General features: G+C 38.1%; 3 protein-coding genes and 1 pseudogene across 8 annotated transcripts; 2 read left to right on the top strand and 2 right to left on the bottom strand.

Annotated features, from left to right (window-relative positions):
• Nucleotides 1-10,067: 10,067 nt before the first annotated feature.
• LOC121327324 lies at nt 10,068-28,095 on the bottom strand (annotated as a pseudogene).
• A 6,227-nt stretch (nt 28,096-34,322) lies between these two features.
• LOC121305331 (ceramide transfer protein) lies at nt 34,323-88,087 on the top strand. Of its 2 annotated transcripts, XM_041236942.1 has the most exons (18): nt 34,323-34,815; nt 37,051-37,185; nt 52,037-52,153; nt 70,694-70,801; nt 71,085-71,223; nt 73,431-73,514; nt 73,954-74,111; nt 77,836-77,928; nt 78,072-78,158; nt 78,965-79,057; nt 79,595-79,672; nt 83,147-83,242; nt 84,076-84,208; nt 84,367-84,437; nt 84,853-84,981; nt 85,104-85,233; nt 85,324-85,460; nt 85,669-88,087. In XM_041236942.1, the coding sequence occupies exons 1-17, from the start codon at nt 34,720-34,722 to the stop codon at nt 85,449-85,451; spliced, it is 1,875 nt and encodes a 624-aa protein (XP_041092876.1). In that variant the 5' UTR covers nt 34,323-34,719; the 3' UTR covers nt 85,452-85,460; nt 85,669-88,087. The 2 variants fall into 2 exon arrangements, with proteins under 2 accessions (XP_041092876.1, XP_041092882.1); XM_041236948.1 differs by lacking the exon at nt 79,595-79,672 and having other exon boundaries at nt 34,324-34,815.
• A 2,387-nt stretch (nt 88,088-90,474) lies between these two features.
• On the bottom strand, nt 90,475-102,223 carry LOC121305348 (3-hydroxy-3-methylglutaryl-coenzyme A reductase-like). 3 transcript variants are annotated; one of them, XM_041236967.1, is made up of 20 exons: nt 102,146-102,223; nt 100,207-100,395; nt 99,535-99,646; nt 99,063-99,150; nt 98,532-98,616; nt 98,133-98,238; nt 97,909-98,015; nt 97,109-97,228; nt 96,841-97,001; nt 96,389-96,621; nt 96,126-96,298; nt 95,632-95,826; nt 95,233-95,391; nt 94,890-95,047; nt 94,696-94,801; nt 94,089-94,259; nt 93,605-93,745; nt 93,301-93,459; nt 92,965-93,119; nt 90,475-92,689 (listed from the first exon to the last, which is right to left on the bottom strand). In XM_041236967.1, exons 2-20 carry the CDS (start codon nt 100,369-100,371, stop codon nt 92,635-92,637), a joined length of 2,649 nt encoding a protein of 882 aa, XP_041092901.1. In that variant the 5' UTR covers nt 100,372-100,395; nt 102,146-102,223; the 3' UTR covers nt 90,475-92,634. The 3 variants fall into 3 exon arrangements, with proteins under 3 accessions (XP_041092901.1, XP_041092895.1, XP_041092891.1); XM_041236961.1 differs by having other exon boundaries at nt 102,114-102,197; XM_041236957.1 differs by having other exon boundaries at nt 101,923-102,189.
• A 34,790-nt stretch (nt 102,224-137,013) lies between these two features.
• On the top strand, nt 137,014-142,635 carry LOC121305374 (beta-1,3-galactosyl-O-glycosyl-glycoprotein beta-1,6-N-acetylglucosaminyltransferase 4-like). 3 transcript variants are annotated; one of them, XM_041236981.1, is made up of 3 exons: nt 137,014-137,149; nt 138,551-138,700; nt 139,017-142,635. In XM_041236981.1, exon 3 carries the CDS (start codon nt 139,018-139,020, stop codon nt 140,293-140,295), a length of 1,278 nt encoding a protein of 425 aa, XP_041092915.1. In that variant the 5' UTR covers nt 137,014-137,149; nt 138,551-138,700; nt 139,017; the 3' UTR covers nt 140,296-142,635. The 3 variants fall into 3 exon arrangements, with proteins under 3 accessions (XP_041092915.1, XP_041092922.1, XP_041092930.1); XM_041236988.1 differs by lacking the exon at nt 138,551-138,700; XM_041236996.1 differs by lacking the exon at nt 137,014-137,149 and having other exon boundaries at nt 137,617-138,700.
• Nucleotides 142,636-144,179: the final 1,544 nt, after the last annotated feature.

Consider the following 144,179-nt stretch of genomic DNA (forward strand, 5'->3'; position numbering starts at 1 on the left):
AACTGTACAAAATTTTTATATCTGCCTTCAAGCATTTACCATAAAGGGAACTTTGTTACGTGTTTTAAATCACCATTCATTATTGTTTCAGCACTCGCAGATATTTGGCATGCTTAATAAAGTCACCAGCATGTTTGACCTTATTACTAGGCTCAGGCTTGATCTGAGACCTGATGAGTATTAAACATGCCAAATATCCACGAGAGCAAAAACAGTAAGAAATGAAGATGATATAATAATATGTCTTGGTGTAATGCACACTGTGACTGATCATCAAATGTATATACTCAAGTCGAAGCACTACTAATACTATGATTGATATTTTATATATTAATATAGATATTTATTATTGGATTATAATATCCGATCCGAGTTTTTGAGTGGTGTTGGTGATGTGTGCTTAGCGTATAGTGGACTATAATTACGATTTTTTTTTTTTTTTAAGTGACAAACTGTTTTGATATTCTAGGCTGTTCCAGACAAACTATCCATGAGACCTTCAGATCAGTGACCATTTTAATCTGCATGCCATCAGCACTATTTTGATTAAATCACGACCTGTTACACAGAGCACTCAGTTAGAGATGACCACCTTGTGATTATTATGCGATGGTTTTCTTTTCGGCATCCCCTCTAACAGACTACGTTGTCGTTGGTGTTTCCCCCTACTGGCCCATTCCGAGACGGCATAAGTCCTCAATAATGCTGGTCCCCCGCTGGGGACGTGGACAGCTTGCATACCCAGGCCACGATATAACCATAGTGCGGGGATCATCCTCTCCCACAAGGCGCACCCGTCTGCAGGAGCCACCTTAATCCATCCTAATTACCAAATGCTTCTGCCTGGTTACTCATTACCCAGGGCTGAGTCACCAACCTCTGTGTATAAAGTTCGTGATACGAACGCATCCTAGTACATGATACTTGTCTAAATTTTGAGTTTAGTCCTCTTTGGCTATGGTTACGTAGGGAGGGCTGTTGCCCACGTTCGTTGTAATGTTCCTCAGGTGACCATTAATCTCTCCAGAAATATTAAAAAAAAAAAAAAAAGGAATCCTAAAATAGAGTAAGTAGCTTCAAATTTCCTAGTGTGTTAAGTGTATTTTTGTCTACAAACTGCATAATATCACAACACTCAATTAAACAGAATCTGGTGTCTCTTGCTTATTTCCTCTCTTGTCTATTTTGAACCATGCAAGTGGTCCCAGAAACAGGTAAGGCTTTTAAAAGCTGGTTTTGACAGCATGCTGTGTGTGCTGTGTTAAGATTGGAAAGTAAAATGTTGAACACTCTCAGCTGTTCATCCATTATAAACTCTTAATACATGCAGGGGTATAAATGGTAAAAATGAGAAATGCTCGATAAACACTATAAATATTGTGGAAGGCCACCCCGGGCAGTCAGAATGACCACTGTCTGTCTGTATTCAATAGTTCTGGAGTTTAGGTGGAGATCTGTAGCACAGTCTGGGGAGAATAGGGGAGTCAAATATCAGGAATCTGTGCATTCTAAAAATTAGGATTTTTTAAAAAACATTTTAAACACTATATGGTTTTATGTTTAACTCTGTGTACAGGTAGCATTTTAAACCTGGCTGCCATGTAACAACATCCTCAAATTCCTTTAATGTTGAGCGTCTTGTGAATCTCATTTTCTGTTTGCTGTAATGAGCTGTTATATTAGACTGCATTAACAGATTTCCTGGATGCAGTGTTTCTTTCCAGCATTACCATCGCGGTTACCTGGTTGTGCTGAAGCAAGACTCCTTCATTGCTTTGAAATATTTCTTTCAGGGTCCAGCGGTAGAAGATTTTAGCCACCTGCCTCCTGAGCAGCGACGCAAGAAGCTTCAGCAGAGGATTGATGAGCTCAGCAGAGAACTGCAGAAAGAAGTGGACCAGAGGTGATCTTTAACACTTTTATTCATAAAGGGATGTTTTATGATCCAGCCCTGATAAGAATATATGTGTGAACTGTCACTGTGTCTAATCTATCCTCTGTAAAAGTGACAATTTATAGAATATATGTGTGAATCATGCCTATATCGAATCTGTTCAAGTGATAACCTTTTAAAACTATAATACTGAAAGTTATGTTTGTTTTCTATGGTGTCTCTCGTTAAATATCTTAATCTTGCCTGTATTGCTGCATATTTAACTCCACAATTATTAAAGTGTCTAGTAGACAACACATAAACATGCAGCATTATTATTGCTTGGAGAAAGAACAATGAGGGTAAAAAATGTAATGAAATAATGTTTAAATGTCTTTGTACAGTAGAAGCAGCTAATCAGAATTTGAAATATACTCTTAAAGTTTTTGTTTTAAAAGCGTAGCACACACACTTGCTATTTAACCCTATACTATATAAACAACCGTTTGTATCCCCTGCACCTAATTAAACATCCAGCTCGCTGGGTAAAATGCAACAAACACAGTGATTTTGAAATAATTGAAAGTTTGCACCATTTAGTAACATAGTGGGTGCAGATGGGAACCAGTTGTTTTTGTACAACATACATATTGTTATAACTCTTTCAGATAAAATCGGGGGAGATCTTTGCACTTCATTCAAACCCAGGTTTATTGCTGAAAAACTGTTACTTTACCCGGTATTGCGGTTATAAAAGATCAAATGATCAGGGCACACTTTTTAGAGATGGTCAGGAATTGAACCACACCCCAAGATTTTTTTTGTGGAAACGTCGAAATTTCTGGTTGACTCAGTGCTTAAACTATTACCACAAATTGTTGATTCCCCTGGTAGTGCTTATATTTCCGAAATTGCTTTGCGCAAGAAATATAGAAAATTGGCTATTGTTCCCACAAACTTTGCTTTGGACAAGACAGTGATATTTCAAGAATATCCTATTTCCAATGGGAACAACGCAATGTTGTGTCTTTTCGTTCACAATAGTCACAAAAACACATAATCCAAATTAACTGGTTTGAACTAGAACGTATCAAAAATGACTCAAAGTCTTGATTGAATTTTTGTGACTGTAAATCAGTAAGTCATAATCCCAAACTACCTTCAACTCTAACTCTGTTGTGGTCATTTTGTATTACTTTAGATATACATGTTATTTGGATTCAGATTTGTATATTTTTCGGTGCTATTGGAACGCAGACCACATTGCCCGTTTTCCCATTGAATAGGGATTGTTTGAATTCACTGTCGCTGGTCACAAAGCACGGTCTTGTGGAATAATGGCCATTTGCTATCGCTTTTGAGTCATAAGCAGTAGAATCCCATCTACCTCGGAACCAACGAAAGAAAAAAAGTTGTACCGTGTTATTGCGCCGTGGTTTGCTTGTTTGACGTTTACTGTTTATATTATATTTTTATTATAAGATGCCCACTGAAAAAAATGAACGGACCGTCTATGAAAGATCGCAGTGGGTTACCCGGATTTGCAACCCAATCGCAGGGACAGACAACATGGACGTCTCCGCAGAATCCAGAAGGACAACAACATGCAAAGAATGGGTGATAAATGGATAATTGGTGATTTGTAAGTAGTCTTGTGTAAAGGAAGGAATGAATACAGTAATTACAGATCTAACCATTTGTTTCCTACTTGTAATCAATGTGACTGAAACTGGTGAAGCGCATACACTATGCACCCCATTCTTCTCAAAGCAGTTATTTGGGTGATAAATCTGTTACAGTCTTGGGCTGGCTTCTTTATCAGCTTCTGTGTTTTATCATTCATAACGACTTGATTTAAATAACTCAGTTAAGGCTTTATATCTAGTGGATTGAGTCAGTAAAACAGAAAATCGTCTGATAGGAAATTATTTTAATTTGTGTCATGTTTGTCATGAATTTAACAGACTGAAAAGAATTGAAACACTGAAACGTTGTTAACCGATGTGATCACTGTAGTGCCAGTGCCACCTTGTGGATGTGCTGTGCAAATGTTTTAATACATTGAATTAATTTTAGATGTTAGTTATGCGTGATTGCTGAATTATATTTTAAAATGTGCATTTATTCCGAAAAGGCTACTGTTATACAACTACATCAGTGTTTTCTAGAAAGTAAAAGAATACCTGTACTGTATTTAGGTATTATTTTTATTATTCTGTAACTTTGTATTGCCCTGTAACACCTATAAGTCGTCTTGGATAAAGGTGTCTACCAAACAAACCAATAATAATAATATTAAATTAACATGTTTTACAGAAGAAACCAAATACTGTAAAAGTCATAACATTCGCTACTTACACATCTCCTTATTGTCAAAGCTTTTGTCTATGTCTGATTCAGTATCATTGTGCAGAACCTTCTCTTTCAACCCCTTCACATTATCAGCGTTCACCCAGTTCTTTGGGTTTAGATTTTCCTTTTTTAAATCATAAATTTTCTTCATTTTGTCTCTTAAAGTTGAAGCCACTTCCATGGTGGAGTGCTGGCTGTTAGCACTGCTACTATAGACGAGGTGCTGTACGCTCCCTTGTTCCTGGACCAAATGAGGTGAAACCTGTTCTGTAAACAGACACTGTGTTCACACCCATCAAAAATTTGCTAATAATCCTGCCAGCTCACCTCCAGTTTCTTTTTTTTTTCCTCTTCCTGCAGTGCTCTGGTAGTGATTATTTCATTTTCTAAGTGTGCGTCTCTGCAATGAACACAGACATCAATCACTCGCACAAGCTACTAAGCTACAGCATTTTATTAAATGCTGTCATTTGAAAATAATGTCAGTTCTGCACAGGCCGTTTATGTAAGGGAGACTCGGTGGATCGTAAGGGAGACATGTGACATCATTAGCCTTTCTTGCTGTTCTCTCAACAAGGGCCTTTGTCATGTACTGTCACTAAGAATACACCAGAGAGTTATAGCAAGGCAAGCACACAGCCTTTCAACATCACCTTTACAGTTCAGGAACTGGGAAGCCGGGATGAAAAATGTACCTAAATCAACCAAAATCAAGCTGAACAGAGACCTCCTTTTTGAATGCATGTTTGGGCTTTTTAAAAATTTATTATAAAGTATCAACTGGGGAAAAAAAATTATTTTGTTTTCTTTTGTTTTGAGGTTAACATTTTTTTTAATAAGTTGGCGGTCTGCTAGCACTGAATTGAGGTGTATTTGTAGAGCTTTGTGGAGAAGAACTAAAATCTTCTAAATTAAAAAAACAAATGTAAGAAGCAACTTAATAGTGTTATTCTTTTCTATATATACGTAACATTTGTATGTAAAAAAAAACCCAAACAAACAAAAAAAAAAAAAAAAAACACACAGCACTGGTGGATCCTGACATTTATAAAGCTCTGCATTATTTAAAAGATGATTTGATTTTCATTGTTCTCCACATAGTTTAAAGTAATTAGGCTTTAAGGCAGCTGTTTTCTTCAAATGAAGATTGCTTTGAGATGTAAATTGGCCTCGTCCTGCTTTCAGTGGCTGATGATCGCTGACAAAGAGTTAATCTGAAAACAGCAGCAAAACACTGCAACTCTGTTCATTCTGTCGAGAAATGTCTGCTTTGAATTTAGTTCAAATCTTCCATTCAGCTCTGTATAACATGGTTACAAGTTCAGGTACAGTAATTCAGTATTCTGATATGGTGCTAGTTTAGATGTGGACTAGCTAGGCAGCAGATACCTGGACCGACCAGCTAAGATATAGATTAGTGATCTGTGGAAATGCAAATTCCGCTCCTATGCTAGCCCAGCCTATTCAGTCTGTCTTGCACAGTGTATTTATTGAACTAAGCTCCTTAGTGTGAGATGCACTCAGCTCAATTTCTTGACTGAAGCAATGCCACCCCACCTCTGCCTCAGATCTTCTATGTGTTCTGTGCTTGGATGAGCCCTGTGTAGAAGAAACACACAAGTGCAGTCACTATGGAAAAGTTAACTGGACTACCCCTACCCCCTAATGCTGTCTGAATCCCAACACATGTCAACAATACTACTCTGAATAGGGAATCTGCAGGTCAGAATCTTCACTTCCTAAAAATCCTTGTATGAATAAGGCAAGTGTATTAGTGGGATTATGCTGAATTCTCATTTGTTATCCGTCACTTAAGGGAATGTGCATTACATTTTGTATTCTGAACAAGTCCACTAAATGCTCTGCTAATAATTATCTGAAGCTAATGGCATTGGTCTGCGAGCAGCAATATCAACACAAGCTTGATGACCTCTATGCCTCTCAATGAGTATATAAAACTACAGAGTGATTCTATATAGAGTACAACATACTAATAAACATATATAAAACATACTATTAAAACATCTTTTGTTTACAATTCACAATAAATATTTTTATGATATCATTTTTACAGAGAAAGACACCCCAGAAGACATACAGAAGGATATTTGATCATAATTTAATATGGATGTGAAAGTATAGCTACATATTCATCTTCATTTCTTTATTGAAATACTGCAAACTGCTGTCCTGAATTATGACAATAAGAAAACCAATTTAAATCAATCTATTGTCAACACTGCAGCAGATGCAAACATTTCCATTCTTCTTTATACAATTCACAGAATAAAAAAGGAGTTTATTATAATCTGTGCATAACATGTCCAATAGGATTTAAGCAAGTGCATCAACAAAACCTAAATGTAGGCAATATTCCATCAGGGTTCTGGTAGCTATGACTCCAATAAAGAACAACACGTGTGTCCATTACTGGCCAGTTAACCCTTTAAGGTACAAGGGATATATGTGTCCTGTTGTCTTATTGTTGCAACGAGGTGCACAAAACAGGGTTTTAAATTACTAACAGGTTGGATCTGGTCATCCTAATGGTCAGTTTTCTCCTCGTGATACTTGAGTCACTCTCAATTGTCTTTTAAGAAGAAACCGTTTGAACAACCGCGTAATTGCTTGTGTACCTTAAGGGGTTAATGACCGGCAAGAGCAGCTATAATGCCTGAGGCAATACCAGCTATTAGACACACTGGTAGAGCACCTGCCTGGTACCTATTTTTGCTGTTATAACCCTATTTTAAAGCTAAATGATTATTTGTGCTGGCAATAGAAATGAACCAGTCATGGGTATACAAAACCTGGGCTTCTTCACTAGGATAAGCACTCTCTGGAAAGACACTCTTTTGCAAGGCTCTAATGCTACTCCTTATTCCTGGTTGGCTGCTATTTGTACAGCTGTCTATCTGAAGAACCTGTCGATGGTGTTCTTGGTGGCAGGGGCTTTTGACTTCTTCGCTGCCGGGTGAAGTGGTGGAGATCCTGATCTGCAACAAGGAGAAAACAATACAAAATATAAACAGGTTGAAAAACAGTGGTGTACAGTGTCAGCTTCTATGGAGGTGGAGTTTCTGCAGGACAGGTTTTCAGTTTGGACCGGATGCCAACATTAACACCTGTAGTCTTAAAGTATGTTACATTCAGTAATACATTTAAAGCCCTATTAAGCATAAATAAATGGCATAAGCTTGCAAGAAACAACTTAGTTGCAGCCAGCAGTAGGTAAGTTAGTGTTCTGAGTAATTCCTTGTAGTTTTATATTGTTAAAATTGGTTTGACATATTCCTTTCAGAAAATGTGCCTGTGCCCCTGTTGCTAAACACCCTGCTGTGCGGATTGGACCTGGTATCACCCTGGCAGGGGGCGATACTAATAGTAGTATGTAACATATTTTTCCAACACCTTAGGATAATTTTAAATACAAGGATAATGTGACAAAAAAATATAAGGCATTTTTTTGTAATTTTTTATAGCCAGTATTTTTTTTTTGGTTGGTTATATGTCGGTGTCGGTGGAAGGTAGAAATTGAACTAAATGGCTTCTACGAATGGTTCTGTCCTTATCAGAGTTAAATTGGGGAACAAAATGGATCCAACAAGCTTTTGAAAGGAAACAGAGCAGGGTGTCTTGAATTGAAAGCTGAGGGATTTGAAAAGACTCCTTGTCTTTTTATCAAGTGCAGCCATAATTGATAGTATAAAAACCTGGAGTAATGTCTGTCTTCATTTGCATTTGCCACTAGCATAATTTAACTACAGAAACAATGGTATCACAATGACCCACACACATCAATAATCCACAGCTATTATATTAGTACCAAGAACATGGTTCAATATTTATTCCAATTCTGTTGTGCTGCCCTTGATGTTTAAGATGATTCTGACTCATGGGTCTGAGTGCATTATAATGGAATCCAATTGGGATGAGTCAAACCTTTTCTGGGGGTTGATACAAAGAAAAGGAAGAGTACTAACATGCTGTATGCAGCTCTAAAATTATGTTGTTATAGTACGTTTCTCAGACTGTGATTAAAGACTTTTCTCTCCTCTTTTTAAACAGTTGCTTGTTGAAACTCCATAATCAGAAGTAAATGGGGGATTCAAAGGGTGGCATTATAGTTTAGTTAGGGACATCAAACGCATTGTTCATATTTCACTCCTACTGAATTTTATCTGGGATACAGTACATTTCAAACATTTCTAAATTGAATCAGAAGACAGACACAAGCAGGCCAACAATCCTCCAGCTTTTTGGATCATGTTTTACCATCTTTACAGTTTAGAAGAATCAACATGGGCATACACTATACCCTGTATACACCTACATCCTTCACATGCGCCTGTTCTACCTAAAGACAAATAGCAAAACAGTGGCTAAATACCTGCGTGCATCAGCAACTAATAGAAATTCAACATTGAGTATCACTTGCTTTTTGTGGTGCTTTCTTTAAATCAATTTTGGAAATAGTAAACCTTCAAGAAATGAGAACAATTATTCCTAAGATTTAAAGAAATTGGATTTGTTTGGATTTGTTCAGATTTCCAATCGAAAATCTATGTGAGTTTTAAGTTAAAATTAAAAAAATAATAATAATAAATTCGGGTAAAAAAAAAAAAGACACAAACCGATATAAACATTCTGTTGAAAATGCAAACACTGACCTTTACACTTCCTGTGTGCCACAAGGTTTGAAATATGTGAGCAAGCTCTTTCTTCTCTGAGTTCCTGTATAACATCCTGATTTAAACAAACATCTACATCCCTATTGAACAGGGACAGGTCAGTCGTTTCTTGTTTAAGGTTACGGACAGGACACACCAGGGCGGTGTCTTCTTGCCCTTTTAAAGAATAGCTTTTCAGAGCACCTTCTCCAAGTGTCAGCCCAACATCCCCCTTGCTTTCAGGAACTGCTGCACTTAGTCCTGAACTGGGATTAACTCCATCCTGCTCAGGAATCCCTCCTGTTTCTACAGTGCTGTTGTTTTTTTGGAGAACTGTCACTGGGAAAACTTGTTATTTGGCAACCCTGTGAGGTGGTTGTCTCCTTAACTGAAGCTACATTATTAGAATACGACTCCCTAATAGGATGTGTCATGTTCGTTAAACTCTCTGTACCTCCTGGGACTGTCTTTGTTGATGTTTCTATATCAGCACCGTGCTTGACAGGGAGGATTAGGGAAGTACTACAATGGCCCAGTGAAATGTCTTCCAATTGCACTAAGCCCACTGTTCTGTCACATTTCAAATCTTTCCTCCTTGGCAAAGTGAAGGTACTATTATCCAGGCTCTTTTTTGTAGGTTCATCAACTATCAGGTCTGCACCCTCTTGCATGCCAGGGACTAAACTGGGCTCATCCACTGGAGATCCACTCAAGCATTCATCAGTGTGCCTGTTGAAGGTCTCCAGATTGGTTGTGTTCTGCTTTTGGAAACAGACAGGACAAGTGAAGCATTGGCCCGAAGGTCTGTTGTTTCTGCTTGATGACGGTCCTCCCTCATCCTCTCTGACTGTGTGGTTGATCGGAGCTTCCCCATGGTCATGGGCCTGCTGGGTCTCCAGGAGTCGCTGCCTCTGGGCCTGGACCTTCTCAAAGAAGGACTGCCGCTGCTGCTCGTCGGCCTGCTCCCGCCAGGCTCTCTTCTTGTTAAAGAAACTCAAACCTCCTTTTTGTTCGCTCATGTTGGCGCTGCGGTCTTCTTCGCCCGTGTTGGCACTGCTGTCTTCTTCGCCTGTGTTGGCGCTGCTGTATTCTTAGCCCGTGTTGGCGCTGCTGTCTTCTTCGCCTGTGTTGGCGCTGCTGTCTTCTTCGCCCGTGTTGGCGCTGCTGTCTTCTTAGCCCGTGTTGGCGCTGCTGTCTTCTTCGCCTGTGTTGGCGCTGCTGTCTCCTTTGCCCGTGTTGGCTCTGCTGTCATGTTCGCTCGTGTTGGTTCTGGTATCTTGTTCGCCTATGTTGGTTCTGCTGTCTTCTTCGCCCATGCTGGCTCTGGTGTCTTGTTCGCCCATGTTGACTCTGGTGTCTTGGCTGGCATTGTCCACAGTAGAAGAAGCCACCTGTTTTCATGCTTGTAGGAAACCAATGATGCTCTTCTGGAGAGGTTTCTTATCTTCTTGCACCAGAAACTACCAGACTCGTACCCCTAAATCAGACAGAAGAACAGAGGGACTGTGAGTGACCACTATACTCTACTGTACTGTCAGGGAAGTGGTTTGGTGAAACACGCATGTATCCCCAGTGAGGAAAACATCTCGTAAGAAATCTCTGCGGACACTGTTATTTTCTATTAGCAGTGGATATAATTTTTTGTAAGATATTTCAATAACTGCACACCCTTGCTCATCATTCCCTCACCACAGCCTGTACTTGACCATGAACGATTGATATCTTATTGAGCATCTTCCCTCAGCTTCACTGTCTACTGTGGTATCTGTTCTGTTGTACCAAGAACAAACAGAATCACATGGAAGCTAAGAGATCACCAGCTGTGAAATGAGGCCAGTATCCTAGCCTGGATTTAAAGGCAAAGTTTCTGATGAGAAAGGACAGGTTAAAAAATGGATTAATGAAATAATTCATCAATTCCTGTGATGCAACCATTTTGCTGTCACAAATGCTAAATGACCACAAAGCTCAATTCCTTGCAAGAAAAATAAATTGATTAGACTTTGGTATCTATGAAGTTAAAATGATAGAGGCTTAGACTGAATAACAGACAACTTAACTGTACTGCACAGCTATCACCCTATAGAACTGAGACATTTTGCCTGCTAAATAATGCTACATTAACATAGTGAATTACACACCGCTTTGTAGTTTTTCATATACTTAATGAAAAACTGACGTTTAAGTAACATTTTGAAATCTAACATGAAATACTGAACTACTATTATGGCTTTTGGCACACTTTTGCAAAATAATTTTGTAATTTCTTTGATTGCATGATCTAAACTATGATATATATATATATATATATATATATATATATATATATATATATATATATATATATATATATATATATATATATATATATATATATCCTAAAATTGTGATGCAAAACCTTTGGCCATAGTATATGATTATGCAATCAGCACACTCAAGCACCAAGTCAAACCCACTTAGGTGGTTACTGTGGAGTTATGTTCTTCAGATAGAATTAGTGTTACCCATAAGCTTTAATCACAGGGGCTGTGGACAAGCATTATCAATCTCTGTCTTCAGTCAATTTATCAATCTCTGTCCCTTGCTATAGCATATATTTCTTCTTCAGTGGAGACGACAGAAGACACAGTGGAAGCCCTGGTTTTAACGTCGAAATTCACGTGCTTCAGTTTCAAGGTTATTGTTTTTTCCTACAAAATAAATGAAAGATCAAAAGCAGGTGGTATTGGAATTGAAAAACAGGAATTGAGCCCAGCCCTGAACTGTATAGTGTGGTTTTATGTCAGATTGTTTTTGGAATCCCAGTGAAAGTGAAAGACAGAGAGATCCCACCGAAACAAGCTTTTGATTAGATACTTGTTTGAGAGAGAGTCTCAGTTTTACACTGAACCAATAACATGTATTTCCTTTTGCTGTGAAGCTGAACCTTATCTGTGTTTGGCTTACTGAAAAGAATACAGACTAAAGAATAACACTATGTAACACAATTTTTGTTCCTGGGTAGTAAGTGTTATTTCCTAATTGCTTATGCCTCAAAAGTATAGGAAATGGCTATTATTCCCCACAAACTTTGCTTTTGTGACCAGGACAGTGATATTTTGAAATTTACCTATTTCCAATGAGAAAACGGGCAAATTTGTGTCTTTTCGTTCACATAAAGTCAGAAAAAAACAACATATGAATCCAAATTAACATGTATTTATACTAAAGTAATACAAAAATGACTACAAAAGATTTAGACGTGAGTAGTTTTTCGAGACTTACGATTATACTGTAAATCACTTTCACGAATCAGCCCCCAACTGTAGTCTCCCATCATGTTCTCGTTATACTGTCCTTGGTAGCGGCGTTCAAAGTCCAGTATATCCTAGTGGAAGCGCTCGCCTTGCTCCTCCGAGTACGCTCCCATGTTCTCCTTGAATTTATCGAGATGAGCATCAAGGATATGGACTTTGAGGGACATCCTACAGCCCATTGTGCCATAGTTCTTCACCAGAGTCTCAACCAGCTCCACATAATTTTCGGCCTTGTGATTGCCCAGGAAGCCCCGAACCACTGCGACAAAGCTGTTCCAAGCCGCTTTCTCCTTACTAGTGAGCTTCTTGGGGAATTCATTTTTTCTGTGGTCCGACAAAGACACTGGCTTTGACCTTTGCCTCAGACAGCTTAGGGAAGAAGTCTTGAAGGTACTTGAAGGCTGCCGACTCCTTTTCTAGAGCTCTGACAAATTGTTTCATAAGGCCCAATTTGATGTGCAGTGGTGGCATCAGCACCTTCCGGGGGTCCACCAGTGGCTCCCACTTGACGTTGTTCCTCCTCACAGAGAATTCGGTCCGCTGTTGCCAGTCCCGCCTGTGGTAGTGCGCCTTGGTGTCCCTGCTGTCCCAAAGGCAAAGATAGCAGGGAAACTTGGTAAAACCGTCTTGGAGACCCATCAGGAATGCCACCATTTTGAAGTCTCTTATGACCTCCCAGCCGTACATACTTATCATACATCATACTTCAAGGCGTCCAGCAAGGTCCTGATGCTGTTGTAATCCTCTTTGAGGTGCACCGAGTGAGCCAGGGGAAGAGACGGGTACTTTTTACCATTATGGAGCAGCACAGCTTTGACGCTCCTGGATGAGCTGTCAATGAAGAGGCGCCACTCATTCTGGTTACAGGCGATTCCGATTGCCTCGAACAGACTGGTCACATTGTGGCAGAAGCAGAGCCCATCTTGACGGGTGAAGAAGCTGCAAAAAGGTTGGTGACGCTTCCTCTGATCTGTGACTTGCACACTTTCATCCAAAAAGTTCCACTGCTTGAGCCTAGACGTCAAAAGCTCGGCATTGGACTTGGTGAGACCAAGATCTCTAATCAAGTCATTGAGGTCTTTTTGGTTGGGGTAGTATGGGTTTCTCTCCTCAGCACCACCTCTGAAATTGTCATCTGGATCTACAACGTCTTCCTCGCTCTCTGACTTGCTGCTCTCTTCTAAAGACGGCTGCTCTCTCCCCGGAGGAGTGGGTACGGGGAGCTCATGGCAGTGTGGCACTGGGGCGATGGATGAAGGAAGGTCCGGATACATGATAGCAGGTGCATTCTTGCCAGTCCGACATTTGGAAGGGTCCACCATGCAGAAGTAGCAGTTGCTTGAGTGGTCAGTGGGTTCCCGCCAAATTCTTGGGATAGCGAACTTCATGGCTTTCTTTTCCCCTCTGTACCATCCTACACAAATACATTTATTTCACCCATGACTAATGTGTAAGAGATTCTCGCAACATTTTTCATATATGATATATTTTTTCAATAACATTGAAAACTGTAAAACATTTTAAAATTAAAAACGTTTACAATTTTAACAAATTTTATAACACAAAATTCCGAGCAACAATTGTCCATCTTACCTTCCAGAGCTTTTTTGCAGTGCTCACAGGTGACATGAGGTGCCCAGGGTTTGTTTTGATTCCCGACAGGCATGCCGAAATATGCCTTGTAGGCCTCACACATCTTAGCAGATGCTTCCACGGAGTACTTTTTCGCTCTTGTCTTGATAAATTGGCCGCAGCCATAGCAAAATGCGTCTGCCGGATGCTTGCAGCCTCTTGATGCCATCTCAGAAAAATGCAGATATGTATCCACTTAGGCAGCTGGAACTAAACTGAACTGGTGGGCTTAAGGCCCCTGTATTTATACTACTATTTATATTGCTGGAAAGTTCTAGAAAGTTCTAGAAGTTACTCCAAGTTTACTCAGCACTGAATCTATCTGGAATGTTCTGGAAAATAGGTAAATTTCAAAATCTCACTGTCCTGGTCACAAAAGCAAAGTTTGTGGGGAATAATAGCCATTTTCTATACTTTTGAGGCATAAGCAATTAGGAAATAACACTTACTACCCAGGAACCAAAAAAAAAAAAAAAATTTGTTACACAGTGTAATAAACACAAAGAAAAGCCAGTACTGTATGTTTACTTACTGGGCTTGGTACAGAAAGACTGAAGTATTGGGAGGTGTTATATTTCTGTAAAGTCCAGACCATGTGGCTAATATCACACACAGCTATTTTATAATTAATCAAATAGTGTGGGGTCTTTTTGGCGATAATTCTGTGTTGAAATACTCTGACTATGAGTTCAGGAGCTGATCTTTATTTCTAGCAGCACTAAACCAGCCTACACCTAGAATTGAAGATATTAGTAAGCTTCAGCATCATATAGTAATATAAAGCAATAGAAAAAAAAACAGAAAAAAAAAATTGAGAAAAGCACATGCAGCCCACCTGTGCTCGCTCGCTTTGATACAATAAAGATATACATTTAGGTACAAATTCATACAAAAAAAAAAAAATTAAACAGACAATTTGTAAAAAAAAAAAAAAAAATAACCCTCTGTAGCAGGGGGAGATCTGTGCTGACTCTGCTGGCGTGTTCACAGCGCTGCAGGAAGAGGGTGGCAGTCGTCCAATAACCGCCTGTGAGTCATGGCAGTGACACGGGGAGGTGGGAAAGTGGGTGTGTGGACTTTCCCCCTCTCTGAATGGCTGAGAGGCGAGTCTTGGGAGATTGTTAGCCCTATAAAATAATGCTCTGCTGTTTCCTCAGGTCTGCCCTTTAAACGCGCCGAGAGTGCAGAAGCGCTGGTCGAGGACCGAGAACCAGTCGGGAGAAACCGAAACTGAGTGTGTTAAAGCGAGACAGTGAGAGCGGGGAACCCTTGGGCAGACCCCGGAGTATTGTAACGGAGCAGGCTAGTTAACCGGCAGTGTAAGACGGTGATCCGGGTCGCACAAGTAGCGGCGACTGGGATATAGCTGTCAAGTGCAGCATCTTTTCTTTGCAGTTTTGTTACTGTTTTATTTTCCCTGTTTCTTTGTGCCTTCTGTTTTGAATTATTGTTTCGAAGCACCTGCAAGGGCACCGGTATTGTGTACCATCGCTTGGTATGCCCGTGGTTCTGTTTACCATCATTGGTAAATCAGACCACGGACCCACAGCGCCATCTGCGGGCTAAAAGAAAAATAGCACCCCGAAATAAAACTGGGCACCTGTGCGGTGTTGGCAAATCCACCTGTCTGTCTCCTGTGTCAGTGAATTACCCACCACCCTTCCACACCCTCATAAACATATTCCTTTTTTAAAATCTTTCTTCATTTGCATATTGCAGTGCATTCTGGAGCGGCTGACTGCAGAAGAATATGAAAAAGCAATCCTGAAGCAATTCAGTCTATATGGGAAATCATTGCGGTATTCCTTGCATAAATTGAACTAGTGAGTGCAGATGTGTTTCTTTTACAATGCATCTGCTGGAAGGAGTATGCCAGGTACTCCCACCACACTTTGAAAGCTTATACAGATCACGTTCCTTGGGTTTTATGCACATTCTGTAATCCCCTGAGACACACACAAGTGCAGCATCACTTTCAGCCTATCCTATCTGTCCTCTCTTCTTTCCTGGCATGGATTCCAGATAACACAGGGAGCAGCTGGCACACTCCTTGCAATCGTATTCCCCTCTACGTGATCAGAAAGTTAACAGGTGTAGCTGGAGTGTGATGGATGCTCACAGTTTTTACAATGCCAGAAAACAATTACAAGACAGGCTTCCTATTCCAGCACACTAATCTGGAGATACAAGGTTTCATAGTGGCTTTCTAGCTTAGTAAGGAGCATTGCTAAAGAGATCTCATTACTATGCCTTCTACTGTTACTGCAGCTCTGGTAGTTATATAAAGAGTTTACGAACAATCACCTATGCAAGCAAACTGAAGCAGTACAGTAACTAAAAAGACGCCCACATAGAAATACTGCAGACCACACCGTGATTGATTCATTCTAGCGCTATAGGCCACATTTTGAACATGTATTTTTGTACAGGGACAGTGCAGTGAAAAGAGTCTGCCCCTGCAGGTTTGTAGTGCTTGATGGGTAATTTGCTGCTAACAGACTGCTTCCTAAATATCTTTGTATTCCTGAATAGACCTGAATGAACGTCCCCTCTTCCAAAACTGACATGAAAAAAAGTCCCACACGTGCAGCAACACGTCACATGTTATGGAATCTATACTACTGCAGAATGACTGGTTGGGATGTTTGTTCTTCATTTTACTCCCAATAATTGGGTTTCAGCAACAGTGAGAGGGTAACTAATCTGTTTATTGTTATGGCAAATATATGTGGCTATCCCTTGTGAAATGGCTGTATGGGCTCTAGTGCTGCTCTATACTTTCAACCCTTCCTTGAGCAGATCCTGAGCGAGATCGTGGCAGAGTTTACTGCAGAAGCTGTACTGATCCTCTGCGTTACTTAGCTCACTGAAAGTCCTGCAATGGGTAAGAAATCAAATGTGAGCTTACAATGAAAGCAACAAACTGCTGCCTGCCATCAGTGAAAATCTCTGAGTGACTTTTATTTGCATAGAATAGCACTGGAACAGAATGTTTGATTTTAAACACTTTTAAATCACTAAAGTTAAATGTACTTTACTGAGTCAGGGCCAAGAACTATCAAAGTGTAAATGTTTCATGACCCCAAATTGAATTTATGATAATGTTTTTTAGAGTGATGGTGTTTTTAGTGATCTGAAATTACTGTTGCTAGGAGACCCAAGTAAATTACTGCTGCCATGTAAATGAGGCTTTGTGTCATTTTATTCCTGGTTAAACGAATGAATAAATAAAATACATAAAGATAGAATGGAGTCATTCTCAGCCAACATGGCGCCGACAGCATTCCCCGTTCTGATTGATGGGGAACGTTGATGAAAAAAACAACTGCTGTTGTGTTAAAAAGACATTTGCGACAAAATGCTATACAATGAACCGTGTGTTTACTGACACTGCAGCGTGTGTTTAAATGCACAGATATGAACATCAGTGTCCTTATCTCAGTATCTTCAGGAGTAAAACTGAAGCGCGGTACCTTTCTGAGCTCATACTCTTCCTATCGCCATCCCTGCACAATGAAAAACAACATCAGAGAAATAGTCAGCTTTTTAATCCAGCTTTTCTATATTCACATCATTCACAGTCATTGTTGAAGACCAGCTGCTGTAAACACGTTTACTTTAACCTTGACCACTCCAACACAAAAGGAAACTTTATTTACAGCAGCCCATAACACGGTCATAGCACAGATAGATGCCAACTACACACAGCCTGTGAATGACTGCACAAAGTGTTGCCACTAACAATGGGTTTAAACACTATAAAAAGACAGTATAAAAAATGAAATGGTCATTTTAAAATCTTCTGCACACTATATACAAGTGTCTCTTCTGAGTTATTTTCTTTAAGAGTTATACAGTAGAAATGTTAAAAGCAGCAGGCTGACCTCTCAATATGTGTTGAGCCCAAACCCAGAGATAGCTCCATGAAAGGATGCCATGATGTTTCAGAGAAAAGGAGGGCGAGCAGTGCCCCCTGCTGGTGCAGCTCAGCACAGGTAGTAATCCCAAGGGCTCTCATCATTTTCTGTCACTTTCCCTATGCCTAGCACCTGGAGGGGAAAACACATCCATGCATCCTTCAGCTCAGCAAACACACACCCTTTTCCATTGTATTCACCAAGGATATCCCTACCACAGTGCTGACCTGACAGTCCCAGAACGAGCCTGCTACAAATAGCTCACCAATAATTGGATAGGCCTGGGAACAAATTAAATGTGTTTCACACAACATGCCTTATTCCCAAAACTCCCAAATAATACCCAACTGATTCACTGAGTAAAGTAACTAATTAAAATAATTTAATTAATCAAAAACAAAACTTGTCTTTAGCAGACATGTAAACAACACGAATACAGCCTGCGTACATAAAAAAAAACACACACACACACACATACTGTAGCTAGTCATGAAAATAAATAGTGTCTGCTTTTGCTCCTTTGGTGGAGATGAAATAAAATAAATAAAACAAAGAAACAGTCTGGATACACCACACACAAAAAAATGACATTTAACAGTGAATGTTTACATGTGATCTCAATTAACATGTCAATTATTCATCAAAACATTTATTTGTAAATACTGAGAATTATATATATATATATATATATATATATATATATATATATATATATATATATATATATATATGCTTTTATTATTGCTTTTCAGTTTTAATAAAATCTTCAGTTAGTGTGTGAATGTGATTATTATTGTTGGTTAAAACAAAGACGCATAATTTTACAGAAATACGAAACCAGTGTGTGGCTCTCCCCGTCATTTAGACTAAAATTAAGGTGAACTAAAGAGAGATAGACATACCATCAATTTCCAATTGTTCTGTTATTTCTTACCATATGGCGTCTTTCTTTTTACTCATTTTACCACTACACTGACCACTGACACTGGCATCATAAAGACTATTATATTTTGACTTTAATAATTAAATTCTCAATGATGTCCATTTCTGTGGTAATTTCTGTGGTAATTTCTGCGTGAACGAGACAGTGACAGTCTGACAGCCTTTCCTTCGACTATGTACAAGCAATGATGTGTTGTGTACAGAAACGTTGAAAGTTCGCGCAGACAAACCATCAGTTTGAGACAACAAGCCAATTCTATCATTGGAGTAAGGGGGAAGTTTGTGTAGCAGCTACAGGAATACAGAATGGTAATGTACACCTCTTCATGGTGTATCATACCAGTCATTTCAAATAGTGTTCTTTTTTAATAAATGCAATTCATATTCAGTTTAATGGATAACAATATACGTCATTGTATTATGTCATGTGGAGCTGCAGTCAATTTCAACATCAATGCAATGAATGAGTACCACAGCTCATTCATAATATGGGTAGTTATTTACAATACAGACATTGTGCACGTAGCCACAATGAAAATATACAACTTGAAATAAAATGAGACCTGTAGATTTATTTAACCTTTTGAACAAGATGAGCCTATTTGTGCCATCGCTGTCTGTCTTGGGTTACCGGTCCAGCTTTCTAATTGCCTCTAGCACGCCTCCAGGTTGACAGGAAACAGAATCAGAGACAAAGCAAGACAAACTGAAGAATAATTGGTTTCATTTTAAATAGCAACTTGATATAGTGTTTTTTTCATATATATATTGCATAGTTTAAGGTCATTAAAATGACAATTATTAGACATGCAAGTACACTGAACAAAAATATAAACGCAACATGCAACAATTTCAAAGATTTTACTGAGTTACATTTCATATAAGGAAATCAGTCAACTGAAATAAATTCATTAGGCCCTAATCTATGGATTTCACATGACTGGGAATACAGATCCTGTGGAATGTTGTCCCACTCCTCTTCAATGGCTGTGCGAAGTTGCTGGATATTGGTGGGAACTGGAACACGCTGTCATACACGTCGATCCAGAGCATCCCAAACATGCTCAATGGGTGACATGTCTGGTGAGTGTGCAAGCCATGGAAGAACTGGGACATTTTCAGCTTAGGAATTGTTTACAGATCCTTGTGACATGGGGCCGTGCATTATCATGCTGAAACATGAGGTGATGGCGGCGGAAGAATGGCACGACAATGGTCCACAGGATCTCGTCACGGTATCTCTCTGCATTCAAATTGCCATCGATAAAATGCAAATGTGTTCGTTGTCGGTAGCTTATGCCTGCCGATACCATAACCCCACCACCACCATGGGGCACTCTGTTCACAATGTTGACATCAGCAAACCGCTCGCCCAGACGACGCCATACACGCTGTCTGCCGTCTGCCCGGTACAGTTGAAACAGGGATTCATCCGTGAAGAGCACACTTCTCCAGTGTGCCAGTGGCCATCGAAGGTGAGCATTTGCCCACTGAAGTCAGTTACGACGGCGACCTGCAGTCAGGTCAAGACCCTGGTGAGGACGAGGCGCACGCCGATGAGATTCCTGAGACGGTTTCTGACTGTTTTTGCAGAAATTCTTCGGTTGTGCAAACCCACAGTTTCATCAGCTGTCTGAGTGGCTGGTCTCAGACAATCCCGCAGGTGAAGAAGCCGGATGTGGAGGTCCTGGGCTGGCGTGGTTACACGTGGTTTGCGGTTGTGAGGCCGGTTGGACGTACTGCCCAATTCTCTAAAACGACGTTGGAGGCGGCTTATCGTAGAGTAATGAACATTCAATTCTCTGGCAACAGCTCTGGTGGACATTCCTGCAGTCAGCATGCCAATTTCACACTCCCTCAAAATTTGAGACATCTGTGGCATTGTGTTCTGTGACAAAACTCAACATTTTAGAGTGGCCTTTTATTGTCCCAGCACAAGGTGCACCTATGTAATGATCATGCTGTTTAATCAGCTTCTTGATATGCCACACCTGTCAGGTTGATGGATTATCTTGGCAAAGGAGAAATGCTCACTAACAGGGATGCAAACAAATTTGTGCACAAAATTTAAGAGAAATAATTTTTTTGTGCGTATGGAAAATTTCTGGGATCTTTTATTTCAGCTCATGAAACATGGGAAAAGCACTTTACATGTTGCGTTTATATCTTTGTTCAGTGTAGATTTTCTTTGTAGATCCTAATGCAAAATGAGCAGGCAAGACTGCAACGTAATCAGATTTGCTGTGCACACAATGCTTATGTAAATCATGTTCCAGTGTCTATCGGGTTCCTATCATTAGAAGCTTGTTTTTCAGGCTTTGTTGACACACATGAGGCTGATCTGGCCAGTGCAATGCCCCAGAGTAACACATTTATAATTGTCAGGGAAACGACACAACCAACAGCACTGGAAACACCATTGTATTTAACTGTTTCCTGTTTCCAACTATTCATTAAAAGCCATACCTTCCGAATCGGTAATTCCTGGATGAAGTCCATCACAGCTTGTCGATCGAGGGGGATCATGTTTGGTTTATTCTTATCACTACAAACTTTTGCCAACATCATATTTGGAGTTATGCCTTAAATAATAGAACATTAGACATAATCATATTTAATCCAACTGTTTAGAAACAATCTGGCGACCTAATTCAAGCATTCAAAATTCTAAAAGGTATTGACAGTGTCGACCCAAGGGACTTTTTCAGCCTGAAAAAAGAAACAAGGACCAGGGGTCACAAATGGAGTTTAGAAAAAGGGGCATTCAGAACAGAAAATTGGAGACACTTTTTTACACAGAGAATTGTGAGGGTCTGGAATCAACTCCCCAGTAATGTTGTTGAAGCTGACACCCTGGGATCCTTCAAGAAGCTGCTTGATGAGATTTTGGGATCAATAAGCTACTAACAACCAAATGAGCAAGATGGGCCGAATGGCCTCCTCTCGTTTGTAAACTTTCTTATGTTCTTATGTTCTTATGTTCTAATCTATTTCTGTAGCTAGAGACCAGGCACATTTCAGAATGACATTATCACTACTCTTCATTAAATAACTGCTTGTCCAAAAAAAGGGTTCAAAAAATAATAATGCATCTGAATTGAACTGGTCATTTCCTGGAAAACAAACAGTAACACAATTTAAATTTCTTTTGATTCATTAATACTCTTCAGAAATCATTTATAATTCGAGAACAAACTACAGCAGCTCATTTAAATCACAGGCATGGCAAATACTTTAAATAGATAATGAAAAAGCTAAAAGAGCTCAGAGGGAGTTTCACCCATTTCAGGTTTTAATACTTGATTAGCCACGGTGGAAAGGTAACAAGCCCAGATGTGTGTTATTAAAATAGTAAAACCAGGAATGGATCAAACAGCAACGGAGTGGGAGTCTTATTTCTGCCGCTGGTGTAAATGAAACACTGAACGCTGAGATTGAATCACCTGCACTGGTTGTTAAAGTAGTCCTCTGCTCGATTCTGAAGCGCATTTCCTTCAACACCTCCTCAGCTGAAATTCCAAACCCTACAGCCTTCTGTGGAGGCAGAGGGGGGCTGTCCTTGAAAAGCGTTGGAGAAGTGTCCCCATCATCTTCATTGACACCCCCCCTTAAACAAAAAAAAGAAATTTGCTTATTTTTCTATTGTTAGCTTGGTAGTTGGGTTAGCTGGTGCCCCTATAGCTGAGATGCCCCTATAGCTGAACGGGAATGTAATGTGCTGACGAACTCCCATCTGTGCTCACTTTGTAATCATTTATAAATGTAATGGGCAGCGTCCACATGAACAGTGTGAAGCGTGGAGATACTGCTGCCGTACCACCTCTCAGAAGCCAGGGTTGGGCCTGATAGCTAGGTTGGGTTATTAGGATGCTAGAGCTGGACGAATGCCAGAGCAAGGTGTAGGAGGGGCCAGGTTATAACTTACAATGAAACTGGGTGACATGCTTGGCAACCAGTGAGCCACTTCGCTCTCACATACTTTATTGTTTATTAAAAAAAAAAATATATATATCTATAACAGATTCTAATAGTGAATAGAAGTGCATCACAGGTAAGATTGATGGGACTGTTTCCTAAACTATAAACTTTAACCTATGTGTATTTGTTATGTCCCAATACAATGACAATTCGGGCCCCGCAAAATTCCCCTTTCCCTCAGTAATTGTTATGTACTGACTGGACACCTCTGTAAAAGAGATGTATCCAACATTAATAAACTGAAATAAAAAAGAATAATGTATAATAAAATAGCGATGTGTGAATATAAGATGAGATTAACCGCAGAGCACTTTTAATAATACAGACACAGTGCCCTACATTCATGTGCATAATATTTAACTACTGCCGTGGCTTCAGACCCGAACATGCACTGTGCTTCTGTAGGTGTAACGCTGTGTTTAATGCAGCGAGTCCTCTCCACACCTTCAGAAGGGCTGTCTGTGCTAATGTAGAAGGTCCTCCTGGACTCCGGCCAGCATCGCCTCTGCTCGAGGTGCTCCGTGATGTCCAGGTAGGCTTCATCCAGACTCATCAGCAGGAAATTTGGGTCGTAGTCTGCAAATATTTCTCGCACCTTGAAAAAAAAAAAAAAAGTAATAAAAATTACAAAAAAAAGAAATTAATACATCTGCTGTAAAGAAACAAAGTGTACTTATAATATGTAAGAGCAAGGGTAAACAGGAAGAGGGCTCAGCCTTTACATATCTCAGACACAGTCTATCAAGTATTTACCTTTAGTCTCAACTTTGAAGCCTGAAGTGACTTCATGTTTCTTCATGCATGAACTGATGCAGACAGAAACAGAACGTTTCAACAGAATAGAAAACTATTGACAAGCATTGAAACTATCTGAAGAAAATAAGTAATTTTGTATGCAAAAAAAAAAAAAAAAAAAAGCTGCAGAAAATAATGCAATTTGTCAAAAGGTTTGGATATATGAGTTATTGAATAATTGGTGGCAGTCGTGGGGTTAAAGAAAATGATAAGCGTATGCTTAGTAGTACAACTGGACCTTACCTCCTTTCTTTCTAAATGTTTCAATGTTATTTCCTGTGATATTTTGTTACAATGTATATTCACTGTGGAATAATGTAAGTGAGTAACAGGCACCCACTCCCTCATCTACACATTACAACTTGAAATACAGTTACCAGGTATGCTCTGACACAGGGCGTATATACACTATGTTATAACAGAAAGTAAATGAATGCTGCTCTGCCTGTTGGTTCCACACACAGAGCTGTGCATGTGGTCGACAGTTTCTCCATGTTGTTTATCTATTAGTTAATTTACCTGCTGACAATGTTAGTGATGTGATAACACGTTCTGAGAAACAGTAACATTTAACAGCATTTCACTGGATGTATTCTTATACCGTCTATGTAATGGTACAATTAAGAAAATCTTTGAAGGAAAACGATAATAACTTTACTGATGAATATCAGTACTAAAAAAGCTGGTAGTTAAAAAAAGGTTTAAACAAAAGCAATGATACCCTTGTATGTTAGAGCATCCCCACAGTATGAAAAATGAAGTAGAACATTTTTGCACTACTACAAACACAACCACAAATACATGCAGTTTCGCTGCAAGGGGGAACAAATGTGTTCCCCCTTGTTTATCACATGTGTTAAACCAGGAGCCTTGAGCTGGTGATAAATGGCTTACCTCTGCACTCACTGCTTTATACTTGTCAAAGTTCAGCTGCACTACGATCAGGTTGGGACACAGTTTCTTTGCAATAAACCCAGGCATGGCAGCACGCACTCCAAACTTCCTTGCATGATAATTAGAAGTTGACTGAAACAAGAAAGAAATTAAATTACATGATTACCATTTTAAACTTGCAGGCACCAAAAATGTTAAATGATAACATATCATTTATTATAACATTTATGATAAATGACATACCTGAGTATCACCCCCCCCCCATCCTCCTTCCTCTCTTTCTTCGCTGAGTAACTAAAGATTTTAACTTACTTGCAGTCTCGTTCAAAGGTTTAATGTTCTCGCTGTTGCAACACTCCAGGTTCAAGGGTAGCTTGGAAAAAGCAGCCCCACAGGCACTGGTTCTGAAACTATGTATCAGTGTCCAAGAAGGGCACTAAAAGCCAGACTTGGGTGAAGTTGTCAAAAGCTCTCTCTGAAGCCATTAAAGCTTTTCTTTCTCCGGGCAACCATTCACAATGGTGCACTTAAGATTCTGGTTTTCAGTTCTGTAATATTACTGGTAAGGTGTGCCTTCCTGTGATAAAAATTGTGAAAATAACATTGATGAAGAGTCCAGGGGCTCAGTTTAGCTACAATAGAATGTTTCTATTCAACAGCCTTTTCACATTTGTAATCTAAGACAGCAAATGTATTAAAGTTCCAGATGCCAAAATGTCTGCAGCGATCCCAACCCAGCAACAAGCAAGTGCAGCGCCACAGATAGTTTTTGAGTTTATTAAGCCAAAAATGCAATGCCTCAAAACACTCTCTAATATCTAGTTGTTAAAACGTGCTGGATAGTAACGAAATCCTATCACGCACAACCTCCAGCAAATAATCTCCACTGCCACAACAGAACCATTGCTCATTGTATCAAGGGAGTTCCTTTGCACTAAGCCTGACCTACAGGGGAGTAGTTAGTTTAGGAGCAGGGAGTCTATATTTGCATCACTTGCTTAATTATCTCATAATATTTATGTTGCAGCTATTTCATTCATTCAAGAATAAAAAAAGACATTTTAAAGATGTCTCCAACAGAACCAAAAATTCAATTTTTTTTAGAAGCCTGCAAAATTATGTTATGTTTCGTGTTTTGCCTGTATTCTCTACATGCCGCATGTCATTGTGTTCCTTTAAAAGTGTATTACACAGCATTTTATTGTCTCTAATAAAACACAAGTATACAGTATGGGAGTAGCTTTCTAAGAAAAGTAGAAACGTAGCACATTGCAAGGGCTTTCTTACCAACATGCTCATGGACCCCACAGCCATTGGTTTATCTCTCAGCTCTGGGCGGTCCCTCATCTCCACAGCTGCATAGAAAGCATCCATGTCAACGTGCACTATGGTACGTCCAAGCTCACGACCTCTCCAACTCCACTGCATGCTTCTCCACCTGGACACAGCAAAGCAACATTGCCATGTCTTGGGTTTCTGAATTTCACAACCAGTCAGGTGTAACCTGTTCCAGAGCAATGACTTTCATTACAGTGAGATTCTCGTGAATGTAGACAATCAATATTTCACGAAAAACAACTGTAGTGTTTTATATTATCATGTAGGCAAACAACTGTAGTGTTTTATATTATCACGCAGGATAAGCCTGAGTCTCTAGCTAGCATGTTAAAACTCAAAAGTATAAAGTGTAACATATACGTGTGATAAGCATTCCCAGCTGGGATAAAAACACTGGTCCAGAACCAGTATGTCCCCTTTATATTTATTTATTAAGAAGGTAAACAACCTGTCTTAATAATCTATGATAACGTTCTTCTCTAGGTACAGCTTAGACTAAAACACATTTTTATCTCTCTCTGACAAAAATAAAAACTTGGTTGTTCAAACAAAAATAAAGGTTTGTTGACTTTCTGGTAATTTTGTTACAGAAGAGATTTTGAAAAAATGTGTAAGAAATAATAAGAAAGGATCTGTGTGTGTGTGTGTGTGTGTGTGTGTGTGTGTGTGTGTGTGTTTCACAGCTGTCACAATTCTGTAGGACGCACCATTTATTAACACTGCTGGAACAACCATGAAACCACTCTAAGTTACGAGGATCTATAAATAATGTCTACAGAAACGTCTCTGCTCGACTCTTATCTGGAACAAGGGTAAGCAGGCCTTGTTAAAAACACAATTCACTCAACAGTTTGATAACCAGCCAGGCAGCTAACACACCTCAAACATAACAAAATGCATTTAAAAAGAAATATCGCAAATAGTTAATCCTGAAATATGGTAGGAATTCCTGAACAACAATAACCTTGTTGATTATCGGGAAGAGGAGTATTCTGTTGAGTTCATATAGGTCTTGTGACCTCAGACCAGTTGAGGGGATGACTGCATCAGAGAAAACCAGTGATTGCATATCTGATTATCAAAGAAATCTCCGGAAACCACATTTATATACAGTCAGTCGAAATAAATGTATGAGCCGACACTCAAATGGAAACAGATGCAGATTGCAATATGAATTTCACAGTTTGACTAAAACTCACAACCCTTTTTGGGACATTTTAAGGAGCACCTGGGATAAACTGGGAACAGGCCTGGAACCTCTGCAATACAGTGTTATACCTTTTGTTAGTAGGATATAAATAACAATCCATGAACCAAGCTTAATTAATTTACTTTTGCTATTTAAATGTAAAACAGATCCTATATCAATTGTGCAATGATTCCAGGTGAAGATGCTCACTGTGGATCTAAACACAGCATACAATATACCTGTGATTGTGCTTTTCTGAGATGTTGCTCAGTGATTTGCTCTTTTTGCTGCAGCATCTTCTCGATTCGTTGGTTGACTTGCTGCTCCTTCTTTAACTCATACTCATAAAACCGAGAACCCTAGAAAAATACAACAAAACGTTTTTCTATTTTTTTTACAATTGACTTCACATCAACTACCAGAAAAGAACAGACCGCAAATAAGAGTTTTATGAGTTCAAAGTTGTTGTTTTTTTGATGATTGCTATTTAGCCTGAGCAATGCAATAACACATTTCATGAAATGTGATTCACAATCAAAACGTTTTAAAATGTGTTTCAGTAATCAGACGGATATCATAATTGCCAAGATATTTACTGAGCTTGCATGGGTTTTATTAATTACCTGCATGTACTAGCATTTTAAATGTGCTCAATATGCCTAGAATGAACAGCTATATTCAGGTCTACAGTAGAGCATAGTCTGAATTAGCATTGCTTAGACCAGGATTTTCAAAAAAAAAAACTGAAAGTGCTAAGAGATTCCCAACATCTCTACTGGCAGATCTGAATGCACAGTGTATGCTCCCAGTGTTTTAGCAAGATAATTATTGGGTAGGGCAGGGCAGGACAGTTAGAATATATTTTTTTTCAGTTTCATTCAAGTCATTCTCTGAGAAAATAAACCACCTTGTGATTGTCAGTGTCTGTTATCACTTGAATAAATTGTTAAATTAGTCTAAAGGAGGGATTGCATATGTTTTGTTGTTATAACAATATAATATCCTCCCCAGTGTCTGTGCTTACCTTTGAGGCTTCCGATATGATCTTGCTGAATTTCTCTTTATCTAACCCCTCCACTCAAGCTTTGTTATCGTTGAGAGCCATCCTGGAGAGAAACCTCCCAACACTGGAAGTGGTTTTCCCCGCACTTTGCTTTGTGTCGTCCATGATCTTTTTTTGTTTTACTTCTTTGGTGACCTTATTCACATTTCAGGTCCTGCAACACAGAGTGCATTAAAATCCCACTCCGCTGGGCTGCAGTAAGGCAACAGAAGATACAAACACCTTTTTTTTATCCTATTTGTTCAAACTTCCTGCCTAAAACACATGACAAGCAAACTCCTGTGAGCAGGCTCCATAAATCAGAAATATGATATGACTCATGCATGCTGTTTAAATCAATTCACGCTGTGTATTATGCATATTTATGATTCCAAATCTAAATGCAGGGGCTGCTTTTATGTGGAACAGTGTATGATCCATCTTGAATGTATACATATCATGATTGTTCCACCTTTCTAATAATCTATCAGTTGTCCAGCTGAGCAGGGGAGCTGTCTACCTTAAAACACTAAATGATATCGCAACTGAAACTCAGTGACGCTTTTGTAACACAAGAATGTTTAATTAAGTCCAGTGAAAGGGCCCTGTGGTAAAGAGATGCTCATGTTTTTTTCATAAATCAGCAGCTTAGTTCAAACCTTATTTCTTTTTTCTGGAAAAGAGTTGGATGAATCAGATGACTTATATGAAGGAGGTCTCATGATTATTGCCCTTTGAAACAATTCACAATTCAAAATGGAAAATATCTCATTAAGTTGGTTTGAGTTTGCAATGACTTTAAAAGGGGTAATAACCAAGATATAAAAAAAGACATGAACTCTTATCTCTTATTAGCATAAAAACATTCTCAAGAGTCCTAATTATTACGTGTATAAGCCTGCAGTGTACATACTGTTTCATGTGTTTCTTGGATGGATATTTGTTCCTGTGAAAGCATGCGATTCTTAGGATGTATTTGACAATTTGGTGGAAACAAAACATGTACAATTGCAGCATGTTGTCAGCATTCTCCCCCAGCCCCACCCACATAGCTGAGTAGTCGACTCACAATGGGAATTCCTGTTTAAGGTGTAGCAAGGACATTTCTCCAGGAATAAAGAAATGAGTCAGAGCATTCTGGATGAACAGCAGTCTCTGGCGTGCCATCAGTGAGCACTCAGACTCGCCCTTCCAGTAATCTTACCATTACATTTGTATTATGTCCTTCCAGGCAGAAAAAAAGGTATTTGAATATTTGCAGAGAGAAGATGCTCTAACATCCAAGTGTTTCAATATTTTACTAATTAAAGATTGGTTGTTTATAAAGGGCCTCACCTAGACTATCTTTAGGCTGTCTACTAAGTCTCGGTTCATGTCAGTAGCACATTATTATGGCAGATGCAGTGTGGTCTGCAATTCATATTTTGTTTCTAATCAGGTGTGGGAAGTGTTCTATCAAGATAAGCACACCCCTATCTATCCATTCACTGTGCACCATGGGCTTTACAAACCTGCCCAATCACCTGATTTAATGTGACAAGCCAGACAAACCCCTCTAAGAATCCCACACACACTAAATGTAACCCTTTTTAAAACATTCTGGACCCTAAACTATGCAAAGCTTTCAGGCCTGAGGTAACAGCTTTATTAATTTGAGAGATAAGGGTGCTGTTTTGTGACAAGGATGACTCAGCAATGGTCAAACTCCCATTAAAAATATATTGTAACATTTTCAGCCAGTATGGTGCATACTTCCTTAAGAACAGGCAGCAACACATAATTAGATAGTGTTAGTAAGTATTACTACACAAATAATATCTTCAAATCAATTATCATGATTACCTTGATTAACATGGCAAACAAATCACTTTTTACAGAATTAAATGTATATATTAGGTTATTTGGTAAGCCTCTTTAAACCTGATTTTATTACTTCAGTATAAGAGATACTATTTGGATCAATAAAAATGTAATCACTGATCTCTATCCATTTTTTATTTTGGTTAAACAGCATTGATCAAAATGATCAAACCAGGTTTCTCAAAGTATCTTTTAAAACCGTAAACTTCCAACTTCAACAGCACGTCTGTATAATTGGCTCTTGTAACAAGTAAAAAAAAAACTTGTATGTTTAAACAAAATTTGACAGGTGGTTCACAAGCAATATAAAGACCTAGCCTTGAAAACATCAGTCCCTGTGACCTACATTAACAACATGCCAGTGCAAAGTACAATCACATTCAGGGGAGTGGTTTGGTTCCCATGCTGAAGTGTACATGTATTAGCTGACTGGTGTCAGTATAAGAATGTCACAATGGCCTAAACTCAAAATTCTGACATATAACTAAAAATGTTGCGGTGACATAAATACACTGCCTATAGAAAGTCTACACCCCCTTTCAAAATGTTCACCTTTTGTTGCCTTATAGCCTGGAATTAAGATGCATTAAAATAGTTTTTTTTTTTTTCATTTATCTACACATCCTACCCCACAACTTCCAAGTGAAAAAAATATTCTAGAAATTTGTAGAAAATTAATTAAAAATAAAAACTGAAATAGCTTGGTTGGATAAGTGTCCATCCCCCTTGTAATAGCAATCCTAAATTAGCTCAGGTGTAACCAATCACCTTCAAAATCACACACCAAATTAAGTGGCCTCCATCTGTGTTAAATTGTAGTGATTCTCATGATTTCAGGATAAATTCAGCAGTTCCTGTAGGTTCCCTCTGCTGGGTAGTGCATTTCAAAACAAAGACTCAACCATGAGCACCAAGGCGCTTTCAAAAGACCTCCAGGACAAAGTTGTTGAAAGGCACAGATCAGGGGATGGGTTTAAAAAAATATCAAAGGCCTTGAATATCCCTTGGAGCACGGTCAAGAGGATTATTAAGAAGTGGAAGGTGTATGGCACCACCAAGACCCTGTCTACATCAGGCCGTCCCTCCAAACTGGATGACCGAGCAGGAGACATATCAGAGAGGCTGCCCAGAGGCCAATGGCAACTTTGCAAGAGCTACAGGCTTTTATGGCCAAGACTGGTCAAAGTGTGCATGTGACAACAATATCCCAAGCATTCCACAAATCTGACCTGTATGGTAGGGTGGCAAGAAGGAAGCCATTACTCAAGAAAGCCCACCTTGAATCCCATTTGAAGTATGCGAAAGAAAAACACTCAGGAGTTTCAGTAGCCTTGTGGCAAAAAGTTTTTTGGTCTGACGAAACTAAAATGGAACTTTTTGGCCTAAATGCAAAGCGTTATGTTTGGCGCAAACCCAACACAGCGCATCACCCAAAGAACACCATCCCTACTGTGAAGCATGGCGGTGGGAGTATCATGGTATGGGGATGTTTCTCATCGGTAGGGTCTGGGGCACTTGTCAGGATAGAAGGGAAAAAGCAAAGTACAGAGAAGTCCTTGAAGAAAACCTGCTGCCCTCCGCAAGAAAGCTGAAACTGGGACAGAAGTTCACCTTTCAGCATGACAATGACCAAAAGCACACAGCCAAAGCTACACTGGACTGGCTAAGGCACAAAAAGGTAAATGTCCTTGAGTGTCCCAGGCAGAGCCCTGATCTAAATCCAATCAAAATATGAGGCATGACTTGAAGACTGCTGTCCATCAACGCTCCCAAAGAAACTTGACAGAGCTTGAACAGTTTTGTAAAGAATGGTCAAATATTTCCAAATCTAGGTGTGCAAAGTTGGTAGAGACCTACCCCAACTGATTCACAGCTGCAATTGCTGCCAAAGGTGCTTCCACCAAGTATTAACTCAGGGGGGGTGGAGACTTATCCAATTATGATCTTTCAGTTTTGTATTTTTAATATATCATTCTTTTCTCAATAAAAACTTTTATTCCTGGTTACTTTCAAAACTACAGACAGCACTACAGATATCACCGTGGTCTGTGGAACTTAAAACTGGTTAACTTTTGAGCAGCAGTATTGTTTTGATTGCATACCTATACAAAAGTACAGTAGGACAGCCAAGGTTTGAACATTAAAATTACTGAGCCACCAAAGGTGTGACTACTAAATTATATTATAATGTCGATTCATCGAACAAAATGTATGCATATGCATGGTTTCTGGATGTTCTTGTCCTATTTGTTCACTTTTTAAATTATGAAAAAACAGTGTGAACAGTTCCACTCAGCAGTCCTGCAAAAAGAAAATATCCACTAAAGAGCTTTCTAAATGTAATCCAAGCTCAACTTTATATTGATTACTTTCCAAGCTGTAAGAAGCACATTTATTCTTGAAATGTGGATGAGCCGTGAACTGCCTTGGATGAAAGGTTACTGCAGTGCACTCTGAATATTATTAAAACAAAATATAAGTACAGCAGAAAATATTTGAATCCTTACAAATCCTATAAATCCGATAAAATTGAAAGGAAACAAGTCGCAGCTTTCAAAATAGTATGACATTATGACTCGATACTCCCTAAGGAAAAAAAAAACACACAGTCACCTCACACAACACAACCGGCTTACAATTAAGTTTAAAATTAATTACTTTTATTATGTAACTTATGTATATAACCAGTAATGTATGCAAGTAATCACACTGTTACCTCTGTTAATAATGCAATAATAGATTTACGACAGTTCAGTACCACTGGTCTGTCAACTTCATGATATTCATGATGTAGGCGAGAAACACTTCCTGGTATTACGCCTACATCAACTTAAAACAGACATTTTTGTGACCATTTTAATTGACAGCAAATTGCTACATTTTTCTTCAGCCTACTGCCAGTTGTGTGTATGTTTAATGTTCGATTTAACCTCCTATTTGAACATAATTTTATCACTCATTTTTAAGTCCATATCTATCTATCTATCTAAGTACAAGGTTGTCCTGGAAGAAAACTTGCTTCCTTCTGCTCTGACAATGTTCCCCAACTCTGAGGATTGGTTTTTCCAGCAGGACAATGCTCCATGCCACACAGCCAGGTCAATCAAGGTGTGGATGGAGGACCACCAGATCAAGACCCTGTCATGGCCAGCCCAATCTCCAGACCTGAACCCCATTGAAAACCTCTGGAATGTGATCAAGAGGAAGAAGGATGGTCACAAGCCATCAAACAAAGCTGAGCTGCTTGAATTTTTGCGCCAGGAGTGGCATAAAGTCACCCAACATCAATGTAAAAGACTGGTGGAGAGCATGCCAAGACGCATGAAAGCTGTGCTTGAAAATCAGGGTTATTCCACCTAATATTGATTTCTGAACTCTTCCTAAGTTAAAACATTAGTATTGTGTTGTTTAAAAATGAATCTGAACTTATTTTCTTTGCATTATTCGAGGCCTGACAACACTGCATCTTTTTTGTTATTTTGACCAGTTGTCATTTTCTGCAAATAAATGCTCTAAATGACAATATTTTTATTTGGAATTTGGGAGAAATGTTGTCGGTAGTTTATAGAATAAAACAAAAATGTTCATTTTACCCAAACACATACCTATAAATAGTAAAACCAGAGAAACTGATTTTTTGCAGTGGTCTCTTAATTTTTTCCAGAGCTATATGTCTATATCTATATATATATATATATATATATATATATATATATATATATATAGATATATATATATATATATAGTATTCTATATCTTATATAGATATAGAGATGTGTGGAAATTAGAGATATAGATATATACACACACACACACACACCTTTGTCAAGGGAAAGTGTGGAGGTATTTATATAGGCTTCTGATGGTAATCACACATTTATTTATCTTTATGATGTTATTCGCTATGTAGCTAATGATGTAACGATCTACTGTTCCTTTCTATTTAAACCTTCAGCCATCATGGTATCTAGTCTATTTATCCGTTTGTTTTATTTTATTTTTCTATATATACTATTTTTGGTCATCCATGGTGTGTCTTCTTGTAAAGTGCTGAACTGTTGGTTCATTTACTTTTGTAATTCTTACATTTGAGATAATAATAATAATAATAATAATAATAATAATAATAATAATAATAATAATAATAATAATAATACAAAGGTAAATGAACCAACAGTTCAGCACTTTACAATTTAAATGCATTTTTATATTCCACGTTCATAGGACTTTTGCAAAATTTCATCTATCATTATATACCGCTGTGTTAACTCTCAGTCACGACTTCTTTAGGGAATAAGTAGCGGCATTTCCTAAAACACCCTATCATACAAACGACAAAAATACCGCTACTACGAGGGCCCTCGGTGAGTGAAGCAACACAACGTCAACTCCAGTACCTGAGCAACATCCCAGCAACCGTTACCACGGGGACCCTGTCGCTGGAATCCAGACACTTCCTCGTGGGCGGAGTCTCCCTTCCCTCTCGGGTAGCTGTTTGTGACGTCACCACAGAGGCAGCGCCCCTGCCCTGACTGTCTGTGTCAAGCGCAACGACGCGACACAAGGGAGAGACGTCAGGAAAGATGGCGTGTGCTTAGGCAAGTCGTTCACCTCCCTGATTCAGTGCGTTTAATCCAGGGTCTGGCGAGGAGCGGTAGAAAAACTCACAAGGATCAAGACTTCGCAGTAAAAGAGTGACTGAACTGGATTTTTTTTTTGATTGAAGAAGACAGCTCCTGTCATAATAAGCATTTTTGCTTTAACAAAACCAAACAGGGGGCGGGTTTGGTTAAATATTATTGGCCAGGTGTTTGTAGCTGTTCCAGTTGCCATCTGTCCAGGGTTGTCACATATGCTAATACGATAATATTATTATAAGTATTGTCTATTACCACACACTGACGCTGTGTTTACGTTGGTACTAGTTTTTGACGAGTCTCAATGTCGGACAATCAGAGTTGGAATTCTTCGGGTTCCGAGGAAGATGTCGAAACAGAGTCCGGGGCGCCTGTTGAGCTTTGCGGGGTCCTCAGTAAGGTATGCTGGTTTTGTATACATGGGAAGTGCAAGTGGTGGTGGAAGGGACCTGTCATCAGCAACTATTGTCTGTGTAGGGACTGGTTTTATAAAGCTATAATCGTGTCATTGTGAAAAGCGGTTCACCTAAAATATTTCTTGACAGTTTTTATTTTATGTGTGTTGATTGGTTTATTTTTTAATTTATTATATGTTTTTTCCGCAACTGAACTTCCCCCCCGAATACCACAGCCGACCGTATCAGTTAACTTAGTCACATTACTAATGCAATAACGTGTAAAACAAAACAAAATATGATTGTTTTATTGTAAGATTGACGCTGGTGAATTTCCAGATAGTCTACCGGTAGTTTATTGGGGAAGTATTGTGTGCGTGTCACTGCTAGTGGAGAGTAACACGTTGGTGCAATAGTATTATTTTGAGGTTTTAAACGAGGTTTCCACATTTTTCAAACTCGTCACTGCACCATATCAATTGTGCACTGCTGCGCTTCCTCAGTTCGATCAGAGGGCGAAACCTAGACCCTTTGATTTGTAAACATTTACCTGTTTTTAAAAATATGAATTATTTATTACGGGCTCAGAAGTAATACTGTCAAAAATACATCCTCTCACAGAGCACAGCTGGGCGAGGTTAGAGTAAGTTCTGATAATGATAGTTAACGCATGACCAGCCTGTTGCAATCATAAATTGCAACAATCATAAATTCCAACGCGACACATTAGTGAGTGGGAACTGTTTGTAGATATCAATGGTACAGCATACTTAGAATTTGCTCATTTGTACGTATGAAGGTAATTACTGTATGGAGGAAAAAAGTAGATAAATAATGACTACTTTGGGTGAATAAATGAATATTACAAGACATCTAAGCAGAGAAGAAAAGCAGTAATTCATATATTTATCATCAAGCAGTAATGGATTACAGCAAGTAAACTGATAACACAATATTGAAAAGACAGAGACAAAATAGGAAAGTCCACCTGCATTGATAGTGTACTGATATCTCATGTTAAAATCTTGTCAAAACAGTAAACTTGCTTTTAAATAGTAGTTGACTTTGACAAGGTGTCTTGCTGTTCCAAAAAACAATTGCCAAGCAAACTGCAACAGCAAATTTCTGACCTGAGACAAATGGTTTGACTTGAACAGGTTTAAAATAAATGCAATAACTATTTTTTGCATGCATATATATATATATATATATATATATATATATATATATATATATATATATATACATATATACACACTAGCATAAGTACACACAGGCATATACACACATACATATGATACTATACAATACCAGCCCCCTGCTGCTGTGTTGTATGAAGTGTAATTTATAGTGCAGTCAGACTATCAACAACCCAGCCAGCAAGACTTGAATTACTGTATTGCAGGATCACTCAACTGGCAAACTGCCAGCTATCTCTGAGTTTAGCCGCAAGCAAGATAACTTGCTGGTGCTGATTGTGCAAAGTCCAAAGCTGTATATAAACTTGCTGGAAATGCTGTAAGTGCACTCCTTTTTTTGTCAGTCTTCCAGTCTTGTATACTGATTACTGTGGCGGTTTAAGATATTAATGTGTGAATGTCATTTGTCTAGCATAACTATGTGTTATCATTTAGAAATTCATCCATATTTTCAAAATACCTGTAAAATGTTATGCTAATTTTTTTTGTCATCCTATGTTAATGCTGAAAATAATAACAGAATAGTTGCAACACCCCTAATGCTTTATATTGTTTTGCAAAACATTTTGTTGAAAAAATACTTTTTTTTTCCTCAAAATATTATTTAGATAACCCCAAAGGTGTTGGATGAAAGAAATGAACATATAGTAGAAACAGTCACTTTAATATGTGTGTGTCTGCGTGTTTTTTTTAAGTTGTATAATCAGTTAGTAATATGAGTACAATTTGTTTTTTAAAATGCAGTAGATCTTAGTGGGGTCTGTTTTAATGATCTAAAAAGTGATGGCTCTTGATACAGCCACCCTGAAATTTATAAACCTGTTTATTTCTTTTGTTTTTATTTTTGACCTAATTTCACTGTGTTTTTATTGTATGTATAAGTGGGCCACTAAAAGACCATTGGGGGAAATCACTAGCAGGATAGATACATAGTTAGTGTTGTATTGAGATCTGCCATTCATTAAAACTGACCTTGATGTGAATGGGTTTATTTTATCTTTCCAAACACAGCTGAATGTTGACACTTTTTCCTTCTTTTAGTGGACCAACTATATCCATGGATGGCAGGACCGCTGGGTGGTTTTAAAAAATAACACCTTGAGTTACTACAAATCTGAGGATGAGAGGGAGTTTGGCTGCAGGGGGTCGCTTTGTCTCAGCAAAGCCCTCATCACGGTAAGGCTTGCATAGTGTATGATGATGAATTAAAAATCATCCAGTTCATCCAGTCCAGGTTTTAATGCAAGCTTGATTAGCCACAGTGTAATAAGCTTGTGTGTCTTATTAAACGGCTAGTAAAACCAGGAATTTATCAAACCGCTATAGAATGGGAGTATTTTTTCCAACTCTGCGTGTGGTGTTTAATTAACTGTTTCTTTAAACTGTGAGCCGTCTATAGCTGTCATTGCAGACTACTAGGTAGAACTGCTAGAGGACACAGTGGTTTGGTTGATTTAATCAAGTCGTTGTTATGCCATTGTGCATCACTGCCTGGCACAGTCAGAACCCATAAGAAAAGTGGAGAGTTACTTATTTTGGGCAACTACTTTAAATCTCAATCTCTTTATTATTATAGGAGAAACTGCATTTTGATTTACCTTCCCATCATCCAGGGTAGGCTTCAGATTACATAGCAAATAGGGTTCATCCCTACCTGCTTAACGGAGCAGTATATTGGCATTGCCAGAGTTAATCTTTTGAATGTCACATCTTCTCACGCGCTTCAAGCTTTTAACCAAAATTACGTTGTACTACTCATCTAAAGAGATTTAAAGCGCTCAATTATTGTTCATTTTTAATAAATCCATGTAAATTGACTAAGTTTTTAACGTCACTTTTTGCATAATCAGTTCAGCTGTGTAAAATTGTCTTTTTTTGTTTTATGATATGTTGTTATTTCACTGTTTTTTTTAAAAGCATTGGTATAATTATGGGTGGATTTGAATTAAAGCCAGCATTATGGTGATGGTTTCTGAAATCAGAATTCCTTTTTAAAGCTTTACATGATATGGATTAAGCACGAGAAATGTGCTGTGTTGATTGCGGAGTATAAGGAGCTTGACACAATACACGTTAACGCTAGAATTTAATGTGACCCATTTGCTTTGGTTTTTAAAACCCGTTAGAGTTTTTGCTCTTAAAGGTTTTACAGTAAAATAATTCCTTCATTGAACTGGATTAGTGACAATGTAGATTTGTGTAGAGGTTCCTCGTTTTTCGTTCTCCGCTGTTTCCACCTGTGGGGTTGTGCTTTGGCTGCCAGGGTTGTTTGTGGTGGAGGGTGGGGGAGTTCAACCTGTCATAATGAAAGGCAGATTGGTATTTATTTATTTTTTTTAAATTAAAGGTCAGAAGCTGGTGACAAACTGTTTTTGAAGTATACTATCTGTTTGCATTTAACAATCCCACGTTTATCCAGGTACGTTCCTTTAATAAGGTAACGTGGTATAAAAGTAACCTTTTTTCACTCTGATAATTGCATAGGCACTGGGAGTATCGGGGAAGTTAAGTACTTAATGGACTGTGAATGCACTGTTTATTTTCAAGAATCAAGTGTAAAATGTTTCTATGATGAACAGTTTGCCCTCAGTCATGTGGGAGGCTTGTCTGAGTCAATTATTGCAGCCTACCATTGCCTTACAGCCGTGCACAGAGAAGTCAAATATTGTGAAATAAACCTTTGTCTTCACTAAATGTTGTCTCAATGTCTTGGGACATGTTTGTACTTGTTATTCAGATGAGAACTCGCTTGCAAATTAACCAAACAGTTTCAAATTTGACAGCAGACAAATTGAAGAGAATTGCAGTTCAGTGTTAAAGTGGTTTACCGTTGAACACGCTGGGATGGCTTTCAGCAGAGAGCATGTTCATAGAGCCATTATGTGAGACTGAGTCCTTCTGTAAACAGTATGGCTGTACACTGTCTAAGCAGGGGCCTGACAAGAATTATTGTTATAATAATAATAACTAGTAACAGCCTTTTCCTTAAATATAAAATCTTGAAATATCAAATGAGTGAGAAAGGAGCCCTGTGACTGGTTTGTTTCTTGCATTCTGTAAAGATTAACGACATGAATAAACAAAAAAAACTTTGCAACTCTAGATGAGTTTTTAGCACATATTGTATCCCGAACAAAGAATGGCTACATTTTAATACTAGACAGAATTTAATATAAAAGGGGTATGGTTGTTATTGTATGAAAAGCAGTTGGCCATCCTTCTTTAGCTTTTGTGTCTCCTGGTGCTAGGGTGCACTGCAGCACTTTAATTCTGTCCTACTAGTAAAATTTGAAGATGAAAACATCAGGGGAGGAAATGTATGTCCTTTACAAACAGAGAGAGCGCTTGGCAGAGTGTGTGTGAAATCTAAAGTATGGACAGGCACAACATGGCAGTACTTCCAGTCAAAGTTGCATCTTTGTTTACACAATGGGCTCCATTTTAAGCTACGTAGTATCTTCTGCAGAGAAGAAATGTATTTGCAGTAGCCTACTTTGGTTATACATATGTAGAGGATACTGAATGATCGTTCGTGGTACAGTTTATTTCCCACAGGAGGATGTCCCAGTAGACCACCTCCCCTGAAGAGAGCGATTGGTGTATGTAAGGTAATCCTCCTAAGGCAAATAAAAAAGTGTACACCATTAACAATCATGCAATATCCCGTACGTGCCCAGGGGTGTGCAATTAAAAAAAAAAAAAAAAAAAAATACCTGCTTGAAAAATATGCTTGCCTCCCTGTCACACAAAACACACACAAAAAAGTACAATATAACTTGAGCTTTTTAGTTGTTTTATTTAACAGTGAATATAATCAATCAATTGTTGATTAACAGGGGCGGATCTAGCCTTGTAGTCTGACTGGTTCACTAAATTCTTCAAGATACACAAAAGGTTCCCTGTGGCCCCACCTCAACTCAACAAATTTATAATGTACTTTAAGGAAATGTTCCTTTCGGTGCAGTTGGAACACATTTGTAGTCAATTTTTAGGTAACATAGTAAGAGTACAACTATAATAAACAATAGTTGGAGTTATTCAAATCTAAAAATAGCTGCCTGTTTTTTTTCCACTCTGAGTCCAACTCCTGATGTACAGGTGTTTTAGTTTGTTGCGTCACAGATATGAAATCATTGCCAACTATTACTGCTGCTTTGTGGAATTCAGATTTTTGTTAACGTTCTTTCTTAACTGCTGAACCCCAGATTTTTAAAGGACTTGTGTATAACCTCGGGTCGGGTTTCTCTGTTTTTGTACCAAAATGCACACACTATTTACAGTAGGCGCCAATTTTGCAAAGACAATATGTATTTACTTTTGTTCATTTCTATTTTTTAAACAGTGTACAACATTTTACAGCTATTTTTCCTCATCAAACACCTTGTCCCATGATGGCTGACTGGAACACTGCTGGTTTCATACCCTGATGGCTTTTATTTTAAATTTTTTTAAACATTCTTTCCCTGCACTACTCTCACTGAAGAAAATAAATACATAAGTGAATTAATACATAAACGCATTGCCGTGAGATTTATAGTATTTTGTTTTTAACTAATAGTAAAATATTGTACAGATAATCTCATATAAGCATTTAATTTCTGTCATTATAAACATTTGTCAAACTTCATGTTTTTAATACTTTCACAAATCAATGGATTATGCATGTCCAATAAATAATATTGCTTCTGTTCAAATCTAGTATGTAGCATTTAAATCTAAAGTAATAATGTGGTAAATAGCAAACTAGGTTAGCAAAACTAAAATTGAAATAAAAAATCATTACCTGTTTTGCCAGTTTGTCTTAATGCTTCTAAACAGTAAACTTTATGGGTTTTTTTATTTTATTTTTTTTAAACATCCCAGTACACGCAGTCCCAGTACAGTTTCTAATCCGATAATACTGTAGCGACTGGTGCGTGTGTGTTTTTTTTTTTTTAACTTAAGAAAGCATTTAACTTTTAATGTGTATTAAGAAGTATCAGTTATTTGCTAAATTACAAAACATATATATATATAATACATTACATTTAAAAGATTAGTCTGTGCCTTGCCACAGGCTCGCTTGCCAGCCATTTTTAGGTTTCTTTGAAACCAAAGTAAAGGGCTTGAAATGAACTTTTCCATGCAGTAGTCTCCGTGGCTAGTGGATGGCCAACATCGTTCCGGCGGGCGATGACGACAAAAGAAAATGCAAAAACAAGCAACCTTTATGAGCAGTCTCAACAGGGTCTGAAACAATCTGCCTCATTAGTGAAGATATAGCTTCTGAGATATGTAGGGCATCTGCCCTCTCCACAGACTACATGCGCACAAACTGCATAGTCATCAGCCCTTTCTGGCAGAATCATACATATACTAGCTCCTCTTCCATGACAGCGCTGTCGGTTGAATCATCTGACAGGAACTTGGCACATTTTATTTTCTCTTGCAGCTGCCTTCTTTCTACCACTGCAATGTAGTGCATACATACTCTTGCTTGTTTGTCATTCCTAGATTTAGCCCAGTCTGTTCATCAACCCTAAATTAGAAATAATTTAAAAAAAAAAAATGCTATTTTCTATTGTCACACTTTCTGACTGAGGATCTGCTAAGCATTAACTTACTATATTTTTTCAAGCTTTAAAACAAGTCAGTTCAAGATACAATTGATTCCAGTAAATAGTAAATTCACCAAAAATAATCTGAAATACCAAATAAGAGTTTACTTTATTTACGTGGTTGCAGCATAGTTACTAGTAATCATTTGAATCACTTTTTCAGAGTTTGTAGCATGCAAAATATTTTGATTTTATTATTATTATTACATAAAATATTGGATGTGCTATGCTATATTTAAAAAATAAATAAATAAACACTTGTAGTACAGTAATAAATAGCAAAGTATCATGGCAAAACTTGTTGTCCCTCACACAAATCTTGTTGCCTTGGGCGATATGAATTGCACACCCATTTGTAAAACTTTTTTTTTAAATTTTTATATTAAAGTAATCAATGCAGGAATTTTTACCTGGTGGATCTTTTAATTTCATTTTCATCAGACTATGCTTTGACACAGATAAACTCTAAACCCTTTTTTAGATCAAACCTTGAGCTCAGTCTGTCAGTTTGCAGCCTCTGTGTTGTTTCCCCCTGTTATAGGTTTTAATGAAGGGGCTAAAAGCTGTTTGGATAAGTCAGATGCAGATGTGTGAATATTACAGCATATTCCCATGGGTTGAAACTTTTTTTTCAAAAAGGGGCTTAATCAAGTTGACCAAATACTGAGGAGCTGTTTCCTCCATTTGCGGTTGATAGGTAAACCACATGTTATTGAGAGAATGGTGACAGGGCAACTGTGTCCATGCAAAAAAAGATACATCGGCCTAACCCATAAAAAAAACAAACAAAAAAAAAACAACACAATTTTTTCCATCAGCATGTTGTATTATAATTAGGGCTTCTAGTTTTTGGTTTGTATTTTCCCTCTATCTCCCTCCGTTTAAACCTTAATTAATAGTTGTTAAGCCTTAACTGAATACCAGATTGTTTAAATATGTTGATGCACTACTAGAAACTAACGCAGTGGAAATTAATAAGCTGAATTAGACTGATTAGAGACAGAACAGAATGCAGGTTCAAATAGAATCAGCTGAGATCAATGCACGTCGTTTGTTAACTCAATCAAGATATGAGGGTAAAAAGAAACAACTTCCTTTTGTAATTAGTGTTTAAGAAAGTGAATCGGCTCAAAATATGTTTAAAGGGACATTACATGATCAAAAATAAAACCTGAAAACTACAAGTCCTAATTATATTCCTGCAGAGTTAAGTGAAACCTTGAGTAAAGTATTAACCAGCATCTCAAGTGAAAGCTATTACTGTAGCACATTCTGTCTACCTGGCCCCCCTGCTGTGAATGTCATGCCCTAGATATCTTTCTGTTATGGTACCTGTTGCAACAGGTTGTATTTTTTTAAAGGTGAAGGCCACTAGTATGTTTTGATACCACTGGAATGGACCATGTGAAAAAGAAGTGTTGAAACTGAACCTTGGAGTGATTACCTTGAAGGACTGATTGGTGTGTACAATAGAAAAACAATAGCTTTAGGTGTGACTCGTAATCTTGCCAAGTGTTAGCCTTTTCCCCAGGAACAGGAAAACAGTTGTATATTGAAAAGCTTTTGATGCTTTCAAACATCTGTGGGTAAATTTGGAAATGCAAAATAAATGAGTACAGTTGCACAAGATAATGACGATGGAAAGTTTTCTCCCAAAGTCATACAGTACACTGTCTTAAAATAACGATTCTGTAAGGCAGTTAATGTAATTGTAAGTCCTTAACAAAAGCAATGGCAGCCTGTTTCATTTCCTGCCTATTAAAACAAAAATGTATGTATCCCGACAATTCTTCATCTCTTTGCTAAAAGTGTTAATGATGCTCTGTTTAATAAAACTGGTGCTTTTATTATGGTTATTTTGCTGATTTACTGGATACCTGTTCCCACCCAATAAGCTGTGTTGGGGGTAATGCAGCTTTCTGGAAAGCCCAGAGAATGCTTGTAGGATTGCAGATGGAGTGGGCAGGTCTCCAGACCCGACTGCAGTGCTAATGCGCCATGACTGTCAAACTGTAAAGCATGAATTGGCAGAAAGGAACAGGAACTGCAAATGTAAAAGTGATCCCAGTAGTTGTATTCATAAGATAATGCACATGGTTTTCTGTTTCAGAACTTGTGAGTGAGAAAGCTTAGTTACCAAAGCTGTGCTAGTTCTTATCATGGAAAGTTGCTTTCTGTTTATTCACTAATCATTAGAGTACATCCCCATCCTGCAGCTGGAAGTGCCACATTATCCCATTCCCTAGTGTACAATTTAAACCTACTTCCATATCACTGAAACCTAAATTCCATTACATTTGTTGAATTGTTACCAGCAATACTGCCAGATAACAACTAAAATGCTTTCCCATCTTCCAGTGGAAAGTATTGAATACAATAAAATGATCAAACTTTTTGAGTTGTTTAAACTATATAAGTTCATTGCTGGCTTTATGTTTTACTTTTGTATTTAAAATATAGTGGTATACACATTTTATTAAGTATGTTTCCACCATAAAATAACACTGATAAAAACTAGCTTTAAATAATTCTGTTGGAACTAACACCAGGTTCGTTTGTGCAATCATGTTCGATAATGAATCAGGTGAAGTACCTCAGCCGGTTACTGTAGTTTTGCCATTGTTACACTTATTATCTATTCCTCTTTTTAAATGTATTTGGTATAAGCGCATACATTCACGATTTTGTGTAAAGCCTTGCAGTAATGTGTCATTATTCCATTCCCTTTTTACCATGTGCAGTGCAGAAAAGCATAGGAAAGTGTCCCCTCGTTGTTCCAGTTTATCAAACATGGTGACTTGATAGGTTTCTTTGTTAATTATTTACACATTATGTGAGTGATCGTTGTCTGGAAAATGTATGGAAAAATGCCAAACTAAATTCCAGGTCTTGAAAATGCTTGAAAAACCATGTCTCCATTATGAAAGTCATTGCTTAACAATTATTGATTATTTGCTTTACCATCTTAAAAGCACCATTACCCCAATATTTCAGTAGGACTAAAAGTTTGTAATCTTAGCATCAGACACATTCATAGTTAGTGTTCTGCGTTTCCGGTTTATTCCGAATTCTACTGAAAAATTACAGGATTTTTTTTTTTTTTATTTTATTTTTTTTTACTGGATGTCGGTTTTTACTGATTTATACCAAATTTTTGTCTGTTGTTCAATATTTTCCCAGTACTATTTTCTAGGAAATGCACACTATTTTGATTAAAATGCAGTTTTATTTTGATTCCGACATTGTAATAAACAGCCCTACTCTTCATCCTAGGTGGATACAGCAGACGTTTAGATGTCAGAGGATCAAATAACATTCAAACGTGGTTCTCTGTCACTTCACAAACACATTAATAATATCACCTGATTATGTTGGCCAATCACAATCAGATTATTGTGGCAATTGCAGGGCGTAGTAACTACTAGCTTGATCAAAAACTAAATTGAAATGCTGACACGAAACTATTATATTTTTAGTGGATGAGGAATGGAAGGAAAATGTAAATCAGTTTATGAATATTCAAAAGAGAACAATGTTTCGAAGTATCCAAAAAGCAAAAATAGTAAAAGTGGTTCAGAAGAGGCAGAGGACGCATAACGCTGAAATTGCTGCATTGAGGTACATGTTTGCGCTGACAATAAAAGTACATACTGAGAAATAAGTGACACATTAAACTAAAACAAGAAAGTGAACTGAGAGACAAGCAATCCATTTATGCAGCTTTTACACAGTAATAAAAAGAGAGCGCAGAAAGACTGTTAATGAGTTTGTCAGAGCTCTGTGCTTTGCTGGACACCCACCGTTTATTGCAGAGAGGTATGTATTGGTGACTTTGTGCGATAGTACTGTATGTAGTAAAATACTGCCAAACGCCGACAGACTTAATCGTTAATATTTGACAAAAAATGGTGGTGCTTTAGTTGTCAATTTTCTTTTATGATTTGAAGGTGAATAAACCTGGCTTGTTTTGTGCTGATGTCATGTTCATACCATCAGTAGATACTGTTTCCGTCAACACAGCGATTGCCCAAACATTCGCAAAGCACCAGCTAACTTGGGGAAAATGTGGCATCCACTTGCACGGATTCTGCTTCATCATGCATGCTAGGGACATTAAACCCAATGAGAAACCAGAACTGCTCCTCATCATATTCCACATGTAAAGTGTTTTTTTTCTACAATTTTTTGCCCCAATTTTTACAGATGTTTCAATTAAAAACTATTTTGTACCAATTTTATCCCTATTTTAATATTTGTAAAGTAGTTTTTTTTTTTTTAGATAAAAACCGAAAACGCAGAACACTGTTTGTAAGTTATTTTCTAGAAGTACTGCAAAGTGCAATAATAAATCAGCACATTCTCTATCTACAGCTCAAGGTGAGGAGTGTGTCAAAGTAACTTGTGTTGCATTGTTGAGGAAAGTTCTTGATTCTGGTCAACTGTCTGTTGTCCAAGTTGCTCCCGCATATCTGCAACTTTCAGTGCTGGGAAAATCCTGCAGAGATATTTTAAGACACCAAGCTACTGTATTTTCCACCTAATTTAGAATGCCTGAAATGCTACAACAGTATATAAGGAAGTGGGTGTCAGTGACGAAAGCACTATTAGCTGCATTTTGAGTAGTTCTGGTTAAAATAAATAAATAAATAAAAGTAGTGTTGGATATTTTAAGTGCCGCGCGACTATTCTCTCGTACGGCATTCTCGGACGCTATCTTTAAGGATTATAGAAACAAAGTACACTGCAGTAAGTAAACAGTTTTGAAAAGAAAGACGATATTAAGTATATCTAGGTGTTAGTAAGCAGTTACGCACATATTACTCGGGGACTGTAAAAGCCAACTACCTGGTTCATGGCTTGTTTGCAAGTACAGACTCTGGGCTTTCCAAAGACATATTCAGTGGCAGTGCTTCCAAAGGTACCATGAAATATTCCTGTCAGTACAACTGAGGAAGCCAGCATCTCCGTCATTGTAGCAGCTAGACTGAAAGAGGTGGCATCGTTGGAAAGCTTAGAAGCTCAGCTCCCCCCCCATGTTCATTTCATATTGAGGTTCAATGGTGCAGTGTTTGGGTTTTTTTTTAGGCATCTATGATTACAATATCTATAGCAGTGACCAAATATGATTATTTTGAAAAAACTTATTTATTTTTTTGTCATCTCTACTACATATAGTATGCCTTGCAACTTGCATAATGTGAAAGGAAATTGTGTGACCTTTCATTTGATATGTTACATGCATGCAGTAAAAACTATCCAGTAGTTAAAATACATAAATGAAATCAGTGAAAAACAGACGGAAACAGCTGCGTGTAAAGAGTTAAAAAAAAAAAAAAAAAAAAAAAAAAGAAATGGTTAAGAAGAAAAGCATCAAAAGCTTCACATGAGGCAATGGAGAGTGCTGCCTCATAGTGTGAATGATGATTCAGTAAACACCAGTGTGAATGATGTATGTAGTTGTTATATGCAAAAATATATGCAAAAGCGGAAAAAAAAAAGCCGCCCCCCCCCCCCCCCCCCCCCCATTTGGCTGCAGTATAGGGGGGAAATCCCCCCCCCCCCAGGATGCAATGAGTGATGTGTTTTTTTTTTTTTTTTCATTAGAGGGAAGCTCGCACAGGTGTTGAAAGTGAGACTAATAGTCAAATTAGCCTCACTCACCTACCTCACAAAAAGCCATTCTTGGGAACTAACTGCTGAGGCATCTTGTAATTGTCTTTTAGTAGAGAACATAGGCCTATTGCTATGAACAATGCTGAGCTCAAACTTTAAGGATAGGATGTAGTGAAAAACATAAACAAAACAAGAACTGGAAATCAAATAACACAATTAGCACACAGACGAGAGAATAATTCTGTTTTGTTTGCTTGATTCTTCTTTTGGACCTTGATATCCAGGAAGCATCTCCTGTACTTGTGAGGAGGTTTGCTCCTCTGTCCTTGCTGCTTCCTTATCTGCAGGTCAGGATGTTAGGAGGCAGGATGTCATTTCTTGGAATGGATGAGAAAGTGTGGCAGGAAATATTAGCTCCCAGGACCCCTTGAAAAAACTGTTTCCTTCTCTCCAGGAGGAGCATTATCCTTTGTTTTTGCTAAACTATGTGCATGTTCTTTCAATTCCCTCTTTGATGAAAGTCATGTTTGTTGCGCTATTCAGATGTGCTGGCAGAGTAGCTCACATAATTCCCATTTCCCAGCTGACAAAGACAAATCCTCTTGTGCTGTATGCGGTTACCTTGAGCCACTTAACACACTGTTTAATTTTTTATGTTTTCATGTCCTTTTGAATGCTTGCATGACGAAGTGACAAGCAAAAGGGGAAAAAAAATCCATTCTGCACACAGAGCTGTGGATTTAAAGGTGCTCTGAGCACTTGTTTGCCCTTCTCGGCATTATCCAACAAAGTAGAGTGGGGGGAAGTCAACTGTCTTTTTCAGTGTTTTTTATTTTAAATTTTTTTTTTTAAGCTTTTTGCAAACTAAGTTATGCATATGATTGCGCTCATCCTGTAACTAAAAGTTTTTATACGTTCTGACCATTTTCAGTTATTGCAGTTGTACAATATCTTAGGGTTTTCCTTATTGTATAAACTGTTGTTTTAACAGTAAACTTAAAAGAAAGCCAAATGTGGAAGTGGGTGTTTTTTTTTTTTTTTTTTGTAGTGTACATCATTGTTCAGTATGATGCCCTGTATGCAAGAGACACTGTTTTATGGTTACAGTACCAAAAATAATCTCAGTTTTGTGTTCTATACTTTGCTGTATTAGGGACAGGGACTATTAAAATAAATAAATACAACTATATATTATTTTCTAGTAATGCAAGTCTGTTTTAATTCTGGTCCTAAAGACAAAAATAAAAAGAAGAAATTATTCAGGGAACTTCCTGTGGTGTACTGATAATAAGATCAAGTAAATGTCGTATTCCTTCGATTTACTGTAATACACTTTCGCATTTACCACCCTCAGTTTGAGGAAAAAATAAAACCTCAAATATGCATTTACAAAGATGCAGCCTCAATTATGCTGTTGTATCGTATAAAACTGACACAAAACAGTGTTATTGTAGATTAATCACGGTACTTGTGTACTGTATAATACTTAAGATGGCGCCTCTGTCGTACACACACTACTTACTTGCTCACTCACTCACTTGTGGCATCACGCATCCCAACAATAGCAAGCACCAGCAACCAGTAAACCAACAACCAACACAGCATTGACTGCACTGTCAGAACATAACATATGCATATGGAGATTACTCATACCTGTTCTCCCAATTTGTCAGCTGTAGTATTGCTTGGCATGTCAGAAAATACAGTGGTCTGATCAGCATTTATGACGTGTCTAAGTTGGTATTGTTTGTTAGGAACGCAGAAATTGTAAAAGCTACTCTTTGAATTCCTCATGATGCTAATGACGCTTGTTTGAAAATGGCTGCCTGGATGCCATAGTTAATTCGAGATCAGGCAGTACTGTTTTGGTTTGTCTTTTCTCGGCAGTTTGTCACGTTGCTGCTTGTGTATTCCTGCAGTGATGTCTTTTGTTGGTGATTTTAATACACGCAGCCCTACACTGCACCCGAATTTAAGACACAGGCTATTTTTGAGAGGCAAAAAATGGTTCAAAAAGTGCATCCTTAAATTTGAAGGATTACTGTATGTTTTATTGTGAATGCCTCTATTGACGTTGAAACAACAGCTAGTTAAATCTGCATTGAAGCATTAAATATCCATGCCGCTAGGCTGCCTTATTGAACTGAAGTAATACTGTGCATGTTTTTAAAAATACATTTTCTTATCTCATTTCATTTTTGTCTTTTGGGATTAATGATTAATGACTAAAAAACAGTTGGAATGCCATACTCAGCAGTCTTGAAAAGCTTCTGCACAAGATCTGTTGTCATTAACTGTTTTTGAGCGGCATATAGATACTGTACGGTCAATTAATACTTGGTTAGTCAAGCATTCTAAAAATGTGTGAATTATAACAAAACCAAATTGAACATACTTTAAATACTGTAAATTAGTGGCACTGAAATATTTTGAAAACCGATCTGGTGGACAAGTGCCACCAGCTAACTTGGAGTTATGATATCTTTGTGTGTGTGTTTGTATTTCACTTCATACTACAATAATCTAGATTTAGTTATATATATCTAGATTTAGTTTTATATATATATATATATATATATATATATATATATATATATATACACACACACACACACACACACACACACACAGTACTGTGCAAAAGTTTTAGGCAGGTGTGAAAAAATGCTGTAAAGTAAGAATGCTTTCAAAAATAGACATGTTAACAGATTATATTTATCAATTAACAAAATGCAAAGTGAGTGAACAGAAGAAAAATCTAAATCAAATCCATATTTGGTGCGACCGCCCTTTGCCTTCAAAACAGCATCAATTCTTCTAGGTACACTTGCACACAGTTTTTGAAGGAACTCGGCAGGTAGGTTGGCCCAAACATCTTGTAGAACTAACCACAGTTCTTCTGTGGATTTAGGCAGCCTCAGCTGCTTCTCTGTCTCACTGTATATATTTTTATTTGTGTTGCATGTAAGTTAGGGGCTGTTACTGTGCCCTGCTGTTAACACATGCACTGTACTGCTTGTATTTTTACCATTGGTCAATGAAACTGTCGTTGCATTGTTTTTCAGTCAAGGTTAAACAGTACTGTTCAACTTAGTTTTAACCAATTCTAGCCTTTGTGGCTAAATGTCAAATAAAACAAATCACAGAGATAGTTTGATATTTTCCAGTTTTCTGTGGGTGTGCATGCAGGCACCTCACTTTTTTGTTTAGTTCTTTTCAGAGCACAATTGGAGACTGCAGGTATTTTGTTAAATATTGACTTTTGTAATTTGGTCTTTGGTCAAGTGAAATCATTTCAGCTCGTAAAAGAATGGTGTGTGGCTCCTAAGGCAAAAAGTTTCTTTGGAAACCTGCTCTAGTGATCACTCCCACCTCACCAAATTTTTCCACTATTAAATCATCTGCAAGGACCACCTGTGCTGTCTTCAAATACCCATTTTACATGTTTTGATTAATCCAGTAAGTGTATTTAATTGAGTGAGTATTTAATCAAATATTGATCTGAGGGTGCTTTTACCCAGTGGTGCCATTTGTCTGTGTTGATGTATTATTGCTCACAAAAGCACATGGAGTAAAACAGCATTATTCCTCCTTTAGAGGGTTCTCTCTCTTTTAAAAATGATTTAAACAGCTTGACCTCTCATAGGTGGATCGTCTCTAATTTGCTTCGGGGCTAAAAATCTTTCATTGCCTGTGCTCTGAAAACATGTGTCTCTTTGTAAAGACAGTTAGTGTTCCTTTCAGGGTTTACAGAGGGCTACACAGTAGTTTTATTTTCTTCAGTCTATTCTAGAATGTTTGATGGCCTGCTTCTACAGTACCTGGATACTTGTAAATTATTGTATTTTTTCCCCAAATAAAGTGTGCTATTTTTTTACTTTTTTGATTGTTTCATATTGAAAGATTAAATATAGAATGTGAATTGCTAATAAACCAAAAAAGTTGTGTTCAGGATAGCAATAAAGCTCATGGAATGTAAAACACAGTCCAGCATTGAAATCTGTGATGGCGAGACGAAATAAAGATTGTTATTGTGCAACTACTGTAATATACTGTACAGTTTGTGTAATAATAAGAAGGAGGTAAAATGTTCTATTTCTAAAGGCTGTGGTTGAAATAGAAATGAAAGCTTAGAGGAGGCTAATACTATTTTAAAGAACTGTTCCATCTAAAAAATAATTGATCCTCCCTGGCCACTTAGCCCATTTGCAATCCCTGGGTGTGGGTCCATCCCTTAGTGTTATAGAAGTGTAATGCATTCAAGACAGGGGCCTCACCTTACTAAAGAACATATATCTACTACTTGTTAACATGAAAAAACCTTTCCACAAATAATTTCTGGAGTTTTGTAGGAAGTAGGGATCCCGAGAGTCTGCTAGTGATTTTGAATCTGCGTGGAGGAGATGGGTTACAATTGTAGTTTGTTCTTGAAATCGAAATGGAATGTGTTGAGTTCAGTGTTTTTATGTTGTGGAGATGATGTGGACCTTAATGTAGCCTATGTATTTTAGGGTAATTAAATATAGTGCCAAGGCTAATTATTAGTAAAGCTCTGTAGTAATAATGATTGCTTGAAAGAGGGTAAAGCTGTCATGAGTAGAGGGTAGGCGCTTTATCTGTAAGTTATCAACTTGGATAAACGCACACTGATTTACAACACACTTGATGTAAGTTCATTTATTTATGTAAACTAGAGGATATGATGTATACTGCCACGAATGCAGTCATGAATTTACAAAAACAAATATGTATTTACAAAAACAAATATGTACTTTAATTATTATTATTAATCATACTGTTTTTTTGTTTTCTTACAGCCCCATGAGTTTGATGAGTGTCGGATTGATATCGCTGTCAATGACAGTGTTTGGTACCTACGTGCTCAAGATCCAGAGCACAGGCACCAATGGATAGACTCTATAGAACAACACAAGGTATGTTTTTATGTATTTATGTACAGTGATAGCCTATTTACAATTGGGTAAACAGAATAGGTAATCTGAAATATATTAGTGATTGATTTCATCTGTTCAAGATCTTGGGATGTTATTTACTTTACTCTATTGTGAAACACTCCTTTCCCTTTTTAAATATTTTCAGATGAATCAAAAGTCATCTGGGGTGTTTGTTTGACTTGTGATTCGTCATATGATCTAAACATTAATGGCTTAGTCTCTGGAGCTTTCCCAGTCTAATCGAGCTTACAAAGGAACTGTCCAACCATCTGATAAAAATAAATTAAACATATCAGTTGAACTAAACACATGTACTTTGTAATAATCCAAAATAATGAGTTTAGCTTCTGGTGACCATACCAGGGTAGCCATTTGTTCCACAGATTGCTTAATTTAATGTACTCAACCTCTTTCTAAAATACTTAATAACTGAGGAGCAGATATGACTGTCCTCTGTTTAGCAGAGGAATTGTTGCCCACCATTCTTTGCTATTCTCAGTGTAGTGACTGGTCAGATGGCTAAACAAAGGTTTATTTCATAAATCAGAAGCCTGCGCCCCTTACACTACAGTAGCGCAGTCAGCACATGAAAATACAAGATACATAGAGATAAGAATATTAACTTGTATTGGGATAAGACAAACATCAAAAGGTGTAAGGGCATCTGAACCTATTTATTTATTTTTTATTTTTTTAATTGATGCACTTTGTTTTAGGGTGTGCAACTGTGCGCCATAAAATGTCACTGTTAATTGTGTAATTACTTCTTTTATGTAGAAAGTGAAATGAACACATTGATAAATATGATGGAGGCATACAGCATTAGCTGTCATCTGCTGTGAACATGTCGTTAAGAGCTTATTGAGCAAATACTCTCTCAATTTACTTAAGGGGTTTAATTTCCCTTTGTCACATTATTTTTTTTTTTGTAATGCAGGTTGATTACTGTAACCAAGAAATAATAGCTTGCTTTAAACAGAACATTACAGTATCTTCAAAATAATAATCTGATTGCAGTAAAACAAGCAAGTTTCAACCAGCGCTGCTTGAACTATTTTTCCCCATTTGTCTATTAATGTGTGACAGACTTGCCAGCTAATAATAACCGTTTCATGTTCACATTATACTCTAGTAATTCCAACGATACAGATTACACGCTTTGAGATTGATGCAGCTGTTATCTGTGAATTTTGCAATCAAGCTCAGTGACCAGCGTTTTCCAATAAAAATGCATAATTTCTCTGCTGCATTGCTTTGACCTCTGGACTACAGTATATAAAAGATTCAGAACACACTTGGACCACCTTGGTTATTGGATATCCAAATGTCTTGAGAATGTACTACTGTATCTGTTGGTACAAAGCTAGTTTTATAATTATAAAAAATGTTTTTTAAAAATAATAATAACAAGAACAGATCCAGGCTCTTTATCTCTTAACTACCATGGCTGGTTAGTGTGTTTTGTACATTATTTGAAATGTACGTTATTCTTCCATGCCACCACTGTAAATTAGTTGCACTGAAATATTTTGAAAACCGATCCGGTAGGACAAGTGTCACCAGCTAACTTGGAGCCACGATATCTTTGTGTGTGTGTGTTTGTATTTCACTTCATACTACAATAATCTAGATTTAGTTATATACACATATACAGTACCAGTCAAAAGTTTGAGTACACCTGCTTGAAACAAGGTTTTTCATGATTATCTATGCTTTTAACTGTATAAACACTTAATATTTCATTATATGATACATGTACTTATATAAGTTGATAATAAGTGAATTGCATTCAAAAATGTAATTTTTAAATGAAAATGTAAATCTTGTCAATTTCAATGAAATGGTCACCCAAAGCAAGGGGATTTCAGTCTGAAGCCCAAGTCATTTAAAAGTCTGAAATGTGTATAACATGGTGTTAGAACACTGGCCTAAGTATAAAAGTGTCTTTGTTAGATGTTCTCCGAGTTAACTAGCACGTTACCTAATTAACCTAATGTCACCAATTATTGTTAACAGGTGAGGGTCCATGATTACTATAAATATAGGTAGCATAGGCACAAGTTTGTCATTCCTTAATGTACGGGAGCAGAAAATGGCAAAATACGCTCAGTTAAGAAAAGAAAAAAGACAGTCTGTAACTACTTTAAGAAATGAAGGTCAATCTTTAAGACAAATCGCAAGAACTTTGCAAGTGTCTGTAATTGCTGTGCCCAAGACCATCAAACAATGTGAAGAAACTGGCACTCATGAGGACCGAACAAGGTCAGGCAGGCCAAGGGTGACCTCAGAATCAGAGAACAAGTTCATTCGAGTCACAAGTCTGTGAAACTGGCGATTAATTGCTCCTGAAATACAAGCTCAGCTAAATGTTACTAGAAGTACAGATGTTTCAACATCAACTGTTCAGAGGAGATTGCGTGAAGCTGGCCTAACTGGAAGAATTGCTGCTAAGAAACCATTGTTAAGAGTGCAGAATAAGAGGAAGAGACTTGCCTGGGCCAAAAAACACAGAAACTGGAATTTTGAGGAGTGGAAGTCGGTCTTGTGGACCAATGAGTCAAAATTTGAAATATTTGGGTACAACTGCCGAGTATTTGTAAGACGCAGAGAGGGTGAGCGCGTGAGTTCTGCATGTGTGGTTCCCACTGTCAAGCATGGAGGAGGCAGTGTCATGGTCTGGGGTTGCTTTGCTGGTGGCAGAGTTGGTGATCTTTACCAAGTCCATGGCAAGCTCAACCAGCATAGCTATCACAGCATACTTCAGAGGCATGCCATTCCATCAGGATTACAGCTAGTTGGGCAGTCCTTCATTCTTCAGCAAGATAATGACCCGAAACACACCTCAAAGTTGTGCAAGAACTATCTGGCGAAGAAGGAAAGTGAAGGACATCTCAATCTATTTGTTTTGTATATTGTAACATGTGTTTTCATTTTCAAGTATTTACAGAAAAGTATACGACGTAAAACATTGTCAATTATGAAAAAAACCTAGTTTCCAGCACGTGTACTCAAACTTTTGACTGTGTGTGTGTGTGTGTGTGTGTGTGTGTGTGTGTGTGTGTGTGTATATATATATATATTATAATTTGAAGAAGGAATGACTGGGTGTAAGATAACAAAAAAATCTGTTCTGATGAAAATTACTACAAAAAACAGAGGAATTAAAAATAAATCTTAAGAAAAGAGGATATAAAGAACAAATTGTGAGAGAATATTGACAAGCTCAATAGGAATTAAATACTTGATTCTAAGAAAAGGGAAGAGAGGGTTAAGAGAGTACCATTAATAATCACATATTCTAAATTATTACCCAACATTTCAAAAATAGTTTGGAAGCATTTACTTCATAAAAATGAAACGAATATTTCCGAATGCAAGGGTCGTAGCTTTTGGAACGTATTCAAGTTTAGCTGACTTTTTAGTCCACAGGTTACATAAAGGGGGCCATAAGATACATTGAGGGACATCGCAAGCTGTAAAAGCTCATGTAAAGTGTGCAAATATATTGGTAAAGATAAACGTGAACTCTTGAATAAAGAAAATAAATACTCACTATTAGAAAATCCATCCTGTAAGGATATCAACCTTGTATATGGTATATTTTGCATAAAATGTAATAAACTAATAATATATGAAGGAGAGGATAGGAAGGAACAGTAGATCATTACATCATTAGCTACATAGTGAATAACATCACAAAGACATTAGATTTGAAGAAAAATAAATGTGTGGTTACCATGGCATCAAAAAACCTACAAGTACCGCCAATGTTTGTTTTCAAACGCACTTTCCCTTGACAAAGGTATGTTAAACATACTGAAACGTTGAAGTTGGCTCTTTGAGCAAATATATATAAATGCCACTAATTGATACAGTGTTGTGTGGAAGGTTCATGCAGTAATATGTTGACAGTGTTTTTCCACAGGATCGTCCGGGCCCTTACTCACATGCATGTTACGATTGAGTGCCTCATTCGTTGCTTAGCTAGCACATACAGTAAGCTTTCCTGCAGACACTTGATCCGATCGGAAATGAAGTACTATTAATCAGCACACAATAAGACATGAAGGGAAGTTTACTGTAAAGCACTGCAATGTGTGAGCATTGGGACCGCTGATAATAGTCTGTGTAGTTTCTCATGAGTGATTCAGCCATGTACTTTACTGTAATTCATTCTTGGCACAAGTGCAAATGTTTAAGTTGTAATGATAATTATTACTCCCAGAGTGTGACTTCTCCATTAGAATTGAATATCAGAAACATTAAAAGATTTTTGCCTTTTAATAATAATTACCGGAGCTTTTAAAAGGGAGAGATTTTCTTTGTCCACCAGGACCTGTGTACGGTGGACAAAATCAATTAATCTTTATCATCTTCAATCTCAATCAATCCTTATTGTGACCACCATCACAAAGCGCTTTACAAGATGCAGTAATAGCAAGAAGGTGGGAGTCCTACTGTACTGTACTCTCATTACTTGTTGTGTTTTCTATAACTATAAAACAAATAAACAGATTATTAAAAAAAAAAAAAAGATGTCAAGCCTCTAGAAGGAATGGCCCCTTTCTGTTTTTATATTAACAAACAGTGCATATACACAAAAATGTATGTTGAGATGTATTTATTTGTTTTTATTTTTTCTTTGGTCAGTAAAGGGGAATTGCATTTTTTTTCAATGCATCATTTCCACAGCATTACAGTAATTGAGAAAATGAGATGTCTTAAGGGACTTCTTCTGCTGCATTAAACCATTTGTAATTCCCTGTTGCCACATTTGCTTAACATTCATCATTATTTCTTAACATGGCGCTGTCAGGCAATCAGAAATGATGTAATAATGGACATGAGCTTTGTAAATGCATCAGTCCAAAGGATTAGCTGATTTTTTTAAATGCAGTTTTGTTGGAAAAAAAAATAGATTTTTCAATAGGCAATAATTGAGTCCCCATTGGTTCTTGTGTTAAATGCACAAATGAGTTGAGTGCAGTGTAGGTCATACGATGAGGAGCTTGCTGGTTGAAACCTCAAGTCTTCGCTGGTGCTAACCAGCTCTTGCTTTGTAATCTCCTCAGTTTGTTGTGCCAACCATGGTCTGACAATTTCTGATTCTCTTTGTTCTGTTCAGAGCTAGCAAACAGTTTCTTGTCAACTTTTCAAGGCTGTCTTATCTTTACCTTTGCCAGCTTTTGTTACAAGACAGTATTAAACAGCATACAAGTGATACAAATCCTGTTTATTTCTAACCTACCGTTAAGAAACTCCTTTCCAGTGAGATTACGGGTGAAATGTGGAATGCCCATCACTCATTACACTGCCTGTATATGTGCTTGGAAAGAGTTGAGTCACATGACAGGCAAGGACTCTGAGTGCTTGCTGACTCACAGTACAAGCTCAGTGCAGCTCCTCTGCACTGTAAGCACTTCTGGAACTTTCATACAAGTCAGATTCTACGGTAAGTGGGAGCTGGGACATTCCTGAAATACCTCTCCTATTCCCGTCCATGCCAACACATAGTTGTAAATGCAAGCCCACTGCCAATTTGCGAACACACGTTTTCTCGATCCAATACTGTATGAGAGTAGGGATGCATCTGTCTACAACATTGTTCTGCTCCGAGTCACATGAGGTGACTTCCTGCTGGGTGTTTCTTATTTTAAGAAACCATCCTCTGTACTTCCACTTATGTTAAAAAAAAAAAAGGGTGATTCTAACTATGTCTATGTACCACCCACCCCCTTTTTCAAAAGTGCGATCCAGAAGTGAGCACCCTGCATTACATTTATATGTAAATGTGTATATATACCGTACAGTATATGTACAGCATGTAGAAGATAACAAAACTATTTCATTATCATGGGGTTACCACTCTCCAAAGTTATTTGGTTCTGACAGTTAAAATGGGACACAGGTTCTGTAAATATTGGAGTCAAGAGGTTAAAGTGCAAGACTTCACATTAAACAGTGCCTTAATGCAAGTCCCAATAGTCAAACATATATGTAGTACAGTATTGGTGCTGCTTTCCAGAGGTTTTTAGCAGTGCCACCTGCTTGTCAACCAGGTACAGTTGGTACTGTATATCTATATAGGACTTCAAGTTGGTCTTACAAGAAAAGCAAAACAATTCTGATTGGATCAAGCCCAACCATTACAGACAAGGAAGTGTGCCAACTCAAATACTCAAGGGCATGCAGTGATAATGTAGACCTTAATGTGCCATGGCCTTGGTATCACTGCTGTGTAACCAAGGCCACTGAAGCAACTGACATTCACCTTCTTAAGTAAGGATTTTGGAAATCAAAGTATTTTTTGACCTCTTCGAGGGTAAGGATATGGTAAATCAGAATTTAAAAAAACATTAAAAATAAATGAGAAAACAAATGCACCTTGCTTTGATCACTTTAAGAATACATAACTGTCTGTTCACTTTTTAAAATTCATATTGTTAGAATTGCACATTGCAATTCTTTTTATGTATTTATATATTGCAATTACAGCTGTGAGTCTGTTGGGATGGGTCTCTACCAACTTTGCACACCTAGATTTGGCAATATTTGACCATTCTTGTTTACAAATCTGTTCAAGCTCTGTCAAGTTCCTTGGGGAGTGTTGATGGACAGCGATCTTCAAGTTATGCCACAAATTTTTAATTGGATTTAGGTTAGGGCTCTGACTGGATCACTCAAGGACATTTACTTTCCAGTGTAGCTTTGGCTGTGTGCTTTGGGTCGTTGTCATGCTGAAAGGTGAACTTCCGTTCCAGTTTCAGCTTTCTTGCAGAGGGCAGCAGGTTTTTCTCAAGGTCCTCTCTGTACTTTGCTCCATTCATTTTCCCTTCTATCCTGACAAGTGACCCAGTCCTTGCCAATGAGAAACATCCACATAACATGCTGAAAGGTGAACTTCTGTCCCAGTTTCAGCTTTCTTGCGGAGGGCAGCAGGTTTTCTTCAAGGACTTCTCTGTACTTTGCTTTTTCCCTTCTATCCTGACAAGTGCCCCAGACCCTACCGATGAGAAACATCCCCATACCATGATACTCCCACCACCATGCTTCACAGTAGGGACGGTGTTCTTTGGGTGATGCGCTGTGTTGGGTTTGCGCCAAACATAACGCTTTGCATTTAGGCCAAAAAGTTCCATTTTAGTTTCGTCAGACCAAAAAACTTTTTGCCACAAGGCTACAGAAACTCCTGAGTGTTTTTCTTTCGCATACTTCAAATGGGATTCAAGGTGGGCTTTCTTGAGTAATGGCTTCCTTCTTGCCACCCTACCATACAGGCCAGATTTGTGGAGTGCTTGGAATAGTGTTGTCACATGCACACTTTGACCAGTCTTGGCCAAAAAAGCCTGCAACTCTTGCAAAGTTGGCACTGGCCTCTTGGTAGCCTCTCTGATCAGTCTCATTCTTGCTCGGTCATCCAGTTTGGAGGGACAGCCTGATCTAGGCAGGGTCTTGGTGGTGCCACACACCTTCCACTTCTTGATAATCATCTTGACCGTGCTCCAAGGGATGTTCAAGGCCTTTGATATTTTTTTTTTATACCCATCCCCTGATCTGTGCCTTTCAACAACTTTGTCCTGGAGTTCTTTTGAAAGTGTTCTGATGCTAATGGTTGAGTCTTTGCTTTGAAATGCACTACCCAGCAGAGAGAACCTACAGTAACTGATGAATTTATCCTGAAGTCATGTGAATCACTACAATTTAACACAGGTGGAGGCCATTTAACTTGGTGTGTGATTTTGAAGACGACTGATTACACCTGAGCTAATTTAGGATTGCTATTACAAGGGGGGTGGACACTTATTCAACCAAGCTATATCAGATTTTATTTTTAATTAATTTTTTAATTTTAAGAATATTTTTTTCACTTGGAAGTTGTGGGGTAGAATGTGTAGATAAATGATTTTTTTTTTTTTTAATGCATTTTAATTCCAGGCTATAAGGCAACAAAATGTGAACATTTTGAAAGGGGGTGTAGACTTTTTATAGGCACTGTGTGTGTATGTATGTATGTATGTATGTATGTATGTATGTATGTATGTATATATGCATACATACATACACACACACATATGCTCTGAGCATACTCTTAGGGGGGATGTTTTAAGGAGGACGAGATGTTTTGAACTCCAGTAAGTGGTTTTGTTCATGCACTGGGCATGCTTTATGTCCAGACAACTTTTTAATAATCAAGAAAATCACAGACTCATTTAATTTGAAGTTTTAACGAATCAGAGCAGTATCAGTACTCGATTTATTAAAATCAGTACTGATCAATACTCGAGCAGTACAGTATTCGATTTATTAAATGCTTAATAATGGATCGTGTGGTTGCAAGTCACTTTGGATCCCTGCTAATAGGCAGTCTGGGCATTTTCAGTGCCTTTACAGGTTTAACAGCATTAATACTTCAATATAGTAATACAAATATGGTTATCATATGCTTAGCCCTTAGGCTAGCTATGCAAAAAACTAAAGCGCTCAATGCTAAATCCTACAACAATATCACTCTCAAGACTAAAACATAATTTCTATACCTTATAGTAATACATCCAATATAAACGAGATATAAATTCAAATATGTGCTTACCTTCCAGTATATGAAAGTGTAGTGTAGGGTATATGAAAAATAAGAACTGTCTTCAAAAGGCAGAGACTTCTGAATACAACCAAACAGCATAGTTTTTCAGAGACCCTCAGAGCATGGACCATGTCAGCTTGCAAGATCAAGTTCAGTGGTATTGAATGGGGTCTTGCTCTGGGCTTATGTAAGATTTTTCCCTCCATTGAATACATCAGGAGTCCCAATTAAATCTGATCATCAATCTGCCTTGACAGTTGTGGTAATATACAAAGGATTTAAAACATAATTGTGGCGAAATATACAAAAAATACGTACACACAAAAACCCCATAAGAATGTGCCCGTGGCCATAGGGATTTCGTTGTGGAAGACAGAAAAGGAAAGAAGGTACAACTTAAGTGTGCAAGTACTGTTGAGTTACTACTATACATATTTTGACCAATAAAATCCCAACAAAAAAACACTCAAGCATTTTGGAAAGTAACTGAAAACACTATTTTCATAGAGTATATAAAAAATTAAAGCCCTGAAAAAAAACGATTACATAGAACTCGAAAATAGGTCAAAATAAGTGCAGAAAAATACAATTAATAAAACCCCAAAAACAGAAGCCCTAATTGTGGTGCACGGCTCCAGACTGCAATAAAATGGTTACAAATACAACAACAAAAAAAATTGAACAACTGTTAATTAGGAGTTAGGCACAAAAATTCTGCATCTCCCTTTAAAAGCAAATGTCAATATTTACAAATGCCACATTACGTCGTTCTCTCTCTCTATCTGTGTGTGTGTGTGTGTGTGTATATATATATATATATATACATATATATATATATATACACACACACATATATATATATATATCTCTCTCTCTCTCTCTCTCTCTCTCTCTCTATATATATATATATATATATATATATATATATATATATATATATATATATATATATAATATAAATGCATAGTGCACAAAATTTTTTGACTTGACCTTCACACTCTTTGTTAACAATTTGATCAAATAAAAATGCTCGTAAACGTATGTTAACACCAGCAGAAAGTTTTGAGTCGACACAAAGGGTTTTTTTCGTCTGTTACGTCTTGCATCCAAGATATAATAGATTTAGTTACATTGTTTACCGTCAGGAGTTTTAAGTATGATTTAATTGCACAAGATTCCATAGTTAGAGGATGAGCTGACAATCAACCAAAGAAGCAGGCACAGTAATCTAAGAGTACCGTTACCATTATGTAAAACAGTATGTAGATTGTGTGAGTTTTGTTCTGAGGCAGGGTCAGCTGTTGCTGGGAAAACAAAGTTTATTTCTCAAACTGACCCTTTTAAAAAAAAATGTGAAAGCAGAACACACAGAAATACTTGGGACTGTGTACTGCAGCTTACTTGATTGCGGTAAACAAAACAAAAAAAAAACGGCATTTACTAAATTTAGCTCTCAGATTGTGCTAATGAAAATATGATTTGCTGTGGTGTATTTAAATGTAGTAGAACGAACTATATTGACTTGTACCATGCTTGGACTAAGACCTCGTCTGTTTCTAAAAATTCACCTGCACAAGCAGGTTTCACACACCCAGTTTACTTGCCAAGGCTAGTGTTTTAATTAATATGAAACTCCACTGTAAGCACTTTTCCAAATTCACCGCATGAAGTCATTTTTGGCTCTCAAATATCATCCCAATTAAAGTCGCTACATTTTCCAATAAGAACAACTTTTCTAATTTAAATTAAATGCTCGCTTCATCTGACAAGCTTTCATTAATTTCTATAATATAATGAAGAGAACTGACATTACCCCATATACTCCCTTATTCTGGTATCAAACGGTATTTTATTCATTAATATTATCGATCGCTCATTATAGAAAGGACCTTGGCTTTTTCAATTCGCTGACAACAAAAAAATTCCAGCTTCAAAACAATTAGACATCTCCAACACTGCTTTTACTACAGGCAGGTAAGGACAAGGTTAGAATTATTTTCCTTCAATTTTGAAGTTATTAAGTACAGTCTGCAGTATATTCTCTTATTTCAAACTTAACAGTTCCTTTTTTATTGCAGTAAAACCTGTATATAAACTAAACATGTATATTATTTAGTTTAATTGATAGTGTAATGTATAAAGACTTTTTGTTTAGTTGAAGACAGAAACTGAACTAATCCTTAAATTGATTAAATTAAATGCTCACTCCTGCTTTTACAGTCTATTTGTATTACAGTAGAGCCTTAAACAAGCAAAAACATGTTAGTTTAAGAATTCTGTTTCCATTATCTTAAAACATTATTTCTCTTGAGAGTTTTGTCACTATTATTAGAGCAGAATACTTGTTTTTATTTAAAACCTCTATGCTTAGTTGCAACACAATCAAATAGGTATAACATCGCTTTTTTCTTTAAAATGTTTGTTCTGTCTAGAAAGCGTTACTTTTTTCTTTTTGCTAATTTGCAATACCTATCCTCTGTATTTAGTTCTTTAAAAATTATGGCTTCATTTTCAAGCTAATTAAATGAGATGCCCGCTTTTGCCAAGGTTACAGGTTACAAGGTTACAAGCTCATTTCAGAGATGTTTTTTGGTTAGCGTGACCTCAAGCCAGTGCATATTAACTCTGTTCCATAGAGTTTGAGTTTCTACTCTCTCTGGATCACAATGTTCTGAGGCTCTGAGTCTAATTTAAAAAGATGCTTTTGCCTGATAAGGGAGGTTTGGAACTTTCAGCTGGTTGTCCTAACCTTTTGATACCAGGAGCTCTCTTTTTCAGACCTTACACATACTTAATCAAAAATGATACAAGATACAGAATCCTACAGTATTACTATTAGCAATGCATTTAATTATATAACATCCAATCCATATCTAATAAGTCATTCTCATTCCCATCGTCAGTGGGCAAACACATTTTAACTGAATCAGGGTCCATCAAAGAACCACACTCCCTTGCAACCAAGGCCTTCCGTGCAAAAGGATCTAATGACTTATAGCACAAAATGGACGTGCCAGAACCGTCTGTGACAATATTCTACTGTACAGTTGTTTATTCAGATCATTATTCTTAAGAATATTTTTTACAGTAGATGTAAGAAATTAATGCAATGTTAAAAATAATCTGAAAGTTGGGATTCATTTATTTATTTTTAAATAAAGGGTTTGTGTCATGATTTTATATTTCTGAAAAAATGTATCTTAAAATAAGCTTAACCTCAGGGAGAATGATCTATGACACAGTAAATATAGTCTAGCTGTGCTTTTATGTAGCTGAAAGCCAGAAGGAAAGATCTAGATAATCTCAGTTTTGACCAATAGTAACCTTTTGGTTTAATGTCTCTTTTAGGCAGACTTTCTTTTCTCTGTCGCCCTCTTGTGAGGGAAAACTTAGATTACAATCAAATTGTTTGTATGCAAAATGCTTTTGTTTTGATTCACACGTAGCATTTCTAAAAGATATTACTAAGAGATGTATGTTTTTTCGAATGCATAGTGATATATTGTTCTGTACCTGTGAGTTCCAATCTGTTAAAAAAAGTAATTATATTGCAGATGGTTAAAATAGTAGCATGCACCTGTAGAGGCCCTAACAGTATCTCCTGTCTTTGATTTCTTATGTAGGGTGTAACGACAGTAATACTGCCTTGTTTGTGTCTGAAAGTTACCTAAAAGTGAATTTTATAGCAAAGGACGAAAAAAGGTTTTCTTTAAGTGGGAGCACACACCCAGACTTGGGGTTCACATACAGGCACAGGTCTTCTACATTTGCTAAAGAATTATCATTGCATACGATTGCTGTACTGTGATTGACTACTGAAACTAACCACATTCAGAAGGTTACTGTGTTGGTTTAACTTGAGCCCTTGTTCTTAAACCACAAAGGTCCTGTTAACACAGTTTATGGTTTTCTTATATAGACATTATAGAAAATTCAGTGTAGGTGAAAATCAAATCTCTTTAAAGTAAGCAAGTTCAGATCTTTGTGAAAATGTACAAAGAAGCGTTTTCTTTAGGCTTAACGTGAATGAATGTCTAACTGCAAGATTACAGTATTAAGCAGATGAATGAATATTCAATCGTTGGAGATGGTAATTAACATCTCAAAATGATTTCCTAAAAATGCAGTGCTTTCGCAGATGAAATTTATCGCAAATGAACAGAACTGAGATGAAATAAAGTTTAGATGATTTAGCCTTTAATTTTATATCTGGTATCAGATGCACTGTATATTATTCATTCCTTTGTGTTTTGCACTTACAGTAGGCCATAGATACACTAGACATGAATTGCTACTGCACACTGGAAAATTAATAATTGTTTCAAGATGGCAAACTACTGATTCCCTATAGATACAGACTGTGTGCCTTTTAACAGATCCCTTATGCTCAGCCCTGTTAGAAAGCGTGGTCTCTCTCACATCATCTGAGACTTGAAAGCGCCGCTGAACCAAAGATGGAGATTGCTTATGCCTCTGGTAATTTTAATAACATCCTTTCCTATTAGCACTATAGCTGAGCTTCCCCATCCTCATTATATGTAGGAGTTTTTACCCAGTTCTGCTTAATAGCTTTAAAATGAATCTGTCGTTTTTATTTATTTATTTATTTTTTTTTTTTTAATTATACTTTCGTTATACCTGTATCATAAGAAAGTGAGTACTGTGAAGCCAGCCACTTCTACATTTGTACTGTAGGTGAGGGGTTGGGCTGGTTTGTACGGCTGTGCTTTTGGTAAGTTTTTATGAACGTTTAAGCGCTTTGCAATGTAAGCATTTAAACAATATCTACATACACACACACACTTTATATTACAGTCTGATACAGACAGCCCTGGTTAGTATTTTCTAAGCAAATAAACACTAAATAAGCAAATAACCTTTTAACATCTCAAAGACTTAACTACAAAGTAATAAAAATAAAACAGAAATGCCTGGCCTACCTGTTTGAAGTGTGTCTCAGTGGTTCCTTTACTTTAGTGCAGTAGTTTCAACATACAAATAACAATTGTATTGAATTGGGGTCCCAAATAGACAATTGAGCACTGTGTTAAGACCCGCTGAAACCAGGTTTATTTAGTGGTGCAATCAGGAACTTTAACAATTGAACACTCTATAAAAGCAAAATAGTCCTAAGTAGCAACTGCATGTTTTTCTCTGGCGTACTCCATCGCTAAATTCTTATAGTTCACATAATGTAGTTCACATTTAGCGGATGGCACAAAGATAAATAATTTGCTTTATTTATGTATTAATTCAAAATTGAGTAATTTAGTTTGGTATGCAACTACTCACAAACCACCATTTCCAAATTAAACCTAAATCTGTAGTTTGGAGGTACTGTAGAGCTACAACTGTGGTACTACAAAAAAAAATAAAAAAAATCCATTATTAAAATAAATAAATAAATAAATAAATAGATCGGCTTGAAATCAAATAAATCAGATTTTTTTTTTTTTTTTTTTTTTTTTTTAAATCATAAAAATCGCCAAACCTGTTTGGTTCTAAAGGCAGTCCTTGCATGCAATTCCATTTTAGAATATATTGGAAAGTTCTATAAACCTGAAATGATACTAAGCTAAGAAACTTAAAAATAACCACAAAAAAAAAAAAAAGTGGCAGAAATGGAAAACTGTACACTTTGATCTCATGATGCTGTGGAGAAAAATACCATAACAAAAAAAAAGAAAAGAATGTCTATGTACTGTAAGTGTTCATGTAGAAACGTGTGAGACCTAATTCAGTCATTCATATTGTGTATTGTCTTATGTTTAAGTAGCCACAAAACTGCAATTATGTCAACTGTAGTATGTGTGTGAAAGTTTGAAATGTGAAAGCTGTCTACATGCTCTTGTTAAATATGCAGAGACCACACCAACTGAAAACAACTGGCTTTAGAAATGACTTGCTGTTATTATAATGCTTGGGCCAGGATGCAAACTAAGTACTTGGAATGGGTCTCTGGTCTTGCTGAAAGTTTTCTAACTTAACTGTAACTTTTGTTACTTTTTAATAAGGGTCTGTAGTTTAAGAGATAATGTACATTAGGCTAAAATGCTTACATTTGGGATCATAAGAAATCATGTAGAGACCTTTATGGTGCCTGTTTGTTTTGTTCTCTAGGTTGCTTTTATGACCATATACATTTCATTTGTGATCCAACATCAGAATGGTTGTTAAATAATATGAAATCAGTAACACAGTCAGGTTACATTATGTGCACAGAGGAGTGCAGTTTAGTCTTTACACCTCTACAATACATGCCATGTATTTCTAATAATGAAGCAGGAACTTGTGGGCTGCGATTTGCTTTGTATTTTTTGTACACAGGAGAGCATTTAGGATAACCTTAACCAGGATAAGGACTGCATTTCCATGTGGAATATTCAATTATTTACTGTAGCTGCTCAGAATTTGTGATACTGTACTGTAGCATTCTCAAAAGTCAAGGTTGCCTACCCAGTGAATACTGGAGTCATGGGGTCATTACACAGTCATGATGAACACTCCCGCTGAGTCATAAAGGTTGCAGAACAGGTTTGCGCAGCCTGTGCCAACTTTTAAAAAATCTGTATGAAACTTTGAACTGCTTAATTCTTTGAACTGAGCAATATGTGTCTGTATTAATTGCCAAACAAATATGTATTAAAAAAATAAATAAAAATCCTGGGTGTGGATTTTTTGCCGGTGAACAACTCATGGGTTATTTATAATTATTATTATTATTATTATTATTATTATTATTATTATTATTATTTATGTCTAATTCATGTGCTTCACTCTCCAGGGCAGCATCCATGTTTACCGTCCATCTACTGTAGCAGCTTGAATCAGAGGCACAGTACAGTATCTGCGTTTCTAGTACGCTGTGCTGTTTTACATTATACAGCATGCAGTATACTTTTAAACTTTTTCTGCTGAGCCAGTTCTGCTCTGCTAGTGTAATAGTGACCCAATTTAAGAGACCCAGAACCCACAGATGAGGCTGATTGTAGACAAGAGTATTGAGAGAGAGCAGCATCAATGCACAGAGCCACTGTGTCACTGGACTCCTGATGCTCTGCACCACTCCCAACAACAGCGCTTGCACTGTCTGAGACTCGAATGAATTCCTGAAGCAAGAGTACTGAGCTGCTTGCTGTGTTTAATTAACAAACTGGTCAGTGCTTTAATGGATCCCACACTGAGATGTAAAGAAGTGGAGAAGGTGTTGCAGTGCAGTAACAATGTCAGTTCATGAGTGGTGTAAGGCCACAGTTTGTGCATGGCTGTTGTCAGTGCATCTGGATTTGCTCATTTGGCTACCTGATTTTAATTTCGTGATGCGAGGAAGCTTTTGTCTGACATTTTCCCTCCCTGGTTTACTCATGAGAGAGTGATTTCTGCAGTGAATGGTTAGTGATGTTCCGCACCTCAAGCCATGCATGCAGAAGTGATCTGCTGTGCTTTAAATGCTGCAGTAGTAGATTGGTGGGTGTTGTATGCTGCATGCTTTCAATATAGGTATGTTATCAATGTTAAGGCCTATTGCATGAACAGTATTGGAGATACATGTAGTTTTGTTTAGTAAATGTAAACTGAACTGTGTCTGACTGTTTTCAGCTGCTTTGAGATGGCTCAACTGCTGACATTCAGCTTGCTTTTATTCAGCGTGCAGACTTGTCTTGAAGAGCATAGCAGTACTTTAAGAACAGTTTCATTAATCTAGAGCTCAGTAACTTCCACTGCTTCTTGATGATTTCTGTGGTGTTATGTATGCTTGCTCAATACTACTTCTTTGCATATTGTTTAAGCAAAATGTGATTTATTGTTTTTCCGTTATAGTCACTCAAGCAGTTTAGGTAATTTTAGTTGAGGATGCATTTTTCTAAGCAAAGTATATTGATAGGAGTGCATTACAATGAGTTGAGTGCTGGAAAGTCCTGAAATGGCTAGTCAAGCAATGCAGAGGTCTTACCTGTGTCCTGATCATTCAAAGGTAAAGGTTTTTCATTGCTGTAAAGTTTAAAAAAAACAAAAAAAAACTAAAACATTTGAAATAGAAAACAAATGGAAATAAATGTGACGGGTTACAATGTGAGCTCACAGGTAGGTTTTAAGTTGACAGTGTGCTTGTGTATTAAACATTGCAAGGTAAGAAATTACTGCTGGTGCTCTGTGTGCTATCATAAAGTATTTTGCCATCTACTGTAACGAATCCTGAACTGACTTCCTAAAACAGTAGTTTGTATTCTAAGAACAATGGAACTGCTTGTTTTAAGATTTTACCCACTGCTCAACTGAGTAACCGTACTTCAAACCTTCTGCTACAGTGCAGGTGCTAAATGTATTACAATACTGTAGATACAGAAGACACTTTTACTGAAGAAAATCACATAAAGGGTGTGATTCTAAAGGATTCATTCATTTGGTTTTAAAAAGCATTCTTAAAAGCTTATAGCTACATTTTGTCCAATTGCAGTGACTGTGAAATTGCACCGCACTTACAGACATTGTGTCCTTTCTCGTGATCCCTGGAGGGAAAGTTACTTTTGGCACATCTAGGGAAGGGTTCATATTTCAGAGGCTGATATTTTATTATTGAGAATAAAACCAGAAACACTAGTTTGGTAAGCTAGGCAGTGAATGCCAAAATATTAAAGGAGGAAATAGGTGTGTAAGTGTACAGTACTGTGAACTGCATGTTACAGATGTGTACAGTCACCTACATTTGTACTTTTTACATTTTCATGTTTTAAGTAGTTTTACAGTATACACTAGTTACTATGTTTCAATGTTTAGTTGCCACAGGATTCCGTTTTCAAGTATTCTAGCCATTTAAAATAAAATTGTCCTAACAAACCCCCAGTTAGTCAGAGGAGATTATAGTTTCATGCTTGTTGTTTAATGGCTGATCTGGTCCAGTGCTCTTGTTCGGCTCCAACTCCCTGCAGTATCTCTTTGCGTTTTAACCCACTGAATGCCCAGGATGACGTAAGTCATACTTTACTGTCAAAAGGAGGTGTACCGATATTTTGGAATAACGCGAGAAAGGAGGACGAGTCACGTTGTACTCGAGAAGGAGGGGCGTGCACTTCAAAGAAGAGTGAGGTGTAAAGAGGAGTGTTGTGTTCAAAAGGGGCATTTTTGGTTTTCTTTTGCTTCTATCTTGCTCCGGCAGTCAAAGATTTAAAAGGCAGCTTTCTTGCAAATTGGAGCAGTGCCTTAGTTACTGCATTACTGCACAGAAAACCCCGTTTATATTTGGTGCATCGTTGCATCTGTGCATCATATTATGTGCTTTCTGTCCTAGACCCAACTGAGGTCATGGCTGCCGTGTTGCCTGGGGCTGTCTGCTTCAAATCCCATGAGAGAGTTTCAGCTGCCATTACCTCACCCTCAGTATTTAACAGAAATCAAGGGTTCATCCTGCACTGGGCATGTTTTAACTTTTTTTTTACTACAGTACTGTATCTGAAGGCTTCTACAGAGGGTGGTTTCTGTTTGGAGGTTTTATTTATTGTTATAGGTGGGACTGCAGTACAATTGTATATAATCCTTTATAATTGGTTGTCTGTCTGTGGTACCACATGGGTAGGCATGTTGTGAAGGTTTCTGCAACAGCAGGTTCAAAGCAGGGCTCCTCTCCCTTAAATTCAGTTTGCGTTACTTGTAGGACAAGCCATTAAACCTTGTGAATACGATTGGGACACCTGAAATCCTGGAGCTAAAAAATCTGTTTCAAATTTTAGTAATGTTTAAGCTACCTAACTACTGTAACAAAACAGCTGATTTAAAGCCTTCCTTGATCCCCTGTCTGGTTACAATGTCCTATAAACATCTTCCCATCTGATATGCATTATTTCAGGAGCAGGCTGCATATTCTGTATACACAGATCTAATACTCTATGTGTAATCAAGCTGTTTGTATTCTATTGAATGGCATGTTATGTTGATTTTAGGCAGAGTCTGGCTATGGCTCGGAGTCAAGCTTACGACGCCACGGATCCATGTTGTCTCTCACGTCTGCAGCAAGTAATTACTCTGCCACGTCCACATCGTCCTTTAAAGTGAGTGAAATAAAACCCTTCAATGCATAATATTTTACTGTACGCTTTTCCATCTGTTAGAGTTCCCTATAAATGTGTTTGCTCTATAATAAACAGTGCTAAAATAGCTGAAATAAAATGTATGTGAAATCACAGTGCTTATATTTTATGAATAAAAACACTTAACAAACCGTGAATTTAAATTGATAGCATTTAAACCCTTTCTTTTGGAAACCAAACCGTACTTTCTGACAAAAAAAAAAAAAAACCATTGACATCTGATAGAGTTGCTGTTTATTTTCAGAAGGGGCACAGTTTGCGTGAAAAGCTTGCTGAAATGGAGACGTTCCGAGATATTCTTTGCAGGCAGATTGACACTCTGCAGAAGTACTTTGATGCCTGTTCCGATGCCGTTTCCAAAGATGAGCTCCAGCGAGACAAAGGTAATGTTTTAAAGTAAAACAAAAAAAAGCTCATTCTCAGGCGGGATTTTCCCTTTATTGACTGAGGATACCATAGCATTCTACTTGGTCCTTTGTTATTAAAAATGCAGCTAACCTCATTTCACTTCCTCTAGTTTATAAAATGCAATGTGTTCAGGCTGGTGTGTACTTGACAGAAGAACGTGGTTCACATTTGCATGTTCTGTGTTGCAGAGAAAATGTTGAATAAATAAGAAAATGTTGACCTCAGAAAGACAAACGGATCTACCAGTACGTTAAACCATATACTAAAAGCATTCTCTTTATTACAAAATGAATAGCTAGAATTAATTTAAGTTGAACTGCTTGGGTAATATGAGGATTGACTGTGGACGTGAAGCATTTGTAGGGGGGTTCTGTAGAAAACCTTAATAATACAATTTAGACAATATACAGTTGTAGTCAAAAGTTTACATACCCCAATGAAAATTGTATAATTTCAAAAATAAAAATTTCTAGGAAGAATCTTTTGTTACAAAACTCAAAAAACGCTTCTTCAAAAGTATTCATACCCTGACAAGGACAATTTAATTTGTTTATCTAGTTGAGGCACCTTTAGCAATAATAACCTCTTTTAAACGATTAGAATATTTGTCAGTGAGCTTTTGTCATGCTGCTTTAGTGATTTTTTTAACCATTCTTCAACGCAAAATTGTTCCAGTTCATTCAAATTCCGAGGACCTCTTGTGCACAGCTTCCTTCAACTCATACCAAAGATTCTCAATCGGATTTAGATCGGGACTTTGACTGGGCCATTCCAGAACCTTGATTTTATTCTTCTTTAACCATTCTGAAGAATATTTTGATGTGAGCTTTGGATCGTTGTTATGTTGGAATGTCCAGTTGCGCTTTAAACCAAGTTTTGAACGGAGGGTTTCAGATGATTGGCCAATATCTTTTGGTATGCTATGGAATCATTTTTGCCATGTATTGGAACTAAATTTCCTGTGCCATTAGAGGAAAAACAGCCCCATAGAAGGATATTACCACCTCCATGCTTGACAATAGGTATGATGTTCTTTTCTTTGTACTCCTCACCAGACCTTCTCCAAATATAACTGTCAGCATGACCAAATAGCTTGATTTTTTGTTTCATCACTCCACAAAACCTTTGATCAGAACTTATGTCCATCATTTAAATGCTGTTTTGAAAACTTTAAGCGATTGTCCTTGTGCCATTTTCCTAAGAGCCATTGAGACCTTCACCATGCAATACTCGACCTATGGTTGAAATGGTAACCCCAGACCCACTTGGAATATCTTTGGCAGTCAATCTCAGATTGTTATTAACCTTCCTCACAATTCTTCTATTTGTTCTTGGTGAAAGAACCTTCTTTCTTCCAGTCCGAGGGAGCGTTGTGACAGTACCCTGAGTCTTGTACTTCTTGATAACAGAAACAATACTTGAAATTGGGATACTCAAATGCATGGAAATCTTATTGTATTCTCCTCCAGATTTATGACAATAAATAATTTTCTGCCTAAGGTCTTCAGTCTAACTTTTGATTACAACTGTGTAACAGCCAAGCCATGAGCCCTCAAGACTAATAGATTTTACAGGTGCACAGTTGTGGGAGACATTTTGCAACATTACATGTCTGAGCAATGGATCTCGTTAGGGCTCTAAAAACTACAGTTGTGGAAACTATGTAATAAAGCCTGATTCTTCTTTTTTTTTATTTGTATTTATTTTTTAACCCCTTTTTAAACCATTTTTTTATAGCAAACATTCAACAAACCCTAGCTGGGACTGAATTGTGGGCAGACTGCTTCTTCTAAGTGCTGCCTGGAGATTAGAAAGCTGTCTGGCTCCTAAGTACTTTCAGGAGAGATTGTATTGCATTAACACTCGGTTATCTGGACGTATTTTGTACAATTTTAAAATTACAGCTTTCAAAAGTCTCTGTAAATTTGAATATGCAAACTGCTGCAAAGTTATGCTCCAACCTTTCTACATGCAAATGTATTTGTTCCTAGCAGTGCTTTTGCTCAGCACCAATAGCAAGCTGATCTCCTGTACAGTCAAACATCTGTCAACAGCTGTTGAGAATGTATGTTCAGTTTACTTTATCTGTTTCTTTGTGACTGTGTTGGGTGGGTAGTGTAAAAGCATCTCTTGGTTAACTGAGGTTCTGCATTGATGTGATGTGTTCTTGCATTCCTATAAGTGGTGGAAGATGATGAAGAAGACTTTCCTACAACCCGATCTGATGGGGAATTTCTGCACAATAATAACGGCAGCAAAGAGAAATGTGAGTGCATTGTCAGAAGGTTAAAAAGACAAAAAAAAATAATAATGTCAGTGTTACTTTTCATAATGGTATGTAAGAACTTATGAATCTCATAAATAGTATGTAATTATGCGGTAACTTTTTAAGGGACACCATGAGCGTTCTAAAGAAAAGGCCTCATACATCATTTTAAATGAGCCTTGGCTTTTATCAGTCTGTTTAATACAGCTGATAGACATTTTATTTTGCCTGTGTGCTGCCTTTTCTTGTGGCAGAATAGACATTACTGTTTGTGCAGTCAGTTTGTGCTGAAATAGCAATCTAATCACATGAGGAATTTTACAGGTATTTTAAATAATTTAAATTGCTAAAAGTATTTTGTTTAATTGGGCTTATCATATCATGTTTGAATAGATAAGCCCTTTGAGCAATATTGGAGTAATTGGTGTTTTTGTTGCAGTATTCCCATGTGTAACACCCAAAGAAATCAATGGCATTGACTTTAAAGGAGAAGCTATAACTTTTAAGGCTACCACTGCTGGTATACTATCAACACTCTCACACTGCATCGACCTCATGATGAAACGTGAAGACAGCTGGCAAAAAAGACATGATAAGGTAAGGGTACCCCCCCAATAGAGTCCATCATACAAACTTTGACCTGTTTTACAAACTACTTATTTTAATCATCACTAAACCCTAAAATTAAAACAATGTAAAATAATTTTAAAGGGATATTGAAATCCTCTACATTTTAACAATAATTCATGTCTTTCCTGTGTTAATGTCCTTTATGTGTGCTGTTTCTGTTTAGGTCATTATTTGCCACTCCTGCTTCTCAAAAAAATTGCAAATATTGATCAAAGCAGAAACAATGATTATTTTAACTGTTATACCCAATCAACCTCTTTGATCACAAGTTTTAATGTTATCCCTGAATGCTGATAGTCTTCCATCACATGTGGTACCCCAAATAATGTTATCCATCCATAATATAATCCATCAAATATTCAAACTTCTAAGCTCCTGCTGTAACAGCATTTATTTCGATTTGAGTTTTTCTTTGAGCAGCATATGGAGGAGCAGTGGTGGTGGTAATTGAATCACTGTCCCCTCTACCGCTGCCGTTCACAAATTGCACCGTCAGCAAGTCTGAGTCTGATCTTTACAATGCATTGGCTTCTGTTGAACCCACTATTAATCTAGATTGTGTTTCCCCACATCAGCATCTTTAAACCCGTGCAAGAAAAAAGACATGCTTCGCTTTGCTGTAGAGTATTGATCTGCATTCCCTTAAGAAATAGCTGGCACAGGCCATCGGTCTAAAAAATGCAGTTCAAGGGAAACCGGGTCATATTAGTTAGAATACTATGTTGCACCTTTTGTTTTCTTTCTCACGCAGTAGCATTTCACTTGTACATTTAGGGTACACTTCTGCAGGAATTGTCAACCAATACACACACACACACACACACACACACACACACACACACATACACACACAGTACCAGTCAAAGTACACTTGCTGGAAACTATGTTTTACGTCATATACATTTCTATAAATACTTGAAAATGAAAACACACGTTACAATATACAAAACAAAACATAAGGAGTATCAAAGCAATGTTCAAGAAAATTGAAAATGGTCTCAATCTTGGATTCCTCAAAATAGCCAGCCTTTGCCTTAATAACAGCCTCACAAACACGAGGCATTCGGTTAACAAGTTTCAGCAGGAAATCATTCGACATGTCTTCCCAGCTCTTCTGCAGCAATTCCCAGAGATGAAGGGCACTTGTGGGTAGCTTTGCTTTGTCTCTTCTGTCCAGTTCGTCCCATACAAGTTCTATGGGATTGAGGTCTGGAGACTGAGCAGGCCAGGTCATTAGATTGAGTTGTCCTTCACTATCCTTCTTCGCTAGATAGTTCTTGCACAACTTTGATGTGTGTTTCAGGTCATTATCTTGCTGAAGAATGAAGGACTGCCCAACTAGCCGTAATCCTGATGGAATGGCATGCCTCTGAAGTATGCCATGATAGCCATGCTGATTGAGCTTGCCATGGACTTGGTAAAGATCACCAACTCTGCCACCAGCAAAGCAACCCTAGACCATGACACTGTCTCCTCCATGCTTGACAGTGGCAACCACACATGCAGAACTCATGCGCTCACCCTCTCTGCGTCTTACAAATACTCGGCGGTTGGACCCAAGTATTTCAAATTTTGACTCATTGGTCCATAAGACCGACTTCCACTCCTCAAACGTCCAGTTTCTGTGTTTTTTGATCCAGGCAAGTCTCTTCCTCTTATTATGCACTCTTAACAATGGTTTCTTTGCAGCAATTCTTCCAGTTAGGCCAGCTTCACGCAATCTCCTCTGAACAGTTGATGTTGAAACATCTGTACTTCTAGTAGCATTTAGCTGAGCTTGTAGTTCAGGAGCAATTAATCGCCAGTTTCACAGACTTGTGACTCGAATGAACTTGTTCTCTGATTCTGAGATCACCCTTGGCCTGCCTGACCTTGTTCGGTCCTCATGAGTGCCAGTTTCTTCACATCGTTTGATGGTCTTGGCCACAGCAGTTACAGACACTTGCAAAGTTCTTGCGATTTGTCTTAAAGATTGACCTTCATTTCTTAAAGTAGTTACAGACTGTCTTTTTTCTTTTCTTAACTGAGCGTATTTTGCCATTTTCTGCTCCCGTACGTTAAGGAATGACAAACTTGTGCCTATGCTACCTATATTTATAGTAATCATGGGCCCTCACCTGTTAACAATAATTGGTGACATTAGGTTAATTAGGTAACGTGCTAGTTAACTCGGTGGACATCTAACAAAGACACTTTTATACTTAGGCCAGTGTTCTAACACCGTGTTATACACATTTCAGATTTTTAACTGACTTGGGCTTCAGACTGAAATCCCTTGCTTTGGGTGACCATTTCATTGAAATTGACAAGATTTACATTTTCATTTAAAAATAAAATTTCTGAATGCAATTCACTTATGATTATCAGCTTATATAAGTACATGTATCATATAATGAAATATTAAGTGTTTATAGACAAGTTTATACAGTTAAAAGCATAGATAATCATGAAAAACCTGGTTTCAAGTGGGTGTACTCAAACTTTTGACTGGTACTGTGTGTGTGTGTGTGTGTGTGTGTGTGTGTGTGTGTGTGTGTGTGTGTGTGTGTGTGTGTGTGTGTGTGTGTGTGGGGATGTTGCCGTATTTAAAGTTTTAATAAATGAATGTATGTAGATTAGTACTGATTTTGTTTAATGTGCTATTTTTTAAGTAATTGGGAGTGCTGCTGACTGTACAGATATTCGGTATTTAATCTAAAAACCAGTTTGCTCGTGGCTCTCTGTCAGTAATTTAAGGCTTAAATCACGTGCCCAATACTGTACATATGATAAAGAAAGGCCAGTCTCTTAGCCAATACTGAGATGTCACTAAAGAAGTGCTAAGAAAAGTCGGACATAATACCAAAAGCTCAATTCTGGTGCCAGCTCACTGCAAACAGAGAGGACTTCACAAACCCAGATGTTGCTGGGGAAGCTAAAACCTTGTGGGGAAACTGAGACTGTGGCACGAGAGAAGCAAAATGTACATTCCTTTCAGGACAAAGAGCAGGCTTCTTTCTGTACATTCACAAAGTTCGTAAGAGAATTGCAGCAGGATTCACTTTGCTTTCTGGAATAAGAACGCGATTGGAAATGTTAAAATTTACATTCTTTTTAACTTCTACTCTGTTGTTCAAAACATGCAATGGATTTTAAAAAGTTGGAATCATGTGGTTGACAGAGGAGGATTAGAACAGCGACTGGTTTATTTCTTCAAAAGTTTTATCTTTTTGGTGCAGTTCATATGTTGGCCAGGAAATATATTTAAGGATATAAAATAATTTTCGTTTAAAAATAGAGATTTTATAATAAATGTATTGGGAAATGTAACCTGGTTTGGTGGTATAACAGGGCTGTGCTTTCTAATTTGCCCCTTTTTTTTCTGTTCTCTTTAAACCAGCTCTGCCTCGATTGCACAGTAGCACTGTCGTATTGACAAAGTGGGATATAGGTTCTGTGTCTGACTTCATAGAAACAGTCTACACCCTCTAAACATGGTTGCAGGAATAGTTGCCATGCTTTCACAACACCTTCAAGATGTATTCAGAGGTGCCGCTCTGCAATTGGACACTGAATGTCTTCCTGGCAGAACCAACACCTTTTTTGCAAAAAATAGAAATGTTCCCCAAATTATTGTACTGTATTTAATTCAAATCTGTCTGCTCCCATACGTCTAAGATGATATTGACATAGTGCGCATTATGTTTTGAAGGAAATGGAAAAGAGAAGGCGAATAGAGGATGGGTACAAGATTGCACTGAATGAATTTAAGAAGAAATCTCACTTTGGCGGCCCTGATTATGAGGTATTCACTGTGTTTCTTAACTAATCATGTTAGAATTGTAATCAATCTGCAGGGGTTCATTTAGGCTTGTTGCGTGCTAATTATTTTTCACATTTCTTTTTTCTTCTCTGATTTTGAAACATGTTCTTTGTCTTGCTTTGCAGGAAGGTCCAAACAGCCTTATTAATGAAGATGAGTTCTTTGACGCAGTGGAAGCTGCTCTTGACAGGCAAGACAAAATTGAGGAGCAGGTAATTCCTTCCAACCTGAAGCATTACAATGCATTTAACTGTTCTGGTTATCCTATATAGCAGAACATGCCAGTGCTATGTTCCTGCAGCTGTGTAATCTCATGTCTTCTTTCTGTCATCATAAAGCAGATAGTTAACTTTAGAGGAAATATATCATTGGCATGACTTCCCAGCTTTTACAGCTCTGGTCAAAGGTTTTACACCACCTAGAATTTTAGGATTGAGATGTAATTAAAAAAATATTAAAATATATAAACACAATTTACATTTTATTTAATATCATGTAATCAAGTAGACTACAAAATTGCATTGCAAAAGTCTCCTGGGAGCCATAATAGAAGTACAGTATTTCGAAATGTCACATTTTTCAATTGGTCAGCTTTTCATTATGATTATGGGAAAATTTTAAAACGGTATGTAATTCAATATGTTAACATACCATTATTCAGCATGTTTCAGTTGACTTTATGAAGCAGAATAAGTTAATTCTGTTGGGTAATGCTAAACCTTTGGCTATAGCTGTATGTATTCTCTAAAAAGGAATTTAACTGCTTGGAAACCGGTGATGCAAACGGGCATAGTTGGAGGGTTTTAATGTTGTACTCGGACTGTGATAGGAAATACTGGACACTGTATCTTTTAAACAAAAACATATAAAAAGTTTAGTTTCATTGCTGAATGATTTGTTAATTGTTTGTGACGTGAGTTGTCTCTTGAAGCAGAGAAACAGACATTGCCCCTTCTCTTTGTGTGGGATCTTCTGCAGAGTGGATGGTTGTTTTTAATGCTGCATCTCCTATTTTCAGTCTCAGTCTGAGAAGGCCAGGATACACCGGCCCACCGCAGTGCCTTCTGGGGATGCCTATACGACGGTTGGCACCTACAGATTTGCCCAGCAGGTATTAGTTTTATTTTGTTTAAATACTTAGTACATTTTATATATAGGAAAAGAATGCTAACTGATTGTAAACAAAGCCATTGTTTTCTCTCATGATTATACTTGTTTTTCTTTTCTGTTTCTATTAAGTTTTTTCATGTATTTCTTTTTTGTACCAAATACAAATGCCACCAGTGCGGATAAAAATGTTGTCTGTTATAAAAAATAAAAAATCTTGAACTCCAATTCCCTACGAAATCACAGAGGGAGCTCCTACACCTTTGAAAAGATAGAAATTGACGTTATAGTAGATTAAGTGTATTTTTTCTGTGCTTTCCGTGACTTTCTGCAGCACTGCAGTGAAAGAGTGGATGTGGGGTTTGCCATCGCTGCTGGAAACACTGCGTTCATTTATAACCTGCTGTTCATGGCTCATCTGCATTGCTACTGGGCTTTGTTTCTTGTAGTTTTTTTTTGTTTTTTTCATTAGCTGTTGATTGAACGCTCTGTTGTGCTTGTGTTCTGATTTCTGGGGTTTTTCTTTGTCTGTCTCTGGTAGAACTATAGTCGCTCTCCCTCCATGTCTTCCATTGATCTAGTCAGTGCCTCTGATGATGTTCACAGATTCAGCACCCAGGTACCGTATTCGTTACACAGAGCGCTCTCTCGTACTTCTCTGTGTTAAGCTTTACCCTCCTTTGTAAGCACGGGGGTTCTGGCTCAAGACCCTAAGAGCATGTGGCGGCTTCTCTCCTTTTTTTTTTTTTAATAACTTTTAACCTTACATTTCTTTAGCAGAAGTTAATATACCAGATGAAATTCATCCAGAATGCAGTTTTTGTATGAAAAGAGCACTGAATTTGGTTGCTGCTGTTTTACTTTCTACTTTTCAAAACTCACCATTTGTCCATAAATTAACCTCTGTCTGCTTGCTTGTTTGTTTGTTTGTTTGTTTGTTTTGTGGACATTCTTTACAAACCTCTTTACTAATGTCACATTCATTCAGACTGTGTCTGTTAGTTAGGCAAAACATACCACTGGCCAGATAAATAAAAACAAGTGTCTACTATGTATTTATTTTTATATTGAACAAAATGTCCAGTGTGGCTTTTGGGAATTGCAAAGAAGACAAATAACAGGACCTTGTTATTCATGGCCACTGATAATATGCAAAGCCCTAACAAGTATGGTTGATTAAAGTGAAATGCAGTATACAGTGGCACCAAAAATACTCAGTCATATTTATAGTTCTATATACTATATAACAGTAAGGATTAATTGTGTAAAAAATAAAACATTCTGCATTACTCTCTTCCTGCCTTGCTACAGAATAATATATTTTTTGGCTGTTATGAACACTCCCCTGAACCTAAATATTTTTATTTTCTCCAAGCCATTTTGTAGCAGTTCTTTCTTGTATCTGTTTCAATATTGGCTCAATTTTTTTCAGCTTTACTGGGAACTCTACTGTTTTTGCTTTAATTTCTTACAGTAAAAATGTTTTGGTGCCACTGTAGCATGACGATGTTAAATCACTTTACTTCTTGAATGAAAGCTTGTATTTATTTTACTAAACCTAATATATTTACCTGCCCTCATACATTAATGTGCACATGTATTAGAACACCCCATTGCTTCTGTTATGATTTTGTTTTGATTATTAAATCAAATCACTGTAACTGAAAATTTTGGAAAATTGTCAAAATAGGCAAATTAGTGATAGATGCAGGTAATATAAAGGATATAAATGACAAATCTTAGGGTGCTCCTAATGCATTTGCACACTGATGTACCTCATAATGTTGTCTGCTATTTCTTTATAAGGAATGTTTTGTATTTTGTGTTTAATGAACTTTTGGGGGGTTATTGCAGACTCCCTATTGTCATGCACTGTACATGATATCCAACCAAGATCTTTTAAATAGTCTCTGGACATTTTCATTACTACTGCCCCACACTGGTTATGCTCCTGTGAGAAGGCATAGAGTGGAGGAGTCCATCCTGTACTACCTACATGTAACACTAGAATATTACAACAATCTTTCGACAGGAACCAAAGTAGAGCAACTGGATTCATACGCCAAATGTACCTGTAATATCAAACCATATTCAGAGAGCTTGTGGGTTATCAGATATTTGGTAGAGTAACTCAACACTCCAGCATCTGTGTCTCTTGTAAGAGATTTCCACACATGTTGTCCAAGTAGCATGTTCCTTTAGAATCTGGAATATATTTGTGAAAAGTTGCATTATAGGAAAATGGAGCCGGTGCAAGAGTGGAAAGCAGTTATATAAAAATAAAAACCTGGACAGAACAGTCGTTTTTTATGCCTTTTATTCTGCAAAGATTTATTTTTATTGCCTGAAATGTTTTCAGTAGTAATGTCTGCATGTTATTTTGCATGGTTTTGCCAGATTTTGTTTTTTGTGAAATTATTAATATTCAAAGATCATAAAGTGTATAAAATCTATTTACTATTTAAATGGACTAATCCTAGAACACTGAGCAAAGTGATTTACTGTCGTGGTATCATTTGTAAGGGTACTCGTCCAGAGATACTAACAGGTTTACATGGATAGTGAATTTCATTGTATTTATTATTTTTACTTTGTTTTTTTTATAGTAAAATACTTGATACTGTGTTGTAGAATCTGTAAAACTGTCTTGTCTTATCAGAGTCATTTAGGGCCTTAATAATTTGGCACGGAATTTTCATTTTAATGCAGCCAGAGGATATTTAAAAAATGGATTTTGTAGTTATGTAACTGAAGTAACTTACAAAAAATGATGGTGAGTAAGTAGATTCAAGAAAATGCACAGAGTCCTTTTCTTCAATCAGTTGCCAGGTTTATTGAAATATGCAGGGAGTCTGGTCCCAGGTACAGGACAAACAATACTCAACATTACAATGTTTGCATGACATTAAATATCCTTCTGTATAGATGGTCCACCTCCCCTTTCTCTGACACTTAACCAGTGGTCAAGGTAATTTAATTTATTGTGTGAGTGGTAATGTGTGTGTGTCTGTGTGTGTAGTCTAGTGTGACAACCTCTGAACTCAGTGCATTCTTCACACTCCTGGAGACAAAAGGTCCATACATCTGCCTTTTGTTATCTCCTTGCGACCCCCTTTGATGCCAGTGGGATTATCTCTTTCGATCTCTCTGAAGTCTTTAGAACCTGTTCCCTTCTAGTCCACAGCATTGTTATCTCGTTAGCTTGCAGTCATTGTTGGGCAAGAGTTTGTAGACGCAGCGTCTCTATCAATGGTTAGCAGTACGTGCAATTTGAACCAAACAGTCTGCTATCTGCAATATTAGTCTCTTTTCAGAAAAGAACACCAGTATAGCTCTGCCAGTCCACATGCGTAGCAAACTCCTAATCATTCTCGATCCATGTTTTCCAACAGTAACTATGTTCATGGTGATGTCACACTTACATAGGGATACACAAGCTGGTTTCTACAGCTGGGAGACATCAGCACACCCAGAGTGGTGAGCCACAGTCAATGTCCTGCTGTCTGACAATATGAAAATGATATAATCTGTTAGTTGTACTGCTGTAGACAGAGAATTAGTTTGCTCCTATGAAGAAGCCCATAGAAAGGTAGAATTCAATGCATTGCTGTTTATAATATTTAGGAAGTTGATCACAGGGCAGCAAGGTATGAACAGAACCAGATATGAAGTTGTGATCTATTTTGCAGTGCAGTTTTTGGAGGCTCTTCTTGCTATACCAGACAGAAAATCATGCATCATCGTGTGTCGTAAGAGCCTTAAATTGTTTTTTATTGCCAAGGGTATGGCTGAGTAACTTCTTTGAAAACAAAGACGTGTGGTTGTTTTTGATTTCTAAGAGTTTGATGCAATGGAGAATATGGTTTAAAGTTGTTTGCAATGAAGAAGCTCAAAACAGATCCATTTGTGGTTGTTCAGAAACAAGCAACACGTTTGTTAGCTTTAAACTGTGTTTCATTCTGATGCACGCTTACCAGATGCATTTGTACAAAAACATTTTTTATAATTTAATATCATTAAACTGTTGCATTAAAATAACCCCTGACAACATTTTTGACAGGTTTGTTAATGGAAGCTGTTTTTTCATTTGCAGGTGGAGGAAATGGTTAAGAATCACATGACCTACTCTTTGCAAGATGATGGAGGGGATGCCAACTGGCAGCTGGTGGTAGAAGAGGGAGAAATGAAGGTAAGGATGGCATAGCCAAGATTGAATACAGCTTTCATAGGACCTGTTTTGCTGTTGAAATGAAGGAGAGGATGGCAATTCAGTGACTCAAGTGAAGCCAATTTGACCAGTAACATTTAGTAATTTCCAGGGACAGGAAATTATTAAATGTACAGTGTATTGTGATGTGATGAACTGTCTGAACCCTGCAATTCACACTGGTTGACAGTATGGTTTAGGTAGAAGGTTTGCCTGTCATTCTTTTCTAGCACACAGTTTAAAACAGCAGACTCAACTCTGGCCCTCGAGATCCATTCCAGTCCTGGTCTGTATTCCAACCAGGTCCTAAATTATTTAATTGCCTCTTAGCAGCTTCCATTAACTACATTAAAACCTGCTTTGAACTGGAGCTCGACCTGAATCAGCAGATTACCAGCATGTGCCAGGAGAGGGCGCTCGTTCTCAGGTATAGGAGCAGGTAAAAGAAGCTGCTGCTGCTGGGTATTCTTTTGAACCTGGAAGTGACTTGCTTAAAGAGCTAGGACAAATATGAGTTATCAGAAGAACCAATTACATTTGTTTCCTGTATTTATGGATTTGTTTTTCTATCCCCCAATGGAGATGTAAGTGATGATCAATTCTTACCTGCTCAAGATCTCCATCGACAAGAGCCAATTATTGGCATGTCACACTTTAGAGTTTCACATTTCTAGAGAGCCGCTTACTAAATACATACACACTGTATGTCACACTATGAAGGAAGCTGGCAAGGGACCTTGTTAAATGTACTTGTTTTTTTATTGGAATAGGAATGGATGAGCAATTCCAATATATGTGCTTATCTGTGTGTGCAGGTGTACAGGAGAGAGGTGGAAGAAAATGGAATTGTGTTGGACCCTCTAAAAGCAACCCATGTCGTCAAAGGGGTCACCGGGCATGAAGTCTGCCATTATTTTTGGAATGTTGATTTCCGTAATGATTGGGAAAGTAAGTCTTTTTTTTCCTAGTACAGTAAGAATTGAAATCACATACTTTCTGTATTTATTTTTTATAAAACCAATGAAAATGATATTTGTATTTTAATGTGATGCTGTTTTAATAATACTTATGTATAGATTTTAACATTTGTATTGTTTCTTCTGCAGCAACTGTTGAAAACTTTAAATTGGTAGAAAGATTGTCAGACAACGCAGTCATCATCTATCAGACACACAAGGTATGAAACAACTTAATTTAAAGAAAACCCAACCAACTCGCATCTCAATATTTTAAAGTTCAGTTTAAGAGAGGATTCTGTGCGTTGCTTAGTTTTACTGTATAGTCTTTTTGTCCATCGTGTGACAGGGCTCCAGTGGTTGCCAGTACATACAGTACTTCTTTTATTGCCATGTGTCTGGCGTGCCGCTATTTCAATCTGAATGTCTTTGAATCTAGGTTAGGAGAGCTCCTTGTATATGAGTGCATGTAAGTTTGTAACGAGTAACTGAAGCTCTTGTGGTGTACCAGTTACATGAACGACGTCCTGTTTACTCATCATGTGTGTGCTAAATATACAAATGGACTAGTCCACTCAACATCTAAATGTTGAGTGTTTTGTGACTTTGTTGTTTTGTTATCAATTTCTTTTGTAGAGGGTTTGGCCTGCCTCTCAAAGAGACGTGCTCTATTTATCAGCAATCCGGAAAATTATTTCTAACAATGAAAACGACCCTGACACATGGACTGTCTGCAATTTCTCTGTAGATCATGAAAATGCCCCCGTAAGTATTGCTTTGAAAAATTGAATTAGAGAGATACAGGTTTTATTAGAGCTGTTAATAATGCATAGAGCGTAAGAATTATCAATTAAATAAGCCTTTTATTTATTTTTACTTCAAATCAGCTCACCAACAGATGTGTGCGTGCCAAAATCAACATAGCACTGATTTGTCAAACACTAGTGAGTCCACCAGAGGGCGACAAAGAGATCTGTAGAGACAACATCTTGTGCAAGATTACCTACGTTGCAAATGGTAGGTGACAGGTTATAGTTTTAGTATTTTTTAATGTAAGGAAGTTGGAGGAAGGTGGAACTATTTTAAACCGCTTGTTTTTTTTTTTAGTGAATCCTGGTGGCTGGGCACCTGCATCAGTCCTCAGAGCTGTGGCAAAGAGAGAGTATCCCAAATTCCTAAAGCGTTTTACATCATACGTCCAGGAGAAAACTGCTGGAAAGCCTATTCTTTTCTAATGTTTGGAGGTAAATCTGCTTGTGCAGAATGCAGAAGAATCAACAATAAAATCATAAAATGTGTGTTGTGGATTTCTTGTCATTTATGCATTGTTTTCTTATGCCTCGTTTTCATAAATTCTGTTCAAGTATTTGTCCCAGCACTTAGTTTGTTACAATTGCATGAAAATCAAGATTGTTCGAACGCTCAAGAATGAACTTCTTTGTTTTTCTTCAGTGTTTTGCCAAGTCCCTTGTGTGCTTTGCTCCAGTGATTTGAAACAGGCTCTGTTCACATTCCATACCTGGAGGAATCCGCTGCAGCTGAAGCGCCTGCAAGAACCTCAGGTCTGCAGTTGTAATGAAGACCATTCAGCAGCGATCGCGCCTTCAAGCTAGTAACGTCAGGAACACAGCAGCCTTGTGACCACAATATACAACACTAGTACTCTGATAACTTCTCTTCTGCATCAGTGTGTTATACTAAATACATCTGTATGGCTGTCATTTATGTTGCTCTTGTGGGGAAGATACACAATCAGACATTTGATTTTACAAACTGTGGTTTAATGGCTTTAATTAATAAATGACTTACACAGATGTTGCTATAGACCTGCAGTAATAGCCAAAAATATTGTTTTACAAAAAATTATTATATTAAGTTTATATCGTCATGTTGGAGGTCTAAAGTAAGTGGTGGTGGTGGTTGTTCTTTTGGTCTTGCTTTTTGTAAACGTCCAAATATGTTTGTTTGTTTTTACTTGCTATGTATAATCACTGATCTTCATGCTGCTAATTGTTTCTTAAACAGTCGTCTTGTTTGTAATACCTGTTGAGGGCTGTGAGTGACCTCGGACCTTGCCTTTTCACTCTGTGGCTCTCCTATGAAGAACGCTAGTTCTGATGGACTAAGAGTTTGAAAAGCTTGATTTCTATTTGTTCTCCTTTTTCAGATCTCTATATTTCTACTGTATTTTTAGTTGTATCTGTGTTATACAAATGTGTTGGGATTTAAAACAAAAAAAATGTAAGTTAAAAATATCAGCTGGCAGGAGGGATGGCTTGAATCTAATTTGTGAACAATGATGGTGCAAGTCATGCAGTACAGCCATGCCATCCAGAAAGCAGACCTGTATTATAAGTTGAGCAATAATTAGTTTGGCCTTGATAAAAGCCTCCCAAGTCTAAAACTAATTGATGTAAGTACATTATTTAGTCCTAGTAGATTACATTTTATTCATTGGGAAATAATGGGAAATTAGCACCTTTTATTCTAAACACATAACCCCACCCCTTCCTTATGCCAGTACATCTATGATTAATTAGTCAGCTGCATTGTACAAAATTGATGGAGATTTTTAAAAGTTCCCTAGTTTGCTGTGTTGCAAGATCCACATCCAGCTTTGTCTAGTGGCATGTCATTTTGTAAAAACTTCATGTTGAAGAAATTCTTTTTTTTTTTTTTTTCGTGCACCACCAGAGAAGTGTCTCCATCTTAATATTAGCAGGGCATGTGTTTTTATCAATGGGACTGCTGCCAAAACAGGAGAAACAAACTTTGTAAGATAGGATTAACATATTGTAGAAATGTACATTTATACTTTGCATCTCAGACAAACATTTCACTAGCAATTTTATATCTGACTGGTTATTTTATAAGTTTTTTTTTTTTTTTTTTTTTTTTTTTTTTTTTTGCAATTAACAAGAACAGCCCAAGTGGACATACCGTTTCTTCTGCATAGCTAGTAACGATTGGATCCTAAACCCCCAAAAAATCCAAGTGGAATGTTAAACCTATTAATACCTGTAGGGTCAGGCAAGAGGATTTTTCCAAAACCAATCATTTAGGTTGTTTTGATCTTAAAAATAAAGATGTAAAAATGTTTGGGAAGTTTACAGGGAATGTGTATATCTGATGGTGTTCTAATTAGTTGCAGTTGCACTAAATGTGATGTAATTTTGAAATGTTCTGTAAATAAAATGATTACACTAAAGAAGCCTTTGTAATGATAAATCATACTGTTTAAATGTATGACAGTCCAGTGCCATGGCTCCAGTGAGGTCAGCCTTGGCCAGTGCAGTGCAACCAGTGAACCATTTTATTTTTTATTTTTTTTGGTAAGGCATTGATAGACTAGAAAGCAGCAACAGAGCAAGACTCAGTCCACATGGAGAATACATATAAATGGGATATTCCTCTGATTGTTGATACTGTCTCCATTCTGGATTTGATTCTCCATTATTACACATGCACTGGCCAGTTCTCAAGAATACTTTCACCAATCGTAAACTCATCAGTCTGAGCTGATTTATTTGACAGTGGGTTGCTGATATCCTGTAATCTTGTACAGCTGACCAGTAAAGTTTATTCACCAAATGTGTACATTGATTTGCCTTTCTCTTCCCACACATTTGAGGTGAAATGTTGCTCGAAGTACTTTTGGCAGTGTATAGTGTACTGTTGTGTTATAGACTCTTTATAAAATTAGTTAAACTATAGAAATGTTGTTAGCTCTTGTGACAATGGTATGGATCTGTACAAAATATGTTTAAAGCAAATATGATTGAGAACAAAAAAGAAAATCATTTACAAAGAGTTTGCCTCTTCCATGTTATTGTCTCAAATTAAAATCCAGTATTTAAAGTAATTAAAATAATACTTTGTTGTGTTTTGTTTGTGCTGATTATGAACAGAGCACTAGTACAGTAGTGCTACTGCTAATATCAATTAACTGATGATATGCATAAAACAGACCTAACGTGTGTTTTACAATAAAAATTTAAAAAAAAGATGTGTTTCTTAAGACCCATAAGGGATGGGGGATAGTAAATGGGGAACAGCTGGGGTACTCTGATTAAGGGCTATGCAGATGGACTGAACAGCATGTCCTTAAAGCTTTCCAGCATGTGTTTTGTATCAATAACTGATCAGATCAGAAATACATTCTTTTCACTTGCCACTCTGTCTGTTTGCAGCTTTATAAAACACATTCTGTGTTTGCCTGTAAAGAAAAGGGACAGTGACAGGGCGTTGTGTAGAAGTGAGCTGCTCTTTGCTTTGAAGCTTAACTCGGCTTGGTCCTGTGCTGGTGAGATGTGATGAAGTGAAAGAGGATTGGCTGCTCTCACTCTGGTGAGAGAAGCTCATTGTGATGTCATTTCAGGAGGGTTTCTCAAACATCTGAACCTGTATTTCAATTGGCCCACAGACAGTACAAACACCCAACACAATCGATACCATAGAAAAGCTTTTTTATATTGAAATGACAGGGTTGAAAAGGTGCAGGCCATATGTTTGTTTTTTTACAGTTTCATTGGGATTAAAAACTTAATTGTCACGAAATCCTGAAATAAATAAACAGATCATATATTACAAAAACAAGTACACTTCCAGAATGGTTTCTTATCTATATTTTCTATTTCTAAACTTCATGTACCTTTACATAACTATTATTAGTGGCTTCCTCCTCAAATGCATGTCATATTTCTAATGCAAATAGATCTGTGACCTATTTGTAAAACATACACCTGCTATTTAATAGTCACAGATGAAAGTATTGGCACCTATGCTTATTGTACCGTAATTCAAGGCAACAGATTAAGGACAGACATTTAGTAAAGTTTAACAACTTTGTAATTAAACAAAATGCACAATTTCTAGTAATTTAACAAATAATCATAATTAAAAAAAAAAAAAAGAAAACATTTAAAGTATTTGTTCATGACAGAAGCATTGGCGCTTCAGTATGTGCTGCTTTAATTGCAGCTTTCAGACATTTTCGATCATTCTTAACCAGTATGTTACATCTTATTCCTTCAGCACATGCAGATTGGATACAGTGCTTGGCTGCAGCTTTTTTCAGATCAGTCCAAAGCATTTCTATTGGATTGCGATCTGGTGATTGCGAAGACCATTCCAGAACTTTTTTGTTTTCATTAAGAATTCCAGAGTTGACTTAGCCGTATGCTTTGGGTGATTGTGTTGGAAGATAAACTGTCTGCCAGTCGGCCTACGAGCAGATGGTATCGTTGCACTGTGTAGAATGTTTTGATACGTGGCTGCTTTCATTCGATCTTCAATTAGATTAATCTCTCCAGTCCCCTAACTGCTGAAAGGTTTTCTTCACTGAAGGCTTTTCAACTTTTCTCCTCATACATACTGTGGTCCGTTTTGGGGGAAAAGTTATATTTAAGTCTAATTGGACAAGAGAATTTTGTTGAATGCTTTGATTCCTGTTCATATTTCTTGGCACATTTTAGGTTTGTTTTATGATTTATTACTTTTTTTTTTTTTTTTTTAAAGTGGTTTGCAGCGAGGTCTATGTGCTTTGTTGTAGTGTTTCATGTTAGATTTCAAAATGTCACTTTTTTTTTTCTTTTCATTAAGTATATGGAAAATCACAAAGCGACATGTAGTTCAATATGTTAACATGACATTCACTGTTTCAGGAGACAATGGCATAACAAATCAACTGAGAAAGTTTTTAATGAATGACAACTTCCTTTTCTGACTTTTTCCAATATATTTTTTCTTTTTCCTTCACCTTTTTAGGATCTGTCTAAATGATTATTCACTTTGCGAGTCTTGTAATATGACAATTAGAAAATATGTGCCAATTAGAGGATATTGCTGCTCTAGAAAGAGTGCAAATAGCAACCAGAATTATTCCTGGTTTAAAAAGGCATGTCATATGCAGACAGGCTACAAGAATTTAATCTATTCAGACTTGAATAAAGAAGACTACATGGCGATCTGATTCAAGCATTCAAAATTCTGAAAGGTATTGACAATGTTGACCCAAGGGACTTTTTTGACCTGAAAAAAGAAACAAGGACCAGGAGTCACAAATGCAGATTATAGGAAGCACGTTTTACAGATTATTGTGGGAGTCTGGAACCAACTGCCCAGTAATATTGTTGAAGCCGACACCCTGGGATCCTTCAAGAAGTTGCTTGATGAGATTCTAGGATCAATAAGCTTCTAACAATCAAACGAGCAAGATGGGCCTGATGTTCTTAAAATAACTGCAGTCAAGTATTTTTGTTACCGTTTACTGAAAATGAAACTTATTTATTTTACAAAATGTACATTGTAATTTAACATAAACCCTGTACTTTACAGACTTGCAGGAGACAATGTTTTCACACCATCGGAACAGATCCAGCAACAGCCAACATATTAGTGCCAACCATAAATAAATATCACATTTGTTTCGTGCAGCAAAAAAAAAAAAAAAAAATTCTGGTAGCTTCCAGTCTACCACCCCTCTCACCCATAGAGCAGAATAAACTTCATTTGGTTGCACTTACAACAGAGCATTTGCAACACCACTAAACAACACTGCTTTTTCTCACCCCACCCCACCCCACCCCACCCCCCACTGACTTGCAGCATAAGACCCCTAAAAGCTTACACACAAATAGCATAGAAAACACAAACATTAATTCATCACGGTCAATCACAGATGCATTTTTGCAAATTGAGTGGCAAATCGCACCATAGTGTTCTATACAACTCCATGACAATTCTTACAGAGAAGATGCTTGAGAAAGACACAGGCATCAGGAAGAGATTAGCTTTCAATTCAGTAACCAATAATGATACAGTAACTTTTTCCAAAAAGGTAAATTTGTGCTTAGAAATATATAGATCATAAAAGTACTGTAAAATAAGTATGTTATCCCTTAAATTGTCTGAAGGTGTAAAAATATAACCTATAGTTTGTTTTTTGTATATTCATTTCAGAATAATGTATATTGATTAGTAAGAGTACTGTAGAAAAAATATTTACAGCCAGAGAATAATATAAGCCAAATGCCATTTCATTGCAATCGTATGTGGTATTTTATTTGGCAGCTATGGAATTGGACACTTTCATGGGAACTCCGATGTCCTTCACAGCATGAAATGAATTCTGTCAATTGGTATCACTGGCATCCAATCTGTCTTATGCAGCAGTCTTTTGAGACCCTTGCAGTGTCAGGAGGAAAAGAAAAATAAAATCACACTCAGCTGTGCATATTCCTGTTTTACATCCTTAACCAGCTACATCTTTCAAATAACAGGTAGAAAATAAAATCCAATAAACATTATGTACAAATACAAATCCTACTATCCGATTTACAGAATATAAATGTTTTTCTAACCAAACATTGATTTCTGTCAATGCATTTTCAATTAAATATCTGGCAAAACTAAGAAATATAACAGATTATATATATTATACTAGGTGAGTTTTTAAATGTACTGATGTACTGCACACCCCCCCATGCAAACAATCAAACTAGACCCGTCATTTTCAAAGTCCTCAGATTTACAACTGTTAAATTGTAAATGAACTGGAACACAACAAGGGCTTGCTTTTAAAGATAACTGCATATCTTACATTACAGCCAGCCCAAAAGCACAGAAATATAGCAGCAACAGGTTCCTAAAACAAGAACAGGTTTGTCCAGCGCACTTGGCTGCCTGAACACATTTGCAGATTATCGTAAGCACATCGTTTGGTACTAACTTTTACATTAATGTTGGCACTTACATGTAGAATATTCACAACATATAGCAAAAGTGTTAAATGAATTGATACCGCCCGAGCAAAAATACAAAAACAAAAATACCACAGAGACCATCACATCCAATTACATACATCTGTGGCTTCAGATTGGGTTTTAAAGCTGCAGTGACCATGGTCCGTTTTATACTGAAGTATTATTCCTTTGTGACTGTTTACTTCATTCTTTCAAAGTTTATGCTTCTTGTGTACACTACATCACAATCCAGACGGTCTAGTCTGTACATTCCCTAAAAGTGATGCAGGCACCCAAGCTCCAGACCTCCAGTTTGTGTGCATTAGACATGCTTCCTTTGTAGTCTGCAGAAGCTGAACGTTAAACAAGCTCCTATGTTACTCAGGTAAGCAAAAGAATTGGAAAAACAGAACCTTCCCACTGATTAGACTACAGAAAATAACCTTTCAATATATATATATTTTTAATAGTATTGCCACTGCAGCTTTAATCCTTAAACCGCATTAGGAAACCTTCATATAATATGCAGATGTAAAATCAAGCTGACAAATGGCCATTTTGTTCATACTCCTGACAATTACGAGTTCTCATTTTAAAAAAGTGTTTTTTCAGCACCTCTGGTTCAATTTCATCGTCACATAATTGTATGATTCTGAATAGGGACTCTGTTGGTATTTCACGCTGCTTGCTTGGTGCAGGTAACCGAGAGTTCTTGCAGGTTCATCTTTGACCTACAAATAAAAAATGGAAGACCATTAAAAAAAAAACACACACACACACACACACACACACACTATATATATAATATATATATATATATATATATATATATATATATATATATATATATATATATATATATATATATATATATATATATATATACACACACACACACACACACACACACACACACACACAAAACTATATATATATATATATATAGTTTAAATGATACATTTAGTCACAAATGCTATGAACTGACTGTGTGCAGACTTTTCCTTACCTGTTGTGAGTCATATGACTTTTGACAAGGTGTCCTGCTGCCAATGCTGCCATTAGAGACAGCTCTCCTGCCAGCACAGTCCCACACACAACTCTCGCCAGCTGCCTGGCATTTTCACCTGGATTCTCTTTGCTGGCTCCCTGAATCCCCAACATCTTCAAGAGGACAATCGTTGTTGTATTAGAAAGCAAAATACATATTTATAGTGTACAGTAAATAAAGTAGGTATAGTGAAGTTCATTAAGCTTTAAATCAGCAGAGCTTAGTTGACATTAGGCTCGTTTCAAAATCTTTTTAAGGCTAGCAGTAATGAGATTTCTCTTTGCAGTTCCATACCTTCAAACAGGCCTGTTGTGGTGCCAAGTTGGTTCCTCCCCCAACAGTCCCCACCTCTATAGATGGCATTGTACAGCTGATGTACAGATCCTCATTTGTGGGACCCGTTGCCTCCATGAGGGTGATGCAGTTTGAGCTGCCAACACTCTGGGCAGGATCCTAACACAAACAGTTTGTTAATTTCAGCATGTGGCAGCATGGCGTAAAAAATATTGGAACAGTTCTGTAAAAACTTCTTATAAAATTAAAAAAAGAGAGAGACTGATGCAAGATGTTATTTCACAAAGAGAGAATATATTTTTACCTGTCCACAGGCGATGTAGATGGCAGCTACAATATTAGCTGCATGTGCATTGAAGCCACCTATACTGCCGGCCATAGCAGAGCCAACCAAGTTCTTGTTAATATTAACATCAACCAAGGCTTCTGTGGAAGTCTTCAAAACCTTATTAAAAAAGCAAAAAACAAAAAACGTTTTATAAAAAATGTAATCTCTGCAGCAACTTGTCAGTGGTTAATGATCAATTAGGGCCTCAGAACAAGCCCACCATATCACGATGAAGATGAAGTTTTCCATTACACCTACAGCTGCCATCAAAAGAGGAACAGGAAGCTTGTACAACAGTAAATTTGATTTGGAAGCCTAACATTCCAAGCGCTTTGACTAGGCTTCTGTACTTCGGCTGTGAGCTACATTCTACCATGTTTCGTGTTGTTTGGAAATGTGCTCATCGCAAGACAGCAGACACGCTGATGACAACATGGATGTTCGGTGGTAAAAGACTCACCTCTCGCACTATCTGAGCTGGAATGATGGCTTCACTCACAGCGGATTTCCCTCGCCCCTCAATCCAGTTGATGGCTGCAGGTTTCTTGTCAGTGCAGTAGTTCCCGCTGACTGCCAGGACGTGCAGCTCAGGGAACTTCTCCAGCAGCGTGGAGAGCGCCTGCTCCGTGCCCTGTCATGAAAAAGCATCTTTACAAACAGCAGCAAAAGAGTAGAGCTTCTGAAACAACTAAATACCATTTTCAAAAGATTTGGTGTCAAAATAAGGTATTAAAATAAGTCATTAGAGGTGTCTGCAGAACATGTGACATGTCAAAATCAGAAACAGTAAATCACTGTCCATTGTATGCACATGTAAAAACCATGACAAACCATACCAACACTAAACAGCACGTGCCAAAGAAGATCCTTATCGAGTTTCATTAGGATTCAATTGAGAAGCGGTTATCTAGACATATTCTGCTTGCTAGCACTGAAATATATATACAAAAATTGCAGTTCTTCATTCAACCATACATTTATGTATGTGCCCCACTGCATAAATCCCTAGAATACTCATATTTAATATCTTCCTTCAGATGTTAGATCTCTGCATAAGCTGAACCTACCTTAGAAATCATGTTCATCCCCATAGCATCTCCAGTTTTGGACTGAAATCGGATGTACAGATTTCGTCCAGCAAGACCAATAAGAAGCTTCTCAAGGCGTGCAAACCTGAAATGGAAAAAATGATTAAATTCCCCTCTTGTTCTTTCAAAATGTGTTTCGCTAGATGAGCATTGCAATGTCTGGTCTTGCATACCTGCTGGTGTTGTCGAAGGCCTCTTTAATGCACTTGAACCCTTCAGGACTCTCCAGCCATGCTTTGACTTCTGCTGCCTGGCACGCTGTGGGCAGTCTCACCACAGGGCCTCGAGTCATGGCATCAGCCAGGATCCGGCTGCTTGCTCCTCCTCCAAGCTACACACAAGAGAGGCATTGAAATGAACGGGATTAAAAGATCTACACACTAGACTACAGGAGAGTATCAAAATGGACAGCATAAAAATCAGACAACCATCTATATGCACTGAAATGGTTAAATAGGTCAATCAAGTTTTTCAATAATTGACGATTACATGTTGCAAGAAATAGCTTGTACTCACTGCTATTGCTCTACACCCTCGGTTTGTGCTCGCCACAAGACAGCCCTCTGTTGTTGCCATGGGAACCTGAAACTGTTTCCCGTCCAAGATCAGTGGGCCTGCGACTCCAACTGGCACCGGCACGTATCCGATCACATTCTCACAGCACGTTCCAATGACCTGAAAGAGAAAGAATACTTGCTAACTTCTCTCCAGCAGGAAAGCTGCCGTACAACACCTGGTGACCAGCTTCAGCTACCAAGTTACTTTTATTGGAACATCGAAAAAGAGATTTCTAAAAGCAGAAAATTCAGTGCTAAAGTTATCCTGCTGTACCAAAGTGGGGTCGCTACCCAACACCCCTCAACTCACAGACTCTCTTGGTTACCGCTAGGCTATTTAAACTGCATGCTGCCTTACCATGGAATAATCGTAATCTTTGTAAGGCAAGGTCTTCAATGAAGATGGGTTTGGGAGTTTGGATGCCAGCATCAGCCTGCGAATCGCCACACCCCGTTCAGGAGACTCCATGGTGTTCTCCAGCTTGTACGCTGGAATGTGCTTTGCATTGACCAGGGAGATAACCTCTGCATCACTCAACCATTGAGCACCTTTCTGCAATAGAGAAAAAAAACAATATCATTTATTTCTGTAATGGGAACACAGATGCATCCATACATGCCCACATTCTTTCAACTCAATCAGATAAACGGTTCACTAAATATGTAAAACTCTGATGCGCTGCCTCCACTATATTCCTATCGCCATGGATGTCTTTCCACAGGGTGGGGGTCATTATAAAAACACTTGATACAAACCGACCCTTACAATCTGCGAGTGACACTGTCAATACACAATGACACTAGTTTACAAAATTTTCAATTTTAGAATATCCAAAAAATGGACTCCCTCACCTCTGGGTTTCTAAGTATAGACAGGCACTCCTCAGTGGGACGGGAATCCAATGGTAATTGAATCTGTGGTGCAGGAGAGGAGGGTAGAGACGATGCATCGGAAAAGATGTCGTCACCGGCTACAAACTTGGTCTTCAATACACTAACAACTGGCAAAGGTTTAATGACTTCAGCTGAAAAACAATGAAATTATATTATAGCAAGAATCTTACACCAATGATTATAAACAGTAACAAATGAAAGTAAAACTAAATGCAGCTAACCTGTATCCTCTTTTGTAACCATAGCCTCTGCTGCAGATTTTTGGGAGTGTTTCAACCCACTGTCTTTCCCGCAGCAATCGTCTGCAATTCTCTTTTGAGCTGCTGGTGATGACATGGGGTTTTTCAGGGAGAATGTGGACTCCATCTCAGTCTGCTCAAAGAAGATGTACTTTATAGTGAGCAACAAGGCCAGTCCGAGAGTGATCACTTGTTCAATGTCCATGCTAACCATTCTGTGAAATTAACAAGATTAGAAAAGCCACACATTAGAAAAAGGTAAGCAACCCATTTAATCTGTGTGATTTAGCACGTCCAGAGTTACTTTGGAACAATTTATATGAATCAAGACGGGTCAATACCAGAACAAGAAGGGAAAACAGTTTAATGTCATGCAGATTAGAAAGAAATGACACTAATAACGAAAGAATTGGCAGCACAGTATATAATCCTACCTGGACAGGTAAAACTGCCATAGTGGCATCTCAGGTTCAATTCTCTTCGGCATTGTTTTATCAAGTCCTAGTTCAACTTTGGAGGTCTCCACTGTGCTGTTCTGAGAGGAAGGTTTGGTAATCCAGCGACTGTGAGCATGAACAAGAACCAGTCCCAAAGACTAGGAGAGAAAGAGACACCTCAGTTTCCTTTGATCTGGGAATACAATAACAAGGAGGTCTCGTTGATGTGTCCCCCCCCACACATACGTTTGTACTCAGAACTCACCATTATCATCTTCACTCTCTGGGTCACTGGGTTTGGTTTATTGTCTTCCTCCTCCTCCAGGACACGTGCGAATTGGCTGAGCTGCCAGATGGGGCGTCCTTCACGGCTCTCCCGAGAGAGCTACGGGGGAAAGAGGAGAATTAACACAGGCACTACTGCTCTTAAATGTGTGTGTCTCTTGCGGATTAAAACAGGCACTACTGCTCTTAAATATGTATGTCTTGTCAAAGGAGGATTAACGCAGGCACTACTGCTCTTAAATATGCTGTGCCTGTTGTCAAAATGCACTGACAGAAGAAATAGGTTTGTACATCTCATAGAAAAGTACTAAGCATTAGGCACTTAACACAGCAAACTGAGTGAAAGGCACAAATCCACATAGGGTTAGGGTTACTTCGCTTTCATTTTGTAAGCCTTGCTAATATGTACTGTGATGTGGGTGGGGGCTTGCACATGTAAACGGTGTGTTTGTGTATTTACGATTGGCAGGGATACAAATACAAATGTGGAATATGGCTTGGTCTTGAGTGAATAACTGATGATCAATCAAGTCCCAGCCACATGGTATATAAAGGGAGCAATTGCCTTTGTTTGGGGAAGGAGAGTTCAGTGAAGGCCAATGCCCAGCTTGAACAGAGTGAGTTTGGAGAGAAGGGTGACCTTTAGTGAAGGCCACTGCGCAGCCTAAAGGTACCTACTGTGTTTTGTTTGAACCTTTTATTTTGGTCATTGTACCTGGTTGCATTAAATCAGATGTTATTGTCAAAGGTAGACCTCTGCGATGCTGTGACATTTCTTACCTCCAATACTAGGGAGACACACGCAGGGAAGAAGGTCATGAAGACAAAGTAATTTGCCATGACCGACATGCAGCCAAAGCAGCACATGATTTCCAGCTGACGCACGCCTGGAACAACAGGAGATGGAGGGAAAGGAAACTTAATAAATCATCTTCAGATGGTATTCCAGTACTGCTAATACTTATTTGTGGAGAAAGCTGTATTTGTTTTAGCTCACTACCCACCGGACATGGTACCAACTCCAATCACAAGGCATTCAACCAGAGCATCGAGCGTGAAGGTGGGTCCGAGGATGGCCATGCCACGTGCAATGTTGTGTCTCACTTCATCCTGCAACACAACAAGAAAAACACTATTAACCACACTATATAAAAAGACAATTAGTTGCAGACCTTCTAATGTGAAGCACAGTGTAATTGAACACACCATGCATTAACAAACAAGTTTAATACACATATATCCAGACACACATATGTGTTTAAATCAACAATTAAACAAAATGCACCTTTCAGCAACTAGTTGTAGTGTTCCGTGGTCATCAGTAAACAAGGTTATACAAATAACACCAGACACCATTTCAACAATATAATAACTGAAGCAGATTGTACATCAAGTCATCATACCTGCGAGTTAGAGCTCAGTGCGAATTTAGCTAACGCACATGCTTTTGAGAGATCAATCAGCAGCAGGAAGAACGGCAAGGCTTCGCTGAAAGACATGGACGTGTACAAGGGTTACTTTTCTGCTTTATCTAAATGTTGCATGCTATACTGTTCATTTAAAAAAAGACATTAAGTGAATGCAATACAAAAAAATGCAGATTGAGATGAACAAAGATGGGGAGGGGGATATGTCTTACAGTACAAAATGGTCAATTACCAGTCTGCCTCGCAAATGTTGCAGATAAAATTTCATGTCATCTAACCTTTATCTGCATTATGTTATCTGGAATCAATTGTACAACAACTAGAATTGCACAAACTTGACTGTACAGAGAATCAATGGTGTGGTGGTGGTTAAGTAGAAATGCAGACTAAATGCTTAACGGGAAGTCCAGAAAAACTAATTTTCCTTTGTTAAATGTACAGAACCTTTTTTTTTTTTTTAAAAAAGCACTCTCCACACTAAACACATTTAGAGAAATTAACACTTACTTGAGGCCGGTCAGTTCTTTATCAAGGAAGTGGATAACGACAGTGCTGAATACGAAACTGGAGAAGATTGTGAAGAGACCTGCAATACCTGGGAAAAAACAAAACATTGAAATCTTATTCCTCACTAACCTAACTGCAGCTATAAAAGACAGAGCTAAACTAACAGTCCTGCTGTGTCTCAGTCCATGCAAGAGCAAAAATGATTTATACTGTAACAACATGAAAACATTACAACTTGAGAGTCTGCACAAATCAAGCGAAAAGCAATTGCTTGTGCTCTTGCTAGACACTCTAATCAGAACAAGCCCCCTTCCTAGAGGATGAATGAAGCTGGTTTTAAAATATAACAGTTTAATTTCAGGAACGGATTCACTGTGTATTGCGATTCAGTCCAGAGTAAGGGTTAAAGAGTTAAATGGACACATTCTATGCATTACACTGCGTAACAGTCTTATGAAAAAGGAAGACATACCCAGTATATATTTTGACCCAAGCTGACGCAGATTTTGGAACTGGAAGTAAATATATACAATTGCTATGCAGCGAGTGATTGTCAAGATGATGATGTCGCTACTCAAAATCTCCTGTAAAGACAAACGTTAAGAATGTTAAGACACCAAAGAGCACTGTTACAAAACCTAAAACTTCTGAACTCCAAATACACATGCCTTAAACAATATTGCACTGTGAGCTACAAGCACTTTAGAAAAGATGTAGTTTTCCCATAGAACAGGGCTCACTCTTACTTCTCACTTCTTAGATCCTCTTTTAACAACCAAAATTGAAGGAGGCAAAATTCTACCCCAAAACAAAGCACAGCGTCTCAACTTGATTTGAAATAACTGATATATTAATTATATGGTTATTGTTCTCCTACCAGTAGATACAAAATAAGCATACATACAAACTTGCCTTCATGAGAGGGTCATACTGAATAAAGCAAATAGACCAAATGTTTATGTACTATCTAATTCTTTACAGTTTAAATCAACAACTTAGCAAACGTGAGCTTTATGTACAGTACTGACAATTCCTGCCAACATGCGTGATCCTCTACCTGCTCATACACAATGTTCTCAAGACAGTTTGTATGTTCAGCATTCTACCACACATGCTCCAATAGGGATTGAACTCTGGTTCTCACCTCTTCAAACTTCGGACACTCATAATTCCAGCCGCAGATCTGATCATTCCCAGTAAACATGTTCATTGACATCATACAGATGGTCAGCGTCACTGTCCCCACTATAACCTCCCAAGGATGGGAGGCTACAAACAGCCCATGCAAACGGAACAGCCCTGTCAGCATGGTGGCGTTCTCCTTGTATTTATGCTGCAGGAAAAAAAAACAATTGAATATACTTGCATCAGCAGTGAAACCCTTTTGAATCTAATTCTCAAATAAAACCAATTTGTGCAACACCTAGTTCTTCAACTCTACAGAACAAATCACCTTAACCAAATCACCAAGCATGCCCGCAGTATCATTAAAGAGGGGACACCCAGGAAACTGAAACTCCAAAATTACCACTACGTCACTGCTATGGGAAATATATTTATATAATCCTATAGGAAATGGTATTTAAACAGGATTCGTTCCGACTTTCTTTGCATACCCGTCCTTACTCTGGTCCCACCGCAGTCGGATATGTGACGGATTATACTGGTCAAGCAGACTGCTCAGAAGCCTGGGTCTCCAGGTTGCTGGGATCTAGATCATTTAACATGTTCAGATCTCAACAAGGTATACATTGACAGCAGGGCACTCAAATTTGGAGTACTCGTAACAAGCACTGAACAAATACGTGATTGAGGTGGCAAACTGTAGCACACAATAAGCCAAATCATTATTCCTTTAAGCTTGTGCGACAGTGAAAATGCACATCCAGCAGTCCAAAAGCGATATGACCTAGCTTTCAATCAACTCAACAATGCTGTTCCTCCCCATAGTCAGAACTGACATCTGCAGTGAACGTCAAGACAGACCCACCCATCTCACCAACCCCCAAAATACTGCAACGATTTTCAAATTACAAAAACCCATCTGCGTATGGGTTTTTGTAATTTGAAAAACGTTTACAACACTTCTTCTACTCGGTATGTCATTAATAGGAAAGTCTTTCTGACCCGCTGACTCTAAAGCGCCTTTAACTGCAAAATAACTTCAGTCTGGTGCATTTCATAGCTGCTTTTCTGTCACCACCTGTTCACCCACAATGACATTCAACAGACCCTATAAATAATACAGATGTGGACGGGACCACAACACTAGTCCGTAATACTGAATGATGTCTATGTAACCAGGCAGCACATCTAGACAGTCAAGCAGCTATGCATGTAGGATGCTGCTTGCCTCTTCAGACAGAAGGTTCCCTAGCAGTCACACTTTCATGATCCAGACCAGCCTTTACACAAAACATTTCTGAATAAACGTCTTGAAAACAAACAGCTGATTTGGGCTGGACACCACAGCATATCTTTTATTATAGCATCATATAAAATACGATATATAAAACCACCTCCTGCACACAGCTAAACTAACAGTATTTACAATCTAATCTACAGATGAACCCTAGTCCAGATGTAACAGTAGATACACATTTTTTTAATTATTATTTTTAACATGAACCAGTTATTTTGCCAGAAACAGTGCGAACTTCCGACAACGTACTCGACTACGCCGCATCAACTGTAGAGCACCGCCCTTCTGACTTCCACAAAAAGGACACCAGGCATAATCTTTTGAAAATAAATGTGTAGTGCACACACTACTTCTCACACTCGACACATTTCAAATTATCACTACTTCAAATAATTGAGAGAAAAGTGAAAGCAAACCCCATTCTCATTCTCTTCCTACCTGTATAGTATAGCCGACTTATCGCAGACAACCAGCCGAATAGGACCCCAGAATGTGTCTTGCTCAACGCCTGTCTTCCGTTAAAAAGGTTAATTAAAACCTGACTAATATCACGCTGTTTTGTTTATTACACGATTAATATGGAGACAGCTACGTAATTAAGATAGATCATATATACATATTACATGGACCTTGGCTTAAGCACGTCCCTGTTCGTGCTCACCTCCAGGGTGCTGCTGCTGACCTCCGAACGTCAGTTTGTAGCCGGTGTAAAAATGGCGAGGGTTTCATCGTCTGATGCTTCAACCAATCCTAGCACACGATTTCCTCAGTCGGTTTGCGTCACGACCAGTTACCAAGACAACGAGAATGGGGGGCGGTTCTAGAAAGCAGACGCGTGATCTTACCACTGCTATATGAACCAATTTGAGAAGAGGTTGAGGCAACCTGAGTGGTACTATTGGTCGACAAAGGATGCATATCCAAAAAAAAATCCGTCTTTATTGTTATGCTTTTAAATAAACACTTGAAAAAAAAAATATATATATATAATTTAAATAAAAACTAATGTACTACACCAGATTTTCTGAAATACAAACAGATATGAATATATGTATCATGTATAATATTTATGTATTTATGTACAAAATACTAATAATGGTATCGGATATGACGTAGTCGTTTACTTTACATATACTGGGCCACAGACTAACATAGGATGACATATAAAATGATCATATATTTACTATTTATTATTACTATTATTAAATAATAATAATAATAATAATAATAATAATAAATAGCATAATATTATTATTGTGTACATAGACATCAGTGTGTACAAAATAGTTGACTTGAAAGGTCGCGTAAGTAACGAAATCAAAACATGTATAATGGGTAACAAAATGTCGCGTACTATTGACTTTATAAATTACTAGAGATTTTTAATGATCTCTAAAAAGTGATATATATATATAATCTATATATATTATATATAATATATTTCATATATATATATATATGCTATATATATATATCAGCTATATATATAAAAGTTCGGCTGGCAAAGTTGGCCAAAGCAAAAGGGACCAATGTGACGCTCATAAGTTAATCCCCCATCTTATCAATTAAAAAAGACACGTTTCCGTACTATTTAATTTGACTATATATGACTCAACAGCAATTGTAATCCACGTAATTCTTGTAAAGAATATCGCGGGTTCCCTTTCAATTCGAATGACAACCATTACCGAAAGGGAAGAGCCTCTCTGACCGTCAATCTCTGAGCAAATATACAAAGCTGCCCTATCAGGGCCCTGCTGTGAGGGGGAAGTCCCGCCCACCTCCTGTTGAAGAGGGACGTCCTCACAGTAGCACATCACCATTTTCTCTCATCTCTCTGAGACAGGTCGTACATTGCTTTTGCTTTTTACTTACCGAATTTGTCTAATTTGTTGGATTTATCTGCAAATTAAGGAATAATTCACAGTAGAATCGCGCTTCAAGGGTGTCTAAAAGAGTGCCCTTGCTTTATTCTTGCTTCAGTTTTCTGACTAGAGCTAGTTTCGACCCCTCTGAAGAGATTAGCGAGCGGTCATTGCTCTTTTCAACACAAGGTCTTGTGTAGTTGATACACAGTGTGCAGAGCTGTTATTGTGCTGTAAGACCCTGCGGGCTTACGGCGGCGTCCTCTACGCTGACAAAAAAAAAAAAAACAGGGTCTGAACATTGCCTTCCACCCCAGTATAGACAAGCAGGCAGAGGCAGAGGCAGGGCCAGCGGTAGGGGACCACCACAGGCCAGGGCTAAACTGAACTCTGTGAGCATACTTGAATCACTGTCGGAAGACAGGACAGGTCGTTGGAGACCACACTCTCCCTATTCAGAGAGGACACTCTCCTACAGGTCTATATCAAAGGTTGTTGGGAGTGATGGCAGCCGCCTCGAGAATCCTTCCACTAGGGCTGCTAAGAAAGTGCCCGCTTCAAGACTGGGTAAATATTTTCAAGGTGCGACTGGTCCGAGATCAGTACCGACTGGTGCGAGTGTCCAGACAATGCCGGAAGACACAGGAGTGGTGGCTCCGTCCCAGCAATCTACGCCTCGGGTCTCCCCTCAGATCCCCTCACAGAAGGGAAATGATCACTACAGACGCCTCCAACCTGGGCTGGGGAGCGGTCTGGAACGGGAGAGGAGTAAGAGGTCAAAAGAAGAGACATTGGCAGCAAGCACACATAAATGTGCAAGAGCTGCAAGCAGTGAACCTGGCGTTATCTCATTTTCGCCAGCAGTTAGTGCACAAACATGTGCTGTTCCGGACAGACAATACCACAGTGGTAGCCTACATAAACCTCGCCAGGCATTCAAATGCTCGCCAGGCATTCACCACACAGTGCACAGACTCCTGTTCTCAACGCACAGAAGCTTGCGTTCCATCAGGGCAGTTCACCTCCCCAGTGTGGACAACAAGGCAACAGACCTCCTGTCCAGAGAGCTCCAGACAGCTTGGAGTGGAGGCTGCATCCTCAAGTGGTGAAGCAGATTTGGGAGAGGTTTCGACCGGCACGAGTCGACCTCTTTGCCACAGCCGAGTCCACTCATTGCCCTCTATGGTTCTCCATGGAGAGAGACGGGGTCCCCCTGGAAGTAGACGTACTAGCTCACCCCTGGCCACAGGGGCTATTGTATGCGTTTCCTCCGCTACCATTATTATCCCTGACACTAGAGAGGATCAGGGTGGAGAGAGCACAGGTTTTGCTGGTTGCACCCAGATGGCCGAGACGCCCCTGGTTTGCTCTCCTCTCCGACATGTTGTCGGATCAGCCGTGGCAGCTCCTGCTCCTCAAGGACCTCCTGAGCCAAGCGGAGCGGCTTTGATGGCACCCGAACCCAGCCCAGCTCCAACTCTGGGTCTGGCCGTTGAACGGAGCTGTCTATTCAGACGAGGTTTGCCAGATGCAGTAGTAGAAACACTACAGTCTGCTAGGGTGCTGAGCACTAGAGCCCAGTACTCATATACATGGAAAGTTCCAAGACTGGTGCCTTGCCGAAAGTCACGATTCTTTGACTTGCCCTATTGAGAAGATATTAACCTTCTTACAACACTTGTTTGATGCAGGAAAATTAACGTCCACTTTGAAGGTATACCTGGCAGCAATATCAGTGTGCCAAGACAAAACTGATTCGGTGTCCCCTGGGGCACATTTCCTGGCGGAGCAATTTCTTAAAGGGGCTCGGAGGCTTCGTCCTCCCATGAAAAGTATGGTCCCCAAGTGGGATCTAGAACTGGTACTGCAGGCCCTTATGGGTCATTGAAAGTGGCATTTTTAATAGCCATTACGTCTGCCAGACGAGGAAGTGAGCTTCATGCGCTGTCCATCGATGACACATGTATGGCTTTCACTGGAAGTGACTCGTGGGTAACATTAAGAACAAACCCAACCTTTTTGCCAAAGGTGGTATCCTCATTCCATATTAAACAATCAATGGTTTTGAAAACTTTCAGACCTCCCCCGCACGAGTCAGAGGAGGACCGTAGACAACACACACTATGCCCAGTTCGGGCTCTGTGCTGTTATTTGGATAGGATGCCGTCCTGCAGGGCGTCCAACCAGCTGTTTGTCTGCTATGGGTTCTGCTCTAGAGGTCAGGCCCTATCGAAGCAACGTCTAGCGCACTGGGTGACCGATGCGATACGCTTGGCGTATGAACAGACGGACTCCCCATTACCGGAGGACATTATGGCCCATTCTACCAGGGGCCAGGCAACTTCATGGGCTTTCCTTCATGGTGCCTCCTTAGATGAGTTATGCAATGCTGCTACATGGACAGGTAGTGAGACATTTGTACATTTTTACTGCCTTGATGTGACAAAATGAATGAGACCCTCTCTGGGCTCTAGAGTTTTGTATGCGGCATGCCCTTAGGAGTCATGTGTGCTCTGTTGCTATCGCCGTGGGGCTGTACTGTGGGTAATCTGGAGCCAGGACAGCTTTGGTACAGCTTTCCCATTTGATAATGGTTGTCATTCTCTTTTCAGGGAATCAGGGTTATGGTAATAACCTAACATTTCAATACTCGTCATCTGTGTTTAGAAGAATTTGTCGTGAGTTCACGCCTTATTTTCCTAAATTGCCACACGTCCCCCACCACCACGTTACAGCAGAGATCAGCGCCCATGACTGTAACATGTCCTGGGAAGGCAGTGGCAGGACTGGTATTTTAAATATAACTACTAATACTGTATTTGTGTAATGCTATAAATAGTCCATGTTTGCTTTTTTAATACAATCGTCATTTAAAAAATAAAAAAGCTGAAATGACAAAAAAATATTACTTATCACAGGATTCCTAGTTTATGCAATAAAAAAAGAAATCCTCTGATAAAAAAAACAAATCCGCGTTATCCGCTTTAAAAATTCTCCGACAGCATCGAAACTGTATTTCTAGGATCACTGCTCATCACAGATGTGTTGGTCATGCAAACCCATATTTGAAGAAAAAAAAAACAATTTGCAGCCCTAGCACTGATAGTACAGGCCGGTCACTGAGCCTCCAGCGAGGCAGGCAGCTCAGAGCTCGACTCGCTGCAGTTAAAGCGCTCCATAGGGAAAGTCACGTCACGCTCTGCCCTGGAGCGCTTTGTTCATTCAACGCACTCATGTTGCGTCATGAAACGTTAATCGCGAGAGAATTCGATGACTAAAACAAACTAAAGTTTAATTTTGGAAAGTGGACAGAAACACGGGACAATGTCAAACTCCTAGATTCTTTCGGACACATGAACTTTCACTTTGAGCCGTTGCTTATTTTTGAGACCCGCTCAATGTACGCCGCGTACATGTGCTCTGTTTTAATGGCCACCGATGGTAAGTGAGATTGCCGCTGGCAGAGAACAGCCACTAAATACAAAATCTGATGCCAGAATGGAGTGAAGCAACTTAAACCAGTCACAGTACTGTGCATGTACATACTTCATAGTTGAAAAGTAAAGTAAATGGCCTGAATGGGGACTTAACCCTAATGTTAAGGTACGTGTTTTTTTGCAAAATTACTTGCTGACTATAAAAATGTATAAACAAATTATGGCACTATCAATCATCTGCATTAAAGCCTTGTTAATCAATGCTTTATAATACGTTTTCTTGACATTTGTTGCTTTACATAATTACTTAAATCCTATGATTGCCCTGAAAATGTTTTGGTTCTTAATTTGTTCATTTTAACGTCAATTTAAACTATAGCTTTGTTTTTGTACGGCATTGTAATACACATAGTGATCAAATCTCCATTTTGGTCTATTCTTCCAGCTCAGGTTGTTGTGTGTGATGAAAGATCCTGCAGACACCTCCCACTCAAGCAAGATATTCCCGTCCATTCAGAATGGGATTCGTGGAAGTAGGTCTACAATGTGACTAAGTTACAAGGAATAATTGTGTATAATAAATCTGAAACGATTTTTAAAGACACTGATGATAATAAAAGAAAACGAATTGAAACATGTTTTTTGTTTACTCATTGGGTTAACTTATGTTTTTGTAAATTCTTTTTTTTATATGATTTTAGATTTTTCCCCTGAGATGCAGATGTTGTCGAAGCTGAGTCTGGAGGATAAACAGAAAGATCAAAGTGCCAGACAAAAGGTACATTCTTTAAATTATGGCAAACTTCAGTATTTAAATGTCAGCCTTTTCATATTTGCAAGCTTGTTGCCAGACTAGTCACATGTTTTTGTTTGTGAGCAGATTAATGTGAATGCAGTGATGACAGGTGATGAAGGTTCATCGTCTTTATTAAGTTGATTTCTGTTAAAACTTTAAACAGGGCTCATCAGTTTGAATGAAGGTGCTTCAAGGTAGATAAAATAAAATGTTGATAAATAACAGCCAGGAGCAGTGAAACATACATAGGTATTCGTTAAGGAATCCCTGATTCATTTCATGTTGAGTTTGTGGAATAATGAAAATTCATGTTATACTTGTTCCCCAGTACTCTGCTAAATGACTAATGATGCTAATAATCTATAAATCCAATTTATGAATCACCTGCCATTTTCCCTGCTAATTGCAAACAGTCAGTGAGAAAGTCGTCAGAGGAGTAGAAAATGATAAAAGAAAATGTATAATAATAATTTTAAACAAATTGGATAAGATTTGGATGAAACTTTGTATTCCAATTTATTAATTTATTAAATATAAATGACATCTAGCTGAAAGTAGTTTTATTTGGTTTGTTTCTTAGGTTTGGCATAATGTGTGCAGCTACAGCATCCAATGTCAGCAATAGTCGTGCGGATTACACTGGTATGTATGATGGTAAGTAGATTAACTCAATAAGACAAACACTGTCTAATGCCTTCATCAGTGGTATGTGTGGTACCCATGTCTTCAGGCTAGCTAATTCCTGCTCACACATGGTCAAGAGTTAGACACATGCCTTCTGTAATGAACTGCTATACCTTGCACTGAAATATATTTCTATTATGCTTAGCCACTCCCCTAGGGAGTTCCTCCCCTTTAGCATCTCAGTAGTCAAAGCACTGTGAAAGAGAAGGGAATATGGCAGATAACGGAGTACATGTGCTCGTTATTTTACTTTACTACAGCTCACTGAGTCTGTTTGAAACCTTCAGCTATGTTGCTAGTTATACTTTACTTGTCCTTGTATGTATTCTCGCTGTGATAAGTACTCAGAAGACAGCAACTACAAAAGAGCTATGTATAACCTTCAATCTGGTGAATAAACTCAACTTGATTGTAGAAACTGTCTCGTTATTTCATCGACTCAACAATCCTGAAAGTCCAGCATGACTTACTATGGGGAAAACTATTCTGAAGTGGAGTTCAGAACTTTTTTTTAAAGAATAATGCATAATGTTAGATATCACATATGATATAAACAAGGCACAGTGCACTTGTTAGAGATGTGAAAAAAGGCAATCTTTTTTATTTTCTTTTTTGATTCTTAGCTATAACATAATATTAATGTGTAATTAATCACCTTACACTTCTGAAAGTAGAACGCAAGCATACATACCTATTTGGATCACAGAGTGACACTGGGGCAAATAGGTTTGAATAAGAGGAAGCTTGTTTCAGAACACACAACATACAGTAGCCAACTTTTCTTTCCTGACCAGTAAATAACTTCTGCAGTATAACTGCATTGTATTGTGTTAAAAAAAAAAAAAGATTATAATAAGAAGACAGGTATATAATGTCAATATTTTTGTGAACACTGCCATCTTGTGGTGACTCTTTGAAAAGTCACTGTTCTGTCAAATGTATTTACTCTAATGTAAAAGCTTTTGGCACTTGGGAGTCACTCCTTCATTCTGCCCATGTGGAAATTTGTATTCAGACCAAAATAGGGTTTAACAGGGTAAATAAACACACAAAATACATTTAAAATAGAAAGCAGTAACTTAGGCAAGTACATAATAAAAACATGAGTTTACATTGGACTGTTAGCAAATGTTGAACACTGGCATATTGGACCACATGCATTTTACTACCCTCTACTGGAAGCAAGCTAATTTACAATATTCTTTGTGTTTTAAAGAATTGAGTCACAAACAAATATCAAACTTTATTAAGCTAATAACATAGGCTTGAAAAATAAATACAAGGTCTCACAATTTTTTAGCTATATCTGGAGAGGCAGTCATTCACTTGTGAAGTATTAGAATGAATTTGGAACAGAAGTTCAATGTTCATGTTGGTCATGGTCCATCTGCTTGTCTGTCCACCTGTATTCATTTCACATACCTTCAGAACCTCTCGTTGAACTGGGGTGAATCGGGGTGCAAACAGTGTTCTCAGAACTAGCTTATGGTAGCTTACTTTGTGTCTTGTGATTACACTAGTGAAGATAATCTCTTGGTAACGTGTTTTGAACTAGATACAAATTTGCTTTGACAATTAAATAAGCTATCTGTGTTGATCAGACCTCAGGAGAAAAGTTTTCAGGATCACAATTCTTTCATTTAAAGTCTAATTTATGTTATAGTAAATGTATACATTTTCATTGTTCCAGCAAAACATAGTGAATGATAACACACACAATTAATATAGTTCAGGAGTTTCTCAAGTAATACAGAGAGGAACGGCCTGCTATAGAGGTACCCTTTGCATTTTTCCATTTCAAATGTAAGAATAGTCTTTCAGACCAGAGCCACATTTGAACCCTATACAGGCTTGTGAGCTTGAATTATTCACAGGTAAAATAGTCTTGGGAATTTGGAAATAAGTCAGTAGAAAGTAGAGAAACCCAGGTTGACATAACAACAACCCAGCTAACAAACACATTTATAAATATTGTTCTGAAAGTATCGTTTTTTTTTTGTTGTTGTTGTTGTTTTTACAGAAAATGCAGAGTTCTGTGCCACAGAGAATTAACTTTACTAGTCGAACAACAACTGAACAGGTGGTGGGTCTTGAGAACTATCTCATTTAAAAAATAAAAATAAATACAGTATTATACAGATAATAAAATTGCACACTGCAATTTTTTTTTTTTTTTTTTTTTTTTTTGCAAAACGTTATCATTTTTTCAGGTCAGTAGTTTAAAAAAAAAAAAAAAAAAGATTTACTGTAATTCACTTAAATATGGTTCAATTGGCATTAGCCCTTATTTTAATTTCCTTTTTTTACCATAACGAAACCAAGACTAGAGAATACTTTTCTACATTGTATGGTTGTTTATTATCATTATTTGCTCATCTTATGATAAAAAAAAGTTATATGTATTTTCAGTTCATCCATAAATGCAACATAGCGCCTTTGAATTTTGTATGTTACACACAGGCAGCCCAGCGGCAATGGAATTGGCCAGATTGGGGATGGGAAGGGTTAATTTAAAGACAGGTTAAAGACATATAATAATAATAATTTGTATCTTTGATAAGTTTCTGTATATATTAGTTGAACAGCACTGTATTTGAGATTCAATTGTATTGTGAGATATTGTTAGGGTACAGAGCAATTCTTTTTAAACATGTAAATGTAATGGTGTAAGATTAGCAATATTACAGAAAAAACTGAATTACAAAATAAAAAATGAACCCCCTCTGTTTTTCAGGGTGGACAGCATTGCATGAATCCAATTTAGCTGGCTCTTATAACGTAGTGCTGGAACTGGTGAAAGCTGCTGCTGAGGTGAACTGCAAAGGGAGAGGTGGAATTACACCCTTGCACCATGCAACCAAACAGGGACATCATTTGGTAGTTTTCTTTAAGACAATGATACAATGATTTGTACAAATGAGCAATTTTCAGGTTTCACAGTCAAGCAAGATGTTATTCACAGCATAACAATCCTACCCTTCCAATTCCCCAAAAAGTTTTATGTACAAAAATAACTACAAGAAATCATACTGTACATCCCCACTTCATCCAACCGTGTAATTCTTGATATAATAACTTCCTTATATAGGTATATTTATATATTATAATATTATTCATTTATCTGCCGTACTAAACAGTACGTTACTGCTGGATAATACAGATCTAACTATATTGTCATGATTGGACTGTAGATGGTGAATTTGCTCCTGCAACATGGAGCTGACCCTTTACTGAAGAATGGTGAAGGGAAAACTGCATGGGGAGAATCTTCTGACAACCAGCTAGCAGAACTGATTAAAAAATACCCACCAAAACCAGAAGCATCAGATTCCCAAACAGGTACAAAGCTGTATGTATAGTGTATGCTGTATGGAGTAGTCACCTGATATTTTTTAAGTTGGAATATTTTTCCAAATTACTGTTCAGGTTGACAGCATGGTGCATAAAAGACTATAGACCTTTATTGCACTGCTTTTTATTGATGGTATGGTAGGTAGTTTGTTTTTGAAAAACGGATGTGTCCAATTTTTCTTTAGGATCACACCAGATTAATATGAAAGGCTCAGTGGAGTGCAACAAACCAGAAAGGATGAGTAGTAGCACTGGAAAAAGATACGTTCAAGAGGGGTAAATGAACTGAAACTTAATATTTGGATATAAATTGTAGTAATGTGAATGTTTATGTATATAATGCAGTTCAAGTTATGCCACAGTAGTAGTCAGTAGCACCCTACATACTTACCCTCTACCTAGGATACCGTGGGGTCGAGGAATTCCTTAGAGAACACTAATGTGTAGGTTTCAACAGAGATGGTTCTAATAAAGACACTGTTATTTAAGTTATACTCTTGCATCTTGGATCTCGGGTTATTACATATGGCGACGAGGAAATCGGACAACTTGTCTTAGGTCGTTGAAAACGGAGACAACGAAGGAGAAAAGACAAGTGTAGCTGCATAGCTTCGGCCCAACGGAACATGGCTGCCACGGTAGGAACAACCGCGCCGTTTGATAGTCAACTACAGACATGGGAGGAATATTGCGAAGTGCTGTCGCATTTTTTTGAAGCAAATGAGATTGACAACGGCAATAAAAAAAGGGCGATTCTCTTAAGTTCGGTGCGAAGCCAAACATAGTCTGATGAGAAATTTGTTAAGCCCAGATAAGCCAGGGGACAAATCGTTTGACGATTTAGTTGAACTGTTGAAAACGCACTACAACCCAAAGCCCAGCGAAATAGTTCAACGCTTTAAATTTAACTCGAGAAACAAACAGGCAAATGAGAGTGTGACTGAATATGTGGCAATGCTAAGAGAACTGGCTCAACATTGCAACTATGGAGATAGGCTAAAGGAAATGTTACGGGACAGGCTAGCCTGTGGTATAGACGATGATCGTATTCAGCGCAGGCTGTTAGCAGAAACCGAGTTAACATTTGAAAAAGCACTGAAACTTGCTCAGGCATTGGAGACAGCGAACAAAGACGTTCAGGATTTACAATGGCAAAGCAAAGGAAGCAATGGTGCTAACTGGAAACATGCTAGCCAGGCTACAGTGCAAAAGCTAAAAACGTGGAGGGAACCACGAACTGGCGGAACTATGAGGGCATGTTATAGATGCGGTGGTGAGCACATGGCTAATGACTGTCGTTTTCTTAAGGAAATGTGTCACAGATGCGGAAAAAAAAGGGGCACATCAGGAAAGCGTGCAGGGTGAACTCATCTGTGGAGAAAACCAAACCTAGAGGGGGAGGAAAACAAAAGCAGGGAAAAGTAGAAAAAAAACATGTGGCTCATCACATTAGCGAAAATCCTGAAACAGATGCAAGTGACGGTGAAGACGTGTTCATTATGAATAACGTAACAGAGACAAGCATTCCCAGGGTAGCGCCTATCACATTACAGTTAAAAGTGAACAAGTCGGATGTGCAATTTGAGGTTGACACGGGGTCCAGTGTTACAATTATGAATGAAACAGAGTACTCCAAACTAAGGAATGGGGCAAAAGTACCTGAGCTAAAGACATGTTCCCTGCATCTCAGAACCTATACAGGCGAAAGAGTGAAAACATTGGGTACTGCAAACTTAACTGTACAGTACAGAGAGACTGTTAAACAGCTGCCAGTAGTAGTAGTGTCTGGCAAAGGACCAAACCTACTGGGCTGCGGTTGGATTAAGGAGTTGGAATTAAACTGGGGCACTGTAAACCAGATAGGTAGAGACAAAACAACACTCCAGGATGTGTTGAAGAAACATGAGAATGTATTCAAAGAGGAATTGGGGACATTGCGAGGCCCACCGGCTAAAATATATGTTGACAAAGTGGCAACACCAAGGTTCTTTAAGCCAAGACCTGTGCCTTATGCTATGAAACCGAAGGTGAAGGCTGAGCTGGACCGCCTCTTGAGAGACAAAATAATTGAACCAGTGAAATTCTCTGAGTGGGCAGCTCCCATAGTCCCAGTGCTAAAGCCTGATAACTCTGTGAGGATTTGCGAAGATTACAAACTTACTGTAAATTGGGTACCCAAACTGGAACAGTATCCCATTCCCAGAATTGAAGATCTTTTTGCAAAGCTCTCAGGAGGGGCAAAATTCAGCAAATTGGAAATGAATCATGCCTATCAGCAGGTAATATTGGATGAGGAATCAAAAAAGTACGTAACTATAAACACACACAAAGGGTTATTTACTGTAAACCGTCTTCCATTCGGGGTTTCATCCAGTCCAGCTATCTTTCAGAGAATTATGGAGGGTTTGCTGCAGGGAATTCCCCATGTAGCCATTTACCTGGACGACATCATGGTGACGGGCAAGAATGATCAGGAGCACCTGCAGATGCTAAGCGAGGTACTTCAGAGAGTGGAGGAGGCAGGCCTATGGCTAAAGAGAAGTAAGTGTACCTTTCTGGGAAGTGAGGCTGAGTTTCTGGGTCACAAAGTGGATGCCACAGGACTACACCCACTTAAGAACAAGGTACAAGCTATCCAAAATGCACCTGCACCTACCAACATAACAGAGCTTAAGGCTTATTTAGGACTATTGAACTATTAAAACAGGTTTTTACCTAACCTGTTGACACTGTTGGCTCCACTGCACAAATTGTTGAGAAAAGACACAAAATGGCAATGGAAAAAAGAGCAGGAGGCTGCTTTTGAGAAATCTAAAAAGCTAATGCAATCCAGAGATATACTTGTGCATTACGACAGTGAGAAAGAGCTGATTCTGTCCTGTGACGCCTCCCCCTACGGGATAGGCGCAGTACTTTCACACCTCATGCTGGATGGGTGGGAGAGACCCATAGGTTTTATGTCAAGAACACTCACATCGGCTGAACGAAACTACTCTCAGCTTGATTTTCGGGGTGCAACGGTTTCACAAGTATCTCTGTGGTAGAAAGTTCACTATATTCACAGATCATAAACCGCTTCTTTCACTCTTCAACGAAATGAAGGCTGTTCCACAGATGGTGTCTGCGGGCGTATGAGTACGTGATAGTCTACAAGGCGAGTAAGGACCACGGCAACACAGACGTCTTGAGTCGTGTTCTGCTGCCGGACACTTCCCAATCCACAGGTCTGGAAGACAGGGTGCTGATGATGGAAGACATAGCGATGGTGACCGCAGAGGAGGTGAGAGTGTGGACAGGTAAAGATTCCCTACTGTCTAGGGTGAGAGAGTACGTTTTAAGAGGGTGGCCACAGCAGGGGGAAGGAACAGATTTTACACTTTATTCTGCTAGGAAGACAGAATTGAGTGTGCAAGATGGTTGTGTCATCATCCCACAGCGAGGACGACAGGCTGTGTTGGAACAGCTGCATCAGTGCCATCCAGGGGTTTCGCGCATGAAGGCTCTGGCCAGAAGTTATTTCTGGTGGCCCAAACTAGATGAGGAGATAGAGACACGGGTAAAGGCATGTGGCAAGTGTCAGGAACACTGGAAAGCACCAGCCACAGCCCCGCTACATCCCTGGGAGTGGCCAGACAGACCCTGGAAGCGATTACACCTAGATTATGCAGGACCATTTATGGGGCAGATGTTTTTGATACTCATAGATGCTCATTCCAAATGGATGGATGTTTACCCGGTAACTTCAGCAACATCAGCTGTTACAATTGACTGTTTGCGAAAAAGTTTAAGCAATCAGGGATTACCAGAAATGGTAGTTTCTGATAACGGCACCTGTTTTGTCAGCTCAGAGTTCAGGGAATTCATGAACAAAAATGGCATTGTCCATGTTACATCAGCCCCGTTTCATGCATCTTCCAAGGGTCTCGCAGAACAAGCCGTTCAGATATTCAAGACGATGATGAAGAAAGCGGGAGAAGGAAGTATGTCAACTAAAGTGTCAAGGGTACTATTCAGCTATAGGTTAACACCTCAAACTACCACAGGACTCTCCCCAGCAGAGATGTTACTAGGGAGGAAACTTCGGTCTACGCTTGATTTAGTGCATCCCGATTTAAACAGAAAAGTGGAACTTAAGCAGAATAAACAAAAGGAACACCACGACAAGCACACAAATGGAAGGAGTTTTGGAGACGGAGACTCTGATGACAAGAGACTTCAGTTACGGTCCCAAGTGGATACCAGGAGTCATTGCAACAGTGACTGGTCCTGTATCTTTCAAGGTAATGCTGGGAGATGGCAGGATAGTACGCAGACACATAGATCAGATCCTGTCTAGACAACAGGACAACACCAATGGGTCAGAGGATATTGTGCAGGACACACCTGCACAGGTTCTACAACCACCAGCTGGAGTAACCATGCCAGATGAACTTGTTCCAAACAATGCGGACACTGTCTCAGAGCAGCTTGCTTTGAAACCAGAGGAACAAACTGGGAGTTCCCCAAAGGTGGGCAGGGACAATCAAAGCATGGCACAAGCTGTGCGTCGTTCCCAAAGAACTGTCAAAAAGCCTGGTTACCTGAAGGACTATGACTTGTAAAAATGTTTTTAAAAAAAGTTTGAAATTAAATGTTTATGTACAGTTAAGGATGGACTATTTTGTGTAGTTGTTGTTACAGCAATAGTTCAGAGACATCTAGTGTATTAGCGTTACATTTTGTTTATAACTGTGTTTAAACTGTTTCCAAATTTTAGAGAAGCTGAAAACTTTAAGGGGGGGTGAATGTAGTAATGTGAATGTTTATGTATATAATGCAGTTCAAGTTATGCCACAAGAGGTTAGTAGCACCCTACATACTTACCCTCTACCTAGGATACCGTGGGGTCGAGGAAGTCCTTAGAGAACACTAATGTGTAGGTTTCAACAGAGATGGTTCTAATAAAGACACTGTTATTTAAGTTATATTCTTGCATCTTGGATCTCGGGTTATTACATAAATCAAAGCATTTCAGGTGCTGTTACTGGGAGCCACTATAAACACATTTATTATATTAAGGCAATGGACTGTTACGATAAACATCAATTATCTTTAGCCATTGGAATGTGGAGACTGGGGAATCACAGATTATTTATAAACCTAAACCATGGCAGATCCTAACAGCCCCACTCTAGAACTGGTATACCTACTCTATTGATGACCTTACATTGCATTTTCTGCCAGTGAAAACATTCTTGTTATAAGGGATGGGAATTTTAAACGTTTAAACGTATAAACCCCACAGAAGTAGTTAAACGTTGAATAATGTGCTAGACGTATAAATCAGTCGTGATAAATTTCACCAAACGTATATTTTTTTAATGTATTAATTTTAGTAATTTACCATCATATACAGTCACTCCATTGCGTTGAGCCAAAGGGCTGATAATATAAAAAGGAAGGGGTTTGGCAATTGCATCTATGTTGCTTTTCTAATTGGTGCAACAGAAAGATTGACACTGGGGCGGGCTTTATTCTCATTCGATCTGGCGCTTCATTGGTGCACTCAGTATTTATGATGTAGTGAGCGTGGTATGGTATCAACTCCACGGTGGAGTTTGTTATATACTTTTAATAAAATGGCATCTCTAAACAAAGGAACGAAGTGAAGCCACGTTTGGAATTATTTTGAGGAACCAGATGAGAAAACCGTGGTATGTAAATAATTATGCCAAACAAAATTGCTGTACCACAAAAACACTTTCAGTGCTTCACTATTTGAAATGAAAACATTCTGCATTACTGTGGATGCAGTTATTGGTGGCAGTAAAAAGCAAACATCCATAATATACAGAATGCTCCAGGTGACGACTGACATTTATTTAGCCCGATCATCCCTGTAAAGACATAACATGCTTTTAAAAGGAAGTTTTTTTTTCAATAGTCAGAGAATGTATATGTGTAAATAAAGTATGTCTAGGCTTTAATTTACCAGTACACTTTTACTCAAATTGTTTGTTTAAAAAAAAAAAAAAAAAAAAAAAAAAAACTCCACTGCTGTGCAAAAGTCTTAGACATGTTGCATTTTTCTACTCTGATGCATTATGAGCATCAACAATTTCCTCAAAGCCTCCACTAGTGTTTTCTACTATTATAACAACCTTGACCTGCATAAAGAAGGAAAAACATTGAGTGAAATAGCTCGCATCTCTCGATTTTCAAGGTGTGGTATCCGAAGCATAAGCAACAAGTACAGAGAAACATCATCTGTAATTGACAAGCCCAGGACTGGAAGACCCAAAAAGCTGCCTAACAAGGATGAGCAACACTTGATATAAGATAATATCCTTAAGGAATAGAAAGAAGACAAGCATTGACTTGACAAAAGAACTGGCAGAAGACACAGGTATCATTGACGAATGTCACTCTTGAAATCAGGCCTTAAAGAGCTTTTTAAAACCCCAAAAGTAACTAAAGCTAAGGTTTACAATTTTAGAAAAGCAAACTATGAAGGTACGAAACAGAGACTAACAGAAGTAGATTGGAGTAAAATGGAGAAAACATCCACAGAAAAAGTAATGCTGTTCTTCAAAAATGTAGTACTAGAGGTGCAAAACAATTACATCCCTAAAGTAGACAAATCTAAATGTAAAACTAAGTTGCCAAAATGGTTTAATAGATCAATTAAAAAAAATATTCCACGAAAAAAGGCACTTTACAGAGCGTTAAAAAGGGAACAAAAAGAAAGTACACAGAAAGAGTACACGGAACTGCAAATGCAAGTCAAAAAGGAAGTTAGAAAGGCCAAGAGAGAAGTAGAAATTAACATTGCTAAGGGGGCTAAAACCAATTCCAAAATGTTTTTCCAATATTATAAAAGCAAGAGAACATTAAAAGAGGAGGTTAAATGTCTAAAAGAGACAAATGGCAAAATCGTAGATGAAGAAAAAAAATAGCAAGTATATTAAATGATTACTTTTCACAAGTTTTTACAAAGGAGGATACGGACAACATGCACCACATGTCATCCAGTTCCTATCCAGTTTTAAATAACTTTAGCATAACCGAGGCAGAAGTGTTAAAGGGACTAGGAGCTCTTAAAATAAACAAATCCCCTGGGCCGGATGAGATCCTCCCAATAGTACTCAAAGAAATGAAAGAAGTTATTTACAAACCGCTAACCAAGATCATGCAACAGTCGCTTGACACAGGGGTGGTACTGACAAACTGGAAAATTGCAAATGTAATACCGATCCACAAAAAGGGAAATAAAACTGAACCAGGTAACTACAGACCAGTAAGCCTGACTTCTATTATATGCAAACTTATGGAAACTATAATACGATCCAAAATGGAAAAGTACCTATATGGTAACAGGGTGCTGGGAGACAGTCAACATGGTTTTAGGAAAGGGAGATCGTGTCTAACTAACTTGCTTGATTTTTTTGAGGATGCAACATCGATAATGGATAATTGCAAAGCATATGACATGGTTTATTTAGATTTCCAGAAAGCTTTTGACAAAGTCCCACACAAAAGATTAATTCTCAAACTGAACGCAGTTGGGATTCAAGGAAACACATGTACATGGATTAGGGAGTGGTTAACATGTAGAAAACAGAAAATACTGATTAGAGGAGAAACCTCAGAATGGAGTGAGGAAACCAGTGGAGTACCACAGGGATCAGTATTAGGTCCTCTGCTATTCCTAATCAACATTAATGATTTAGATTCTGGTATAGTAAGCAAACTTGTTAAATTTGCAGACGACACAAAAATAGGAGGAGTGGCAAACACTGTTGCAGCAGCAAAGGTCATTCAAAATGATCTAGACACGATTCAGAACTGGGCAGACACATGGCAAATGACATTTAATAGAGAAAGGTGTAAGGTACTGCACGCAGGAAATAAAAATGTGCATTATAACTATCATATGGGAGATACTGAAATTGGAGAAGGTATTTATGAAAAAGACCTAGGAGTTTTTGTTGACTCAGAAATGTCTTCATCTAGACAATGTGGGGAAGCTATAAAAAAGGCCAACAAGATGCTCGGCTACATTGTGAAAAGTGTTGAATTTAAATCAAGGGAAATAATGTTAAAACTGTACAATGCACTAGTAAGACCTCATCTTGAATATTGTGTTCAGTTCTGGTCACCTCGCTATAAAAAAGATATTGCTGCTCTAGAAAAAGTGCAAAGAAGAGCGACCTGAATTATTCCGGTTTAAAAGGCATGTCATATGCAGACAGGCTAAAAGAATTGAATCTGTTCAGTCTTGAACAAAGACTACGCGGCGACCTAATTCAAGCATTCAAAATTCTAAAAGCTATTGACAATGTTGACCCAAAGGACTTTTTCGACCTGAAAAAAGAAACAAGGACCAGGGGTCACAAATGGAGATTTGACAAAGGAGCATTCAGAACAGAAAATAGGAGGCACTTTTTTACACAGAGAATTGTGAGGGTCTGGAATCAACTCCCCAGTAGTGTTGTTGAAGCTGACACCCTGGGATCCTTCAAGAAGCTGCTTGGTAAGATTCTGGGATCAATAAGCTACTAACAACCAAACGAGCAAGATGGGCTGAATGGCCTCCTTTCGTTTGTAAATTTTCTTATGTTCTTATGCTCTTAATCATTTATAATTTTAATTTTTGAATGCAATTCACTTATGATTATCAGCTTATATAAGTACACATATATAATGAAATATTAAGTGTCTATAGACCAGTTTATACAGTTAAAAGCATAGATAATCATGAAAAATCTGGTTTCAAGCAGGTTTACTCAAACTTTTGGCTGGTACTGTATGTATATATAAAAAAAATAAATTAAAAAAAAAAACATGTTTTTTGTTAAAAAATTTGGTACTGTTGTCTTTGTGTAGGGTACCCTTTGGACTTGCACTGATTTCTTACTTGTTTTAAGCAAACAAAGTCACTTTATTTCAATTTGAGCAGCTCGTGGTTTGAAATTTTATTTGTTCACAAAAATTAATTGGACCGGACTAGCCTGACAGCCGCAGAATAAATGGACTGCAAAGGGTTAAAACACACTTACAGTTATAGCTTCTGAAAGTGCCCCTGCAGTGTTATTGTGACCCTGTTTCACTTAGGGATGTTTCTTGCATTGATAATATAACTTCTAATACTTATTTCATCTGGGCTTCTTTAGACAAAGAAATATCTCTCAAATCCAAATCTGGAAAGAATTTAACGACCACAGCTATACACAGAAGAAATGTCTATGGAGAGATGTTGTTACATAAAGCTGTTCAGGATGGTAACAGGCAGATGGCCAGTGGGATGCTGAAAGTTGGTGCCAGTACTAACAGAGCAGACTATGCAGGTACAATGAAGTATTAATACCAGGGTTCGTATTGTCATGGAAATCCTGGAAAAGTCATAGAATTTGAAAATGGTGATTTCTAGGCCTGGAAATAGAATACATGATTAAAGTCTTGGAAAAGTCATGAAAAAATTGTTTGAACTGCACTATATTGCACTTATTAAGCGGACTTGAAACACCTCGCCCCGCAACGACTGTATCTCCACGAAGTGCATCTACATCTGGAAAACTCAGAAGGTGCCTGTCAATCAAAGGCTGATTCAGCAGTTACTGAGCATTCTGGCTCCAACTATAACCTTTCAGGTTACCTCCCCTCACTGCAGGCGTCCAGCAGGCCCCTGCAGTGACCTCTCTGGCCATTATGGGTGTCCAGCAGGCCCCCATAGTGGTCCTTTCTCTGTCAAATGCTTTTCTTTCTATTCCTCACTGCAGGCATCCAGCAGGCCCCTGCATTGACCTCCCTGGCCACTATGGGTGTCCAGCAGACTCCCATGTCCCTTCTCCTCCCCAACTATAACCTTTTAGCTTCTCTCCCCTCACTGCAGGTGTCCAGCAGGCTCCATAGTGGCCACTTCTCTGTGAGATGCTTTTCTTCTTTCAGCTCATCAGCAGTTTATTCAAAACACTTACCATTTCCAAGTTCATTCCACCTCTTGGCCATTTCAGGTACATCATATGCGAGTTCAGTCCCGACCGCTGGTGTGAGTTCGTTAATTGCACGGCGATCATTTTAGACTTCTTAGTTAGATTTGGAGGTTCCCATTTCTTTGAATACTACAAAGTATTTCCTGCCAAAGCCGCTGCCCGTCTCCAACAATGAAACCAGAGCGCTGGACCAATACATATTCTCCCGGTTTTCACAGGTCTTCGGCTTCTAGTATGCTCGGCATGCGGTTCAACTGCTCACCCCACTGACCCTCCACCCCGTCCCGTCACGTCCCTCCCTCGCAATCCTCATCTTTTCATCCCCTCCAGATCAAAAGATGATCAGGGCTGCAATACTGGAGTCAGATTTGTAATAACTTCAACAAAGGAACCTGTACTATTCCTCATGTAACTTCCTTCATTTCCGCTCGCCATAACTACACCACACCCAGCATCAATAGTTTTAATCCCTCTCGAAGATTTCTCCCTGCAATATGCAAAAATCTACCACGCCATATTCTTAATCAAAATTGTTGGGAAAGCCAGCCATGGGTTTAAAACCGATATATCAAACACATTTTTGAATCATGCCCATTGAGCCTGCCCTCAGGCACATCTTCGGAGTACAGTGGCTTTTCACATTTTATTTTTCTGTTCGTCTAACATTCGGCTGCAAAAGCAGCCCATAGATATTCAATACCTTGTCAGAAGCGCTGTACTGGATCCTCCTTATCTACCACATTCCTTTTGTGCTGAATCTCCTGGATTATTTTCTTCAATTTGATTTTCCCCATGCTTCCCCTGCCCAGAAAATAACGATCCTCAAATCATTATATTCAAATCTCGGCATCCCCCTAGCATCAGAAAAGACCTTGGGTCCTCTCACTTCCATCGAGTTTCTAGGCTTCACCCTGTATTCCCAATCTTTTTCAGCCTCGGGGAGCAATCGTATTGTTTCTATTTCCACTTTTCTGTCCGGTCGCCCTCCTACCAAATGCAATCTTCTGTCTCTTCTAGGCCATTTAAACTACCCAATAAGGATAATTCCTCAAGAAAGAGATTTCATCTCTTCTCTTGATCCCTCTGTTGATTCCCTCAAGAATGTCATACTCATGGATCCTTTTTGCTTCAATGAATTCTGCCTGTGGGAGCTCCTACTAAAAAGTCTGGAATGGCATTACTTTTACGTTGTGTGTCTCCTGCTGCACGAAGACATTCAACTGTTCACAGATGCAGCTCCCTCTCAATCAGGTTAACAGTGTGCTTGCAACTGTCCCTCATGTACCTCACTGTTGTGTGGTGGTTTATATTGAAATGTGCTTTTTAAGTTGCACTCAGACAGCAGTGTGGCATGCCTTAGATAAATTATACTTACACATACAGTAACTGAACAAGCTAAATAAATGCAGACACAAATCAACTGTCTTGTCCTAGCCAACCATGACATTGGTTACAAGCAGGGTCCCCTGGAACAGGCTTCAGCCTTGTGGCATTTCATCAACATTGCAGCAGAGATCAACATTCATAATTAATTCTCCTTATCCAACTGATTTCAGTCTTTCATCTACTGCTGGTAGATCGACAGAGGTCACAAAAAGAAAATATGTTTCTAGTTCTACTTATAAGGCCAAGGAGAGGATTGGAGAAGAGGAGAGCATGAAAATAGAGATCAGTACAGAGTTTCAAGGCTGGTTTCAACCCACAGATTACTCAACACTAGATAAACAAGTGTGCAGGCATTTATTTTGTTATGTGAATTCCTATGACTTAAGTCACTAAGGATTGCAAAACATACATAATGAGCAGAGCTTTATTTGTTCAAAGTCCCTCATTATCCCCATAAGCTACTACAGGTTGTGTAGCAATCCACAAACCAGTATTGGCTGCAGAATACAACATTTTCCATCTGCGAACAAAGAGCGCTTAATTTCATACATAATCTGTTGGGGTACACTAATGAAGGCTCCATCTTCAGAACAGCACACCCAAGTGTATTACAAGAATTGATTTTATATGCTGTGAATGTAGGTCATGGTGATCTGACCTGCTTCTTCACAATACTGACATTTGTAATTTGTTATTTATATCCATGGCAGGGTATATTTATGTAGCTCATTTACCTTGTCTTTATTGAAAAGGCTTACTGTTATAGCCATCTATATAGTTGTGTATAATATGTCAAGATGTTTATACAGTATGTTAAATCTTTGTAAGAAAAAAAAATAGTAAAAGCGTTTTGGTCATTATGTCATCCACATCATTACTATTAAAGCCTGGAATAATGTGGAATAATGTTCTTTGTTTAGACTTATGAATTAAATAAAATATGTTAAATGTTTGAAAAAGGCAGTTGATATGTTATTCTTAGTTTCAAAAGTATAACAAAATCAGTTCCTGTACTGCCAGAGGAATGGTATCAGAATCCATAAAATATTGTGACTCAGCAATAGCCCATGCCTGTATTTACCTGCATTGTTATATTTTACTGAATATGTTTCATTACCATTCTTTAATGAGTTTTTTGTGCTTTTGTAAGTTTGATATTTTCACATATAAGGGTTCACAAAGGTGTTTTCTTTTTTTCCTTCATCTTACTCAGGAGCCAGCAAACACTTCCCAGCTTCTTTACCTGTGCAAAGTGCTCCTGTGCCCATCAGCAGCGTTCACAAGAGAAATGGGAGAAACTCGACTGCACCTGGCTGCCAAGAAGGGGGACCTGTCTTTGACTAGATCCCTAATAGAGGCTGGAGTGAAGTATTGCAGTAAACATCGGTGCTGTTTATGTGAGATATTGTGAGCAGATCTTGAGATGACATAGGCTAGTTAATCCATATCTTAGTTTAAAAGAACAAGTATACAAACGTTTTGACTATTGCGTTTATCATTGTAATAGTAATAATAATAATAATAATACAGTGATGAAGGCATGGCCTCTGATAACTTGGGTTAATGAAGGCTTTATCTACATAACAGCTTGCTCAAATGTGATTAAACATTTAGTGGGCATGTGTTACTTCAGGATACAAGAGCAATGTGTGTGTGTTACGTGAAGCAGTTACTTTAGGTATGACTGTGTGGCAGGAGACAGAGGGTTGACAAAGAAGGATCAAATAGCAGACTAAAGGTAATACTTGACTTGGAGATATAATAATATAGAGACAGGAATTAAGGGGGGGAAGAACCTCTAAAATTGCACTAAGGCTTCAAAAAATACTTTTTTACATACAATAATTATATTGTCAAATGTATTTTATAAAATATGGTAGAAATTTGTATTTAAATCTTTGTATATATTTGTATTAATTAATAGGGTGGACAGCTCTGCATGAAGCAAGTTTCAGGGGATTTACTGCTGTGATGAAGGAACTACTGAAAGCTGGAGCTGATGTTAACATCAGAGGGCTGGAGGGTGTCTTACCAATAGGTGATGCAGTTTCTGCCTGTCACTGTGAGGTGCTAAAAGCATTGTATAGTATAAAGTGTTGCATAACTTGAAGAAGAGATGGTAGATGGTGTTCACTTTCTAATCTACACCACTGCCCTGTAGTGCTTACATAGCTGCTGTTTTTCTTTACAGGATCCCCTTACAGTATATTCGAAATACTGTAATTGCCAGTTTATTGCAAAGCCAGTGGTTGCTTGTAACACAGGTTGATTAAAACATATGCTAATAAATGTGCAGTACGATGTTCCCATTCAGATTAATAGGATAGGAAATATGAGGTTCAGATTTTCTGATCAAGAATAGTTAGAAATTACATTCAAAGACATATAAGTTCAGTGCTTAACTTAATGCTTAACAGTCAAAAATCCCAAACTGTAACAGGAAAGCCCCACCCTTGAGGGCTCTGTGTTTGTAAGGTAAGGGACTCAACACTGGCTACTGCTATCAAATCCCAACATCTGGTTCCTGTTTTTCTATTTTTCTCGTTTGTTTTTATTAAACATCTTCTCCAGTATGGTGCTAATCCGCATGATAAGGATGTATTTGGAAAATGTGCCCTGGGTGTTCTTTGGGTGATGCGCTGTGTTGAGTTTGCGCCAAACATAACGCTTTGAATTCAGGCCAAAAAGTTCCATTTTAGTTTCGTCAGACAACTAAACTTTTTGCCACATGGCTACAGAATCTCCTGTGTGTTTTTTTGCATACTTCAAACAGGATTCAAGGTGGGCTTTCTTGAGTAAAGGCTTCCTTCTTGCCACCCTACTATACAGGCCAGATTTGTGTAGTGCTTGGGATATTGTTGTCACATGCACACTGTGACCAGTCTTGGACATAAAAGCCTGTAGCCCTTGCAAAGTTGCCATTGGCCTCTTGGTAGCCTCACTGATCAGTCTCCTTGCTCGGTCATCCAGTTTGGAGGGATGGCCTGATCTAGGCAGGGTCTTCGTGGTGCCATTCACCTTTACTTTGTCTGGAATTCTTTTGAAAGCGCCTTGGAGTCTTTGATTTGAAATGCACTACCCAGCAGAGGGAACCTACAGGAACTGCTGAATTTATCCTGAAATCATGTGAATCACTACAATTTAACACAGGTTGAGGCCACTTAGCTTGGTGTGGGATTTTGAAGGTGATTGGTTACACCTGAGCTAATTACTATTACAAGGGGGATGGACACTTATCCAAACCAAGCTATTTCAGTTTTTTTTTTTTTTTTTTTTTAATTTTATAAAAATTTCTAGAATATTTTTTTCACTTGGAAGTTGTGGGGTAGGATGTGTAGATAAATGAAAAAAAAAACTATTTTAATGCATTTTAATTCCAGGCTATAAGGCAACAAAATTTGAAGTTTATTATTCAGGTCGACACAGGAAATTGTAGACGATATCTGAGTCACTGTATTTCATTGAATTTTAGCCTGCGTCTTAAAAATCGCTAACAAAAGATGTGCCTACCCGAGTTCACAAACAACAACATGACTTACTGCAGAGAAAAGACGAACCAAAGGGTTACTGCCTGAATGATCTACAGGCAGCCATTTTCAAAGAAGCATCATTAGCATCATGAGGAATTCAACGAGAAGCTTTTACAATTTCTGCGCTTCTAATAATCAGTACCACACTTAGACAGGCCGAAAATACAGATAAGACCCTGAATTTTTCAACATGCCAAGCAATACTACAGTTCACAAATTGGGAGAAAAACAGATAGTGAGTAATGAGAAACAGCACATAACTGTACTGCTCTGTCTGATAGCAGATGGCCGCAAACTGCATCCATATGCGTAATTGAGGTTGTATCTTTGTAATTGCATATGTATTTGATGGTTTTTTTTTTCCCAAAGTAAGGGTGGGGAATTTGGGCTGCATCTTAAATTCAAGGGCGTCTTAGATTTGAAGGAATACGGTATATATTCACTTAAAAATGTCAACTGTTAAAAAAAAACAAAAAACAGATGCAGTTTATTTTTACCTTAAACCTTGCTGGTAAAATAGTTTTAATTAAAAAATAGCAGCGGCAGCACTGCCTATGAGTAACAGCAGACATGCACAAACAACAATTTGGTATCCAGCCAGTACAGCTGAATTAGTAACTTTTTTTGTTTCATTTATATCTTAGAAACTGAAACAAGGGTGAGAAAGGCACCAGTGAAATGTGCCTGTTGTAAAAGCGATAAGAAGCTCTATAGAACGCAATTTCTGAAGGATGAAGATAGCCACTGTACTGTAAGTGCTTTTACCCACAGATATTCTTTATCACCCTGCAAGGGGAACTGACACAACTTCAACTGCTAATATCTCACTGTCAGTGTTTAGTGGATGCTTTCTTAGTGTGTGTATTGAACTGTTTTTTTTCTTTTCTTCCTGTTAATCAGTCACCTGCGTGTTAATCAGTCATCCAACACTTTGTTAACCCATGGGCCATTAATTGCTGTAAATAGTAGAATTAAAAAGTGACTGACTGAAACTGAATTCTGATCCTAAGCTATACCATATATATATATATATAAATTGCTGTAAAATATTTTATAAATTAGGAAAGGTTCTCACTTTGGCATTTATTAGCCTGGCTGTTTTATCTACAGTAGCTACTGGGACTTCAGTGCAACTAGAAAACGGTTACTTCAGATGGCAGCCACAACTGAATTCTGTGATTCTCTCTGTTTGATTGTTGGTATTGTGCAAGAAGAACTAATTTTTCTGTGGCAGTTGTTTTACACAGCTGCCATCACCACACTGTCAAAGCCTCATATCTTCATATTTGCAAACTTTTGGTGACAGTGGCATTGAGTTCTAACCTAATGGGTTGCCAAATTGAGGTCATGACTTTTTCTGTGTAAAGTTTCTGCTGTATAGAGACAGTGCACTTTGAGTAATTGTCCTTTGTATATATGTGTAGTCACTATTGACCAGTAAAATATAATGGGTCTTTGTCCATATTGATGATACAGACCACACCTTTTGTGTCTTTATGGTTCACAAAAACACACATTTCGAGTTTGTTTTCACTATAACATAAGCTAATTCTAGGTAGTGGTTTTATGTGTGTATTTTATATAACAATATTCTTTAATGTGTTCTTAAATTATTTTGTGGCGTAGGCAAGTACTGTGAACAGTTTTTGCAGATGCAAGTTGTTCTAAATGAAGTGCATGTCAAGCAAAAGGCAGAAAAGGATGATCTTGCAAAAAAATACAGGTAAAGGATCAATCCAATCAACCTACTGTTTCTAAGTGTGGACTGTACTATAAAATACCGTATAACTGTGCTTCCTGTTACCCTTGTATCTTTTCTCAAAGATTTGAATAGCTAAAAATGAGACATGCAGATGAACAATTGCAAAAAGAACTGCCATTTACGTACAGACTCCAAAACCCAATTGCAAATATTTATACCAAATATTGTATAACAACCTCTAAAAGTGTTTTAGAGACAGGTACCCTTACATGTAGTACAGGTTATTTCAAATGAGAATTGTATGTCTGCTGTACTTTAAAATCGTAAGGGTTGTCACAATAGACAGGTGTCCGTTCTATAAACGTTGGCCTATATTAAGTATTCCACTGTGTGTCATGTTATGTTGTGAACCATACAATTTGGCCTTGGCCTTTTGCTAGTTTGAGTGACTGATTCTTTTTTAAATCAAACTAAGAAGAAAAGTCACCAAATGACTTTTATTTTTCAATAAAAATCCAGGTACTTAAAACAAGTGAAGTCCAAAGCACTTGTCGTATAGTAGGTTTAACAACATAAAGCATCAGGTATACTTGGAGACAGCAGTCTACCTCGTTATTATAACATCACACTTTTTTTGTTTTGTTTTGTATTAATAAAAAACTTGAATTTCCAGATGTGTCCTGTTGTTAGAAATGCAGATGATTTTGGGGGAGTAGAGTTATATTAGAGTTATCAGAAGTATCTTTAGTGATATCCTATGCAAACAAAAGCACTTTTATACTGATTTTAGCAATGCTAACATTTTCCAAGCAAAAGACAAAAGAACTTTGACGTGTGTAAAACAGTACGTCTAATTAGGAAAACACACACCTTAAAGAGAAAGGGTCCGAAATATCACAGTTATCTTAAAATATTCTTCTTTTTGTTAAGATCACATCAGCCATCACAACCTTCTGACTTTTTTTTTAACTGAGAGCTCTATGTCATCTATCTAGGTACAGCTGGTACACACTCTGCCCCAAGTGGGTCTAAGTAATACATCAGTAAGAAAAAACAAATAGATCAGTGTCACAAAGACGGCCGGAGTGGGGGACGTCAGACCAGAAACAGAAACCTGGAAATAAACAGAGAGAGAGGTGGAGCTGAGCGAATGAGTCCAACAGCGAAACTGCTGCGAGGGAAGGTGGTCTCCTGACCTCTCCCCCTTTATACCCGGCAGCTCCTTCTCAGGGGACTCCAGCCACACTGACCCCTGCGGCCAAGCAGAGCTGACTGCAACCCCTGGTGAAGTAGTTCCAGCGACCCCAGGCGATGCGGAGCGGTTGGCAACCCCAGGCGATGTGGAGCAACAGGCAAGCCCAGGCGATGCGGAGCAGCAGGCAACCCCAGGCAATGCCAGGCAGGCATCCTTGGGCGAAGCGAGGCAGGCATCCTTGGGCGAAGCGAGGCGGGCATCCTTGGGCGAAGTGAGGCGGGCATCCTTAGGCAAAGCGAGACGGGCATCCTTAGGCGAAGCGAGATGGGCATCCTTGAGCGAAACGAGGCAGGCATCCTTGGGCGAAGCGAGGCAAGGAGTCAAGACAAGCTGGGGTGCGGGTGTTGGCCCTTTTCTCGGCCACTGCGGCCGGGCGGTTCTTTCCCGTGCTTCCCTCAGCAGCCTATGCACAGGCTGTTGAGGACCGCCAGCATCTAGTCCTGGCACTTCTGGTGAAGGGAGAGGCAGCTCCTGCTGATGATGGAGGCAGAGGCAGCTCCAGCTCCTTGTGATGGTGGGGTAAGTGATACCAGCAGGCATTCATCCTCTGCTGGTGGGGGAAGCGATACCAGCAGGTATTCATCCTCTGCTGGTGGACAGGGACCCAGCAGGCATTCACCCTCTGCTGGTGGAGGTGGAGGAGGCAGAGACAGCTCCTGCTCCTCTGCTCCTGGCTGACGGTGGTGGCAGAGGAAGTGGCAGCTCCTGCTGCTCTGCTCCTGCCGATGGAGGTGGCGGAGGCGTGTAGTCTCCTGGCGGCGAAGGTGGGAGCAGCGTGTAGTCTCCTGGCGGCAGAGGTGGGAGCGGCATGTCATCTACCCTTAGTACAGGGGACTGGTGCAGCTCTCCCTCACTTGCAGGGGAATGGTGCGGCTCTATCTCACTTGCAGGGCACTGATGCGGCTCTCCCTCACTTGCAGGGGACTGGTGCGGCTCTCCCTCACTTGCAGGGGACTGGTGCGGCTCTCCCTCACTTGCAGGGGACTGGTGCGGCTCTCCCTCACTTGCAGGGGAAGGTGATGCAGGCAGAGGAAGCACCTGCTCCTCTCCTCCAGGTGGTGACGGTAGGGGAAGTGATACCATTAAACAAAAAACACAAAATACGGCACTGTCGGGGTCTTTTTCATTTTTATAAAACTGAACAAGGAATGCTATGGAACACCATTTGTGAGTCTCATCTGTAAGGGGGAAAGGTAGCTAGATGTGCATGATTAGATTTAATATTCTAATCATTAAGGAATTTAACAATTAGTATCCATTACAGTATACAAATCCTTCATGATGTCATCCTTTGAAAATAACATCAGATTTATATGCTATAACAAATACAGTGCTCCCTCGCTGTAACGCAGGTCTCGGAGGATACACAGTATGAGTGTTATAAACGAGGGAGGGTGTGGGGTTCGCCGCGGGACACATAACAACACACATTTGACTAAAATACAGAATAAAAATACTCGTATCCGCGGCCGGGAAGTCGGTCAGCCTGGAAAGAAGCGAGACTCTGTTGTATGACGGTGTTGACTTGACAGGTAAACGAGGGGCAGCTGCAAGCAATAAGGCAGCTGCAACCGTTTACCAAGATGTCCTGCGGGATTGCATACAGGGGTCAGGGTAACGCTGATCTTTTCCTTCGTTTCGGTAAACACTTGGAGAGAGAAGGACCGAGAGAGGAGTTCTCATTGTTAAAGAAAAAACATGTTATGTGTTTTGTGTTTTTGTCTGTGTAGCAATTGTCCGTGTTTTGCACCACCAGACAGTTAAAGCACAAATCTGGAGCTGTCACCGAGGGTCAGCACGATCCGGATCACCAGTGCACCACTGTCACGAAATACCCGTGTCTGCACTCACCCAGGACTGGTGACCGTGTGTTCGTTTTTGTACGGTACTATGCCTTGTTTTGTTATCCACGTGCTTTACACATGGTTGTGTATCACCAGGGATTTATTATTTAAATGGTCACCAGACCTGGAATACAAATAAAAGCACTTTCACAGGAGTATAATTGTCTGCCTTCTCACTCCTGCACCACAACACCTGTTTCTCCATTCACCAGCCACTTTGCCACACATTCCCACTCGCGGATCATTTTAATTAGCAGTTTTTAAACTGTAAATAACCTGGCTAAACAGTGGTTGGGAGTTCAGTTCAAAGCTATAGACAAGCAAATCAAGTGCGAGAAGGAGAGAGGGTCGGGCAAGGGGAAGAGGGAATGGGCTCGCCCCGGGTTCGGCTGCTGAAGTGGGGCTGAAGCAAAGCTGAAGTTCCTTGTCTCCCAGATGAAGGTGCAGCTCCTTTCGCAGCACAAAAGTAAATACATTAGGAAAGATAACAATGTAATAGGCCTAATATTTATTTAGTTATAAATTAAATACTGACTAGGATGTCTGTGTTACGTGCCGTAGCAGCTTTTTTCGGTTCAGATACTGTGACAAGTAGGGAGAGGCAGTAAGGGAGCGGCAGAAACGGAAGTTAGACTGAGAAGTTGTTTACAGTTTGAACAACACTGGCACTATTTACTGTAGAAATATTGCATGAATCACTAGTATAGGGAATTGCTGTTGGAGCGTTATATCCAAGGCGTGTTATAATCGAGAACCTTATATCAAGGAAGCACTGTAGGAGGCTATTAGTTCCCCTTTGATTCATGTTCTGCAATTGAGACTTCAGTTTATTTGATTTATTCGTACAATGTGAAAAACAAACAATAATAGCATGTGGTCTTGATCAAAGTGGGTTAAGAGAAGTCTCTTGATTTGTCTAATTGATATCAGAGTTGAGAGCCACTGTATTTTTGGATTCAAGCCTCTCATATAAACTCTATGTAATACTTAGATTAAATCATTTTATAGAATTAAAAAAAAAATTCTAACTTACAAATACAATGTACATCCCTTTCAGCTCAACATTTGCATGGAGCAAGGTACAATTACATATAATCATATGACAGTGTTAACATTGAACTCTGCTTTCCACATGAAACTGAATGCCAGCACATTTAAACATTTTTTTTTCAGTGTTTCAAATTGTTTGCTATAAGTGGTTCCATAGCTATTAAAATCAAACAAGAGAAGAGATTAAATATGTGCTTATTGACTGGGCGTTTTGGCAAAAGGTTATGCCTATGCTTTTAAAGAAGTGATAAAAATATAGTCTAAAGTGAGCAGTGACATCATACTTTGATGAAAAAACTTACAAAAATATGTTGTAACCTTAGCCAGTGTGTGTGTTTTTTTTTTAATTATTTGTAAATTAATAGTTTGACTTTGCTGGTGGCTTGTGTTTCAGTAATGACCTGGTTTCTGTGTGTCTTTTTTCAGGTTACTTACAAAGGAAAGGAACTGTCAAAGTATTTTAGTATTGTAGATTTAGTGATTACAACAGAAAAGGCTCTTCCATCCTTACAGCCAAAAACAATGTTGGCACCATGGCCTAAACCAGCTGTCTCTGCAGGTCGGTACAGATGCAGCTTGCCAAAGTGCAACATAATAAGTATTTATCCATTATAAACCTGCTATTTTAACCTTCCCCTTGCATCTCTACCTAAAGTATCCCTAAACATAATTCTTTAGAAAGTAGCCTGCCTTTCTTTGACACACAATTAGTTTAAAACCATCTGAAAGAAATCTTGAACAGTGTAGTAATTTCATTACACAAACTTGCTTTTAGTTTAAGCTTCTTGGAAAAAAAGTAATGAAACATGAGTACAGTACAATGCTAACGATGGTTGCTAGATACATGTTTACCTTGGCCAGGGTTGTGTTGCGTTTGGTATTGCTGTATCCATTACAATGAAGATCATTATTTGCTATTTTGTAACAAAACAACCCCCCACCCCCCCAACTCCTGTTTCTTTTTCTGACACAGAGAGGGTTTCAGGCTCATTCACACTGAGGCAAGGGCACTCAATTTATGGTCATCTTTATCTAACTTAATTATTTACTTTACCAGATGAATTGATTGAATGAGTGCAGCATCTTGAACCACACATATAAACACTGGTAAAGTAACTGCCTTTTTTTCCAACAGAAAGAGTTTTTCAGGCAAACACAATCAATTTCTTGGAACTTAATGAGATTCTCTTAATAAGTAATGATGTGTTCCTGCCATGCCACCTCATGGATCGACATTGGATTCTGTTCATGGAATGTGAAGATTTTGCTTTCTACAGAGTTAATTTAATTTCTGCTTAATGTTATCAGTGCTTAATTGTAAGACTACAATGGAGGTGGTTGTTTCTGTTTAATTACATTTTGCATCGCCTGGAGACTGTACATTGAACTCTATTTTGTATAATTATCAAAGAGCCATGTAGGTTTTCGGGTAGTCAAGCTTGTTTGCAAGAATTTCAGTTTTTATCTGTGTAAAAAACATAGCTATTGCAATTAAAATGCATTTAAACATTTAGCGTGTGTGTGTTTTTAAAATGATTCTAATGGATACAGTACATAGACATGCAGTGGTTCACTTGTCAATTTGGGAATTTCACAAGGGCATGAAATAACGCCATAGGGTGCAGTAGTAGCTTCCAGCGGAACATACGTATCCATAGATACAGACGATAGCATCTTACACAGTACTAGTTTACTTACTTGATGGACAGAGGTCAAATGGTAAAAAGGAAGAAAAGGAAACTACTGAAGCATGTGAGAAATGACTAAACCTGGTCATATATTAAATAGTTCAGCTATTGCAGTATAGTTAATGCTGCAGAGGGGATAAACTGATTTAGGCTGCAATGTAATGTCAAAGCCCTCAGTTTTAAACTCAATGTATTAAATTACTTCCAGTTCCTCGCAGCACATTGTGGGTAAGTGTTCTTATACATTGCAAATAATGTGTGCTGCTAGACTACATGTGGTTTAATGTTGGTGCAACACAGCAAACATAGACAAAAAGGGTTATGGTATGCTTATGATGGCTTTGCAGGGGTGACGTCAGAACCAGGAACAGAAACCAAAACACGCTTGCTGTTGGTGAAAACTGAGCCGTGGCGCTCAGTTTATTCATTAAATAATAATACAAACAAAATATTTAAACAAAACACACAACTGAAAATAAAGGGTGCGTTGGCCAAAGTAATTAGACAGACAAACAAAGTGGACGGACAGAAAACAAGTACCGTGCTGGAGCTTCCAGCACAAAATAACAATGATCTGAATCTCTCCTTCTCTCTCCCATTCTCCACTCATGAACACACAACCCCGAGTGAGTGAAAACATGCTGTTTTTATACAGCTGTACTGAGACTCGATTGTTAATCAATCATTCAATTGGAGACTGCATGTGAATTAATAAAGTGCAATTCCCCGTGCTCACATATTATTACATTTTACCTGCATGTGAAGTGTTCTGCAATCCTCGTGCCTAAATACAAATATACATTTTAAACACTTGTGTTCATAACCCATATTTATATCCTGTGTATTTTATACATAAACACCAACATTAACAAACTACATACTACATAAAACACTTAATAAACATAAAGGGGCAGGACACTGTCACATGCTTACAGTACATGCTACTATCTGGAACATAGTGCTAGTTTGACCTGTCCTGTATATATTTGTCTGTAGGAAAGATCTACTTATCTACTCTGACACATTCTACTCTCGATAAATAAGAGCCACTTGTCTCCATGGAGGTTGGTGTCACTGGCAGAATTTTTCTTGGCTGTATAAAGATTATTTGAATGTGATCATGAGCGACCAAAGTCCAGTTTTGAGCATCTATGGGATGACAGCAGAACATGTTTAAAAGGGCAAAAAGCTAAAGTGATGTGGCAGTAAAGGCAAGTTACCTCGTGTCAGAGCTAATAGCAAAGTTGTTAGATCACTTTTCTGAGGGTGATTTTGTAAAAGACTGCATGCTTAAAGTCACAGAAATAGTCTGTCCTGAGAAAAAGCCTGTGTTTTCCAATGTCAGTCTTTCAAGAAATACCGTGGCTGAAAGAGTGGATGACCTGGCTACTGATCTTCAAGAGAACTCACTGAAAAAAGGAAGTGATTTCATTGCCTTCTCTCTAGCTGTTGACAAGAGCACAGATATTACTGATACCGCTGCGTTATCTATTTTTATCTGGGGTGTTGATGCAGACTTCACTATTACTCAAGAGCTGTTGGATGTTGCAGCTATGCACCTCACTACCACAGCAAACAATATATTTCAACAGCTTGAAAAAGAAGTGTGCGCGCAACATGAAATTACAGTGGGAGAAATTAGTTGGATTGACAACAAATGGAGCGCCTCCCATGTGTGGTGAAAAAATTGGCTTGTTTTGGTGTGCAAAAAACTACAGAAGGGGAATTGTTCAACGACTCTTATAACGTACCACTGTATTTTTCACCTATTAAAATGCATGTGTATATGTAAAAGGTATGCATTTTGTGGCCCGCGAATCAAGCGTCAAATTAAGATATGGCCCTTGGAAAAATTAAGTTTGACACCCCTGATCTAGAGCAAACATACCGTATGTGTTTAAAAAAAAAAAACACGCCTAAATACTTTTATGCTAACCACAGGTTTTAACAATATCCAAATAATATATTGCACCAATGTTCTGGCATGTTAACTGGATATTGCATAAGGAGTATGGAATAATTCATAACCTACAGATACTCTTCTGTTACCTAGCAATTACTGTGCTAAATGTTTGTAGTATATAATGCAGTCGTTCTCAAACTGGGGTCCAAGAAAATTCTAGAAGCTTGCCTTTTGCTAAAACAACATACATATTTAATGTACAACTATATGTGCATTCACTGGCGTGGTAAGAGACAGGCTGTGTGACACAGACTCATTTTTACACATCTGCTTCCAGTAAAGCTTTTCTTGCCATTTGTCTTATGTTGTTGTTTTTTTTTTCACAATGGTGTCCCTGAAATACACACACACACACACACACACACACACACACACACACACACACATATACACATATATATATATATATATATATATATATATATATATATATATATATATATATATATATATATATGTATATGTATTTAACATGGTGTTCTTAGAAAGCTTTCTTCATTGCCATTTCCTACCACCATTCAAACAATATAAGTATTGAAGTTACTTGATGGGAGGCACATTTTCATATTTAAACTTGTCTCATAGGAAACTATGTTATAATCGTACTTGGTTTGTCCTAACTAGTGACCAAAAATATAAAAGCTAGGGAAAACCCTGCGTATGCAACTAACCCTTTTCTATGAAACCTACATTTCAAATTATGAGGTGAGGAGGAAGTGGAGGGGAATTGTAATTTCCATTGCATTTAATTGTATACATTACAAATATAGTGATCCCCAGTATCACACATTCTATTGTAGCTGTACATTATACAATTGTTTAGCGACGCATAAGCTAAACAAACTATAAACGGGTGTCTAGCCTACATGTATTTATCGTTATTTCTACAGGCGCAAGACTAAAACCAGCAGCTGTGTTAATTTCACATACTCTCTTGCCCCACCCATTCCGTGCGCGTCACCTCCTTCTATGTATAAAATGAACATACTGTAATATTTCTTCTTCGTCAGTCTTGATTTGGCAATCGTAATCACCCTCGGAGAAAGTTTGGAGTCATTTGGATCTAATGAACCGCATGAGTTACTTGAAATACCGTAGCGTTCTTCACTTTCGTGTTCATACTGTGCTCGCTATAATATAACTGTAAGTATATTAACTTTATTTTCCTTTTCATGTGAATCTGTACCGATGCCGTTTTAGGCGATGTACTGGTAGTTACATGTATCACGAAACGATTATTATTATTATTATTATTATTATTATTATTATTATTATTATTATTATTATTATTATTATATACAATTTAGAAAGTGCCACAAAAGCTGATAAATCACAAATCAACGTGATTGTGTTTCAGATTTAATCCATATATCTATTATATGTTTTAACATATTATCCAAATAGATTTTACACGTCTGCATGCTATGTTTACAATATAGTTAAACAAATAATAAAAGTATGCAAGATATCACGAAGATATAAAGTTTTTATGCATACGGTATTTACTTTTGTTATGGTAATAACACAAAGGGCGTAAACGTCTCATAAAATAATAATAATAATAATAATAATAATAATAATAATAATAATAATAATAATAATAATAATAAAGGCGTTACTAAAAAAAAAAAAAAAAAAGTATGTGTATTTTTGTTAGGAGCCACTGGAACCTAGGCGGCTATACTGTATAGATCGGTACCCTTGTTGTCGAGTGTAAGCAAGGTTGTGATGCATAACGTGCTGTTGTGCTGTATGAGCACAACACGGTGCTTTCTTGTCCCAAGGACGAGCGCAAAGCTGCAACACTGAAATGGAAAAACAAAGGAATGTTTTTACTCGCACTTTTCCAAAGCCACTATAAACATTATAGGACCATAATTAAAATGTTTATTTCCCTTTTATTTTACCAGGTTTATAAAAAAAAAAAAAATGAAAGTGTACCATTCCCTGTCTTGCAAAATAAAGCTTTAGCGGTTTGTATGGTGCAGTTGGGTACTGTTATGTGCCTTTCACCTTTCACAAGAACTGCATTTTTAATTACACACCTCGTGTTTTCTTTCACATTCTGTCACATAACATCATTTTCATTTGAAAAGCAAACAAATACATTGCTTTTACATTTGAAGAAGTGTGTCATTTATCATGAATTAATCCCATTAGGGAAGTCTTTAGGAATGTACAGTATATTGCAATTGGAGCTAACTGTTCTGTACAGTTAAAACATTGTTTTATTAATGGAGTTGGCACATACCACTTGCTGGACTGCGTGGCAAGCTTAAGGGAAGCATTTAACAATAGGCCAATATGACAAGTAGAATGCATCATATGCATCTGTTGTAAACTATGATGGCCACAATTTGGCAAGTAAAATGCGAAGGTTTCTGTAATCCCATTCTAAAATCTTACAAAGCTGTTATAAAAGACCTCATATGGCTGTGCTCATTATGAGTGTTGTCTAAATTATTAGCATAGACCTTAACATAAAATGCCACTTTTCTTCTTTAATTTAGATCCAGTTATTTTACCCTTGTTCCCTCACTGCAGTAACTTCCCACAACAGCTCAGGAAATCTGAAGGTCAGTGGGTGTCCTCTGCTCCCACCTCCAAGCCTGTTACCTCTATACAATAAGAAGCTTGACAGCAGCTCACCCAAACTACCAGCCCCTCCTGGCCAGTAGGGGCTACTGTGAAAAGGTGGGGCACACTGTTTCCAGCCAGCAGAGTCACACATCTATGCAACAGGCTTGTCAGAGGCTGGCTCCAGCAAACTTGGGCACTCCTTAGAATCAGCACAGACTGTAAAGATAAGATCCATATTTAGATTTTAGATTTCATGTTGCATATTCAGCTGTGCAGTTATTGCACTTAGGTATTTATGTGTCATGTTTATTGTTTCTTTAATTCTGTTATTTTGTTGAAATAAAGGCCGGACCATTATTAACAAGAAAAAACACAGTTTATTTAAAAAAAAAAAACAAGCAAACTCACAGGTGTTCTTTTTTCCTCACAGAATGAAGACAAAGCAATGTGCCTTTAAATATAAATGTTTTTTTATTGTGCTTTTAACTCTGGTAGTTATAAAAATCCTTTTTAAAACTGTGATCCCGAAACACTTTTTTGTGGAGCCTTATTGGAGGAGCTCCAATTCTTTCAAACTCAGTCAATTAAAAGAGACCGTCAACTGCACTGCCATCTATGATGCAGATCCAGTGGAGATCGGCAAGACTCTGGAAATTAGAAGGAAAGTCATTATTGATTTGGAGGATGACGATGTCAGGGACATGGCGGCTGACTGCCAAAGATATATTAAGTTGCGACAATATTCGGAGAAATTGGTTTCAGATGAAGAGCGCCAGTTTCCGTTGGCCTACTCTCTGGTTGTGCACAAACATGCAGGAATGCTTGAAAGACTCCTGCATGCAATCTACATGCCTCAGAATGTCTACTGCATCCACTACGATCAGAAATCCTCGCAAAGCTTTAAAGCTGCTGTCCAAAATGTAGTCAAATGTTTCCCAAATGTCTTTATTGCATCCAGACTGGAATCGGTGCAGTACGCTCATATTTCAAGGCTTCAGGCCGATCTCAACTGTCTGTCAGACCTCCTCAGCTCCCCAGTCCAGTGGAAGTACGTCATCAATCTGTGCGGCCAGGACTTTCCACTCAAGCCCAACTTCGAGCTCATGTCGGAGCTAAAGAAACTGAATGGGGCCAACATGCTGGAGTCAAGCAGGCCTAGCAGCTCGAAAAAGCAGCGCTTCACTTACCGCTACGAGCTTCGCGATGCACCTTATGAGTACCAGAAGCTGCCTTTTAAAACCAAGGAGATCAAGGACCCTCCGCCCCACAGCATCGAAATGTTTTGTGGAAGTGCCTACTTTGTCTTGAGCCGCAAGTTTATTCTGCACATTAATGGGAGCCAGTTAGTGAAAGATTTTTTGGCCTGGTCTGCTGACACGTATTCTCCTGACGAGCATTTCTGGGCTACCCTGGTGCGAGTGCCTGGGGTACCAGGGGAGATTCTCAGGTCCGATCCTGATTTCACAGACTTGAAGAGTAAGACACGACTTGTGAAGTGGAGCTACCTTGAGGGCACCCATTACCCTCCCTGCACTGGAAGCCACATTCGCAGCGTCTGTATCTACGGTGCAGCAGAACTGCGCTGGCTCATTAATTTTGGCCATTGGTTTGCGAACAAGTTTGATCCTCAAGTAGACCCCGTTCTGCTCAAATGTTTGGAAGAGAAAATTGAAGAAAAACAAGTGCATTGGGTAAACTTGACCAAGTGATGTGCATTTTCACAGCAATGCAAACATGTCATTCAGATTCCCAAAGAGCAATTGTATATTTTTATGAGCCTTTCTTTTTTTGTGACGTCTTCAAGAAGGGAATTTGTGACACAGAGTTTTTAAGAAATGATTTTAAATGCGTGATCGTGTTACCTTTATGCCTTTAAGTGTACTGTTTGCAGAACTAGGAAAAGCTAGAGTAATCTCTGAATGTCACTATTTAAAATTTGAATTTTAGAAACAATGCACAAGTCTTTGAAATTTCTCAGGAACGATTTAGCTTCTGCATCTTCCATACACGGATGACATTGTTCTGGCTATCTCACTTCAGTAAATGACTCTGTAGCTATGTTCATTTTTTTTACTGTACTGTACTGTTTCTAAACAAGTCTAATACTTTTCTGGACTATTGCTAATCAGCTCCCTCTCTCTATCATGGATGAAAGCCTCTTTTACTACTAGATTTGATTAGTAAGGAATCTAATGGCAGCTCATTGAAGTGAATGCTCAGGGTTAGAAACCCAGTCCTGTGCTCAGTTCAGAGTTTCAAAAATCCTCACCATTTAAATCTATTATTTAAAATGATCAGGAGTCAGGAGTTTGAGAAGTTAAAACGCTCTTGAAAAAATGTGTCTCCCCTATAGGTGCACGATTAACTCCTGAAGCTCCTGTGACTGGGATAAGAGCAGTCTTTACTATAGCATACCTAAACAATATGAGCTGTGAAAGCCAGGCCTGGGAACTGGACATGTTTGTGTTTCTATCGCTGATGTATATGTGAGCCAGTGAAACTCTGCCTGTCATTTATAATTCATAGAGCCTGCAGTAATTGCACTAAAATATGGAAAAGCCACAAACTGGGGAGAAACAAATCAATTATGATTTAAAAAAAAATAAAAATAAAAATCTGGGCAGATTGGAGTACATTTTTTATAACCTTTTGTTGTAATTATGGCTTTCTTTGCATCATTTTGCATATTGTAACTGGGCTTTTCAGTAAGGAAAATCCGGTCTTCTCTGCTATGATTTGCTGGCAATAACGAATGCTCTTATACAGTGCCCAGGGGAACAGTGTATACTGTAGCTAGGCAGTTTTAGGAGCTAATGATTCCCTGTAAAGGTCAGGCAGGTGTTCACAGGCTCCCAGATCTGTTGGATTTGCAGACAGCAAATCAAAACAAGATTTATGACAATCACTGCCTATGCAAATAGAGGAAATGAACTTTTCAGTGATTTAATTTATATACTTTTAAGATCAGAGTTGCAGTTACAAACAGCTGATCTTTTGAAATGAATGTAAATAATATATTTTTATATTAGTAGTATGTATTTTCAGTGTAATGTAAAGACTCTACAGCTGTACTACTTCATATCAGATTCCTTATGTGCCAAAGCTGCATTGAAGGTCTGACAATACATAGTGTGATGTATAGGAAATGTCACAGTTTGCCAGTTAATCAAGTTTCCTTTGAAGAATCTTCAGTGTTCTCTATAATGAAACACTTACAGTCCTGAAGGAATTTACATAGGGAGAATGGTTTCTTGTGAATGACTACAAAGAAAGCAGAAAGTAACCTACATTTGTTTTAAAAAAAAAAAAGCTCACTGAATTGCACTTTAATAATGAACGAGGAAAGACATCTTGGAGCATATAATGATTGAATAATGAACCCATATACACTAGTGTGTGAGTACAATAAATGAAGCAGAGCAGATCTATGTGTTCTGTGAGGATCACAAAGCACTTATCAGCAGATCAATGGTTATGCGAGCCAGAGAAGAGCAGATAGTGGTTTTTGTGAAGGTAGTGTGGAGAGATCCGGAAATAATCTGTATTACTTTAGTCTGCAGTATCAGAGCGCACAGTTTGGGGAGGAGAAAGGAGGGGAAGATGAAGGGTATAAAAACTTTTATAACAGAAGACTACTGTCTCCAAGTCAGCCAGTGGCTGCCAACAGAACTACCATGACATGGAACTCTTGTATATTAAAAAAACACACCCAGCCACATTCTCCTGGCTGAATATTACAAATGGAAAGAGTTCTCACTGAGGGTGAATAGAGGCAAACACTTTGTAATTGCTTGTCCTGAGTCACTTCCTAATTGCTGTAATGTTATTTTAAAACTGCTGCATTGCAGTAATATTAGTTGGAAATCCCCTGTTTTTCTTCAAAATGCTGTCTTGCACATAAAAAAGAAACTGTTGGCTGTGTTATTCAGAAACCAATGCAGTGTTCCATCTGAGCCTCCAGTCAAGACCTACAACTCGGCATTCAATTAAAGTGTTTTTTTATATTTATTATCTCCTTTATGTAGCCGTTTTTTTAAAGAAAAATGTAATCTTTTTTTTACATTTCTACTTGGTAATGCCTTTTGAAAAAAATATTTTTAATGATGGTTTTATTAATTATGATTTTATGTTTTTTTTTTTTTTATATATATAATTATAGTAGAACCTCAGAGTTATAAACACCTTGGGAATGAAGGTTGTTCGTAAGTCTGAAATGTCCGTAACTCTGAAAATGAATTTTCAACAGTTTAATAAATGTGTACACCAGCTATCTACATCCTCAATCTGGAGAATGATACAAAGGCTACAGTTCAGTTACAATTGAAATAGGAGCTGTAGCAAAAACGGCGGTTTAAACATCCAGGAAAACCTGGGTTGACGTAGCGCTTGTTTTTATTTTATTTTAAACAAAATGCATTCATGCAGCTTGCTCAGTCATTCAGCCTCCTTTGGCGTGGAAAACAAACTTTGTTTAAAACTAAATGCTCATAGTCAAACTGTCCATACTTGCATTGCACGCATGGTTGAGTGATTGCGTTGGGTTCCGGTTGAAAGTGGGGCGTTCGATCATTTTGTAAGCTTGGTGTTCCTAATTCTGAGGTTGTACTGATGTAATTAAGGGTTGTTTAGAGTCAGTGAATTTGACCAAAAATCAAGAATGTTTACTTGAGTCTACAGAATATGGAATTATTCTATGAGTTGTATTGTAAGGTTTGATGTCACTTTCATGCAAGTCATTTATTCGTCAAGCAAAGATGATAATTTATGCAATAAAATGTACTTTAATTTCAGCACAAATACTTTTTACAAAACAAGGTTATTAATTTCTGCCTGTAAGCAGTGCATTGACCCTTTCTCACAAAGTTTGAATTTGAAGATTGATTAAAAAGACTTGATATGAATAAAGAAGATTGTTGTTGGTTTATCAGCAGCAAGAACAGCAACATGCATTCAAAACTCTTTAAACAGACTTTAAAAAAAAAAACCTCTACCTTCTTGACACAGAGCCTAATTCTGTGAAGGAAAGACTTCTGTTTTTGAGGAATATGTTTTGGTGTTTGTACAGTTGCAGAGGAATCAACCCCCCACATGTTGCGTTTCTGAACCTCCTGCCAGCTTCAACAGCAGACTTGATGACAAATGACATTACTCATATTGCCTAGCTCTACGGCTGGAGGAACATGAAGATGATGGCAAGGAAAACAGTGTTTTGTGCAGCTTCCCTGTGTAACAGGGAGTGTCAGGTGAGGCATGGCACACTACAGACAGTACAGAGACCTGTGGACGAGACAATAGGATATAAGCACTGCTCAGTACCTGAGTGGCAATTCCTTCATTGACACTAATATCTGTTACTACGCTTTGTTAAAGAAATCTCTGTTTGCAAGCCGTGCTTTTAGGTGTTGTTAAAAGTCATGCTCTGTTATATTGTTTTTATATTCACTTTTGCAGTTTTGAGGAAACATTCCAGAGCAAACATGTATTTTAATTGTAAAACTTGTTGCACTTGCTGCTCGTTTCACTTGGAGAATGAAACGGACACCCTACGTAAACATTCTTTCCTGTCATTAACCAGCTGCATCCCCTATTGACC

This window comes from Polyodon spathula, chromosome 2 (genome assembly GCF_017654505.1).
Source record: "Polyodon spathula isolate WHYD16114869_AA chromosome 2, ASM1765450v1, whole genome shotgun sequence".
In the NCBI taxonomy this organism is placed as follows: domain Eukaryota; kingdom Metazoa; phylum Chordata; class Actinopteri; order Acipenseriformes; family Polyodontidae; genus Polyodon; species Polyodon spathula.

What these genes read in the sequence shown, in the direction of transcription:
- LOC121305331 (XM_041236942.1), top strand. Translation starts at nt 34,720, where the DNA reads ATGTCGGACAATCAGAGTTGGAATTCTTCGGGTTCCGAGGAAGATGTC. An exon ending in TTGGCGGCCCTGATTATGAG is followed by an intron (nt 77,929 to 78,071) that starts GTATTCACTGTG and finishes CTTGCTTTGCAG; the next exon opens with GAAGGTCCAAACAGCCTTAT. An exon ending in AAGACAAAATTGAGGAGCAG is followed by an intron (nt 78,159 to 78,964) that starts GTAATTCCTTCC and finishes TCCTATTTTCAG; the next exon opens with TCTCAGTCTGAGAAGGCCAG.
- LOC121305348 (XM_041236967.1), bottom strand. Translation starts at nt 100,371, where the DNA reads ATGCTGACAGGGCTGTTCCGTTTGCATGGGCTGTTTGTAGCCTCCCAT. An exon ending in TGGAGTTGGTACCATGTCCG is followed by an intron (nt 98,016 to 98,132) that starts GTGGGTAGTGAG and finishes CTGTTGTTCCAG; the next exon opens with GCGTGCGTCAGCTGGAAATC. An exon ending in TGGCAGTTTTACCTGTCCAG is followed by an intron (nt 96,622 to 96,840) that starts GTAGGATTATAT and finishes TTAATTTCACAG; the next exon opens with AATGGTTAGCATGGACATTG.
- LOC121305374 (XM_041236981.1), top strand. Translation starts at nt 139,018, where the DNA reads ATGAAGACAAAGCAATGTGCCTTTAAATATAAATGTTTTTTTATTGTG.